This window comes from Rhinatrema bivittatum, chromosome 8 (genome assembly GCF_901001135.1).
Source record: "Rhinatrema bivittatum chromosome 8, aRhiBiv1.1, whole genome shotgun sequence".
Taxonomy (NCBI): domain Eukaryota; kingdom Metazoa; phylum Chordata; class Amphibia; order Gymnophiona; family Rhinatrematidae; genus Rhinatrema; species Rhinatrema bivittatum.
Genome location: NC_042622.1, coordinates 257,193,117 through 257,337,295, shown reverse-complemented (window position 1 = coordinate 257,337,295; position 144,179 = coordinate 257,193,117). Strand labels below are relative to the sequence as shown.

At 48.2% G+C, this 144,179-nt stretch overlaps 1 protein-coding gene across 1 annotated transcript; it reads left to right on the top strand.

The window, feature by feature from the left end:
* The first annotated feature begins 42,423 nt into the window (after positions 1–42,423).
* Positions 42,424–104,101, top strand: ATL3 (atlastin GTPase 3). Its single transcript, XM_029614681.1, has 13 exons — positions 42,424–42,545; positions 51,058–51,275; positions 51,508–51,654; positions 51,813–51,917; positions 52,102–52,152; positions 60,120–60,176; positions 60,297–60,389; positions 60,565–60,703; positions 85,509–85,636; positions 89,312–89,368; positions 102,109–102,180; positions 102,413–102,844; positions 103,407–104,101. Exons 2-13 carry the CDS (start codon positions 51,069–51,071, stop codon positions 103,494–103,496), a joined length of 1,578 nt encoding a protein of 525 aa, XP_029470541.1. The 5' UTR covers positions 42,424–42,545; positions 51,058–51,068; the 3' UTR covers positions 103,497–104,101.
* The last annotated feature ends 40,078 nt before the right edge of the window (positions 104,102–144,179 follow it).

Genomic DNA, 144,179 nt, shown 5'->3' with positions numbered 1-144,179 from the left:
GGGATGGCCTGTAAAGCGGTGAGCTGAGCTGAATCCATGGAGTTAGCAATCTGTTATGGTTTTGAGGTGTTGGAGTGGATTCTTGGGTACTGCAGTGATGGCCACTCCCATGGGGAGGAACCCCTTGAGGAACTGCAGTACTAGGCTAGACTCTATACACGCAGACACAGAGAATTTGTCTTTATTATACAGCTTGATGGTATTGCCCGGGACGGGCAGTGGTGAAGGTAACTCAGTGGAAGTAGTTCAGGGGTCCTCAGGAGAGGAGACCAGTCTCTCACTTGCGTAGATGGTAGGCAGCGCAGGGCAGCAGAGGCAGGTCCCAGATGTAGACTCCAAGCGCTGAAGTGAAGATGAGACAGACTGAGAGCGTTAGTACTTACTGAGTAGTAAGCTGAAGATCCTGGCAGGCAGAAGTAGATCAGATGCAGGTACCAGAGTAAGGAGAGCAGGCCCTCGAGGAGCGAGTACCCGGTTTCCCAGATAGCTACCTGAAAGAGAGCAGAAGGGCCCCTGAGGAGCGGTTACCCAGGTTAGCAATGAAAATACCCTGAAGGGCAGAGAGAGAGAGCTTCCTGCGGCAGCAGGGAAGCGGCAGAGCAGCTTAGACCGGAGGCATTCCAATCCAATCCAATCCAATCCTTGCTAACTCAGTTTGTTAGCAAATGAAGGGCAGGCTAAATACCAGGATGCAATACGTCACTTGGAGGGGTCGCCCTTGAGCTACCCTCCATGACGTGGATATAGATGTGGGTGGCATGCGCGCGCGCGCGCGCCGTAGGAGGCCCTCAGGAAATCATGGTGAACACCGTCGCCGTTGCCGGTCCGGGGACGCTGGAGAGAGCAGCATGAAGACGCTGGAGCAGCCATCTTCCCAAGGCTTGAGGAGAGAGAAGGAAAAAAGGTGAGGCACAGAGTTCGAAGCCATCTGAGACCGACGGACGCAACAGTTGGAAGGGGCGCAACACAAGTTCACCATCTTCACTAACCATAAGAACCTTGAGCACCTTAAAGAAGCTCAACTTCTGAACCCGTGTCAAGCCCGATAGTCACTTTTCTTCGAAAGATTTAACTTTGTCCTTGGTTTTGTCCTGGTTCCAAGAATCTCTGCGCTGATGCGCTATCCAGATCATTTGAACCTGAAGATGTCCCTGAAGTTCCTAGCTTCATCATTGATCCTGCTTGTGTATCCCTTGCTGTGATCACTACAGTTCCTGCTGGGAAAACTCGTTCCGTGTAGACTACGTGAATGAGTCCTGAGATGGGCTCATGATTCTAAGTTGGCAGGCCATCCAGGCCGTGCCCAGACCTTAGAGATGTTGCAAAGACACTATTGGTGGCCCAATATGGTGCAAGACTCACAAAATTATATGGACTCGTGTCCCATCTGTGCCCAACAGAAACCGCCTACTGGAAATCCTTGGGGCTTACTCCAACCACTCCCAGCACCTACAGAGCCATGGTCTAGCATCTCGACGGACTTTATTACGGATCTGCCTCCTTCCCAGAACAACACCGTGATTTGGGTCATCATCGACCGTTTTTCGAAAATGGGTCACTTCATTCCCCTGCTGGGTCTTCCCTCAGCCCCGGAATTGGCGAAGCTGTTCCTGAAGAACATTTTTCACCTTAATGGACTCCCCAAGGAGATTATTTCTGATCGGGGACCACAGTTTGCTGCCAAATATTGTCGTACCCTATGTAAGAAGTTTAACATTTCCTTAAGCTATACATTGGCCTATCATCCACAGGCCAATGGTCAAGCTGAAAGGACCAATCGGATTCTGAAGACTTTCCTCCGTTCCTACGTAAATGATCAGCAGGATAATTGGGCTGATCTTCTACCTTGGGCTGAGCTGTCGCATAACACTCATGTTGCTACAGCCACCGATGTAACTCCGTTCTCCGTGGTATTTGGATGGCAGCCCCAACTGCCTTTTCCAGTCCCTCTGACAGTTCCTTCTCCAGTGGCACAATCCATGGCTCACACCATTCGTCAAGTATGGAATCAAGTAAAAGAGCGTCTTTCTCAAGCTGCTGAACACGCCAAGCGTAACTCTGACATCCATAGACGTTCTGCTCCACTCTTCCATCCTGGCCTACGGACAATCTGTCTTAAAAAACTTGTTTCCAGTATAATCCCAACTCCTTCTACATCCAACCTGCTATGATCTCCGGCTGCCTCATTTTAACCAACAATATTTCAGTGTTGCTTCACTACAAAATGACTCAGCCTCTAGCTTGCTAATCACCCATATGTGAGGACTAGCATCCTGCTTGTCCTGGGATAAAGCAAAATTGCTTACCTTGTAATAGCACATTTAAGACTAATTGGAGAAAATTATTTTTCACTCAACGCACAATAAAGCTCTGGAATTTGTTGCCAGTTAGTGTAGCCGACATCAATGCTGGGATGGCTTCTCAAGTGACTTTGATTAGACAAATGATGACGGAATTGAACGGCGCCATTAGAGATGTTGCCTCAACTTTTCGTTCCATTGACCAGCCTTACATTTTTTAAATAAAAGTTTGTTTTGTCCATTAACTGACGTATCATTTTTATGTGTTAGTGATCCGCCTGCCAGGAGGGTGGAGTTAGCAATCTGTTATCGATTTCCCCTCCAGGAGGGCGGAGTAGCAATCTGTTGTAATCTGACTCCTGTAGAAGAGAGGGGTTAGCAGTCTGTTATGGCTTACCCTGCCAGGAGGCGGAATGATCAATCTGTTAGAGTGTCTGCTAGGAGTTAACAGTCTGTTATAGGTTAGGACTGCTGCATAGCTAATAGGAGCTCCTATGGAGTTGCTCCCCAGAGAGGAGAGGTCAGCAACCATCAAGATCTGTTCTTTCAGAGAGGAGGAAATAGTATCTGTTCTGAATCTCCATACAGAGTAGCAACCTGATATACGAGAGTCTCCCTGGAGGGAGGTGTAGGCCCTCTGTATGGTTCCTGCTAAGAAGTAGCAAATGGTTATGATACAGTTCCTGAGGAAGAAGATGTTAGTACAAGTTGAGGGTAGACTGTAAGGTAGCAGTTTGTTGTATTCAGCTCTTGAAGTGTGAGAGATGAGCACTCTAATGTAGAATGGTGAATCCTTGGGTCGATGGCAGATGACTGCGCCCTCAAGAGGACATCAAGAGATGCTTCCTGGACCCATCTCTCGGACAGACCTCCTGGCTTTGAACCTTGGACTGGACTACGTCCTGCTTGTCAGCTGCCTGCCTCTGAACCTTGGATCAGACTTCACCCTGCTTGTCAGCTGCCTACCTCTAACCTTGGATCGGACTTCACCTCAACTGTCAGCCCCTAATCCAGGGCCTTGACTTTGGACTACTCTTGGTCAGCCTGCCACCTGCCTCCTGACCTCGGGCAGGTGTTCACCTCTCTATCTTGTTGCTGGCATCAGGACTCTGGCCTGTCTTGCGCTGCCAGCCAGCCATCAGACTTCAAACCTTGATTCTGCCTCACCCTTGAACTCTGCGCCAATACATCTCCTCAGGGGCCCACCTAAGACCAGCCGGCCCTGGTACCCAAGGGCTCAACCTGCGGGGAACGTGGGCTGGTAATGGTGAAGCTCCAACTGGCCCTAGTCTTCTTCCGGCCTCGCCTCCTGACGTTGGGGACCTGAGGGTTTTCCTCCTCAGGTAGCGTCAACCTCAACTTAGGCTAGGGGTCCACAGTCCACGCTGTGGTTCCCACAGATTGCTAAGCCCATGGATCTGGCGGAGGCCTCTGCTCTGCAGGCCATACCGGGCTTAGCCCAAAAAATACTAGAACAGCAGAAGGTGCTGGAGTCCCTTGTCTCAGCAGTGGAGCGCCTTGGTCAACGTTTGGATTCTACTGTTCACCCGAGTGCATCGGCTTCCATGGTTGCGGGCCTTCCTGCCCCTTTGCCGACCGCATGACCAATCTTGCCTCTCCCGGCGCCTCCACGTTTTGCCGGGGATCTCCAGCACTGTCACGTCTTCTTGAACCAGTGCCACATGCACTTTTGTCTCCAGTCAGCATTCTTTCCTGATGACCTCACTAAGACCACATATATCTTTCCCTGTTGGATGGTAAGGCTCTGGCCTGGGCCTCTCCTCTCTGGGCATGCGCCAACCCTATGTTGCAAAACTTGCAGGGGTTTCTGTCACTGTTTTGTACAGTCTTCAATGATCCAGGACGTCAGTCTATCTCCAGTTCCACGTTACTGCACCAGCATGAGCTGGTGGCCCGTGAGCTACCCTCATCTCTCAATGCCCTCATAGACCTAGCCAGCCGCATAGATCGCTGACTCCAAGAGAGGACTCGGGAACTACAAGTCTCCAAAAAACCTTCACTAGCCCCCCCAGAGGCTCCTACGTTCGCCCTCTCTCAAACAGACTGCTGGGGCTGGTAAGATTACCTCCGAAGAGCCCATGCAGTTGGGCCGAGGTTGGTCGACCTCTAAGGAATGCCTCCGACTCTGGCTTTGTCTGTACTGCGGAGAGGCAGGGCATCTCCTGGCTCAATGCCCTGTACATATGGGAAATGCTCAGGCCTAGGTCACGTTGGGGGACTACCCCTAGGCCTGACATCTCTAGATCCCACACTCACTCTCCCAGTATCCCTTGTCTTGGACAAGCAGGAATTCCACGCCCTGGCCCTGGTGGACTCTGGATCTGAAGGTAACTTTACCCTCAAACAACTGTTCCAACACCTCCGGATCCCCACTTGCCTCACTCCGGTTCCTCTCGTGCTTTCTTCTATATCTGGGGAGCCGTTGCTGGGCAAAGTTACCCATACCACCGTTCCGGTCATGCTCCGCACTGGCGCCCTTCACGAAGAGACACTGTTTTTCCACGTCATTGACCGGGTTTATCCATCCCCTTGTGCTCGGCTTGCCGTGGTTATGGAAGCATTTCCCGCAATTTGACTGGACATCCCTGCAGTTAGCTCAATGGAGCCTCTCATGCCATACTTCTTGCCTGAAGTCGCTGGCTCCCCAGTGCTGCCTTTCCATGACACTGCTTCCCGCTAGACTGCCATCTCGCTACGCCTCCTACGTGGACATCTTCTCTAAGCAAGGAGCTGATATTCTACCTCCGCACCGCCAATACGACTGTGCCATCAATCTCCTGCCTAACACAGAACCTCCTCAGGGCCGGGTCTATCCACTATCTCTTTGAGACCAAGGCCATGTCCGAGTACGTGCAGGAAAATTTGGCCAAGTGGTTCATTCGCAAATCCTCATCCCCCGCGGAGGCTGGCTTCTTTTTTGTGGCCAAGAAAGATGGGTCACTCTGCCCCTGTATAGATTACAGGGGCTTGAACGTCATCATCCAGAAGGATCGCTATCCCCTGTCTCTTATTGCTGAGTTGCAAGGAGCCTGGATCTTCTCCACACTTGACCTCTGAGGGGACTACAACCTCATTCGTATTTGGGAAGGCGACGAATGGAAGTCGGCCTTCAATACTCGGGATGGGCACTACGAGTATTTAATGATGCCCTTCGGACCCTGCAATGCCTCGGCTGTCTTCCATAATGACTTCTTCTGTGACTTGCTGTACAAATGTGTCATCTATTTAGATGACATTTTAGTTTTTTTCAAGAATCTTCACACTCATCGCCAAGACCATCGCCTATTCGCCAAGCTGGAGAAATGCTCATTTGAGAAGGAAAGCCTACCCTTCTTAGGATATATAGTCTCTCGGCATGGATTCCGGATGGATCCAGAGAAACTTAAGAGTATCCAAAATTGATCCCAGCCTACGGGCCGTACAATGATTTCTGGGCTTCACCAACTATTATAGTACCTTTATCCACAATTACTCCAAGCTAGTGGCCCCGCCCACAGCCCTGACCCGCAAGGGTGCGAATCCCAAGCAGTGGCCTCTGGAAGCCGTGGCAGCCTTTCTACCCTTAAAGGCCGTTTTCCTCCAGGAACCTTGTCTTCATGTATCCTGATCCACTATGTCCTTTCGTGGTCAAGGTTGATGCTTCCTCTGAGGGAATAGCGGTGGTACTCAGCCAGCATTCCGCCACCAGAACCCTCCACCCATGCTCCTTTTACTCTAAACAGTTCTCTCCAGCAGAAAAAAATTATGGGATTGGCGATAAGGAGCTTTTGGCGATCAAGCTCGCCTTCGAAGAATGGCACCCCTGGCTCAAGGGGCCCTAGAGGAGGGGGTTCTGTTGCACTCACCACCCGCTGAACCCTCATGCTGGCTCCATCTGTCCAGCAATGCCTCCATGCCCTGCCTATGTCTTTGGCTGCAACAGCCTGCCTTCCAGGTTCCACTCAGCACGCACTCTCGGACGCCGAGGCCTCCTCGGCCTTGCCGGCACATGGGACACCACCAGCTTCTGGCCCTGCCCGGAGTTCCCCCTAGGCGTGCGCATGGCGCCGGCCGCTATTTAAAGGGCCTACGGTGGGAAGCCCGCACCTGCCCCGGAGGATGATGTCATCATCTCGGGCCTATTTAAGGCTCCCTCAGGCCATACCCAGACAGCTTGGCAATGAGTCTCCTGCATTGCTTTCTCTCGGGATCCTGCGATTCTCCTGGAAGGACTTCTCTTCCAGTACCTGACTCCTGTTCCTGTACCTGACTCTTGTTCCTGTACCTGGTTCTTGTCCCCTGCTTCCTGGATCCATCTCTCAGACGGACCTCCTGGCTTTGAACCTTGGACCAGACTTCACCCTGCTTGTCAGCCGCCTGCCTCTGAACCTTGGACCAGACTACATCCTGCTCATCAGCCACCTGCCTCTGAACCTTGGATTGGACGTCACCCTGCTTGTCAGCCGCCTGCCTCTAACCTTGGATTGGACTTCACCTCGCCTGTCAGCCCCTAGTCCCTACTCTTGGTCAGTCTGCCACCTGCCTCCTGACCTCGGGCAGGCATTTGCCTCTCTGTCTTGTGGCTGGCACCCGGACTCTGGCCTGTCTTGCCCTGCCAGCCAGCCATCAGTCCTCGAACCTCGCTTCTGCCTCACCCTCCGACCCTGCACCAATACATCTCAGGGGCCCACCTAAGACAAGCCAGCCCCAGTACCCAAGGGCTCAACCTGCGGGGAACGTGGGCTGGAATTGGCGAAGCGCGGGGGTTTTCCTCTTCAGGTAGCGTCAACCCCAACTCAGGCTAGGGGTCCACGGTCCATGCCGTGGTTCCCACACCTTCCCAGCCTTGCTCATCCTAGAACGTCTTTACTTGTGTTTTCCCAAGCTCACACTCCCCTTCCTGAGTGCCTTTCCCTTCCCTGGTCCTCTGCCTCCTAGACTTTCCCCCTGAACCCTTCTCAAGTGCCTTCTCTCCTGTCCTGCTTCCACCCACTTATGGCCCCTTCCCAAGTAACTTCCTTTCTGGAGCAACTTCCTCAGTCCTCCGTCTCCTGCCCTGCTTCTCCCCATTCCTGAGTGCTTTCTTCTTCTCTCTCCATCCTGGATACTGCTCCAATGGCCCCTTTCTGCGTGCTTTCCTTCCTGCTCTCCTCCCTGCTAATGGTCCTTTACCTCTCCCTCCAGTATGCCTTCCTGAGTGCTGCCTTCCCCATGACCCCTTTTCAAATGTTTTCCCTTCTGCCCTGTTTTCATAGCACCTTCCTGAATGCTTTCCCTTCTGCCTCTCCCCATGGCCTCTTCATAAGTGCTTTCTCTTGCCCTATACTTCTTGTGGCCCCTTCACCCCTTCTTGAGTGCTTATTTTACTATTTCACCCTGACTGATTGCCGGCGCCCAAATGGCCCCTTCCACTCTTCCCCATGGCCAAACAACTTTGTGGAGCTTTTGCATCAGGCCAGCAAGGCAGCAAAGGTACATGGACCAGTGCCTGGAAACCCTCCTGATTATCACTCTACTTGCTGTTGCCTCCAGTCATGGGGAGCAGCATTTAATTTAGATGTTGCACACTTCCCCTAGTCTTCGTGTGACTTCAGGCTCCTTCTTGTGACAATCAACTACACTCTTCCCTATCTCTGCTCTTTGCCAGTTCAGGATTCTCATGGCAGTGATCAGCCTCGCTCTTCCCCACCTCCTCTTTTTGCAGGTTTGGCCTCCTTGAGAGTGGGATCAGCCAGCAGCAGCCTTAGAGCAAAGCTTCTGAGAAGTGAGGCCAACCTGCTCTTTTTCTCAGCAGCTGCATTTTGCCTCTCTTCTGGCAGACCAGCTGTGATGGCCTCAAGGACCTTAGGTCACCAGGCTTCACTGACAATGGAGCCCAACCACCTCAGGGTTTGGTCTCCTTCTTGACTCTCTCTTTTTTTTTTTAAACTTTATTGCACACCTGAGGAAACAATGCCTTTTTTAATCCAATAGGTCTCCTGTTCCCTTCTTAGGGGAGGGGGTGGGTGGGAGGGGGAGAGGAGGAACCCAGTACCAAGAAAGAAAATTATAACTTCTCTGGCTCCAGCTGTGTTCTATTGAGGGAGGGAGCCTGGACTTTCACCTCTGGAGCTGCCGATGCCAAATGTTAAATCCTTAATGCAGGGCTAGGTCCCACTGAGGAGCTGCCAGTATTTTCAATGGAGTGGAGTGCAGGAGTAGGCTAGTGGTTAGAGCAATGGGCTGGAAACCAGGGTCCAAATCCCAGTGCTGCTCCTTGTGTTCTTGGGCAAGTCACTTTACCCTTCATTGCCTCAGGGGGCTGATGCAATGAAGTGCGCCCAGCCTAGTGCACAGGTTTATGCACAGCTGGAAGCGCATTTTGGAAGCGCTAGACTTTCCAATGCAATAAGATTAGCGCATCCAAACTTGCACCCAAACAACTGCTTAGCCAATAGCGCACATCACATGTAAATTCCATGGAGATGAGGCTATCTGTTACCCACGATGCAAAAAATTCCCCAGTGCCCAACATACACTTGTTATCGTGGCAAATTTAACTCTAGCCCCGGAGGTGGCGTTAAGTCATTCTACGAATCAAGGGCTCATGGCAACAGCTGCCTCTGGCAGTTCCTGGCTGCCTGGCTGCTGCTGGCTCTGGCCATGATGGGCAGGGCTCACCACAAATGCAGCAGCAGCCCAGCGCCGCCACTCCCCCTCCCTCTCCCTGTTTTCCACTTTTTCGGGAGCTGTTTTTCCTTCTCTCCCTCCTGTCCATTCACCTTAAGCAAGGTGGATTTGAGCTGGGTTGGGCTGGCTTTCCTGTGCCTGCACAAAAGGCAGTTCTTGCTGTTTGGTTGTTGGGTGGGGGGGGGGGGGGGCGGGGGTGTTATTGGGCTGTCCCATAGTTCCTGAAATATTTCCTCCTGTTAAGACATTCATGCGCACAGCCATGTCTCCTGGCACACAATGCATTTGAATGCTAGGGATGCACAATTTTCCCTAACGTGTCCTTTGTAACACAGCAGCTCATTTTAATATTGCATTGGGCACCCAGAAAAGGTGGCTGTGTGCGCGTTAGGAAAACGAGGGCCCAATACAAGTGCCTGTTTAATTGGAGAAATTACTTATCTGATAATGTTGTTTTCCTTAGTTCAGACAGATGGACTCAGGATCAGTGGGTTTATGCTCCTCTGCCAGCAGATGGAGATGGAGCAAGCTGACATCACAGTATATATAGCCCTGCAGTGACCCCAGCCTGCCAGTATTCACTTCAAAGCAACTGTGGACATACTAGCAAAAAACTAGATTAAAAAACATGATTAAAAACAGGTAACTACAACTGTACTCAACCAACCATAAACAATGAACTCAATAAGATTCTAGGTACCCCAAGCTAGGGACTGGATGAACACTTTCCAATAATCCCTTGGGATCCAGAGCCCCACAGGAGGACTATTGACACACTCATGCGACAGCCGAGGGTGGGAAGCTGAGTCCATCTGTCTACATTAAGGAAAACAAAATTATCAGGTAAGTAATTTTTCCATTTCCTAGCGTGTAGACAGATGGACTCAGGACCAGTGGGATGTACCAAAGCTCCCCAACAGGATGGGAGGCTGCCTGCGGTCCAGTCAACACTGCATGTGCAAAGGCTGCATCCTCCCGGGCCTGCACATCCAGACAATAAAACCTGGAAAAAGTGTGTAAGGAGGACCATGTTGCAGCTCGGCAGATATCAACGGAAGACAACAGACTAACCTCTGCCCATGACACTGCCTGAGCCCTAGTGGAATGAGCCCTAACCTGAGTAGGCAACTGCTTTTCAGCATCCATATACATGGCAGAGACCACCTCCTTAATCTAACGAGCTATGGTAGCCCACAAAGCCGGAGTGCCCTGCCTACTCCCGCCATGGAGAACAAACAGATGATCAGTCTTTCGAAAAGACTCATAGACCTCCTGATATCGCACGACAAGATGCTTAACATCCAAGGAGCGCCAAAGACGAAACTTCTCCGCATCTCTGACCTTAACCAAGGACGGCAAAGAGATGGACCAATTCAAATGAAAGTTCGTGACTACCTTGGGCAAGGAGGATGGAACAGTACGCAGCTTTAAAGCCACCGGAGTTTCCAAAGGAACTGCTCCTGGCACGACAAGGCCTGCAGCTCAGAAAACCGATACGCAGAACATATAGCCACCAGGAACACAGACTTCAAGGTCAAGACGTAAGGAAAGGCTACACAGTGGTGAGAATGTAGGGCCTGCCCAAAAGTCCATCACCAAATTAAGACTTCACAATGGAACTGGTAACCTCAAGGGAGGCCTAAAACACTTCACTCCTTTCAAAAAATGGGCCACATCAGGATGGGACGACAAAGAAACACCATTCACCAGGCCTCTGAAACAGGCAAGAGCCACAACTTGCACCTTCAAGGAATTAAGGGCCAAGCCTTTATTCACTCCATCCTGCAAAAAATCCAGAATAAGAGGGATCTTAAATGAATGAGGAAGAACATCCTACTCTCACACCAGGCCTGAAAAACTCTCCAAACACGCACATAAGCCGGAAGTGAAGAACTTGTGAGCACGGAGTAAAGTGGCAATCACTGCAGAGGAATAACCACGCTTTAACAGTCGAACCCTCTCAAGGGTCAAACCATAAGACAGAATCGAGTCGAATCCTCGTGAAGATCCGGTCCCTGCTGTAACAGTTCCACGTGCGGCAGAAGACAAAGGGGGCCTCCACTAGAAGTCGTTGGAAATCCACATTCCACAGACGCCTGGTCCAGTCCACTACCACCAGGAGTGCTAGTCCCCTGTGGCCTTCGATCTTGTGAATTATCCTGCCCAGCAAGAGCCACGGAGGTATGGTATAAAGCAATCTGTCTTCCAGCCAGACCTGTACGAGAGTGTCTATTCCCAGGGATCATGGATCTCTCCTGCAACTGTAGAATCAAGGAACCTTTACATTTCGAGAAGTTGCAAGCAGGTCTAGGAATGAAAGGCCACAGCGATCCACAATCAGCTGCAACACCTCGGCTGACCACACCCACTCTTTCCTGGGTCCAGACTTTCCCTGCTGAGAAAGTCCACTCTTACATTGCCTTTTCCTGCAGTGTAAGAGGCTGAGATCATCTGCAGATGACCTTCTGTCCAGTCGATCAGCAGGTCTATTTCTTGAGACACTTGATGGCTCTTGGTTCCTCCGTGGCGATTGATATAGGCCACCGTCGTTGCGTTGTCTGACATCATATGAACCGCATGAGTCTGCAGCCTGTGGCTGAACTGCAAGCAATCTAGCTGTACCGCTCAGGTCGCCAGGTGACTGATGTTCCAGTGGAACTCTTCAGCAGTCCAGCGCCCCTGGGCTGTTAACTCCAGACATTGAGCCACTCAACTGTGTAGACTTGAGTCTGTCGTGAGTACCAAGCAGGCCAGAGAGGACAAGAGAACTCCCTTTCTCAGATTATCCTCATGCAACCAGTCCTGGAGGTGGGAGCAGATGTCCATTGGCAAGTGGAGCCGAACCGCATAATCCTGAGACTGCAGGTTCCAAAGAGATAGCAGAGAGCGCTGAAGAGGATGCATATGCGCCCTTGCCCATGGCACCACTTCCAGGGGTAGTTGCCATCAAGCCGAGTACCTATAGGTAGGACCACACCGTTGGGCATATGGCATTCATCAACTGATGAACTTGAGACATCAATCTCTGGATCTGAACTTCCAGCAGGAAACCTCTGTCTTGTCCCATGTCAAACCTGACCTCCAAATACTTCAATGATTGGGCTCGTTGAAGATTGCTCTAGGTCAGGTTCACCACCCAACCAAGCTCCTGCAATAAGGAGATCACCTTGTATGTCACCAGGCGGCTCTCTTCCTAAGACTTGGTTCAAATCAGTCAGTCGTCTAAATACAGATGCAACAGGATTCCTTCTTTTCACAAGGCCGCTGCTACTACCATCATACAGGCCGACACAGTAAAGCGCATTAAATGCATGTTTTAAGCGTGTAAGCTGGACGCACGATTCAGTATCGGCTTTTACGCATCCTTACCATGTGCCGAAAAAGACGCATTGCCATTAGCGCCCACCGCATGTATATGGTATGTTAATGATCGGATCATCTATTCCCCTCGATACAGTAACGTGCGCCCAAAGTAGCGCGTCTTTAACCTGTATATTTACTGAGTCTTTAACCTCTATATTTACCGCCTACCCTGACCCTGGCGTTAGCGTGATGTTGTGCTGTGACAGTCAGCATCGGACCGGACAGCATCATGGACAACATGTATATATTGGCTTTGGCGATCTTTTTCATTCGGATGAGAACCAGAATAAGAAATGCTCAGCGAGGGAATTGTAGACAGCCGATTACAGACAACAGCCAACAGGAGAACCCAGTAGCAAGACCGGAGGAGGTATGTTTGTGTTCTTTTTTATGAGTATCCAACGGTACTCTGGGCGTCTCTGAGGCTCCGTGGATCTAGTGGAGACATGGACGCCTCTACGGATGCCGGAGAGAAGGAAGCCGCGCCAGGCCTTCCTCCGGCGTCTAGAACTAGGCATCCCTGAGGCTCCGCTTCTATATATTTGTACCGATTGTAGTAAAAGCTTTAATAAGAACGCATAGCTCATCTGAGAATCCATACTTTAGTAAAACTAGAGAATCCACACTGGAGCATATCCATTTATGTACTGAGTGAAACTATTTATATGTCCTGCCCTTGTGCCTATATAAATTGGATTTTCTTGTGTTGTTTTTCATGCAGGAACAGGACTGGGCCATCGGCAGACCAGGACGTATCATTCGCCCACGGACAACTCTCTTTGGCATGTCCGAGTGAGATCTAGTCCAAACCTACCGGCTGTGCTCACGGGCAATCCTGTTCCTCTATGAAGATCTGCGCTGCGACCTTGAACCCCTGGCCAATCGCCACTACGCTGTGCTAGGGTTGACGAAACTTCTTGGTGCCTTAAATGTTTTTGGTACCGGAAGTTTTCAAAACCCTGTGAGTGTCATTGCAGGTATGACACAGGCTTCCATTTCTCGGCATCTGGCACAGGTCTTGAAGGCCATGATGAAGCGGATGAGGAAGTACATCGTGTATCCTACGGATCCAGCAGAGCTGCCACAGATCCGAAGTGGGTTCATGGGTATTGCAGGGATGCTATAGACTGCACCCATATTGCGTTAACCCCCAGGTCGCAGGAAGAGAGTTCGTTCTGGAATCGCAAGCACTTCCATTCAATGAATGTTCAAGTCGTTTGCGATGCACACCTTCGAATTCTAAATGTTGTAGCGAAGTTTCCTGGGAGCTGCCATGACGCCTACATTCTGGCACATTCATCTCTGGGGACCCATTTCCCTGAGGGGAAGTACGGTGAAGGCTGGCTACTTGGTAAGTGACAACGGCTACGGCCTGTGATTCTATTAGGGATGTGAATCGTGTCCTCGATCGTCTTAACGATCGATTTCGGCTGGGAGGGGGAGGGAATCGTATTGTTGCCGTTTGGGGGGGTAAAATATCGTGAAAAATCGTGAAAATCGTTAAAAAATCGAAAAATCGAAAAATCGAAAAACCGGCACATTAAAACCCCCTAAAACCCACCCCCGACCCTTTAAATTAAATCCCCCACCCCCAAATAACTTAAATAACCTGCGGGTCCAGCGGCGGTCCGGAACGGCAGCGGTCCGGAACGGGCTCCTGCTCCTGCATCTTGTCGTCTTCGGCCGGCGCCATTTTCCAAAATGGCGCCGAAAAATGGCGGCGGCCATAGACGAAAAAGATTGGACGGCAGGAGGTCCTTCCGGACCCCCGCTGGACTTTTGGCAAGTCTCGTGGGGGTCAGGAGGCCCCCCACAAGCTGGCCAAAAGTTCCTGGAGGTCCAGCGGGGGTCAGGGAGCAATTTCCCGCCGCGAATCGTTTTCGTACGGAAAATGGCGCCGGCAGGAGATCGACTGCAGGAGGTCGTTCAGCGAGGGTTCCGGCGCCTCGCTGAACGACCTCCTGCAGTCGATCTCCTGCCGGCGCCATTTTCCGTACGAAAACGATTCGCGGCGGGAAATCGCTCCCTGACCCCCGCTGGACCTCCAGGAACTTTTGGCCAGCTTGTGGGGGGCCTCCTGACCCCCACGAGACTTGCCAAAAGTCCAGCGGGGGTCCGGAAGGACCTCCTGCCGTCCAATCTTTTTCGTCTATGGCCGCCGCCATTTTTCGGCGCCATTTTGGAAAATGGCGCCGGCCGAAGACGACAAGATGCAGGAGCAGGAGCCCGTTCCGGACCGCTGCCGTTCCGGACCGCCGCTGGACCCGCAGGTTATTTAAGTTATTTGGGGGGGGTTCGGGAGGGTGGGGGATTTAATTTAAAGGGTCGGGGGTGGGTTTTAGGGGGTTTTAGTGTGCCGGCTCACGATTCTAACGATTTATAACGATAAATCGTTAGAATCTGTATTGTATTGTGTTCCATAACGGTTTAAGACGATATTAAAATTATCGGACGATAATTTTAATCGTCCTAAAACGATTCACATCCCTAGATTCTATGTCATGTGTCATGTTTGCAGGTCTGGGATGTAAGGTATATAATTGTGTTTATGATGTTAAGCGCTGTGAAGTTGTTTTTGATGCATTCCTGATTATTCCCCCTATAGGTGATGGCGGCTATGGCTGTAAGCCCTGGTTGCTAACTCCACTCCAGTCTCCACGCACTGCGGGCGAAAAACACTACAATGAGGCTCATGGCAGCACCAGAAACGTGATCGAGTGGACTTTTGGAATTCTTTTTTGTAATTTAAAGATTTATTAACAGTGACAGATATACAAACCAATAAACAGAATACCAATGATACATTTCAAATCAGTATCGGAAGACAGAGCACATCAACATAAATATCGAATTGCACCCAGAAAATCAGTGTCATAGAAAAGCGAAATGTACATTACAAATCCCACTGTGATTTTCTCCCCTAAACCCCCCTCCCACCCCCCGTCTCCATAGGTACGCTGAAGTAAGAAGTTGGTGTGTCATAAGAAAACCTCAAACAACCACCCAAGCAGTCCCCGAAGGAGAAAGAGAATACTCTACATAAACAACCACCGAACACATCAGGGAGAAACATTAGATAGAGAGGCCTTCCAGCTTGTATATGTCTGCCAGGTTTTGTCAAATTTATGCATACTTTTATGTCGGAAAGCCGTGATTTTAGACAATAAATATATTTTGTCTACTTGTTGTTGTATCTCTGCTTTTGTTGGCACCCTAGGATCCTTCCAAACCATGGCTATTGCCAACCGTGTGGCCAGGAGGACATAGTGGGCCAGCCGATTGTGTTCTTCAGGTAGACCCACAACCTTAAGCCCTAGTAATGCCTGAAGGACTTTTGGAATTCTGAAGGGATGTTTCCGATGTCTGGATCGCTCTGGGGGAACCCTGCAGTACAGTGCAGAAAAGTGGTGAACATAATTGTTGCCTGCTGCATGCTACACATTTGTCTGCGATTTGGTGTGGATGCAGAGGTAGCAGAAAACCTGCCGCCAGATCCGCCTGTGGAACCGGCAGCTGAAGCGGACAACACTGCACGGGGGCATAATGTCCGACGAAGGATCATCGAAACTTATTTCTCTTGTAAGTTCTTAACTGTTATACATTCATTTCTCTATACTGATCTTCTTGTGTCTTGTGGCACCACTCCTGTCTCCAGGGTCCCATACTGATGTGGCACTTTTATTGTAGTACATAGCTCTGCTAAATTCGAGATATTAATCCTTTTAATGCCTGTACAGTATGTTTAATCTTGTGTTGTTTTTATTTCAGGAGCTGTGATCCATCTAACAATTTTAAAAGCAACCTGATCCCTCCATCAAACCATTTCCCAGCAAGCAGAAAAGTTGATTGAAACTTATAAATAATAGTGAACCTAATAAAAACATTTTCGAATTATTCCTTGTCTTCTCTGTGTTTTTCATGGTTTCATATATAGTTCTTGAAGTATAAAATCAATAAACCGTGTCTACCGATTTTATCCTCAATAAATTGCTTTCTTTCCTTGTAAAATATACGTAATGTTATTTCGGCGTCCATGATGCTCTGGGAACAAACAGAGACATGGACGCCTGTATGGACGCCAGTGGAAGGAAACTGCAGAAGGCCTTCCTCCAGGGTCTAGAATTAGGCGTCCCTGCGGTTCCGCTGCTCCATCAGAGACATGAACGCTTGTACGGACGCTGGGAAAAGGATGCCGCGCCAGGCCTTCTTCCGGCGTCTAGAATTAGGCGTCCCTGCTGCTCCGTGGGTCCATCGGACGCCGGGAGAAGGACACCGCACCAGGCCTGCTGCTCTGCGGGTCCATCGGAGACATGAACGCCTGTACGGATGCAGGGAGAAGGACGCAGGACTCTTGCACGTGAAACATCATCCCCTGCGGCCACGCCCGGACGGCCATTTTGTTATTGCGTTCCAGCTATCTGAAGATGCCCCGTGGCAGGCTACCAAACTTCTCAGAAGGGGATGTCCGGCTCCTGGCCATGCTAATCGTGGCAGACGAATGCCACCTCTACTTCCGCCCTGGGTGTCCGCGGGACCAGGATCGGACCGACGAGGCCTGGCAGGCGCTCGGGGCGGAATTCAACACCCAGTTGTCCTTCCCGAGGGAGGTAAGTTCATAGGCCACCTGGAGGGAGGTAAGTTCATAGAACAGCTGGAAAAAAACAACAAGTTAAATTAAATTTAGTATTTTGGTGGTGTTCTGAATTGCTGGGGGTCAGAAAAGAAAAACTGACACTTGTTTGGTTCGAATTGCTTTTAGCCTCTAAAGAAAAGTTAAAGTTTTATATTAAGTTATGTTTCCTATTTGTGTTTTATTCTCGCCAGGTTGAGGCATTGAAAAAGAGGGCAAGACGGATAAGGCGGCAGGAGCCTGAATACCTGCGGGCCCACCGCAGAGCAGAGGAAGGTATGTGCTGTCAGCAACAGAAATGTCATGGTTACCATGCAAGCGGTGAGGTGTTCTGTAATAATGGCTATAAGAACTGTATCATTTCTACCATTCTGGATCTTTGCATGCACAGCAGTGACACTTTTGCTATTTCTGTTTTCAGAGACCACCTCAGAATCTTCACTAAACTCTGAATCCACTCCTCCGCCTTCCCCGCCACCAGAACAGCAAGGTGAGCCTATAATAGTTTCGTAAAAGTATATGGATGTTTTATGCCGTGTGGCACACCGCTCACATTTGAATTTTAAATGTCATGATTACGGTAATGCAAGAGGGGATGTCTTGTTTAAAAATGGATATAAGCAGGTTCTCCTTCCTACCGTTCTGTATCTTTGCATGCGTGACAGCAGTGGAGAAATTACTTACCTGATAATTTTGTTATCCTTAGTGTAGACAGATGGACTCAGGACCAATGGGTATAGTGTACTCCTGATAGCAGTTGGAGACGGATCAGATTTCATTCTGACGTCAGCCCTAGTACATATACCCCTGCAGGAAGTGCAGCTCTTCAGTATTCTCCTCAAAAAGCATCGTGGATATATGTATGACTGAATAACTTGTTAACTTTATAACTTGGTTAACTTGATTAACTTGAACTGGTTAAATTGGCTATAGCCTGGACATGATGTTGTTCACATTCATTTAACAACTAACATTGATTAAAAACTATGTTACCGAACCTTATGGCACCTGTGTAAACTGATAGATTTTAATAGCATTACTTTTATGTGCCTTACTGTAAACCGTTGTGACGGTACCCACCTTAACGACGGTATAGAAAAAGATTTAAATAAATAAATAAATAAATAGCTGGAGACCGCCAGTGCCCTCAACCAAGAAACGTCGACACCTGGTAGGGTGGGTGTCCTAGATGAAGGAAAGCATGGCTTACACATGAATCACTCGCTCCCGGGGATGTCCCCCGAGAATTCCATGAGTAACGGCAGCCGTGGGTGGGATGCTGAGTCCATCTGTCTACACTAAGGAAAACTAAATTATCAGGTAAGTATTTTCTCCATTTCCTAGCATGTAGCAAATGGACTCAGGACCAATGGGATGTATAAAATCTACTCCCGAACCGGGTGGGAGGCTGCTCGTGACCCACTTAGTACTGCTCTTGCAAATGCTGTGTCCTCCCGAGCCTGAACATCCAGGCGGTAAAACCTGGAGAAGGTGTGGATGGAGGACCATGTCACCGCCCTACAGATCTCGGCGGGTGACAGCATCTTGGTTTCCACCCAGGACACTGCCTGGGCTCTAGTAGAATGGGCCTTGACTTGTAAAGGCGGTGGTTTGCCTGCTTCTACATAGGCCACCTTGATGACTTCTTTGATCCATCGGGCTATGGTTGCTCGCGAGGCCGCTTCCCCTTGCTTCTTCCTGCTGTGAAGGACGAATAGAAGGTCCATCTTTTGTACGGATTCCGACCTTTCCAGGTATCGGACTAGGAGTCTGCCGACGTTGAGATGGCGTAGACTTCAAGCCTCTTCCGAATTCTTATGCTCATCTGGCGATGGTAGTGAGATGGTTTGGTTGAGATGGAAGTGAGACACCACTTTGGGGAGGAATGACGGAACTGTACATAACTGGATGGTTCCCGGGGTGTGTCTGAGGAATGACTCCCGGCAGGACAGTGCTTGCAGCTCGGATATATGACGGGCTGAACATACTGCCAGCAGGAAGACTGTTTTCAATGTTAATAGTCGGAGAGACAGGCTGTGGAGAGGTCTGAACGAGGCTCCTGCTAAGAAATCCAGGACCAGGTTGAGGTTCCAAAGAGGCACCAGCCTCTTTAGGGGTGGTCGGATATGCTTGACTCCTTTCAGGAAGCGGGAGACATCCGGTGAGAGGCTATGCTGCCGCTCTCGCTCTTGGTTCCGTAGCATGACAATGCGGCCACCTGTACCTTGATGGAGTTGAGGGACAATCCCTTCTGTAGGCCGTTCTATAGGAATTCCAAAATCGCAGGAATTTAGACTGAGCGTGGTATGATGCCGTGGTCCTCACACCAGGCTTCGAATACTCTCCAAATCCTTATGTATGTTAGGGATGTGGAGAACTTGCGTGCTCGGAGTAGGGTGTCAATTACTGCCCCCGAGTATCCTCTCCTCCTTAGGCGAGTCCTCTCAATGGCCAGACCGTAAGAGAGAATCGAACTGGGTCCTCGTGGAGGATTGGTCCCTGTTGGAGCAGGTCTCTGTGTGGAGGTAGTAGCAGGGGTTTCCCTGCCAGCAGTCTTTGCATGTCTGCGTACCACTGTCTTTTGGCCAGTCCGGGGCCACTAGAAGTACTGGTCCCCTGTGGTGTTCTATCTTGTGGATGATCGCACCCAATAGGGGCCACGGCGGGAAGGCGTATAACAGAGTCTCCTGTAGCCAGGTCTGTACCAGGGTATCAATTCCCTGGGACTGGGGTTCCCGCCTGCGGCTGAAGAAACTGGGTACTTGGGCGTTGGACCGGTTTGCCAGGAGGTCCATGGTTGGTGCTCCCCAACGGTTTACTATCAATTGGAATGCTGTGGTTGACAGTTTCCGTTCTCCTGGATCTAGACTTTCTCTGCTGAGGTAGTCCACCACGACATTGTCTTTCCCGGCAATGAGGACGGCAGAGATCTCTTGGAGATTCACTTCCGCCCATGCCATTAAGAGGTCTATTTACAGAGACACCTGTTGGCTTCTGGTTCCTCCCTGACGGTTGATGTAGGCCACTATTGTGGTGTTGTCAGACATTACTCTGACCGCTTTGCCTCAGAGTCTATGACCGAACCTTAGGCAGGCTAGTCTGACTACCCGGGCCTCTAGCCGATTGATGTTCCATCCCAACTCTTCTTCGTTCTATTGCCCTTGGGCGGTTAGCTCCTGGCAGTGTGCTCCCCATCCTCGTAAGCTGGCATCCGTGGTGAGTAGGATCCAGGTTGGGGAGGATAGACTCGTTCCCTGGCTCAGATGGGCTTCTTGTAGCCACGATCGTAGTTGGGCCCGAACTCTTTCCGGGAGCTGAAGCCATACGGTGTAGTTCTGGGACAGTGGATTCCATCGTGATAATAGTGAGCATTGTAGACTCTTACAACCCTCATCCTTTTGTTAACCTCCGTATGAACTGAGCCTGTATAAAGTTTTTATCACTTTATTACTTGCAGTACTTTACTTGTTATTTGCATTATTTGTTAGTTGCATTATATTCCTCTTTGCTCTGTCTCCGCTCCCTCTCGGCCTCTTTCTGTTCATTGCCCATCCCCATTATCTGTTTTTTGTACTTTCCACCTTTCAGTTCGGATGTAAACCAGTATGATGTTCCCCACTAATGTCGGTATATAAAAGCTTTAAATAAATAAATAAATGTGAGCTCATGCCCATGGGACTACTTCCAGTGTGGATGCCATGAGGCCGAGAACTTGTAGATAATCCCATGCTGTGGGGCAAAGTTCGCTCAACAGGGTTTGTAACTGGGTCATCAGTTTTGATCTCCTTGTCGATGTCAGGATGACCTTGTCTTGTTTGGTGTTGAACCGGACTCCCAAGTATTCTAGAGATTGGGAAGGCTGCAGGCAGCTCTTGTTTGTGTTGACCAGGCACCCGAGGCTCTCCAGTAAAGTTTTGACTCTGTTGGTTGCCTGGTGGCTTTCCTCTGGGGATTTCGCTCTGGTCAGCCAATCGTCTAGATAAGGGTGCACGCATATTCCTTCCTTTCTCAGTGTTGCTGCCACCACCACTATGATCTTGGTGAACGTCTGGGGTGCAGTGGCTAACTCAAAAGGTAGTGCCCGGAACTGGTAGTAACGGTCCAGGATCTAAAAGTGTAGAAAATGCTGATACTCTTGATGGATCGGAATGTGTAGGTAGGCTTCCGACAGATCCAGGGAGGTAAGAAACTCTCCCGGTTGTATCACCTTTATTACCGAGCATAGGGTTTCCATGCGGAAGCAAGGCATCTTCAGGTGACGGTTGACCGCCTTGAGGTCCAGGATAGGTCTGAATGTTCCTTCCTTCTTGGGAATGATAAAATAGATGGAATAATGGCCAGTATTTATTTGTTGTGGAGGCACCGGTGTTATAGCCTCTAAGGCTAGTAATCTGGTCAGTGTAGCTTCCACTGCCATTCTCTTGGAAGGGTCGTGGCAGGGAGATTACACAAACTAGTCTGGAGGGAGGTGGTGGAAATCCAGGTAATATCTCTCTCGAATGAGTTATCCCGACCCATCTTTGGTAGAATAGGGTCAGTCTGCCCCCCTATGGCGTTCTTCCTTTGGATGGGTCGGCTGATTTTCATTGTGGGGTGCGGCTGGGGCCTGGGTCCGAGCTGGCTCCCTTTTATTGTGCTTGTTCCAAAAGGACTGGCTCCGGCCTGTGGGGCGGGCTGCTTGATATCAGCTTCTATATGGGTTGAAGCGCTGTGATCCTCTGCCCCTGGAGTTCCGGGGGAAGGATCGCAGATTTCTCTTATTCCTGTCCTCCGGTAGCCGCGGCAGTGGGAACTCGCCCCATTTGTTGGCTAGTTTCTCTAGTTTGCTTCCGAACAGGAGTGTTCCCTTGAAAGGCATCCTTGTGAGTCTCATTTTGGAGGATGCGTCGGCTGATCAGTTTCAGAGTCAGATTTGCCTTCTGGCTGCCACGGCGGATGAGACTCCTCTAGCTGCTGTGCGTACCAGATCCGAAGCGGTGTCCACGAGGAATGATACAGCTGGTTCCAGGGCTTCCCCAGGAGTGTTGTTCCTGGTCTGTGCTAAGCAGGCGCGTGTCGCCACGGCACAGCAGGCCGCGATCTGTAAAGACATAGCGGAGACGTCAAAGGACTGTTTGAGCATAGATTCCAGATGTCTGTCTTGAGCATCCTTGAGTGCTGCTCCTCCCTCCACCGGGATAGTAGTGCGCTTCGAGACCGCGCAGACCATGGCATCCACTTTCGGACATGCCAGGAGGTCTTTGGCGGCTGGGTCCAGAGGGTACATGGCTGCCAGAGCCCGGCCCCCTTTGAACGTGGTTTCTGGGAGATCCCATTCCAGGTCAATTTGTTGCTGGACGGCTTGTAATAGTGGGAAATGATGGGAGGTCTGACGGAGTCCCTCCAATAGTGGGTTTGTCTTAGGTTCCCCCGAGGCACTTGTGCCCGGGATGGCAAGCTCTTTTAAGCTGTGTGTGACCAGGTCTGGAAGAAGAAGCGTCTCATGGTTCAATAGGGTTCTGTCCCCTAGGGAGTTCCCCTTCCTCCAGGGGTTCTGACTCCTCATCTGAGATGTCCGTGTCACCAAAGGTGGGGCTTCTGGGCGGTGGGATCACTTCCCTGGGCATAGAGGGTCCCGGCATGTTGAGGTCCTCTGGTGGAGCCTGAGGCTGCATTATGGGAGGCCCCGGTTGCAAGTGGACGAAGGTATGCAGACCTTTGAAGAATTCCACACAGGAGACTAGACTAGGGGGTGCCATGTCCCTGGGAAGCCCCGTATGAGGGGGGGGGGTCCCGCGTATAATGCTAGGTCCGGCGTACTGCTCGAGAGGCTGGGGACCGGTACCGGCTGGGGAGGACCATGAGTTGGGTCCCCTAGGGCCTCTTCGCACTGTATACACAGGGCCGTGGCCTCCTCATGCTGTGCAGCTCTAATATGGCATGCTGGGCAAAGACCCTGAGCTTTCAGTTTATTTTCCTGTGGTGCCATGGCTTGTGCACGTACCATACAGATGTGTGCTCCGGTGTGTGTCGAAGTTGTGTGCATAGGTTTGGTGCGCGCGTGCCGGGAGATGTGCACACGCACACTGCTGTGCGCACAGGTCGAAGTTATGCGCCCGGCACAGTAAACGCGTGGTTAAGCGTGTCGCTTGTGTGCCCGGTACTTGTGTGTGCGACGTTGTGCACACAAGGTATTTGTGTGCTCGGCTCATCTGTGCGCACGGATCTGTGCGCACGGATCGAAACTGTGGACGCCCTGGCGAACAGAGCCAAAATGGTGAAGGCGATCACGTGGGCAATATGGCGACCACCTCGGAGGGTCTCCATGTGGGAGGGCCCTCGGATCTGACCGGGGTCTAGCCCTGCTAGGGCCGATCAATCCGGTGGAACTGGTCCCGGCTGGTGACTTGTGCATCTCCTCGAGCTTCGGAGACCGGAGACTTTTAAATAGATTTCTATCTTACCTTGTCTCGGCATTTCCCGGTTTCGTTCCGGGCGGTCTCCGGCTGCGGGGGGAGAGGGAAAATACCTTCACTGCCGCACTCGAGGTTGCACCCGCTGCCTCTCAGCCTCACCCGATGTCTGGGGCTAGGTCTGCTGGACCAAGTCTTACCTCCGAGGGATTGCAGAAATCACATCGGGAAATCTCAACTGGGGGAGGGACCCAACGGGTGTCACCGCAGGAGAGCAGGGCTCATCTGTAGAGGTAAGACTTTCTTCTTAATTTGGTTTTCTTTGGTAAAATTACTCTAACGCTGTGCTAGCGTGCATAGAGTCCTTAACTGCTATGGAGATGGAAAATACTGAAGAGCTGCACTTCCTGCAGGGGTATATGTACTAGGGCTGACGTCAGATTGAAATCTGATCCGTCTCCAACTGCTATCAGGAGTACACTATACTCATTGGTCCTGAGTCCATCTGCTACACGCTAGGAAATAACGCTTTTGCTTTTTCTCTTTTCAGATACATCGGTAGCGGAGGAAGGCGATGAGCCGGCACCAATGATTCTCCCACCGCCCCTCTCTCCGGCCCCACCAGCCATGGAGGGCGAGCCAGCACAAATTATTTTCCCACCCCCCGTCTCTCCTGCCCCACCAGCCATGGGGGACGAGGATGACATCATTGACGTTGTCAACCTGGTCTCTCCAGATCATCCAGGTGCGGGTCTATGACCAGAGGCCAGCGCAGCTGTGCTGGCTCTCCAGGTCCGGGTGACCCGCAGCCTGGATGACGTGGAGGGACTGGCAGTGCAGGCGGTGACCATCCTGCACGACATGCGACATGGCGAGCAGGAGATCATCGAGCTCCTGCGCACGATGGCAGGAGCACAATCCCTGCTGGTCATGGCGCAGGTTCCTGTGGGACGGCCACCATCTGAGCAACAACAATGACGATGATCCTCCTCTTCCCCCATGGCATGGTCCCTTCCCTTTCCTTGCCCATCCCATATACAGATATATATATATATATGTTAACAAGAAAACTGTTTTTATTTTGTTGTGCATAGAGAAAAGAGTATTTGTAAATAGTTAGAAAATATATTTTTTGAATTTGAATATTGACTGAGTTTGATTAATTGACATTTTTTTTTTGTGAATATCTTTTTATTATGCCACAAAATAAAGTAAACATCCATAAACATATTTAAACACATAGTCTGGATACTTGTGCAATGGAACAAGGATTACATGTCTTTATCATCCCTGCCCCCCCCCACAACCCCCCTCCCCCCCTTCCCCCTTTCCGTTAACCAACATTATCTGCTTCATCCCAGAGAGTTATCATTTTTATCAATCCATAATTGAAAGTCATGCCAAATGGTAGAGAAACGTTGAACATTGTCTCTTCGTAAGGCCGTTAGATATTCCATATAATGTGTCCATTTTAGACGGAGAAGCACAGATGTCAAAGAAGGTGGTCTCTTCTCCTTCCAATGTTTTGCAATCTTCCCTCGCACCGCCATAGCAACTGCTCTTATGAATGGCCTGTGGATCTTGGATACTCCATCCATGGAGTCATGTAGCAAAGCCCCCTTAACAGTCCAGCTAAAGTCCGTAACCAACAATTCACCTAACCATCTTTCTACCTTCCCTCACAGTTGCTTAATCTCCGGACAAGTCCACCACATATGATGAAAGTCTCCCACCAACTCGCAGTTTCTCCAACAAAGGTTATCTTGTTTAAGACCCATCTTCTGTAATTTTAGGAGTTAAGTACCATTGAAACAACATCTTATAACTTTGTTCTACTAATTGAGCAGAAAGGGAGCTTTGGCGAACCTCTTGATAACATGCATCCCATTCACCCTCCGCAAGTGGCCCCCCCAAATCAACTTCCCAGGCTTTCAGATGGCTCGCTTTGTGAGCGAGTGGCCCATTTAGTATGGTATATAACTTAGATATGATTCCCTTTACTATGTGTGCCTTGTCACAATAACTTTCCACCAATGTTTTCCCTTTATTCAGATCCACGCGAACTTCATTAGAGACGAGAAAATGATGTAACTGTAAATAGGCATAATAGTCTTTTACAGGGAGATCATACTTTCCTCTCAGGTCTTCAAAGGATATCACCCTCTGATCCAACCAGGCCTGTCCCAGAGTCTGCGAGCCCTTCTCCTCCCATTGTGGGAACCATTTGCCCATCTTCCCAGCACTGAACTTTTCACATCCCCTAATCGGGGTGGCGTACCAATATTGGCGAACCCCTGTCATATGTGATCTCCAATTATGCCAGAGATGTAGAGTAACCGCAGTGCAGGGGGACGAGTAATTGTCTTTGAGTTGTCTCCGCCCTGCAGTCCAGAAAAGTTTCCTGATCGAACTCCCTGGTTCATAGCCTTTTCAATTTGAACCCACCGTTTAGGATGTACTTGGTCATGAAATTCTATCAATGCCTTAAGTTGAGAGGCTACATAATATTTAAGGAGATGTGGAACCCCCAGGCCGCCATCTGCTTTGCCTTGATAAAGCACAAATCGAGACACCCTAGGAGGTCTTCTCTTTCAAATAAATGAAAAGACCCTAGCTTGCATCTTTTTAAAATAATGCTGCGGTATTAAGCATGGGAGGGTCTGAAAGAAATAAGCTAATTTTGGCAGATAAGTCATTTTTATGGCCGTAATCCTGCCTAACCAAGATAATTCCAATCTATCCCACATCTGGAGATCTTTCTCTAATCGTGTAAATAAGGGCAAATAGTTCCGATTGAACAGGTCCCCATAAACTGAGCCAATTTGTACCCCTAAGTATTTTACCGACTGTTTTGCCCATTGGAAGGGGAAGGACTGTTTCAGCTCAGAAACCTTGGATTGAGTCATATATATAGGTAGTAATTCAGACTTTTCCTTATTGACTTTAAAGCCAGAAACTCTACCAAAGCCCTCCAGCTCTACCAGCAATGCTGATAAGGAGTCCTCCGGGCTGGTCAGAGTAAAGAGTACATCATCAGAATAAAGCGAAATCTTATAATCCCGTTCCTGAAGCTGTATACCCCTAACTTCTCCCTTTGCCCATATTTTTATTGCAAGTGGTTCCAAATATAATGCAAATAGCAATGGTGATAATGGGCACCCTTGTCTCGTTCCCCTTTGCACACTTAAATTATCGGAATACCCACCATTCACTTTTATGCAAGCAGCAGGCTCTTGGTATAGTTCTTGTACCCATTTAAGGAAACCCCCCTACAAACCAACTTTGTCCATGACCTGAAAAAGAAAGGGCCAATACACCCTATCAAATGCTTTTTCAGCGTCAACCCCAAATAGCAGAGACTCTACAGCATTAACTGACATTTTTTGAATAGTTTTTAAATGAAATGAGGGTGGGATGTCACATAATGTTGCGTTCGTGCCTGTTCTTGCCCTCGCTCCACCCTCTCTACCTCTGAGGCGACTCCCTTCGGGTCTGATGGACAGATGCTGCTGCGGCTTCTCCTCGCCATTTCTTTCCGGAATCCCCAGGCTGGCCTGATGCTGCGGATCCGCCATGTTCCAGATGATGTAGGGCGTGCGCGCACGCTCCGAAGTTTGTACCAGCAAGGGCACGAACCTCGGGGGCGTCCCCCCATAGTGACATCTACTTTCAACATAAAAGGTCTTTGCTTACGCTTGCGTATTGAGTTAGCAAGGGGTTTGATTGTGGGATCATTCTGACCCGCTTCATCCTCCGCTGCTCTGCCTCTTCGAACTTACCAGGGGTACCCGCTCCTCGGGGGCCCCGCTCTCTCCTCTTGCTTTCAGATTGCTAAGATGGGATCCGGTACTCGCTCGTTGAGGGCCTACGTCCCTGAACGCTCAGAAGACTCCCTACTGCCTGGAAGCGATCACAGACATGAACATTATGAGTTTCCTTTCCAGTCGCATATAGGAACCGGTACTCGCTCCTCGAGAGCCCATGTTCCTAGAACTGAAGACTCTCTTCTGTCTAAGACGCTATCGCAGGTACGGAGATCGTGAATTATTACAGATTGCAGCTAGGAACCGGTACTTGCTCCTCGAGGGCCTATATTCCTAAAACCTTACGAAGACTCACTTCTATTTCAGAAGCTGTTTCATATACACATATTGTGAGTTCTTATTACAGTCTGCCTAGAAACCATTAAAGAGATAATTAACTGTGAGTTACCATCGCTCTCTCAGAGCTGTTCCTGAAACCAGGTACTCGCTCCTCGAGGGCCCTACTCTCTCCAGCTACTGAGCTTTATTATAATCTATGTGAGTGTATCATCTACCTCTGGTTACATATCCATCATACCCTGTCTACTCACTACCTATGAGTCTCTCTCTACAGCTCAGCTAACCCGGAGATTGCAGTTCCAGGATCTGAGGGACTTCAGCCCTGCCGGGCACATCAGCTCACTACTGCCACCTCTGGTGGTTCTACTACCTGTCTAATAAAGAACTATCTGTGTCTGTCTCCATACTCTAGCCTAGTCGGTGGTCCCTCTCTTGATGTCCTCTTGAGGGCGCTGTCATCTGCCATCTACCCAAGGATTCACCATTCTACATTAGAGTGCTCATCTCTCACACTTCAAGAGCTGAATATAACAAACTGCTACTTTACAGTCTACCCTCAACTTTTACTAACATCTTCTTCCTCAGGAACTGTATCATAACCATTTGCTACTTCTTAGCGGGAACCATACAGAGGGCCTACACCACCCTCCAGGGAGACTCTCATATATCAGGTTGCCACTCTGTATGGAGATTCATAACAGATACTATTTCCTCCTCTCTGGAAGAACAGATCTTGATGGTTGCTGATCTCTCCTCTCTGGGGAGCAACTCCATAGCAGCTCCTATTACAGATTGCTATGCAGCAGTCCTAACCTATAAACAGACTGTTAACTCCTAGCAGACACTCTAACAGATTGATCATTCCGCCTCCTGGCAGGGTAAGCCATAACAGACTGCTAACCCCTCTCTTCTACAGGAGTCAGATTACAACAGATTGCTACTCCGCCCTCCTGGAGGGGAAATCCCTAACAGATTGCTAACTCCGCCCCCCTGGCGGGATGATCGACAACAGACTGCTAACTCCCTAGCAGAATCGATAACAGATTGCTAACTCCGCCCTCCTGGCAGGCGGATCACTAACACATAAAAATGATACGTCAGTTAATGGACAAAACAAACTTTTATTTAAAAAATGTAAGGCTGGTCAATGGAACGAAAAGCTGAGGCAACATCTCTAATGGCACCGTTCAATTCCATCATCATTTGTCTAATCAAAGTCGCTTGAGAAGCCATCCCAGCATTGATGTCGGCTCGGATCAACCTCATTTCCTGGAGCATCAGGTCATTGTGTTGATCCTGTCGAGAGGCTATTCCACTTATAAACTGCTCGCTTAGCCCATCAATTCCAAAACGTGCCTGTTCAAGGTCCTGTGATACTGATGCCGTTTCCTGTACCGGTGGAGCAGCAGCCTGTAGCGGAGATGGTTGACGCTAGAAATGGTTCCAGGGCTGCAGATGCTTCAGGTTGTGTTGTGTCCGTCGCTGTCCGACGTCTCTGCTCCGCCCACCTTACCTCGTTGGCGACTCCCTCTGGGGTTGATGGAAGGCTAGCTGCTGCGGCATCTCCAGGCCGTCCTCCTCCGGCGTTCCCGGACTGGCTCGATGCTGCAAGCCGCCATGTTGACCAGATGCCTAAGGGCACGCGCGGCCCGACTGATGTACCGGTGTTGGCGCGAACCTCAGGGGCGCCCACGTCCCTCCCCAACTGCACAAAGGTCCCGTGGTCAGATCACTGCCTCATAACAACTTCATTCTCAATAAAAGATACTAGCCCGGCTTGCATTCCTTCGCCCTCCTTCACATACAGGAAAACTTGCTCACCAGAAGATCTCAATAATCAATTATCACCACACCTCTACCACCTGGACCTCACTGACCCGAACTCAGCGCTTCGAACATGGAATACAATTACGGAAACTATAGCTAACAAGCTATGCCCCCCTATAACAAAAAAACCACACACCAATTCCTCCAAAAGACAGCCCTGGTTCTCCTCAGAATTAAGGAAACTCAAACTCCAACTAAGACAAAATGAGGCTAAATGGCGCAAAAACCCAGGAACCAATACCCTCTCAATCTACAAATCAATTCTTCATCAATACAAAGCAAGCACCCTAAGATCCAAGAGGGACTTCTACGCTTCTAAGATACACGACCTTGTCTTCGATGCCAAAGCACTCTTCAGCTATGTAGCCAACCTCACGCAATTAAACCAGACAGAGATTGCACATGACCAAGCTCAATCGAAAGCTGAAGAATTAGCACTATTCTTCAGCAACAAAATCAGCAATCTTCTATCTCAGCTCCCCACCAAAGCCACTGCATCACTAACCACTCCTCAATCCGCAATCAACAATACCCGATTAGAAGAACTTGATCCAACTTCAGCCATTGAGATCCAAGGAATTCTAAGGAAAATGAAACCTTCCTCTCACCCCTCGGATCACATCCCAGCTAAACTACTTTTATCAATTCCAGACTCTATCTCCAAAATCCTGGCAGACATCATAAATTGCTCCATCACACAAGGACTCTACCCAGAAAACCTCAAACTGGCCTCACTCAAACCCCTAATCAAAAAACCAAATCTCGACCCCAACAATCATAGACCGATCGCTAACCTCCCCTTCATAGCCAAGATTATGGAAAAATTGGTAAACTCACGACTCTCAAACTACATTGAAGACAACAACCTCCTATTCCCATCACAATACGGATTCCGCAAAACCTTAAGTACGGAAGCACTCCTCATCTCCATGACAGACCACATCATCCTAGGCCTTGACAAAGGACAAGCCTTCCTTCTGATCCTACTGGACCTGTCGTCAGCATTTGACACCGTCAACCACTCCCTTCTCATCAACCAACTAATAGCCATAGGTATCTCAGGCACTGCCCTCTCGTGGTTCAGAACCTTCCTCAGCAATAGAGGATACAAGGTTAAGATTCATAACAAAGAATCCTCACTCTACCCCGCGTCAGTAGGAGTCCCTCAGGGCTCATCCCTATCTCCTACCTTATTTAACATATACCTATTATCCTTATGCCAACTTCTCACTGACCTCAAGCTCAAACATTTCCTCTACGCGGATGATATCCAGGTCCTGATCCCCATCAAGGAGTCACTCGCGAAAACACTGTCTCATTGGGAAACATGCCTCCAAAATATCAAACAGCTTCTCACAAGCCTCAACCTGGTACTAAATTCATCCAAAACGGAATTACTACTCATCACACCAGAGAACAGCTCCTGCACCCCCACTCATCCAGCCATACCAAAAACTACACAAGTGAGAGACCTAGGAGTTCAAATTGACAATCACCTGAACCTGAAAGCCACCATCAACAAAACCACCAAAGACTGCTTTTATAAACTCCAAGTACTGAAAAGAATAAGACCTCTGTTCCATACTCATGACTTTAGAACAATCCTACAATCAATCATCTTCGCAAAGCTGGACTATTGTAACACCATCTTGCTTGGTCTCCCCTCTCTACACACCAAACCACTGCAAATGGTTCAAAATGCCTGTGCCCGTATACTCACTAACACCAGGAGAAGAGACCATATAACCCCTATCCTAATGGGCCTCCACTGGCTACCCATCCACTTCAGAATAATATACAAGGCCATTCTCATCATATACAAACACATTCATCAACTAGCCCCAATTGACCTTCATTTCCCCCTCCGATTACACACTTCAACAAGACCGACAAGAGATGCTTACAAAGGATCACTTCAAGTCCCCCCAGCCAAAACTACCAGACACATTACGCTAAGAAATCGGGCCTTCTCCACAGCCGGTCCTACCTTATGGAACTCTATCCCCCCAGATCTTAGAATGGAACCCAGCCTCTCAACCTTCAAGAAAAGACTCAAGACCTGGCTGTTCAGGCAGGCTTTTCCTAACTCCAATATCATTTAACTCCTAACAATCATCACATCACCATCAACATCACTATTAGCTACCTCTTACAATGTAATTATATGTAATTAGCTGGTTTTCCTTTTTCCTTTTTTTTTTCCTTTTTCCTTCTCATTCCAAGTTCAATTTTCCTTGTTACATGTAACTGCTATTTCCGCACTATTGTTCAAGTTTAAGTTTATTTTGCACTCCTGTTTCATGTGAACCAGCATGATGGGACTATTGTCTTGAATGTTGGTATATAAAAAACTTAAATAAATAAATAAATAAATAAATAAATAAATGACGTCATCAGCTCCAGATATTAAGGTCTCAGTTTTCGCTAACAAGATGAGTTAGCAAGGGATAGGTTTACCTAGCTTCCTCAAGGTCGCTGCGGATGGGATTCGCTCTCTGCAACCTAGCTACTCTGCCTCCTCGGACGTCACTAGAGCTACCCGTTCCTCAGAAGCCTCGCTCTCTCTTTTTCATTTCAGGTCGTAGTCCGGAACCGGTACTCGCTCCTCGAGGGCCCACATCCCGGACCAGCTCCTGAATACCACTTCTGCTAAGAAGTCATCGCTGCTTACATTAGTGAGTTTCCATCTATCTCTCAGAGCTTTCCCTGGGACCAGGTACTCGTGCCTCGAGGGCCTACTGCATTCCAACTCCTGGGCTGCCTCAAGAGACTATGGTGTGAGTGTTAACATCAAGGACTTGTTCCAGAACTCTGCATATCCTATCTACTCACTTTCTTAGTTTCTCTACAGCTCAGCCACCTTGGGATCGCTGTTCCAATACCTGAGGGACTACAGCCCAGCCAGGCACTTCCAGCTCACTACTGCCACCTCTGGTGGTTTAATATATTGTCTAATAAAAGAACTAGTGTGTGTCTGTCTCCTACACTAAGCCTGACCAGTGGTCCCTCTCGGGAGCTCCCCCGAGGGCGTGGTCACCTGCCACTGGTCCAAGGATCCACTCACAACTATTCTAAATAATAACAGGTTGTTGGCTCTCAGGAGTCACATCGAACAGGTTAAGTGTAACCACTTCCTCTGTGGAGGCGTGTTGGCTGGGGGAGTCAGCGTTCGACATGGGGAAAACAAATTCATCAGGCGTGGGAATGGATTCTTCGCTGGTTACGTCACCATCGTCCACTCTATCTGTGGAGAAAGATAGAGAAAGAGGTTGCTTTTAGAGTTGTCAGTTTACCCCTCATGAGCCCAAAAGTAAACATGCAATGCAAACAAGATATATTGTTATGCATACCTTCGCTTGCTCCTGTGTCAGCACCGAACTGTGTGCGCACACCGACCACGACCTCCGGCCTCACAGTATGGAGAACCAGCTTCTCCACTGGTGTCAACACTATATGACTTGGTGGCCCTCCACCGGACCTCTTTGCTGATACGTCAATTTTTGAAGCTTTCTCTTTCACCTCTTTTCTAGTGTCGCGTCACTGGTGCTGTACCTGTTTAACGTCCCTGGGCGTGACAGAAAGGGAGCTCACATCCTGTGCGATCTTCTCCCACATCCGTTTCTTCGTAGAGCAAGAAACCTTGGACTGGAATAGAACTTTATATTTGTCACAATAAGCATGGCACAGTAATTCCTTTTCTTCATCCGTGAAGTGAGCGTTACGGGTTCGCTTTTTGGATGGCTGGCTAGAACTACTGCCTTCCTGTTGTTGATGATCACCGTACTGTGCCTCGACCTCCGCAATAGTACGTTTTCCTGCCATGTTAATACCTGAACGGGAAAAAAAAAAGAAGAATGGTGATTGAGGAGAGAGACAGCATGACGGAAATAGACAAAAGCAGTATAAATGAAAAATAGTGACCCAGAAACTAGAGAGGCCCATGGACAGCATCAAGCAAGCGCCTGAACTAGTGCCTTCCAGTGGTTGCCGATCTCCGGAGTCCGCCTCTACCCGTGCAATGGAATGTTTTCCTGGCATGATTGTCTGAATAGGAGAAAAAAAGCCAGAGCAAAGGGTTTAATGAATGTAGAGAAAATTATGAAAAGAATGACCCCAAAGGAAGAGGGGCACATGAAGAGCATACAGCAAACAGTCAAAATCATGAAAATGAATAACAGAATGACAATGAAAGAAGAGTGGCACATATACAGCAAACAGACATGTCAGTATTACTACCAACCTTTCCGGACACTCAAGAGGCCAAGGAGGTTGGAAGCTAGCCAGGCCTGCAACTATGGATGTCCACGCCATGGACCTTTCTGGACACTCAAGAGGCCAAGGAGGTTGGAAGCTAGCCGGGCCTGCAACCATGGATGTCCACGCCATGGACGGGGGGCAGAAAAAGGCATGAAAGTCCATGTTCGCCGGCCATGTTATCTTCCAACATCCATGGCCTGCGGCGGAGCAGCCTTGAGCACCCGGAAAGGTTGGTAGCTGTACGTACAGGTCGGTATTACTACCAACCTTTCTGGACGCTCAAGAGGCCAAAGAGGTTGGAAGGTACGCTGCCTTGAGCGCCCAGAAAGGTTGGTTGAACGTTCGAAAGTAGCTAGCGTGGCCTCAGCGTCCATGACTCCCGGGGTCCATGCGGTACCTGTTGGAAAGAAAGAAGCGTGCATTGGTATGCCTACCTGCTGAAAGCGTTGCCGATTTTCTGATAGATATCCAATGGAACAGTTGTACCCGGTCTGTCCTAGACCAAAACCAAATACAAAGGGCCTTTTTCACTCAGAGATGCGACTGATATACACGTCCAAGGTAGGATTATGACGTGGCAATGATGTCACAAAGGGGGAACAATGGGATAATTTTCCAGATAGATGAAAAGCTTGGAATTCATTACATTTTCGAAATGACAACTCCTGTTCAATTGAAATGACATGTATGGAATGACATGTATGGAAGAGCAACGATTTGTGCAGCGCACCCTGGATACTGTATAGGCATTTGATAACGTCCTATACAGTAAAATCGATAGCGAACTCCAACCACGCTTTAGGCGCGCGTTTGGTGCGCCTTTGCTGCCGCTTGGATTTGCGTCCAATTTGAATACTGAATCGAGCGGAATGTGAACCAAAATGTGCGCGCATCATGGGGTAGATTTTCAGAGCCCTGCTCGCCTAAATCCGCCCAAAACCGGGCGGATTTAGGCGAGCAGGGCCCTGCGCGCCGGTAAGCCTATTTTACATAGGCCTACCGGCGCGCGCAGACCCCGGGACTCACGTACGTCCCGGGGTTTTCGGAGGGGGGCGAGTCGGGGGCGTGTCGGGGGGCGGGCCCGGTCGTCGCGGCGTTTCGGGGGCGTGTCGGCAGCGTTTTGGGGGCGGGTACGGGGCGTGGCTATGGCCCGGGGGCGTGGCTGCGCCCTCCGTACCCGCCCCCAGGTCGCGGCCCGGCGCGCAGCAGGCCCGCTGGCGCGCGGGGATTTACGTCTCCCTCCGGGAGGCGTAAATCCCACCGACAAAGGTAAGGGGGGGGTGTAGACAGGGCTGGGTGGGTGGGTTAGGTAGGGGAAGGGAGGGTAAGGTGAGGGGAGGGCAAAGGAAAGTTCCCTCCGAGGCCGCTCCGATTTCGGAGCGGCCTTGGAGGGAACGGGGGGAGGCAGCGCGGCTCGGCGCGCGCAGGCTATACAAAATCGATAGCCTTGCGCGCGCCGATCCAGGATTTTAGTGGATACGCGCGGCTCCGCGCGTATCTACTAAAATCCAGCGTACTTTTGCTTGAGTCTGATGCGCAAGCAAAAGTAGGCTGATCGCGCTTCTTTTAAAATCTACCCCATCATATGAGCGGGCGATAGACACTGTCGCACTTTTTTTTACGCGTCGTTACTGTATCGGCCTCATAATCTTGGAAAATGTTCCAGAAGCGGTGACTAGACCTAAAAGGCAATGCCCGAAACTGATAATGGAGCCCCAACACTGCAAAGCATGGAAAGCGTTGGTGTTCCAATCAGTGGGAATATGAAGGTAAGCCTCTGACAGATCAAAGGAGGTCAGAAATTCCCCCAACTGCATCTCCATTATCAAAGAGCATTAGGTTTCCATTCGAAAATGAGTCACCTTCAAGTGACGGTTGACCCTCTTGAGATCCAGGATGGGACAAAAGAAGCCCTCCTCTTTGGGCACAACAAATAAATGGAATACCGCCCCATACTTTCTTGACACATGGGCACCGGAACCACAGCCCTCAGTTTGAGAAGCCTTTGAAGCGTGAACTCCACTGCCTGCTTCTTCTGCGGGGAGTGGCAAAATTCCAGGGCATACCTCCAGGACCCACTGGTCCGATGTGGTCTCGACCCATCTCCGATAAAAGAAAGAGAGAGAGAGACGTCCTCCTATTTCCTGTTCTGGAAGGTGGGTCAGCAAACCTTCATTGGGAAGCTCAGGAATGTCCACCCCCGAGCCTGCTCCTCTCTTGGGCTATTGGGGACGAAAGGACTGAGACCTATCAAAAGGCCGAGTCCACAGAAAGGTCATCCCTCTGTAGGGACGAAAATGCCTGGAACCCCGGAAACGACCCCTCATAGCACTTACTGGCCAGTTTCTCCAACTCGCTCCCAAAAAAGAGTGAGCCTTTAAAGGGCAACTTGGTAAGATTGGCTTTGAAAGCTGCGTCAGCTGACCAATTTCGCAATCAGAGTTGACGCCTGGCCACTATCACTGAAGCCCCTCCTCTGCCCAAGGTCCGGACCAAATCACAGCCTGCGTCTACTAAAAAAGGCGGCAGCAGGCTTCATTACCACTCTGGAATTCCCTCCAAACTCAACAACCTTCTGAGAGAGAAGCAGTCAAGATCTCACCATTAGGGCACAACAGGAGGCAATCTGTAAAGTAATCGCCACTGCCTCAAAGACTTGCTTAAGAATAGCCTCTATCCTACTATCTTGTACATCTTTCAAGGACGATCCTCCCTCTATGGGGATAGTCGTCCGCTTAGAAACAGCACATACCAGAGCATCCACTTTGAGAAAATGCAAACGCTCTGTCACAGCTGAATCCAGGGGGTACTGGCCTTCCAATGTCCGACCCCCTTTAAAATTTACCTCTGGGGCATCCTATTCCTGATCAATCAATTCCTGAATGGCATCCATCACAGGGAATAATGGAAGGGATTCCCTATCAGTAATCTTCGCATGTCTGCGTACCATGGTCTTCTTGGCCAATCCAGGGCCACAAGAAGTACTGGTCCCCTGTGTTGATTTATCTTGTGAATGATTGAACCTAGTAGGGGCTACGGTGGGAAGGAGTATAGCAGAGTCCCCTGTGGCCATGTCTGTTCCAGGGTATCGATGCCCTGGGACTGAGGTTCCCGTCCGCGGCTGAAGTAACTGGGTACTTGGGTGTTGGACCGGTTTGCCAGAAGGTCCATGGTTGGTGTTCCCCAATGGTTCACTATCAGTTGGAATGCTGAGATCGACAGCTTCCATTCTCCTGGGTCTAGACTTTCTCTGCTGAGGTAATCCGCCGTGATGTTGTCTTTCCCGGCGATGTGGATGGTCGAGATCTCCTGGATGTTCCCTTCCGCCCACGACATTAGGGGGTCTATTTCCAGAAACACCTGTTGGCTTCTGGTTCCTCCCTGATGGTTGATGTAGGCCACTGTTGTGGCGTTGTCCGACATTACCCTGACCGTTTTGTCTCAGAGTCTGTGACCGAATCATAGGCACGCTAGTCTGACTGCCCGGGCTTCAAGGTGATTGATATTCCACCCCGACTCTTCTGCGTTCCACTGCCCTTGGGCGGTTAGCTCTTCGCAGTGTGCTCCCCATCCTCGTAGGCTGGCGTCCGTGGTGAGCAGGATCCAGGTCGGTGAGGATAGTCTCTTTCCCTGGCTCAGGTGGCCGTCTTGTAGCCACCACCATAGTTGGGTTCGAACTTTGCCGGGCGTGGTAGACGTACGGTGTAGTTCTGAGACAGTGGGCTCCATCGCGATAGGAGTGAGCACTGTAGGGGCCTCATATGAGCTCGTGCCCATGGTACTACTTCCAGTGTGGATGCCATGAGACCGAGGACTTGTAGGTAATCCCATGCTGTGGGGCGAGGTTCGTTCAGCAGGATTCGCAACTGGTTCATCAGTTTTAATCTCCTTGTCGGTGTCAGGATGACCTTGTGTTTCTTGGTGTCGAATCGGACTCCTAAGTATTCTAGAGTCTGTGAGGACTGCAAACAGCTCTTGTTGTGTTGACCACCCATCCGAGGCTCTCCAGTAGAGTCTTGACTCTGTTGGTTTCCTGGCGACTTTCCTCTGGGGATTTCGCCCCTGATCAGCCAATCATCTAGGTAAGGGTGTACGAGGATTTCTTCCTTCCTCAGTGTTTGCCGCCACCACCACTATGATCTTGGTGAACATCCGGGTGCTGTGGCTAACCCGAAGGGTAATGCCCGGAACTGGTTAGCGACGGTCCAGGATTTTGAAGCGAAGGAAGCGCTGATGTTCTTGATGGATCGGAATGTGTAGGTAGGCTTCCGACAGATCTAGGGATGTGAGGAACTCTCCCGGTTGTATCTCCCTTATTACAGAGCGTAGGGTTTCCATGCAGAAGCAGGGAATCCTCAGGTGGCGGTTGACAGACTTGAGGTCCAGGATGGGCCTGAACGTCCCTTCTTTATTGGGGACGATAAAATAAATGGAATAATGCCCAGTATTTATTTGTTGTGGAGGCACTGGGGTTATGGCCTCTAGGGCCAGTAATCTGGTCAGAGTAGCCTCCACTGCCACCCTCTTGGAGGGGTCGTAGCAGGGGGATTCCATGAATTTGTCCTGAGGGGTTTGGAGGAAACCCTCTCGAATGATGGTTAGGACCCACTTGTGTGAAGTTATCTCGACCCATCTTTGGTAGAATAGGACAAGTCTGCCCTCTATGGCTTCTTCCTTTGGACAGGTCGGCCGAATCCCATTGTGGGGTGCGGTTGGGGCCAGGGCCCGAGCTGGTTCCCCTTTTGTTGTGCTTGTTCCGAAAGGACTGGTTCCTGCCTGTAGGACGAGGCGCTTGATAGGTGTTTCTGTATGGATTGAAGAGCTGTGAACTTCTGCCCCTGGAAAATCAGGGGAAGGGTCGCTGGTTTTTCTTATTCCTGTCCTCTGGTAGCCGTGGCAATGGGGACTCGCCCCATTTGTTAGCCAGTTTCTCTAGTTCGCTGCCGAACAGGAGGGATCCTTTGAAGGGCATCCTTGTGAGTCTCGTTTTGGAAGATGGTCGGCCAACCAGCTTCGGAGCCAGAGTTGCCTCCTGGCTGCCACAGCTGATGACACTCTTCTGGCCGCTGTGCGCACCAGATCGGAAGCAGCATCCGCAAGGAATGATACTGCTGGTTCCATGGCTTCCCCAGGGGTGTTGCTCCTGGTCTGTGATAGGCAGGCACGAGTCACCACGAGTGCAGCAGGGCGCTATTTGTAGGGACATAGCAGCGACGTCAAAGGACTGTTTAAGGATGGATTCCAGACATCAGTCGTGAGCATCTTTGAGTGCTGCACCTCCCTCCACCGGGATAGTAGTGCGCTTCAAGACCACGGCATCCACTTTTGGGCATGTCAGAAGGTCTTTGGCCGCCGGGTCCAGAGGGTACATGGCTGCCATAGCCCGTCCCCCTTTGAATGTAGACTCTGGAGCACTCCATTCCAGGTCAATTAGCTGCTGGATGGCTTATAACAGATTGAAATGGTGGGAGGTCTGGCGGAGTTCCTCTAGCAGGGGATTCGTCTTAGGCTCCCATGCAGTATTTGAGCCCGGGATAGCAGCTCCCTTCAGACTGTGGGTGACCAGGTCTGGAGCTCGTCCTTGGTGAAGAAGCGTCTCATGGTCTGGTGAGGCTCTGTCCCCGGGGGAGCTCCCCCTCCTCCAGGGCTCTGATTCCTCCTCCGAGTTGTCCGGTCCCCGTAGGTGGGACTTCTGGGCGGTGGATTCATTTGTCTGGGCCTAGAGGGGCTAGGGGCGTAAAGGTCTTCTGGTGGAGGCTGTGGCTGTCTTTGCCGGAGGCTCCGTCTGCATGTGAATGAAGGTGTGTAGGCCTTTGAAGAATTCCACCCATGAGAGAGACCCTGGGTCCAAGCTAGGGGGCACTGTGTCCCTGGGGATCCAGTTTGATGGGGTGTCCCACTGGAATTTGCTAGGTCCGGGGTACTCATTGAGGAGCTAGTACTCAGTCCTGGGTGAAACTGATGTGGCATGCTGGGCAGAGGCCTTGAGTCTTGAGCTCCGTTTCCAGTGGTGCCATGGATATAGGCGCGTAAATCTTTATGCCCTCCGGTGCATCGAAGATGTGCGTGCGGGTTGTGGATGCACGCAGGTGTGCACACAAATCGCAGTTATGCGCCTGGCCCAGTAAGCGCGTGATACGTGCGTATCTTGTGCGCACGGTACTTGTAAGTGTAACTGTATGTGCACATGTATTTTGTGTGCCTGGCTAGCCTTGTGTGCCCGGATCGAGACGGCGGACAGAGCGGCGAATAGGGCCAAAATGGTGACGGCGACCACGCAGGCAATATGGCGACCACCTCGGAGGGTCTCCACGTGGGAGGACCCTTGGATCTAACCGGGGCCTAGTCCTGCTAGGGTGGATCAACCCGGTGGCACTGGTCCCGGCCGGCGACCTGTGCGACTCCTCGAACCTCGGAGACCGGAGTCTTTAAAGAAGATTTCTACCTTACCTTGTCTTCGGCGCTTCCCGGTTTCGTCCCGGGCAGTCTCTGGCTGCGGGGGGAGAGGGCAAATACCTTCACTGCCGTGCTCAAGGATGCACCCGCTGCCTCTCAGCCGCGTCTGAATTCGGGGGCTAGGTCCCCGCCGAGGATCGGCCGCCAGACCGAGGCTTACCTCCGAGCGACCACGGAAATCACCTCTGGAAATCTCAACTGGGGGAGGGACCTGAGGGTGTTACCGCAGGAGAGCGGGGCTCGTCTGTAGAGGTAAGTTTTCTTCTAAATTTGGGTTTTCTCCGTTGAATTTGTTCTAACGCTGTGAAAGCGTGCAGGTAGTCCCTAACTGCTATGGAGACGGAAATACTGGCGACCTGCACTTCCTGCAGGGTATATGTACTAGGGCTGACGTCAGATTGAAATCTGATCCGTCTCCAACTGCTATCAGGAGTACACTATACCCACTGGTCCTGAGTCCATCTGCCACACGCTAGGAAACCAGGTTTAGCAAAATCCGAGGAAGACAACTCTTCCTGAGCATCTGAACAGCGCTGACACAGGGTAGAAGCCAGGTCAGGTTGAGAAGCCCTAATGTGACAGGCAATACAAAGAGAAGGGCCCTTAGGTTTCTTGTTTATCAGCGCCGAGTGGCGGTAACTGTGTGTTCAAACGGCTCGCGCTCAAAAAAGTTACACGCACAAATTATAGGCGCCCCAGCAATAAGCGCGGCAAGGTATATGCTTCATTAGTGTGCCCTGCTGGAGTGTATCACCACACTCGAAAACGTTATGCGTACAAAGGTCGTACTTAGCACGGTGTGCACAATGAGTGCGCAGAGCTGATGCACTGCGCACACTGACGTCCTGTAGAGGGCAGAAAGCACCCACAAGCATGCAAAAACATCGCTGTGGCCTACCATGCAGCATGCCGAGAAAAGCCTACCGTGGGGCCTAGCCCACCTGGGCCACTCAACCCACCAGGCTGCCCAGTTCACCTAACCCCAACAAGAGCGGGAATGACGTCGGGACAGTGTGCCGAGAACAGAGACTGAAGGAACTCCTAAAACCCCCGTCTCTGTATGTAAAGTTCTTTTTCTTCTTTTTTTTGAAAACTTATCGGAGCTCAACACTTACTGGTTGAGCACAGAGACGGTCTCCGGCTGTGGGGGGAGAGGACATCTGCCATCACTGCCGTGCTTGGCCTTCTGCACCCGCTGCCTTTCAGCTGTACAAGCAGCTAAGACCATGCTGGGAACTGGCTACCAGACCAAAACACCCTCTGAGGGACCACGGAAATCATCTCAGGAATTCTCATCTGGGGGAGGGACCTTTAGGTATCACTGTAAGAGAGCAAGAATTTCTTTTCCTGAATTTAGAATTTCAAAATTTCTCCTTCCCAAAAGCTTAAAGTAATCCCCATAGGGAGATGCACGTCCACCATCTGCTGGGGTCACTGCAGGGTTATATGTGACGTCAGCTTGCTCCATTCCACTGCTGGCAGGGGAGCATAAACCACTGGTCTTGAATCCATCTGCACGCTAGGAAAGTGCATCTCATTGCATTGTGAGTCCTCTGGGAACAGGGAAATACCCACTGTATCTAAATGTAATCCACTTTGAAGTGCTGAAAAGCGGAATACAAAAAAAAAAAATCTAGTCTAACCAGGCTTTAGATCCCAGCACAGAATGCTTGCCTACCATCTCCTGGAAACAGAGAATACTGGTAGACTGACCTCACCCTATAATGGGTGACAACAGCACACCTGTTATTCTCTGTCTCCATCTACTGGTTGGTGGGCAACCCATTCATCTGGACTGGATCAATTTAATGTAATTGGCTACCTATAATGATGTAAACCGTTGTGATCTTCACTTGGAATGACGGTATATAAAATGGCCAAATAAATAAATGTTCCTCCTAGCGGTTTGCACTTGCTGCAGATCTCCACTTTCAAGACTAAAATGTTTTATTTAATTAAAATGTATGAGCGGTATGAAATAAAAAGGAAAACCCCAAAATTCCAAACTGGAAAATATAGCACTCTCCTATTTTCATAAAGGAATAGAGGAAAATCTCTTCTCTTTGGCATACATGAAACAAAATAAAAATGGAGAACGGTGATTAAGACAATTCCCTCCTCAGGCGTGTTGCCATCAAAGTTTTTGCATGACCTGAATTAAAACAATTACTTGCAAAAAAAAAAAAAAGCAAAATGTGTGGAAAGACGCTGAACAAATCCGTGAAAAATAATACCAAAGAAGTCACGATCCTAAAAGGTAACAGGAGCAACAGCAAGTTTTCCTGAAAATTCATCCCTCTCAGTGCCCTGCTAACCACAAACACAGCTCTGCAGCCTTCTCCGGCTGGGTGAGCGCACAGATCCTTGGGAGTGGTAGTATCGCCTCTCGTTGGGAGCAAGCAATAGACGCTTGGCCAGAACTACATTTCCCAGAAGCCCGGTCGGCTCCGGGTGGTTTATGTATGTTTCTTCGTACACGGCGGCTTGCATCGAGGCAAGGAGGCGTCAGGGATCCTGCAAGTTTCTAATTGTGTTCCAAGACTCCGGGGTAACTGCAGTATGTATGCGTGGGATTATGTCGGGACAGTTGTGGTAGCAGCAGCAATAGTCAAAAGAAAAGAGGGGATGAGAGAGGGATAGTAGCGGTAGAAACATAACTGTGGGTGGAGACAGGGCCTTTCGGTGCCAGGGAAGTGCATTCGTGATAAAGTAACTTTTGGCATCGGGACAAGAGGCTAATAGGTTTTGATCTTTGGGGTTTTTTTTTTTTTGCTGTGTATGGAAACGTTTGTGCGTTTAAATGGAAGACGTGAAAATAAATTCCTTCCCTTTATTGGGATACTTCACCATATAGAGAGAAGGGAACATGGAGAAGGAAATTATTTTCCTGAATTGGGGTGGAGGATGCCTGCCAGCTTTTTTTTTTTTTTTTGTTTTTACATTGCAAAAATAACCAGGTGAGGGCTAGATTTCTATTAATCTTTTTGGGGCATTTAATTTATTTTGGTTGTTTTTTTTTTTTTTGGTATATATGTTACTTTCAAGAGTAAAATTAGAAAAACAACTATTCTCTACCAAAATCAGAAAGAGAGATTTTTTTTTACATAAAATTGGCAAGGGAGATTTTTGTGGCTGTTGGGATTCGTGAAATTGTTCATGGGCTTGCAAGTCAAAGCCCATTCCACTAGAGCCCAGGCAGTGTCCTGGGCGGAAACCAAGATGCTGTCACCTGCCGAGATCTGCCGGGCGGCGACATGGTCCTCCATCCACACCTTCTCCAGGTTTTACTGCCTGGATGTTCAGGCTCGAGAGGACACAGCATTTGCAAGGGCCGTACTAAGTGGGTCACGAGCAGCCTCCCACCTGATTTGGGAGTAGCTTTTATACATCCCGTTGATCCTGAGTCCATCTGCTACACGCTAGGAAATGGAGAAATTGCTTACCTGATAATTTCATTTTCCTTAGTGTAGACACATGGACTCAGCATCCCACCCACGGCTGCCATTACTCATGGAATTCTCGGGTAACATCCCTGAGAGCGAGTGATTCACGAGTAAGCCATGCTTTCCTCCAGCTAGGACACCCATCCTTCTGGCTGTCGATGTTTCTCGGTTGAGGGCAGTGGCGGTCTCCAGCTATAACCAATTCAACTGGTTCAAATTAATCAAGTTAACCAAGTTATAAAGTTAATCAAGTTATTCAAATTGTTCAGTCATACATATATCCACAATGCTTTTCAAGGAGAATACTGAAGAGCTGCACTTCCTGCAGGGGTATATGTACTAGGGCTGAGGTCAGATTGAAATCTGATCAGTCTCCATCTGCTGTCAGGAGCACACTATACTCATTGGTCCTGAGTCCATCTGTCTACATTAAGGAAAACGAAATTATCAGGTAAGTAATTTCTCCAATGCACTGCCTCCATTATACGCCTATATATCTCATACATATTCATTATGGATAGCCTGAAAACCTGACTTGTCTGTGTCTCTTGAGGACCAGAGTCGCACTATATCCTTACTTACACATCTCATGGCAGAGTACAATAAAATGATTTCCTGTCGTGTAGCCAGATGGACTCAGAACAAGTGGGTATAGTGTGCTTGTGCTAGCAGTTGGAGACGGATCTGACGTCAGCACGGGTACATATACCCCCACAGGAAGTGAAGCACTTCAGTAATTTCCGTCTCCAAAGCAGTTTGGAGAGCCTGCACGCTCGCTGAGCGTGTTTCCAAGCCGATGCTCCTTCGAAGACACGCCTCACCAGAATGCCCTTTAGCGGTTCTTTCCTGTTCGGCAGTGACCTCGATAAACTGGCCAGCACATGGGGTGCCTCTCCAATACCTCGACTGACGGAAGACAGGTTCAGAAGGAACCAGCGCGCCTTTCCGAGGCCATCCAGAGGCTGAAGCTCCCAACGCTTCATTCCCTATAGGGGTCGCTACCAGGCACCTCGTCCTCAGGCCAGGAACCAGTCCTTTCGGCCCAAACAGCAGAAGAGGGGAGCCGGCTCGAGTTCAGGGCCCGGCCGCGCCTCCCAATGAGAATCAGCCGATCCATCCGGGGGACGGAGCTATAGGGGGCAGGTTAACCCTCTTCTACCCCAGAAGGGTCGAGATTACGTCGGACCAGTGGGTCCTCGCCATCATCCGAGAGGGGTATTATCTGGACTTCCATCATCTCCCTCCAGACAGGTTTGTGGAATCTCCGTGTCCAGTCCACAAGAAGGCAGCATTGGAAGCTACCCTGGCGAGGCTCCTGTCCTTGAAAGCCATAATCCCAGTACCTGCATGGGAAATGGATTCTGGACATTATTCCATTTATTTCATGGTACCCAAGAAAGAGGGCACTTTTCGGCCTGTACTGGACTTCAAGTCAGTCAACCGATACTTGCGGGTCCCGAGGTTTCGCATGGAAACTCTGCGCTCAGTCAAGACCGCAGTCCAGCCAGGAGAGTTCCTCATGGCCTTAGACTTGTCAGAGGCATACCTGCATATCCCGATCCATCCGGATCATCAGCGCTATCTACGCTTCAAGGTTCTGGGACGCCACTTCCAATTCCGGGCTTTGCCCTTCGGGCTAGCCACGGCGCCGCGGACCTTCACCAAGGTGATCGTAGTGGTAGCAGCGGCGCTCAGATGGGAAGGAATCCTGGTCCATCCCTACCTAGACGATTGGCTGGTCAGGGCGAAATCACGAGAAGAGAGCCATCGGGCAACCGACAGAGTGATCGCCCTTCTGGAAAGCCTGGGATGGGTAATCAACCTCAGCAAGAGTTGCCTAGAGCCTTCCCAATCACTGGAATACTTGGGAGTCCAGTTCGACACCCAGGCAGACAAAGTCAGTCTCACCACCAAGAGAAGGTTAAAACTTCAGATGCGTCTCCGGTCCTTGATGGGAGCCAGCCGGCCCATAGCTTGGGATTATCTGCATGTTCTCGGCCTCATGGCATCCACCCTGGAAGTGGTACCCTGGCAAGGGCCCATATGAGACCTCTATAAAGCTACCCTGCTCTCTCGCTGGAATCCCCGCTTCCGAACTACTCCGTGCATCTACCTCTACCAGCCAGAGTGCGGACCCAGTTACGGTGGTGGTTGCAGTCCAACCACACGAGCAGGGGGTCGAAGATGTCCTCCCCCACGTGGATTCTGCTCACCACAGATGCCAGCCTGAGTGGATGGGGAGCACACTGCGAAGAACTCACCGCCCAAGGGCGGTGGAACAGAGAAGAAGCAGGGTGGAACATCAACCGCCTAGAGGCACGGGCAGTCCGGTTAGCCTGCCTGCAATTTGCTCACCGACTGCGGAACCAGGCAGTCAGAGTGATGTCCGACAACGCCACCACGGTGGCATACATCAACCGACAGGGCGGAACCAGAAGCCAATAGGTGTCCCTCGAGATAGCCCCACTGATGGCTTGGGCAGGGGCGAATCTTCAGGACATCTCCGCCGTCCACATTGCCGGAAGGGACAACACCACGGCAGACTTCCTCAGCAGAGAAAGCCGAAATCCGGGCGAATGGCAGCTGTCACCCACAGCCTTCCAGATGATTGTGGATCACCGGGGAATTCCGGACATGGACTTATTAGCGGACAGGTCCAATGCTCAAGTACCCAGATACTTCAGCCGCAAGCGAGATCCGTTTTCTCACGGGATCGACGCCCTGGTTCAGCCATGGCCTCCAGGGTCCCTGCTATATGCCTTTCCTCCGTGGCCCCTGTTGGGCACCCTTATCCACAAGATTCAGAAGCACCGGGGCCTAGTTCTAGTGGCACCAGATTGGCCAAGAAGACCCTGGTACGCGGACATGAGAAGACTATTGGCAGGGGAGCCCCTTCCCCTGCCTCCGCTCAGGGACCTGCTACGTCAAGGTCCCATCCTTCACGAGGATCCAGCTCAATTCTCTCTTACGGTCTGGCCATTGAGAGCGCTAGACTGAAGAAAAGATGTTACTCGGAGCCGGTGATAGATACACTCCTCCGAGCTCGCAAGTTTTCCACATCCCTCACCTACATAAGGACCTGGAGAATATTTGAAGCCTGGTGCGACACTCATGGCGCCAATCCACATGCGACCACAATCCCTATCGTTTTGGATTTCCTGCAGGATGGACTTCAGAAGGGTCTCTCCCTCAGCTCCATTAAGGTTCAGGTGGCTGCACTGTCTTGCTACGGTCCCAGGAGGGACGGCAAGACCATTGCCACGCACCCAGATGTTTCTCGCTTCCTGAAAGGAGTCAAGCATATTCGTCCGCCACTGAAGTGGCCAGTGCCTCTGTGGAACCTCAACATAGTTTTGGATTTCCTCGCGGGATCCACCTTCAGACCCCTTCGGGGCCTGTCTCTCCGTTCTCTAACTTTGAAGATGGTGTTTTTGCTGGTCGTATGTTCAGCACGCCGTATCTCGGAGCTACAGGCGCTGTCCTGCCGGGATCCCTTCCTTAGGATCACTCCAGAGGCTATCCATCTTCTCACGGTTCCATCCTTCTTGCCGAAGGTAGTCTCACAATTTCACCTCAATCAAACCATATCCTTGCCGACCATGGCGGGTTTGAAGAAATCTGAAGAGGGGCGTTTGCTACGCCATCTCGACATTGGCAGATTGCTGCCCAGATATCTGGAAATGACAGAAACAGTACGAAAGACGGACCATCTGTTCGTCCTGCACAGCGGGAAGAAACAAGGAGAAGCGGCCTCTCGGCCCACCATCGCCCGCTGGATTAAAGAAGTCATCAGAGCGGCCTACGTAGAGGCCGGGAAGTCACCGCCTCTACAAGTTAAGGCTCATTCTACCAGAGCCCAAGCAGCATCTTGGGCGGAATCTAGGATGCTGTCGCCTGCAGAAATATGTAAAGCGGCGACGTCGTCCTCCCTCCATACCTTCTCCAGGTTTTACCGTCTGGATGTCCAGGCCAGGGAGGACACAGCATTTGCGAGGGCAGTCTTACACGGTCCGCAGGCAGCCTCCCGCCTAGTCCGGGAGTAAAGCTTTTGTACATCCCACTTGTTCTGAGTCCATCTGGCTACACGACAGGAAATGGTGAGATTACTTACCTGATAATCTCGTTTTCCTTAGTGTAGACAGATGGACTCAGCATCCCGCCCAGCTGCCTGTATGCATTGGTTTCACCGATTCAAGGTAAGCCTTATCACTTATTATATGAGTGCGTCCACCCTGCCAGGTGTCGATGCCTTCCGGTTGGGAATGCTGGCGGTCTCCAACTACTATCAATCGGTCAGGGGAATCCTGTTTTCACTATTTCATTGATCGTCAGTACACATATATCCATAACAGCTTTTGCAAGGAAGATTACTGAAGTGCTTCACTTCCTGTGGGGGTATATGTACCCGTGCTGACGTCAGATCCGTCTCCAACTGCTAGCACGAGCACACTATACCCACTTGTTCTGAGTTCATCTGTCTACACTAAGGAAAACGAGATTATCAGGTAAGTAATCTCACCATTGTAAGATAAGGTAGTCATAAGATGCAGGAACATTCAGGCCGATACAGAAAAACTCATTGGAGAGCCGGCGAGCGCCCGCTCTCCCGACATGCGCACAGGCCACTCTTCTGGGCGCGCGATACAGAAAGCCCAGGTATGTAAATTAGGGCTCGTGGTAAAATGAGGCACTAGGAACACTAGCACGTCCCTAGCGCCTCCTTTTTGACAAGCGACGGCTGTCAGCGGGTTTGACAGCCGACACTCAATTTTACCAGCATCGGTTCTCGAACCCGCTGACAGCCACAGGTTCGGAAAATGGATGCCGGCTAATTTGAGCATCCGTCTTCTGACCTGTGGGCCACGGCAGATTTTTAATTTTTTTTTTTTTTAATTTTTGATTTTTTTTAAATTTTGGGGCCTCCAACTTAATATTGCTATCATATTAAGTCGGAGGGTGTACAGAAAAGCAGTTTTTGCTGCTTTTCTGTACACTTCCCCGGTGCTGGCCAAAATTAATGCCTGCCTTTGGCAGGAGTTAATTTCTGAGAGTTAAATGTGCGGCTTGGCTGCACATTTTACTTTCTGAATCACGCGGGAATAACTAATAGGGTCATCAACATGCATTTGCATGTTGCGGGCGCTATTAGTTTTGGGGGGGGGGGGGGGGGGGGAGTTGGCTGCGCATCAAAAACGCGCAGCCAAATGTGGGCTAACAGTGCGCTCCAATGGTGCGCACTTTCCTGTATCGGTCTCATTATAACTAATGATAACTTCAGTATGTCATATCATATAACCTCATTGTCACCTAAAGCCATTACTTCATAATTAGGACAAATTTATTGTGGATTTTTTAAATGCAGGACAATTTTTAACAAAAACTGTATAGACACGTTTGGACTTGCGGCTGTGATTAATCGGTGAATTGCTCTTGTGAACATAGCCATTCATGATATAAGAGCCCCTCCTCTCTTGAGAGACAAAAACTAGCAAGGAAGCTTTTTATCTTGCTTTCTGAAGGAAAAAGAAGGCTTTTGAGATCATTCTGTGTTTGGTGTACATGTGTGTTGGGGGGGGGGGGGGGGGATGGTTGTGTGTTGGGGGGGGGGATTGGTGTGTGTTGGTGGGGGGGGGGGGGGGGATTGGTGTGTGTTGGGGGGGGGGGGATTGGTGTGTGTTGGGGGGGGGGGGGGGATTGGTGTACATTGGGGGGGGGGATGGGATGATTGGTTTTACTCATACTTGTGCGGACCATGCATCCTGGAAATTAGTTCCTTTAGTTTCTGGGTGTAACTTTTTGCTGATGATTGGTGTTGTCTGTTGGAAACTGAAGATCTTAATATTTTCCCATTATGGTTTTATTTATTTATTTTTTTGGCATTGTACAAGTATCAGTAAATATTACAGCCTAGGGATCACTTGGATTTTATGAATTAACTGTGTGGTATTACGCAAAGAATGGAACTGAGGGAGGGCAGTAGTGCTAGGGTTGCACTGTGCTTCCTGGAGAAAACCTGCAGAGTTACAGTTGCACTCCAAAGGGGTCACTGGAATTGGGCGTTGGGTTTCATGTGGGAAGTTGATCTACTCTGGGTAAAAGCGCATAAAATTGCTGCTGGGCAGACTGGATGGGCTTTTTGGTCTTTATCTGCTATCATTTACTGTTACTAGCTGTACGGTGGCCTTCCTACACTGGAGTGGGGGGAGGGGAGAGGGTTTCTGATGAAAATCAACACAGCTGCACTCCTGGGTTACCTAAGAATTGTAACATGGGAACAGCAAATCAGTGAAATAAAAATTAGAGAAAACTGGGGGATCCTAATGAGTTTAATTGTCATCTGTTTTATTTTTCTAGTAAGTACTATAACCTTAAGGTTTTTGTGGTGCTGAGAAGAAGCAGACTGAAAGGTTTTAGAGGGGAATGTGAGCCTCAGACTGCATGTATGTAGGTCTTAAATTATTCTAGGGTTCGTGTTGAGGCTTGTACCAACTGCTCTGTGACTTGTATGTGATGAAATGAAGATTTCTGCTGCTGAAAACTTGCTTCACATTTCTAACATATATATGTAGGAGTTTAAAAGAAAAAAAGGAGTTAATTTAAATGCTTTTGACCTGGCAGCACGGTACCCACTAAGCCTCACACACAGGAAATCTTGATGATATTTGTATTATACTGGTGCGTAGTGCACAAATTTGAACTTGGTTTATAAAACGTTGCACAAAAATAAAATTTTTGAGCACATAGGGCCTGATTTACAAAGGCTTTTTTCCCATTCTGTGTCTATGGGAAAAGTGCTTAGTAAATGAGGCCCATAGTGTTTCAAAACTTTAAGGCAACATCGCCTGTAATTAAAGAAATGGCATATATAACCTGTACACCATTGTGAACTAGTGATTCTCACATGGAACGATGGTATAAAAAAAAGTGTGTGTGTGTGTGTATGTGTGTATATATATATATATATATATATATTTTTTTTTTTTTTTATTTTTTTTTTAACTGGTAAGTTCCTTGTTTGAAACAAGATGTTAGGTTGGAAAAAGACATGAACACTCTGGCTTGGTTCTCCTGCTGCCACTTTGTGTATCCGCAGGTTGGAGCCCCCCCCCTGGCCTCTTCATCTTACGCAGCTCTTGGTGTTCAAGGGTTAGGAAGAGGCATAGGCCTCTCTCTTGCTTTTTCATCCATGGAGTAGTTCATCACTATTAAGAATGCTGGAAAGGTACCCAGCCGGTCTCCCAGGTTAAACATGACTCCAAAAAAGGAAATGTGCCAGGGAGTTGTCCTGATCTAATCCAACCAGTGCATCTAGATTTAATGCTTCTACCCTAAGGCAGCTTAGGGAACTCAGCTGTATTTACTTGTATTTATATTGTAGAATATCTTCAAGGATCAAAAATAAGGAGTTTATTCTAGTTTACTGACCACTGTATTCTCTAGATAGAAGCAAAGAAACCACAAAATTAACCACATAGTGCACATCCCAAGCTCCCATTTCCCTTTCCACTCTGCAGTAGCCTGAATGTGTCTTTCAGGTTTTTTTTCCTTAAACTTAATCTGGGGGAATAATATTTCAAGTCCTTTTCATGGTGTCTGATGTTTGACTGTCTTGCATAGGAGGTGAAACCATGTCGAAGCCCAAACCTGGCCCAGTGCAGATTGTGCAGGTGCACAAGGAAGAACACTCCTTTGAGCTGGATGAGGAGGCGCTGCAGAGTGTGCTGCTGCAGGACCATGTGCGCGATCTGGATGCTGTGGTAGTGTCTGTGGCAGGGGCCTTCCGAAAGGGCAAGTCGTTCCTGCTGGATTTCATGCTGCGTTACATGTATAGTCAGGTAAAGCATGCACAAGCACACAAAGTAATGCCTGAGGTGAACTGAAACCTTATGCAGTGGAGATCTTAAATCATCCCTTGCCACAGAATGAAATTAACAGTGATCAGAGGGTGCTTTCCAAAGTGACACTTCTCCCAGCTGTCCCTGCAGTGTTAAATGGCCACAGATTCCTTCCCCCTCCTTCCCCTGCTGCTGAAATTGATCTCTCCCCCTTCCCCCTCTCTCTGTGCAGAAAGAAGGTGGTAGCAGCACCAATTGGCTGGGAGAGGAGAATGAGCCATTGACGGGATTCTCATGGCGAGGAGGTTCAGACCCTGAGACCACTGGGATCCAGATCTGGAGTGAGGTTTTCACTGTGGAGAAGCCGGATGGGAAAAAGGTGATGATTCTGACAATCCCACTGCTTCCACTGATCCTCAATGTCTAACCTAGCTTCTCATCTCACTTAGGCCATTGTATGTCCCAGCTTCCCCTTCCACTGCTGCCAGCGATTGCAGGGTTATTTTAACATCTTGTTTAACTCGTTTTTCTTTTCAGGTTGCCGTTATTCTCATGGACACCCAAGGTGCCTTTGACAGCCAGTCCACAGTGAAAGACTGTGCTACCATCTTTGCTCTCAGTACCATGACAAGCTCAATCCAGGTATGCAGGAAGGGTAAGGACAAGAGGGTAGGAGCAGTGCCAGTACTCTTAAAATGAATGTCTCCCCCAATTCCCCCTGAAGCTTTCGTGGTTCTGGACAAGTACACTACACTTGACTTTTTCCAGAGAATCAGGGTAACTTTTCTGTGTCTTACTATTGTTTTTTGTCTGTCTTCCTTTCCAGATCTATAACCTGTCCCAGAACATTCAGGAGGATGACCTGCAGCAGCTGCAGGTGAAAGCAGAGTTTGTTTTCATGGTGTAATCCTTGGGCAGTTATTTGCTGTGTTTCTGTACATCAAACAAGCTTCGTGGAGTCTTGCTGCCTCTTGGTTTCTGAAGGAGGGAGGGACTGTGACCCATCATCATTGTGTGGTCACACTTACTTTTAAGGGCTTTTGGTGTAACTTTTTACCACATGGTCTTAGGCGACAATGGCAGTTTTGTTGGGCAGAACTTTCACTGGTGAGAGACAGTGGCCAGACTTTAGCCTAACCCCTGCAAGATGGCTGCTTTTCACTTATCTCTGTGTGGGTGGGGGGACTAGTTTCACTAATGCTGATATGCTGCACAATTTTAAGGGCTTGAGCAAAGCACAAGTGATTTTTGCACCTTGGCACTGTGATCCCTAGCTGGAGAAGCCCTATGAATGGCAGGCATGGGAATGCATGTCCTACAGGTAGTCTCTAACCCTGCAAGTATAGCAGATCTGGGAATGTTGGGGCTCATGGGTGTGTTTTTTTTTTTTTTTTTGACTGGGCATCCATTTTGTACTTCCAGTTTAACCAGAACCAGGCTGAGATCTGGTGCCATGAGCCTTCATTCGCAACTAACCTGGGGATTTTTCCCTTCTTTTACAACCCCTCTCGGCTTACATTTAGTCTGGTTATTGTAGTGATGCTCCTAGAAGCCATGCAGCAAGGCTTCTTTCCCAGTGATAGCAGGCTGAATTAGCCATGCTGTTTGGGAGCGTCGCGACCGGGTCAGTAGGCGGAGTTTTTTCAGATAGTACAGAGTTTTGAACTCTGTACGGCTGCACAGTGAGGTTCCCGCGCGATTGCCGTTTTTACTTCAGTCTCTTTTTTTTCCGCGAGCAGGACTGCACGCGGGGTTTTTTCTCTCTCCTCGTCTCTTTTAAAATTTTTGAATCTTCGTATTTTTCCCCCTTTTTCACTGGCAGTAATGGCTCCCAAGCTATCGGGGTTTAAATAGTGCCAGGGTGGGAAAATTTATGTCCATCACAGATGGACATAATTATTGTTATATCTGTTTGGGCCCGGAGCACGACCAAGTCTCATGCTGAGACTGTGGTCGAATGTTGCCCCAGGCCAGAAGACAACGCGCTGAGAAGATTGCGCATCTCCGTTCACCTCACTCTCGCTGGGCCAGGCAAAGAGACCAAGGAAAACACCTAAGAGGTCAGCGTTGCTGCAAGGAGCTTCGGCCAGGTCGGTAATTCCACCAGTGCCTCTCAAGGATGTTGAACCGCTGACCCTCCTTAGACGGAAGACCCCTCATGCGCAGTTCGGGTCACAGGGCTCTGTACCCGCTTGCTCCCGATCCACGAAGCCGCAGCACTCGGAGCATGGAAAGTCCCAAAAGGCCGAGACATTGGCACACGGTGCGACATTGACGCAGGGCATTTTGGAACACGACGCACTGGCGCATCGGACAGTGCATCAGGGCATGCTGGATCATCATCTGGAACATCACATTATCGCACGCCGAGAAGTAGTCATTCAAAACGTCACGGTTCCAAACATAGATACTCAAAACATTCTCTTCAGCCTCAGACTCCAGCACCTCCCTCGCCACAGTCTTCAGGACGGGTTCAACATCATGTTAAGCAGACGAGAAAGAGAACATAAGAACATGCCATACTGGGTCAGACCAAGGGTCCATCAGGCCCAGCATCCTGTTTCCAACAGTGGCCAATCCAGGCCATAAGAACCTGGCAAGTACTCAAAAACTAAGTCTATTCCATGTTACCGTTGCTAGAAATAGCAGTGGCTATTTTCTAAGTCAACTTAATTAATAGCAGGTAATGGACTTCTCCTCTAAAAACTTATCCAATCCTTTTTTAAACACAGCTATACTAACTCCACGAACCACATTCTCTGGCAACAAATTCCAGAGTTTCATTGTGCGTTGAGTGGAAAAGAACTTTCTCCGATTAGTTTAAATGAGCCACATGCTAACTTCATGGAGTGCCCCCTAGTCTTTCTATTACCCGAAAGACTAAATAACCGATTCACATCTACCCATTCTAAACCTCTCATGATTTTAAACACCTGTATCATATCCCCCCTCAGCCGTCTCTTCTCCAAGCTGAAAAGCATTAACCTCTAGTCTTTTCTCATAGGGGAGCTGTTCCATTCCCTTTAACATTTTGGTAGCCCTTCTCTGTACCTTCTCCATTGCAATTATATCTTTTTTGAGATACGGTGACCAGAATTGTACACAGTTTTCAAGGTGCGGTCTCACCATGGAGCGATACAGAGGCATTATGACATTTTCCGTTATATTCACCATTCCCTTTCTAATAATTTCTAACATTGTTTGTTTGCTTTTTTGACCTCTGCAGCACACTGAACCGACTATTTCAATGTTATCCACTATGACGCCCAGATCTCTTTCTTGGGTAGTAGCACTTAATATGGAACCTAACATTGTGTAGCTATAGTATGGGTTGTTTTTCCCTATATGCATCACCTTGCACTTATCCACATTAAATTTCATCTGCCGTTTTGATGCCCAATTTTCCAGTCTCACAAGGTCTTCCTGCAATTTATCACAATCTGCTTGTGATTTAACTACTCTGAACAATTTTGTATCATCTGCAAATTTGATTACCTCACTCATCGTATTTCTTTCCAGATCATTTATAAATATATTGAAAAGTAAGGGTCCCAATACAGATCCCTGAGGCACTCCACTGCCCCACTCCCTTCCACTGAGAAATTTGTCCATTTAATCCTACTCTCTGTTTCCTGTCCTTTAGCCAGTTTGTAATCCACGAAAGGACATCGCCACCTATCCCATTACTTTTTACTTTTCCTAGAAGCCTCTCATGAGGAACTTTGTCAAACGCCTTCTGAAAATCCAAGTACACTACATCTACCAGTTCACCTTTATCCACATGTTTATTAATTCCTTCAAAAAAGTGAAGCAGATTTGTGAGGCAAAACATCTACATCTGTCTACACTTCCACAATCAGAGTCTGAAATAAAAGTAAATCTTGATTCAGACCACAACTCTTCCAGTATAGAAGGTTCTCCTTCTGATGGGTCTTCTCGTAGTAGACCTCCTTCTCTCCATCTTTCAGATCCGCGCCGGCCTTCTCCAGACTTCATTTCAGCACCTTCGCAACACCACCTAGCCTCAAAAGCGATGTCACAAATTACTTCAGCGTTAAATACTTTTTTTTCAAGGATCTAGAGGCTGCACATCCTCAGCTCCCAATTCCATCTTTTCCATTGATACCACCAGTGGCACCAAGTCCTCTACTTCCATCCCAGCCAGGGGAGCCGTCTCCAATTCCTGATCGACCGGATTTCCCACGTTCATATTGGTGTTCTTCATCTCCATCTTCATCTACTGGATTCCCATCAGATCCTCCTGAAGGTCTTCCAGAGCCTTATTCCCCTCCCGAAGACTTACCTTACGTGAAGTTAATTGAAAAAGTAGGATCTTTACTAAATATTGAAACGGGGAAGGTTCCCGACCCTCGCTCGGAGGTTCTCTGGATTCTCAAAATATTTGAAATGCCAGCAGAGCCCACAGCTCTGCCTCTACATGCTGTACTTGATGCAGTTCTCTGTAAAATGTGGGAAAAACCATTTACCACCACAGCTGCATCAAGAAAAACGGACTTAAAATACCGAATGCGCAGCTCTACAATTTGACTCAACATAGTTACCTCACAGCTCAGAAATAGTGGAATCTGCATTACCACGAGTCAAAAGATCAAAGCTTCACGCAAGTTCACCTCCGAGCAAAGATCACAAATCAATGGATGACTTTGGCAGAAAGGTGATTCACTCCTCCATGCTAGCCACAAAGATCCAACACCATTAATTTTACGTCATTCAGTATTTGTTTGAAAGCCTTCAGAAATTACGTCCCAAGTGTATCGCTGGGGATAATTCCTTACCACGGCCGTTTACTGACATGGAGGAAGGTCTTAGACATTTACTTTGTTCGGTTTACGAATCATTTGAATCTTCAGCTAGATCCTCAGCTATAGCAATAGCATGGTGCATGGCATGGTTGAGGGCGAGCTCCATCCGAGAGGATGTCCATGACAAATTGGTGGATATCCCTTGTCTCGGTGACAATCTTTTTGGTAATAAGTTTGGGGAAACTGTTACCTTATTTAAGGAACAGAATACCGCCGTACAATCTTTGACATCAACGGACCCCTCTGCCTCCTCTAGATGATTCTATGCTTCCTCTAGGAGATGACCTTATGCTCGACCACCTATCAGGCGCAATACTATCCCTACCAGCGTTATCAACCGCAATCTCATCCTTCCCGTGGACGACCTCGCCAACCATGAGCTCAAAAGCAAGCTCCAGCAGCTTCTCCAAAACAAACTTTATCTTTTTGAGCTACCCCGGGCCACCTCTACCACTATACATAGGGGGTCGCCTCCAGCTTTTTTATGCCAATTGGGAGGCGATTACTTCAGATCACTGGGTGCTAAACATAAGAAAAGGATATCAAATACATTTTCTAACTCTTCCTCCTCTCCCTTATATGCCCCTTTTGGAATACATCAAACTACTCTCTGTACCTTCAAGAGCAGTTACTCGCCCTACAGGAACAGAAATCAATCCAAAGGATCCCAATATCATCAGCAAATCAAGGATTCTACTTCTACTATTTCCTCATTCCAAAGAAGTCCGGAGGTCTTCGGTTAATCTTAGACTTGCGAAACCTCAACAAACACATTCAGAAAGAAAAATTCAAGATGACCTCTTTGAAAACCATTCTTCCCATTCTGCAACCCAACGACTGGCTATGTTCCATAGACCTGAAGGATGCTTATTCTCATAAACCCATGCACTCTTCCTCATGGCACTACCTTTGTTTCCAAGTTCAGAACAACCACTATCAGTTCAAAGTTCTACCTTTTGGCCTATCCTCGGCCCCGAGGGTATTCACAAAATGTTTAGCAGTGGTAGTGGCTCACCTCAAACAACTCTCGATCCAGATTTTTCCTTATCTTGACGACTGGCTGTTGGTAGCCTCCGACCCAACTACCTTGAAAACTCACACGTTCCAAACAATCAATTGTCTTCAGACATTGGGATTTATAATCAACTACGAAAAGTCGAACCTACAACCGACCCAGACTCTGCAATTCATTGGGGCGCTCTTCAATACAATGCAGCAGAGAGCCTACCTTCCACAAGACAGGATTCAAACTCTATCCTCACTTGCTCAGTACCTATTCAATCGCATGCATCGGCACGCAAAATTCTCCAGCTGCTGGGTCATATGGCGGCAGCCATCCATGTTGTCCCTTTCACAAAACTTCACATGCGCCGCTTACAATGGGGACTCAAGAATCAGTGGTCCCAGTTTTGGCAACCACTCTCGACCAGAGTGCGATTTACCACACAAATGCTCACCGACATTCAATGGTGGATAGACATCAACCACCTGAACTCGGGAGCACCTTTTCATTTACCTCCTCTTCAAATAACGCTCACGACGGATGCATCCAAGAAGGGCTGGGGAGCCCATTTAGGCACCTTAAAAATGCAAGATCGCTGGTCTCCTCAGGAAAGCAACTATCAAATCAATCTCCTAGAGCTTTGAGTCGTTTGGAGAGCACTTCAGACCTTCTCTTCCCAAGCTCGGGGAAAATGTTTCATGGTATACACAGACAACCAAGTAGCCATGTTCTATGTAAACAAGGAAGGAGGGTCAGGTTCCTGAATACTGTCGGGAGGCACTTCTAATACTAACCTGGGCGATATCAAAGTCTTGCTGCAAGCCACTTACCTTCCCGGGTTGGACAACGTAATGGCGGACCGCCTCAGCAGGATTTTCTATCCTCATGAATGGACCTTGAATCGGGACGTTGCGTCCAAAATTTTCCAGAAGTGGGGTTTCCCAAGCATGAACCTCTTTGCCACTGAAAGCAACTGTCAGACATGGACATTTTGCTCCATCTACCCGAGCAAGCTTCGTCATGCTCCGGATGCTTTCCTCATTCCATGGACGGAGGGATTACTATACGCTTACCCTCCCATTCCACTAATTTCCAGAACAATATAAAAATGCATCCGAGACACACGGATAAGATACTCATAGCCCCGTCATGGCAAGACAGCCATGGTATGCGTATCTCAAGCGACTGTCCATTCAACCACCCATTCTACTAGAGAACCATCCGCAACTGTTAACTCAGGAGGGGAGATCCCTCCTTCATCCAATGCATCAATCCAGTCACCTGATGGTATGGAGATTGAACGGCACGTATTAACCCATCTAGGGCTCACATCTCAACTGGCAGATATTCTCATTGCATCCAGAAAACCTTTCACCAGGCGTAACTAGGCTGGGAAGTGGCACTGTTACACGGAATGGTGCAAGCCCAAAGACTTGGACCCTTACTCTACCACAGTAAGGCATCTTCTGGAGTATCTTCATACTCTTTACTCAACTGGTTTGGCATGTGCTTCGATTCATGTACATATCAGCACCATTGCAGCTTTCCATCACCCTCACAACTGACTTCCCATTTCTAACCATCCTTTAATTTCCAGATTCATGTGTGGCATGCTACGACTTAGACCGCCAGTCACAAAACCTCATATACCATGGAATCTCAATATTGTCCTAGAACTGTTAATGCTGTCCCCCTTTGAACCTCTTGATTCCTGCCATATCAAATACCTTATCTGGAAAACGATATTCCTGGTGGCCATAACATCAGCAAGGAGAGTAAGTGAACTTCAAGCCTTGGTTCATTATCCTCCTTACTTAGAATTCTACCATAATAAAGTCACCTTATGGCCTCATCCTGCATTCCTTCCTAAGGTGGTATCTGCCTTTCACATCAACCAGTCCATTACACTTCCAATCTTCAAACCTAAGCCTCATGCGAATGACAGGGATAGACTTCTCCATTCATTAGACTGTAAGAGAGCGCTGGCTTATTACAAGCAAAGAACACATACTGCGGCCAGACCATCTCAGCTGTTTCTCTCCTTTAATCCAAATTCTCCAAAACAACCCGTCTCCAAGAGAACTATTGCTAGTTGGTTATCTCAATGCATAACATTCTGCTACAATAAACATGAGATACCATTGCTCACAAAGCCAAAAGCACACCAAATTAGGGCAACAGCGGCGGCTGTTGCTCATTTAAGAAATGTTCCGCTAATAGACATCTGCAAAGTGGCAACTTGGTCGTCCCTCCACACTTTCACGTCACACTACTGTCTCGAACATCAAACCTTTTCTGATGCAGCCATGGATTCCACAATCTTGCCAACCCTTGCACATAAGTAAGACTGTCTACCTTTGTTGAAGGGTAGTGTCCTCACCTAAAGAACATAAAACCTGGACACCACCCGGGAGCTTGGGACTCCCAAACAGCACGGCTAATTCAGCCTGCTATCGCTGGGAAAAAGCAAGTTTGCTTACCGTAATCAGTGTTTCCGTAGATAGCAGGATGAATTAGCCATGCATTCCCTTCCCATCTCCCTAGACAGTCTACAACTACGTAACTCCTATTTCCACGTACATTTTGCTTGGCTACAAGAGACTGAGGTACAAACAGCAATCGCACGGGAACCTCAACGCGCAGCTGTACAGAGTTAAAAACTCTGTATTATCTGAGAAAACTCCGCCTACTGACCCGGTCGCGACGCTCCCAAACAGCATGGCTAATTCATCCTGTTATCTACGGAAACACCGTTTACGGTAAGCAAACTTGCTTTTCTGGAACCCTGCAAACATGGACCTTAAATCTGGTTACTAGGTTCCAGGGGCCGTGAATGCTGCCTCTGCAGCATTCCTAGCCCTAGCTGATCTGGGGAGCAGAAGACCAGAAGACGTTCCCACAGCAGTGCACAGCATATATCAGCTGACTCACCGGGCCAGCCCCAGTGGGGTGTACTGGGCCTGGCAATGCAGGATCCCATGGCTGGTTTCTAACTTTGCCTTCTATTCTCTCTCCCAGCTCTTCACAGAATATGGGCGTCTAGCTATGGATGAGATCTTCCTGAAGCCGTTCCAGGTATGGGTTCTCTCTCTTTTAAGTGTTTTTCTTTGAACAGGTCCATCTGCAACTGGCTCCGACTTTATATTTTAGTGCAGGCAGTGACTTCAGTGTTCTATGTCCTGGGTTGTTCTGCAGACACTCATGTTCCTGGTGCGAGATTGGAGTTTCCCCTATGAGTACGGCTACGGAGTTCCAGGAGGAGCAAAGTTCCTGGAGAAGCGACTGAAGGTAGGAGCAGGGGGTGGGGGGGAGGGGAATTGCCTGGTGCCTCCCTGCTAGGGCTGCCCATCAGCAGGTAACACTCATGTATGTTGGAAAGGAATGATTTTATAACTGGTGACACTTGTATGAGGGCACCCAAAACAGCTGATTCTTATAACCGGTGACGTGTGCTTGTGTGCAGGTGAAAGAGCACCAGCACGAAGAGATTCAGAATGTCCGGCGCCACATTCACTCCTGTTTCACCAGCGTCAGCTGCTTTCTACTGCCACACCCAGGCTTGAACGTTGCCACCAGCCCCAACTTTGATGGCAGGCTCAAAGGTACAGGATAAACTGCTGCAGGGAGAGCCATATGTACACCAGCTGATATGTTCGCAATAGTGCAGACTCCCGAGTAGGCCAGACTGGCCCTGGATTCTGCCCAGCATGGTACCTGTGCCTGGCTTTGAACTTCTCCAGTATTTTATTCTCTCCAGCAAAAAATGTTATACATTCAAAGCACACACAAGGATGTATATAGGGTGGATTTCATTTAAATCGGGTTGATCTTAGGTCAGAAAACCTTTTTCTAAGTTTTATGGTTTCTCTCTTCACTGTCTCCAAGCAATTTGCAAAACAAAGGTCAAACGATAATAGTTCCAAAGTGAAAAAACACAATAATCAAAATAACACTCATTTTCTAGCATGTAGCCAGATGGACTCAGGACCAGTGGGTTATGAGCTCCTCTGCTAGCAGATGGGAGAGGGAGTCAGATTTCAAAGCTGATGTCACCATACCCCTGCAGCGACCTCAGCCCTTCAGTATTTCTCCGTCTCGTTAGCAGATGTGGACGCTATCCCCACACTAGCACAATGTTAGCGGGATTTCTGCACTAATCCAAAGAGAGAAAGTTTTTACCTTAAAGGAAGATTGAGCCCAGCTCTCCTGCGGTGATACCTATGGCTCCCTCCCCCAGTTGAGAATTCCTGAGGCGATTTCCGAGATCCCTCAGAGGTAGGCTTGGACTTAGCTGCTGAAGCAGCTGAAAGGCAGTGGGTGCAGAAGCAGAGTGCAGCAGTGAAGGCTAAAGCTCTCTCCCTCCGCAGCTGGAGACTGTCTCTGTACTCAGCCGGTAAGCGCTGAGACCAGGTAAGTAGAGAAGGACTCCAATCCAGAGATGGGGAAGGGCTTCCTGTCTCCTTGCTCGGCGCGCCGTACCGACTTTGCTTCGGATCTCCGTCCGGGCGAGGTAAGGGGGTTCTGAGCGGGTTGAGCGGCCCCTTGATGGGCTGGGCCCCGTTCTTGGCTCGGCGGATCCTCCGCTTGGTGATCCACGGTGGCGCCATCTTGTGCGCAGTTTTGCAGCAGCGCCATCTTCTCCCCTTGGCCATCGGTATACGCAGTGCAGGACGGCCACCTGTGCGCCTAACGTGCGCATAATTTCGCGCACAACCGTCCGCTCAAACGTGTGCCGAGGCGAGTCTGTGCGCACCCGATAGACGTAACCGGCTAAACTTGCAAACCATAGAGGCTGTGGCCCCGGCAGCAAAGAAGCTCAGGCGACACTCCCTTTGCGCGGCCTGCCATTTCAGAGCTGCACAGTCTGACCTGGAATCCTGCCTGTGTCAGCACTTTGAGGAGGCCCAGGGAGGGCTAGATTCTCAAAAAGTTTCCAAGCCCAGCCCATCCCAGTCGGAGGACGAGTCAGCCGCGACCTTATCCAGCAGCTCCTCGGACCTGCGCAATTCTGAGATGGCTTCTTCCCCGGGAGAGGGCACTTCAGAAGCCCCTACCCCGGTTCCCCCTGGGACAAATATGGACCCGGAGGCCTTCTCTTGGTTGGAATTTTTTTTCAGGGCCTCCAAGCCTTTGTTCAGGCATAGTCAGCCCCCATCTCGGCCCGGGTTGAACCCCAGCTGGGGGGCCTCACTCTCCTGGCCCTGCTTGCGGGCCTCGAGACATGCTACACCTCACCAAGAGTATCCCTGATAGGGACCCAGACACCACAGATGACGGGGAAATCCCTCCAGGCCTGGAACCAAAACGGACTATGCTTCATTTCTTCCACAGAGATGAATTGCCGGCCCTAGTCTCCCAGACCCTGAAGACTCTGGGAGTTCCAGGCACGGAGCCTATGGACGAACCAAAGAAGAACCCCTTTCTGGTGTCTCTTCATAAGGCCTCTTGCTATTTCTCAATGCTGGAAGCCATCCAGGAGCTGATTGACCTGGAATGGGACGCCCTGGAGGTGAGTTTTAAAGGAAGTTGGACCTTGGAAACCTTGTATCCTCTGGACCCAGCAGTCAAGGAACGCCTGTGTTTCCTGAAACACTCGCCATGGTCTGCGCCGTCTCGAAACGAACAACCATCCCTGTTGAGGGAGGGGCGGCCTTGAAGGATGCTAACGATAGGTAGTTAGAATCCATCCTTAAGCAAGCCTTCGATGCAAGAGCAATGACTCTGCAGATCGCTTCTTGCTGTGCCCTGGTGGCTTGCTCCTGCTTGCTCCTCTCGAGAGAGGCAGATAGCTCTGGAGCTCATGCCGGAGAGGTGATTGAACCCGCCACAGCCTTTCTGGCAGATGCAAGTTCAGACCTAGTGTGTACCTCGGCCAGAGGAGTAGCCTCGGTGGTGGCAGCCAAAAGACAGCTATGGTTGCGGAACTGGTCAGCGGATGCAACCTCTAAGGCAAACCTCACAAAGATTTATTTATTTATCAATTTTTATATACTGTCATTCGGTTTCGCCATCACAAAGATGCCCTTTAAGGGATCCCTCCTATTTGGAAGTGAGTTGGAGATGCTAGCCAGTAAGTGGGGCAAATATCCAGTGCCTCGCCTACCGGAAGACAGGAAAAAGAGGTCTCAGCGTCCCTCTCCCATGAGGGGTCAGGCCAGGGGCTCCCAACTCTTCCGGCCCTTCAGAAACCCGTCGTTCCAGTCACCTCGACCCTCGGGGAGTTCTTAGTCCTTTCGGAACCGGCAACCCAAAAGAGGAACAGGTCTGGGTTCAGGCTCTACCCGAGCTTCCTAATGAAGCTGGGCCGTCCCATCCACGGGAAGAGGAGATAGGGGGCTCAACTCTCCCTCTTCTTCTAGCAGTGGGTCGAGATCATGTTGGACAAATGGGTACTGGACATCATACAAGAAGGCTATTCTCTGGAATTTCGCTGCATCCCTCGGGTCAGGTTCATGATATCACCTTGCCACTCCGAGCTCAAGAAACTGGCAGTGGAATCCACACTGATAAGGCTCCTCAGTCTGAGGGCTATAACTCCGGTAACTACACCCCAAATAAATATGGGGTGTTATTCCATCTATTTTATCGTGACCAAGAAAGAGGGCTCATTCCGGCCCATCCTGGATCTCAAGAGCGTCAACCGTCATCTGCAGATATTGCACTTCTGCTTGGAAATTCTCCGCTCTGTCTGCAACCAGGAGAGTTCTTAACCTCCCTGGACTTCTCTGAAGCCACCAGCATTTTCTACGCTTTGCGGTACTGGGCTGCCATTACCAGTTCGGCTTGGCAACTGCCCCCAGAACATTCTCCAAAATTATGGTGGTCGTGGCGGCAGCACTGAGGAAAGAAGGGATCTTGGTGCACCCCTACTTGGACGACTGGCTGATCCAGGCGAAGTCATCGGAAGAGAGTCTCCAGGTGACCAGCAGGGTCAGGTCCCTCCTACAGGAGCTCGGGGCATGAATATGGACAAGAGCAGTCTCAAGCCCTCCCAGTCCTTAGAGTACCTGAGGGCCGATTCGACACCAAGCAGATCAAGGTCTTCCTCCCTCCCCTGAGGAGGAGGAGGAAACTGATGGACCAAGTACGCTGGTTGACTACCACAATATGCCCCAAGGTGTGGGACTGTCTTCAGGTCCTCGACCTCATGGTATCAACACTGGAAGTAGTACTATGGGCAAAGGCTCACATGCAGCCTCTCCAGCGCTCCTAACTGTCACACTGGAGCCCACTGTCCCAAGACTACTCGATTCGCCTCCACCTACCAACGGAGGTATGCTCTTGGCTCCAGTGGTGGCTACAGGAAATCCACCTAAGCAAGGGCGTAAGCCTATCCCCACCAAGCTGGATCATCCTCACAATAGACGCGAGCCTCCGAGGGTGGGGGAGCTCACTGCCAGGAGCTGACAGCCCAGGGACAATGGACCAAGGAAGAGGCAAACTGGAACATAAACTGTCTGGAAGCTCGAGCGGTCAGACTAGCATGCCTGCAGTTCAGCCACAGGCTCCGGGGCAAGCAATCCGGGTGATGTTGGACAAGGCAACAACGGTTGACTACATCAACCGCCAGGGAGGAACGAAGAGCCATCAGGTGTCTCTGGAAATATTCCCCCTTATGGAATGGGAGGAGTTAAACCTATAAGGGATCTCTGCCTCCCACATCGCAGGAAAAGACAACGTCACAGCGGACTTCCTCAGCAAGGAAAGCCTGGACCCGGGGGGAATGGACGCTGTTGACCAAAGGCTTCCAGCTTATAGTAAATCGTTGGGGCCTCCCGGCCATGGACCTACTGGCCATATCTCACAATGCCAAAGTTCCCCGATTCTTCACTTGCGGATGAGATTAGCACTCTCAAGGGATCGATGCCCTCGTCCAGACCTGCCAGAGGAGGACTTACTGTGTACGCCTTCCCCCCATGGCCCCAAGGGTCTAGTCCTCCTAGTGGCCCTGGATTGGCCCAGGTGCCCGTGGTATGCAGACATGCGAAGACTCCTCGTGGGGAGTCCTCTGTGTCTCCCCCCACACAGGGACCTTCTCCAGCAGGGCTCGATCCATCTTGATTCTTTGTTACGGTCTGGCCCTTGAGAAGGCTTGCCTGAAGAAGCGTGGTTACTTGGTGGCCGTGATCGCCACCTTGCTCCGCACATGGAAGTTCTCAACGTCCCTGGCATACATACGGATCTGGAGAATTTTTGAGGCCTGATGTGAGGGCCATGGGGTGCCCCCGCGAACGGCCAAGATCCCATGATTCTGAAATTTTTACAGGATGGCCTGAAGAAAGGGTTGTTCCTTAATTCTCTCAAAGTCCAGGTAGCAGCCCTCTCCTGCTTCAGGACAGAGGTAAATGGAAACCATCTGTCGGCACATCCAGACTTGGCCCGTTTCCAAAAAGGGGCTAAACAACTCCACCCGCCTTTAAAGTGGCCGGTCCCCCTATGGAACCTCAATCTGGTATTGGACTTACTAGCAGGACCTTCTTTCAGGCCGATGCACAGTCTGTCGCTACACTTATTAACACTAAAGACGATATTCTTGGTGGCAATATGCTTAGCCCGTCGCATCTCGGAACTATAGGCACTATCCTGTCGGGAACCATTCCTTCGATTTACTCCAGGAACAGTACAGCTTTGCACTGTTCTCTCCTTCTTACCAAAGGTGCTCTCTGAGTTTCACTTGAATCAGTCCATCTCCTTGCTGTCACCACAGGGACACAAGGACACTGAAGACTCCTGCCTTCTTCACCATCTAAATGTCGGCAGACTCCTAATGCGTTACCTAGAACACTCAGAACTGATGCGCAAGACAGATCGCTTGCTACCATAGCTCACTGGATAAAGGAAGTAATCAAGGCAGCTTACATAGAGGCAGGAAAGCCTTTACCCCTTCAGGTCAAAGCTCATATTCTACTAGGGCCCAGGCAGTATCTTGGGCAGAAGCTAAACTACTGTCACCCGCCGACATCTGTTGAGCAGCGACGTGGGCTTCCCTACACACCTTCCCGGGTTTTACTGCCAGGCTTGAGAGAACGCAGCTACCTGGACCATGGGCAGCCTTCTGCCCCATTCGAGAGTAGCTTTTGTACATCCTACTGGTCCTGAGTCCATCTGGCTACATGCTAGGAAATGGAGAAAATTACTTACCTGATAATTTTGTTTTCTTTAGTGTAGACAGATGCATGACTGCCCAGGAGAGGGGCCAAAGAATCGCCCATGAAGCGACCCTTGATTCCATATGACTATGGGCAAGCCGTTGCCCTACCCCCTAGTTCAGGGTATCCACAGTATGGTTGGTTGAGTACAATCAAGTTTTGTTAACCAAGAGTGTAATCAAGTCGTATCCAAATTCTAATCAAGTTATTCAATATATATGTCCACAATGGCTTTCCAAAGAGAATACTGAAGAGCTAAGGTCACTGCAGGGGGATATCTAGGGTGACGTCAGCTTGAAATCTGACTCCGTCTCCCATGTGCTAGCAGAAGAGCACATAACCCAGTGGTCCTGAGTCCATCTGCTACACTAAGGAAAACGAAAATTAGGGATGTGCATTCGTGTAGAACGAATTAGGCAATTTCAACGTATAATTTTAAGCTAATTTAGGGGAAACTCTTTATGCAATAAAACTGTTTTCCTAAAGAAATAACATACTCTCTGTCTCAGCCCAGACCCTTAACTGCCACAATGTAACTTTCACTTCCTGTCTGCTCTTTTGTTGCCTAGCAACACAACACAAGCCCCTGTTCTTTTTCTTACAGAAGATTCAGCAACAATCCATTCCTTTATAACAGCATACAGTCATCAGCTGTTGCAAAATTTAATTTTGTTACATTATCAAGAGGCCGAGGTACAACCTATTTGCATTTCCAACCTTTCCCACAATGATTCCAGACGCTCACCATTCATACCAACCTCTAATATTTCTTCCCCACTCCATAAGAGCCCCCTAAAAGTGACTGATGCCTTGAATGCTGCTGCATCGCCTCTTGTCAGATAGCCGCTCTTGGGAATTAGCCCACTGTAGCTATCTGCAGCGTCTGAGACCTAAGTGCCCGGGGAAGAGAGAGAGAAACAGCAGACCCAACCCAGACAGACTCAGCTGGAAAATAGCCTTAAGCAAATTTCCTTTGCTAGCCCCTATTAGAAATTATAATCTCCGCCTCATTTTAAATAGAGAAGGGTAGGAAATTAGGAAGGTAGATAGCTGGATGGCAGCTTTTAAACTAGATCATGAAAATGCCCACAGTTGCTCAGGAGCAAGTGGTTTGGCATGAAGTATCGTCAAAGGATGCTAGCAAAACAGGGAATTTGGAATATCCTGATAGGTTGTTGTAAAGGCTGACGTACGCTAGGTAACATTAAATAATGAACTGGAACATGAAGGATTCCAAATATCTGCATCAACTGCTAATAAGCAGGCTGTGAATAAAAGTAAAAAAATACTCTAAATTGTGTATATACAAATGTCAGAAGTCTAAAAAATAAGATTGGAGAGTTAAAATCAATGGCCCTTAATGAAGGGGTCTTGATGGAAGGAGGATAATCAGTTAGATACATTGATACCAGGGTATAAATCATATCAACATGACAGGGTAGATCACATTGTTGTGAGGATGGCACTATATGTTAAGGATGGCATAGAGTCAAGCAGGGAAAAGGTCCTGCAAGAAACAAAATGCACTGTGGAATCTTTTATGGATAGAAATTCCATGGGAAGTGTATAGCAGTGAGTGTATATACTCTTGTCTGCCTAGCCAGGATGCAAATACAGACAGTGAAATGCTGATAGAAATTAGAAAGGCAAATACAATTGGAAACAATATTGATGGTAAATTTCAATTACTCATCAAGACATACTAGAGCAAAGGTTTCTAGAAGTTGTAAATGACTGCCTCATGGAGTACCTGGTCCTAAACCCGACAGGAAACGGGTTATTTCCTAGCGTGTAGCCAGATGGACTCAGGTCCGATGGGTGTTATGCTCCACTGCTAGCAGATGGAGACGGAGTAAGGTTTCAAAGCTGATGTCACCTTAGATACACCCCTGTGCTTTCTTCAGCCCTTCAGTATCTCTCCATCTCCTAGCAGATGTGGATGTGCTTTCCCTATCGGGATCGCTGTACCCTTTAGAAGAAGAAATTCTACTTTTCCTAGTGTGTAGCAGATGGACTCAGGACCAATGGGTATAGTGTACTCCTGATAGCAGATGGGAGACTGAGTCAGATTTCAAGCTGACGTCAGCCTACATATACCCGTGCAGGAAGCTTAGCTCTTCAGTATTTCTCCGTCTCCTAAGCAGATAAGGACACTGCACACACTTGCAGCGTTAGAAAATTCCAAACCAAAGAAGAAAGATATCTTACCTCTACAAGACTAGCCCAGCTCTCCTGCGGCGATACCTAAGGGTCCCTCCTGCAGTCGAGAATTCCTGAGGTGATTTTTGAGATCCCTCAGAGGTAAGCCTTGATCCGGTAGCCGACTCCCGGCGTGGACTTATCCCTTTGAATGGCTTAGAGACAGCGGGTGCAATACCGAGCGCGGCGGTGAAGGTAGTTCCCTCTCTCCCCATAGCCGGAGACCGCCCAGCATGAAACCGGGAAACGCCGAGACCAGGCAAGGTAGAAAACCTGTCCTGGGCATCCTTGAGCTGCACTCAAGGATGTCCAGGACAGATGTCGGGAAACCATCCTTAAACAGTCATTTGATGTTGCAGCAATGACCCTACAGATCACTTCCTGCTGCGCTGTGGTGACATGTGCCTGCTTGCGTCTCTCCAGAGACGCAACTACCTCCGCCGAAACATTAGAACAGACGATATCCTTCCTCACGGATGCGACTTCTGACCTGGTGCACACCTCAGCCAGGGGCGTCTCCTCCATAGTGGCAGCCAGAAGGCAACTATGGCTCCGAAATTGGTTGGCCGACGCGACCTCCAAGACGAAACTCACGAGAATGCCCTTTAAAGGATCCCTCCTGTTCGGAAGCGAACTGGAGAAGTTAGCCAACAAATGAGGTGAATCTCCAGTGCCTCGGTTACCGGAGGACAGGAACAAGAGAAATCTGCGCTCCTCCCCCCGAGGAACCAAGGGCAGAGGAACCCAGCGCTTCAGACCATACAAGAACACATACTACCAAGCACCTCGCCCTGCAGGCAGGGGCCAGTCCTTTCAGAACAATTGCAACAAGAGGGGAGCAGGCTCAGGTACAGGCCCCAGCCGCACCCCACAATGAAAATCAACAGACCCATCCACAGGAAGAAGCCATAGGGGACAGACTTACCCTCTTCTACCAAAGATGGGTCGAGATAATGTCGGACAAGTGGGTCCTAACCATCATTCGGGAAGGATACTACCTGGACTTCCACAGCATTCCCCAGACAATTTTGTGAGATCACCGTGCCACTCCCTCTCCATGAGGAGGGCAGTAGAAACCACACTGACAAAATTGCTCAGCTTAAAGGCGATAATCACAGTGCCCAAGCACCAACAAAATACTGGTCACTATTCCATCTATTTTATCATCCCCAAAAAGGAGGGGACGTTCAGGCCCATCCTGGACCTGAAGACATTCAATTGCTACCTGAGGGTTCCACACTTCCGCATGGAAACCCTACGTTCAGACATAAGGGCGGTACAACCAGGAGAATTCCTGACTTCTCTAGATCTGTCCGAAGCATATCTCCATATCCCGGTCCATCACGACAATCAGCGCTTCCTCCACTTTGTGATACTGGATCATCATTACCAGTTCCGGGCGCTACCCTTCGGGCTAGCTACTGGTCCTCGGACGTTCACCAAGATCATGGTGGTAGTGACGGCGACACTGAGGAAAGAAGGAATCCTCGTTCACCCGTATCTGGACGACTGGCTGGTCAGGGCAAAATCTCCAGAGGAAAGTTACCAGGCGACCACCAGAGTCAAGAATCTACTGCAGAACCTCGGGTGGGTTGTCAAAACAGCCAAGAGCTGCCTGCAACACTCCCAATCGCTAGAGTACCTGGGGGTCCGGTTCGACACCAAACAAGACAAGGTTGTTCTTCCCCCCTACAAGGAGAAGGAAGCTGATGGACCAGTTGCGAAAACTGTTGAACTATGCTCATCCCAAGGTATGGGACTACCTCCAAGTCCTCAGCCTCATCACATCAACCCTAGAAGTCGTTCCATGAGCAAGGGCCCACATGCGCCCACTTCAATGTTCCCTACTGTCATGATGGAACCCGATGTCCCAGAACTAATCCATTCACCTCCAGCTACCGGCAGAGGTTCGGACCCAGCTCCAATGGTGGCTACAGGAAAGACCATCTGAGCAAGGGAGTAAGACTATCCCCACCGATCTGGATCTTGCTCACCACGGATGCGAGCCTGCGAAGGTGGGGAGCCCACTGTCAGGAACTGATGGCCCAGGGGCGTTGGACCAAGGAAGAAGTGGTCTGGAACATAAACCGACTGGAAGCCCGAGCAGTCAGACTGGCCTGCCTACAATTCAGCCACAGACTCCGGGGCGAATCTGTCAGAGTCATGTCTGACAACGCTACAACAGTTGCCTACATCAACCACCAGGGAGGAACCAGAAGCCAATAGGTGTCCCTGGAAATAGACCCTAATGGCGTGGGCGGAAGCAAACCTGCAAGGGATCTCAACCGCCCACATCACAGGAAAAGACAACGTCACTGCGGACTCCCTCAGCAGAGAGAGTCTAGACCCAGGGGACGCTGTCGACCACAGCCTTCCAGCTGATAGTAAGTCGCTGGGGAATCCCAGCCATGGATCTCCTGGCAACCCAGTCCAACGCCCAAGTTCCCAAGTTCTTCAGCCACAGACGAGAACCGCAATACCGGGGAATCATCGCCCTTGTCCAGACCTGGCCTCAGGAAGACTTGCCTTTCCCCCATGGCCGCTACTAGGTGGGATCATCTGCAAGATAGAACACCACAGGGGGCTAGTACTTCTAGGGGCCCTGGACTGGCCAAGAAGGCCATGGTACGCAGACATGCGAAGACTTTTTGCGGGGAACCCTCTGTGCCTACCTCCACACAGGGACCTTCTCCGGCAAGGACCGATCCTCCACGAAGACCCAACTCGATTCTCTCTTACAGTCTGGCCATTGAGAGGACTCGCCTGAAGAAGAGCGGATACTCTAAGGCAGTGATTGACACCTTGCTCCGAGCATGCAAGTTCTCCACGTCTCTAGTTAACATACGAATATGGAGAATATTCGAAGCCTGGTGTGAGGACCGTGACATCCTCCCACGGACAGTCAAAATCCCCATGATCCTGGAATTTCTGCAGGACAGCTTGAAGAAGGGGTTGTCTCTCAACTCCCTCAAGGTTCAGGTGGCCATGCTGGCCTGCTTCAGAGCCAAAGTGGACGGTATCAGTCTATCAACCCATCCAGATGTTTCCCGCTTCCTGAGAGGGGTTAACCATATCCGACCACCATTAAAGTGGCCGGTGTCCTTATGGAATCTTAATCTAGTACTAGACTTCCTAGCGGGAGCTTCCTTCAGACCTACTCGCGGTCTGTCACTATGGCTCCTGACTTTGAAGACTGCTTTCCTAGTGGCAATATGTTCAGCCCGTCGAATCTCCGAGCTTCAAGCCCTATCCTGTCGAGAACCATTCCTCAGGTTCACACCAGGATTCATACAACTACGCATGGTCCCCTCTTTTCTTCCGAAAGTGGTTTCTCAATTTCATCTAAATCAAACCATATCGCTACCATCTCCAGACGAACATAAGGACTCTGAAGACTCATGCCGTCTTCGCCATCTAAACGTCGGCAGACTCTTAGTCCGATACCTGGAAAGATCGGAATCTGTATGAAAGACGGACCACCTATTCGTGCTTCACAGCGGGAAGAAACAAGGGGAAGCGGCCTCGCGGGCAACCATAGCCTGCTGGATCAAAGAAGTAATCAGGGTGGCCTACGTAGAGGCAGGGAAGCCTCCACCTCTACAAGTCAAGGCCCATTCTACAAGGGCCCAGGCAGTGTCCTGGGCAGAAACCAAGATGCTGTTGCCTGCTGAGATCTGTCGGGCGGCGACGTGGTCCTCCTTACATACTTTCTCCAGGTTTTCCGCCTGGATGTCCAGGCCCGGGAGGACACAACCTTTGCAAGGGCAGTACTAAGTGGGCCACGGGCAGCCTCCCACCCTGTTCGGGAGTAGCTTTTGTATATCCCATTGGTCCTGAGTCCATCTGCTACACGCTAGGAAATGGAGAAATTACTTACCTGATAATTTCGTTTTCCTTAGTGTAGGCAGATGGACTCAGCATCCCGCCCATGGCTACCGCGAAATCCGGAAACCTCGGGTGACAGTCCCCGAGAACAAGACAAGTATTACCCCTAGTTCAAGAAACCCTAGTTGCCAGGTGTTGGCGTTATTTGGTTGAAGGCACTGGCGGTTTCCAATTTGGAAATCAGTTGAACCAGTCCTACTTAATCAAGTTATTAAAACACACATATATCCACAATTGCTTTTCGAGGAGAAGACTGAAGAGCTAAGCTTCCTGCACGGGTATATGTAGGCTGATGTCAGCTTGAAATCTGACTCCGTCTCCCATCTGCTATCAGGAGTACACTATACTCATTGGTCCTGAGTCCATCTGTCTACCCTAAGGAAAACGAAATTATCAGGTAAGTAATTTCTCCATTTAAATTGGAGAAAGATTGAGCCTCGCTCTCCTGCGGTGATAACTAAAGGTCCCTCCTCCAGTTGAGAATTCCTGAGGTGATTTCCAAGATCCCTCAGAGGTGTGCCTTGGTCCTGTAGCCGGTTCCCGGCGTGAACTTTGCTGCTGAAGCAGCTGAAAGGCAGTGGGTGCAGGAAGCTGAGTGCGGCAGTGACGCCCAAAGCCCTCTCCCCCTGCAGCCGGAGACTGTCTCTCCAGCCAGTAAGTGATGAGCCCAGATAAGTTTAAAAAAAAAAAAAAAAAAAAAGGATTTCATGATTAGAGGCATTGGAGGTAAGTCTTCCTCCAGTCTCCTTGCTCGGCACGCCGTACCGATGTCATTCCCGATCCGTTGGTGTAAAGGGAATTGAGCATCTGAGCGGGTTGAGCGGCCCCTCAGTGGGCTAGGCCCTGCTTAGGGCTCAGTCAGCACACCGCGTGGTAGGCCACATTGGTGCTATCTTGTGCATGTTTTTGTGCGCCTTGTATTGCTCTTCATAAAGTATGCTTGGTGTATGTCTGCTCTGCACATGCGCACAACTTCGCACACATTTGTAGGCTCGCAACTACATAGGCGCAGAATTCTTGAGCGCACGGTTTGTGGGTGCGCCTCACCGCAGCCTGCTTAGGTGTCCAAAATCTGTGCGCACAAAAGTCTTTAAGCGCAAGCTGGCTGAATACGCAGCTGCTGTCTCCAATGGCTCCGGCAGCAAAGAAACATAAGCACCATTCTCTCTGCGCTACTTGTCTTATTAAGACTACACAGTCTGACCTGGATTCTTACTTATGTCAGCACTATGAGGAGGCCCAGGGAGATTTGGCCTCCCTTTACCAAATCCGGCTCCTCCCATTTTGAGGATGGATCAGCCACAACCTTAAGCGGAAGTACCCTGGACCTGAATAATCCCGGGGCTGGGTCTTCCATGGCAAAGGAAAATCCAGCGGACCTACTCCAGTATTTCCTGGGCTAGGTATGGACCCGGCTGCCTTCTCTTGGGTGGAATTTTTTCAAGGCCTTCAAGCCTTCGTACAGGCGCAATCTGCTTCACTTGCCCCTGTCTGGTCGGAACCACAGCCGGTAAGGCCTCCTTTTTACAGCCCTGTCAGCAGACCTTGAGACATGCCTTGCCTCACCAAGGGTATTCCTGGCAGGTTCCCGGACAGCATGAACAAAGAAGGGGATCCAGATTCCTTGGAAGCTGGAAAAATCCCTCCGGGTTTAGAACCATTTTGGACCATGTTATGTTTTTTTCCATAGAGATGAATTGCCAGACCTAGTTTCCCAGATCCTGAAGATGCTGAGAGTTCCTGGGGCGGACTCCATGACGGAACCAAAGAAGAATGCCATTCTGGTGTCTTTACGGAAAGCCTCTTGCTATTTTCCGGTACTGGAAGCCATCCCGGAGTTGATTGACCTGAAATGGGACGCCCCTGAAGTGAGCTCTATACCCTCTGGATCTGGTGGCAAGAGAATGCCTGCACTTCCCTAAAGTGGATGCGCTGGTCTGCACTGTTTCGAAGCGAACAACTATCCCAGAGGAGGGAGGAGCGGCCTTAAAGGATGCACATGATAGGTAGATAGAATCCATCCTTTAAGCAAGCCTTTGACGCAACAGCAATGACCTTACAGATTGCTTCCTGTTGTGCCCTGATGGCTCGCTCATACCTGCTTCTCTCCAGAGAGGTGGATGATTCAGGGGCGTATTCCAGAGAAGCTATGGAGCCTGTCACTGCCTTTTTAGTTGACGCAGGCTCTGACTTAGTCCATATCTCGGCCAGAGAAGTGGCCTCAGTAATAGCAGCCAGAAGACAGCTATGACTGCGAAATTGGTCAGCAGACACGACCTCTAAGGCAAACCTCACAAAGATGCCCTTTAAGGGATCACTTCTCTTCGGAAGCAAATTGGAAAAGCTGGTTCCCTGTATGAACCCGGATCAATCCAGACCGTGGGTTGAGCCTCTTGTCCAGCAGATGGAGACAGTCCAAAACTGAAAGGGTATCCTATATCAGGACAGAGTCTTTTCAATAGTATGTCCACAATGGCTTTTGAAGAGAATACTGAAGGGCTGACATCACTGCAGGGGTGTATCTAAAGTGACATCAGCTTTGAAACCTGATTCCATCACCATCTGCTAGCAGCATAAAACCCATTGGTCCTGAGTCCATCCAAAATTGTTCAGAATAGTTAAATCACAAGCAGATTGTGATAAATTGCAGGAAGACCTTGTGAGACTGGAAAATTGGACATCAAAATGGCAGATGAAATTTAATGTGGATAAGTGCAAGGTGATGCATATAGGGAAAAATAACCCATGCTATAATTACACAATGTTAGGTTCCATATTAGGTGCCACAACCCAAGAAAAAGATCTAGGCGTCATAGTGGATAACACATTGAAATCGTCGGTTCAGTGTGCTGCAGCAGTCAAAAAAGCAAACAGAATGTTGGGAATTATTAGAAAGGGAATGATGAATAAAACGGAAAATGTCATAATGCCTCTGTATCGCTCCGTGGTGAGACCGCATCTTGAATACTGTGTACAATTCTGGTCGCCGCATCTCAAAAAAGATATAATTGCGATGGAGAAGGTACAGAGAAGGGCTACCAAAATGATAAAGGGGAATGGAACAGCTTCCCTATGAGGAAAGACTAAAGAGATTAGGACTTTTCAGCCTGGAGAAGAGACGGCTGAGGGGGGATATGATAGAGGTGTTTAAAATCATGAGAGGTCTAGAATGGGTAGATGTGAATCAGTTATTTACTCTTTCAGATAATAGAAAGACTAGGGGGCACTCCATGAAGATAGCATGTGGCACATTTAAAACTAATTGGAGAAAGTTCTTTTTTACTCAACGCACAATTAAACTCTGGAATTTGTTGCCAGAGGATGTGGTTAGTGCAGTTAGTATAGCTGTGTTTAAAAAAGGATTGGATAAGTTTTTGGAGAAGTCCATTACCTGCTATTAATCAAGTTGACTTAGAAAATAGCCACTGCTATTACTAGCAACGGTAACATGGAATAGACTTAGTTTTTGGGTTCTTGCCAGGTTCTTATGGCCTGGATTGGCCACTGTTGGAAACAGGATGCTGGGCTTGATGGCCCCTTGGTCTGACCCAGTATGGCATGTTCTTATTTTCTTAACAAAATTATCAGGTAAGTAATTTCTCCATTTCCTGGCGTGTAGCCAGATGGACTCAGAACCAATGGGATAGTATCCGCGTGCTAGCAGTTGGAGACGGATCTGATGTCAGCACGGGGTATATAGCCCCACAGGAAGCGAAGTGATTCAGTAATTTCCGTCTCCAAAGCAGTTTGGAGTGCCTGCACGCTGGTTCAGCGTGCTTTCCAAGACTACTTTAATTTTTTTTTCTCTTTCTTATCATTCTAGATTCTACTTTACCTTTCTTTTTTTTTTTTTGTAATTAAAGATTTTTATTGTAACAGACAGTGTGTAAGGAACCACCTTTTGTCATAACATGTCACAAATATACAACACTGAACAAGCAATAAACTTTACCTTTCTACACGACTCTTAAGCCCCACGCTCCTCAGGGGACGTTTCTGTCACTCCCCCCAGTTGAGCTTCCCGGGGTGACTGCCGTGGTCCCCCGGAGGTGTAAGTCCTCGGTTCGGCCGAACCGCGGCAGGGGCACAGCCCCCCGGGGGAGACTTGGGTGTGGCTTCAAGGCCCTCGGTCCCGGCGTGGACGAGGTAGCGGGTGCAGTTCCTCAATCGCGGCGGTGAGGTGGCCCCTCCCCCCGCAGCCGGAGACTGCCTAAGTTCCAGCCAGGAAGCGCCGAGGATCTGGTAAGGCGTACATCTCTTCTTCCGGGTCTCCGAAGCCTAGAGGATCGGCGGCGTGGCAAGCCGTGGAGGACGCCATTTTGTGGCCTTATTCAGGTATTCCGCGCCTGTAATAGGCACGGCTTTCTTCCTCCTTGTGCGTATTGTCCATGGTTCTCGCATATTGGCTGCCACTGTGAGTATATTGTTCGCCGCATATTGCTAGGAGCCTATTGACGGCCATTAAGCGTAATTTGGGCTCACTGCTTACTGCTGACTGCCTATTGAAGGTTATTGAGCGTCTGTTGCTCACTGCTTCGTGCTGAGCGCCTATTGCTGCCGCATATTCTTGCTATTGTGCGCCTGTTGATTAAGCGCCTATTGCTGCCGCGTTTTCTTGCTATTGTGTGCCTGTTGTATTAAGCGCTTATTGCTGCCGCATATTCTTGCTATTGTGCGCCTGTTGTATTCAGCGCCTATTGCTGCCGCATATTCTTGCTATTGTGCGCCTGTTGATTAAGCGCCTATTGCTGCCCGCGTTTTCTTGCTATTGTGCGCCTGTTGTATTAAGCGCTTATTGCTGCCGCATATTCTTGCTATTGTGCGCCTGTTGTATTAAGCGCCTATTGCTGCCGCATATGATTGCTATTGTGCGCCTGTTGTATTGAGCGCCTCTTGCTACCGCATCTTGCTACTATTGGGCGCCTGTTGTGTTAAGCGCATTTTGTTACCGCTTATTCTTGCGCGCTTGCTATACTTGGCATGGATCAGCTCGCGGCCGCGTTCTCAGTGGCGCCGCCGCTTGTCTCAGGCATTACAGCCCTTGGCCTCTGCTCTGCATGCCACCTTCGAGCCACGCGCAGTACTGAGCCAGACTCCCTATGTGCCCAATGTGAGGCAGTCGGGGGACCCTCCGGCCAGGACCAGTCTCAGCCGCAGTTTCTTGACAGTTCCCCTGGGGCTACCCCGGATTTGGGGGGCAGTCTCGACCACTCGGGAATCCCGGGGGATCTTGTACCCTGGCGATTACAGGCTGCTTCAATTTCCTGGGTGGATCTCTTTAAGGGGATTCATGCCTTCGTCCAGATGCAGACGGCTTCCCGTCCCGGCTCTACTGTCCCTGCTGCTCCTGTTGTTCCTGCGGTTCCTGCGGTGGCTGCATCTGCGGCGCCTACTGCGGCTGCCGCGGCGGTGGCAGCGCCTAGGGCTCCTGTTCCTGGACCCTCCCAGTCTTATCTGGAGCGGGACCTCCCGCCACTGGACAGTCCAGATCAATCGGACCAGGAGGTTTCGCCGGACGAGTCCGAACTCCCGGACGAGGGGGACCTTCCCCCAGGGATTAAGCCATATAGAACCATGAGGCGGTTCTTCCCTAAGGAGGACCTCTCCGACCTGGTGTCTCAGTGTCTGGCGGAGTTGGATATCACTGGTCCCAGTGCTTCGGTACCTTCTGCGCAGAACCCCCTGCTGGAAGGTCTTCGTCCTACAGCCCGCCATTTTCCTTTCTTGCAAGCAGCTCAGCAACTAATAGATTTGGAGTGGGTGGCGCCGGCGGCTTCATTCAAAGGGGGCCGGGCCCTGAAGGGCATGTACCCATTGGCACCGGCTCTCCAGGACCTGCTGGCGTGTCCTCAGGTGGACGCCTTAATTAGCGCTGTAGTCAAGCGCACTACCATTCCAGTGGAAGGGGGGACGGCCCTCAGGGAGCCTCATGACAGGCGAATGGACGCCATTTCGAAACAAACTTTTGAGGTGGCAGCTCTTTCTTTGCGGATCGCGGCCTGCTGCACTGTGGTGACACGTGCCTGTCTGTCACAGGTTAGGAACAACGCCCCAGCAGCAGACATGGAGTCAGCTCTTTCGTTCCTCACGGATGCTGCATCTGACCTGGTCCGGACAACAGCTAAGGGGATTTCATCCTCCGTAGCTGCCAGGAGGCAGCTCTGGATCCGGAGATGGTCAGCTGATGCGCCTTCAAAGACATGCCTCACCAGATTGCCCTTTAAGGGCTCTTTCCTATTTGGCAGCGACCTTGATAAACTGGCCAGTACATGGGGTGCCTCTCCAGTGCCCAGACTGCCGGAAGATCGGTTCAGGAGGGGCCAGCGCGCCTTTCCAAGGCCCTCCAGGGGCAGGAGTTCCCAGCGCTTTGTTCCTTACAGGGGTCGCTACCAGGCACCACGTCCTCAGGCCAGGAATCAGTCCTTTCGGACCAAGCAGCGCAAGAGGGGAGCAGGCCCGGGCTCGGGTCCCGGCCGCGCCTCCCAATGAGAATCCGCCGATTCATCTGGGGGACGGAGCCATAGGGGGCAGGTTAACCCTTTTCTACCCCAGATGGGTCGAGATCACGTCGGACCAGTGGGTCCTCGCCATTATCCGGGAGGGATATTATCTGGACTTTCATCATCTCCCCCCCAGGCAAGTTTGTGGAATCTTCATGTCCCATACACAAGAAGGCAGCATTGGAAGCTACCCTGGCGAGGCTCCTGTCCTTGAAAGCCATCATCCCAGTACCTGCCTGGGAAGTGAATTCTGGACACTTCCATTTATTTCATGGTACCCAAGAAAGGGGGTACCTTTCGGCCTGTCCTGGACCTCAAGTCAGTCAATCGATACTTACGGGTACCGAGGTTTCGCATGGAAAATCTGCGCTCCGTCAAGGCCGCAGTACAGCCAGGAGAATTCCTCACGGCATTAGACCTGTCAGAGGCATACCTGCATATCCCGATCCATCCGGATCATCAGCGCTACCTCCGCTTCAAGGTTCTAGGCCGCCACTTCCAGTTTCGGGCTCTGCCCTTCGGGTTGGCCACGTCACCACGGACATTCACCAAGGTGGTAGTAGTGGTAGCAGCGGCACTCAGGCGGGAAGGAATTCTGGTCCATCCCTACCTAGACGACTGGCTGATCAGGGCGAAATCTCGGGAGGAGAGCCTTCGGACAACCGACAGAGTAATCGCCCTTCTGGAAAGCTTGGGCTGGGTAATCAACCTCAGCAAGAGCTGCCTACAGCCTTCCCAATCACTGGAATACCTGGGAGTACAGTTCGACACCCGGGCAGACACAGTCAGTCTCACTACCAAGAGAAAGTTGAAACTTCAGCAGCGTATCCAGTATTTGATGGGAGACAGTCGGCCCATAGCCTGGGATTATCTGCAGGTTCTTGGTCTCATGGCATCCACCCTGGAAGTGGTACCTTGGGCGAGGGCACATATGAGACCTCTACAACACTCCCTGCTCTCTCACTGGAGCCCCCGTCTACGGAACTATTCCACGCGCCTTCATCTGCCAGCCAGAGTGCGGACCCAGTTGCGGTGGTGGTTGCAGTCCAACCACATGAGCAGGGGGTCGAAGATGTCATCACCCACGTGGACCTTGCTCACCACAGATGCCAGCCTGAGTGGCTGGGGAGCACACTGCAAAGAACTCACCGCACAAGGGCGGTGGAACAGAGAAGAGGCAGCGTGGAACATCAATCGTCTAGAAGCTCGGGCAGTCCGATTGGCATGCCTTCGATTTGCTCACAGACTGAAGAACAGAGCAGTCAGAGTGATGTCCAACAACGCCTCCACGGTGGCATACATCAACCGTCAGGGCGGAACCAGAAGCCGACAAGTATCTCTGGAGATCGCCCCACTGATGGCTTGGGCAGAGGCGAATCTTCAGGACATCTCCGCCGTCCACATTGCCGGGAAGGACAATACCACAGCAGACTTCCTCAGCAGAGAAAGCCTAAATCCGGGAGAGTGGCAGCTGTCACCCACAGCCTTCCAGATGATTGTGGATCACGGGGGGATTCCAGACATGGATTTACTGGCGGACAAGTCCAATGCTCAAGTACCCAGATACTTCAGCCGCAAGCGCGACCCGTTCTCACACGGAATCGATGCCCTGGTCCAGCCGTGGCCTCCAGGGACTCTGCTATACGCCTTTCCTCCGTGGCCTCTGCTGGGCGCCATCATCCACAAGATTCAGAATCACCGGGGCCTAGTTCTTCTAGTGGCACCAGACTGGCCAAGAAGACCCTGGTACGCAGACATGAGAAGACTACTGGCGGGGGAGCCTCTTCCCCTGCCTCCTCTCCGGGACCTTCTACGTCAAGGTCCCATCCTCCACGAGGATCCAGCTCAATTCTCTCTTACGGTCTGGCCATTGAGAGCGCTAGACTGAAGAAAAGAGGTTACTCGGAGCCCGTGATAGATACACTCCTCCGGGCTCGTAAGTTTTCCACGTCCCTCACCTACGTAAGGATCTGGAGAGTATTTGAAGCCTGGTGCGACACTCATGGCACCAATCCACATGCGACCACAATCCCTATCGTGTTGGATTTCCTGCAGGATGGACTTCAGAAGGGTCTCTCCCTCAGCTCCATCAAAGTTCAGGTGGCTGCGCTGTCTTGCTATGGTCCCAGAAGGGATGGCAAGACCATTGCCAAGCACCTAGATGTTTCTCGCTTCCTGCAAGGAGTCAAGCATATTCGTCCGCCACTAAAGTGGCCTGTGCTGTTATGGAACCTCAATCTTGTTTTGGATTTCCTCGCGGGATCCACCTTCAGACCCCTTCGGGGACTATCTCTCCATTCTCTAACCTTGAAGATGGTGTTCCTACTGGCGGTATGTTCGGCACGCTGCATCTCGGAGCTACAGGCACTGTCCTGCCGTGATCCCTTTCTCAGAATCACTCCTGAGGCTATCCATCTTCGTACGGTTCCCTCCTTTCTCCCTAAAGTGGTTTCACAGTTTCATCTTAACCAAACCATATCCTTGCCTACCACGGCGGGTTTGAAGAAATCTGAAGAAGGGCGTTTATTACGCCATCTCGACATTGGCAGATTGCTGCCCAGATATCTGGACGTGACACAAGAACTACGAAAGACGGACCATCTGTTCGTCCTGCACAGCGGGAGGAAGCAAGGTGAAGCGGCCTCGCGACCCACCATCGCCCGCTGGATTAAAGAAGTTATCAGAGCAGCTTACGTGGAGGTTGGGAAGTCTCCGCCTCTACAAGTCAAGGCTCATTCTACCAGAGCACAAGTGGCATCTTGGGCAGAATCCAGGATGCTGTCGCCTGCAGAAATCTGTAAAGCGGCGACGTGGTCCTCCCTCCATACCTTCTCCAGGTTCTACCGTTTGGATGTCCAGGCCAGGGAGGACTCAGCATTTGCGAGGGCGGTCCTACATGGGCCTCAGGCAGCCTCCCGCCCAGGCTGGGAGTAAAGCTTTTGTACATCCCATTTGTTCTGAGTCCATCTGGCTACACGCCAGGAAATGTTGAGATTACTTACCTGATAATCTCCTTTTCCTTAGTGTAGACAGATGGACTCAGCATCCCGCCCAGCTGCCTGTGTACATGGGTTTCACCGATTCAAGGTAAGCCATGGCATTTGTTTACATAAGAGCGTACACTCTACCAGGTGTCAACGCCTTCCGGTTGTGAATGCTGGCGGTCTCCAGCCACTGTCAGTCGGTCAGGGGAATCCTGTTTCACTTTTCACTGAGAGTCAGTACACACATCCATAACAGCTTTTGCAAGGAAGATTACTAAGTTGCTACGCTCCTGTGGGGATATATATACCCCATGCTGACGTCAGATCCGTCTCCAACTATGCTAGCACGTGGATACTATCCCATTCGTTCTGAGTCCATCTGTCTACACTAAGGAAAAGGAGATTATCAGGTAAGTAATCTCAACAATGCTGCCCTGAACTATTAAGACTGCTCTTTCTATGTATGTATATATGTCAGAGGAGGTATTCTTTGGTGTTCACATTCCTCAGTTGGTCTTGTGGTTACTGATAGCTTTTATTTTCCCCTGCTCAAAGTTAAAGGGGTTAATTGTAGATTTTTAGCTTGGTTACAAGTTATACCGAGTGACTGCAGGCAGCTTTTCTTCTCTGTTTCCATCTACTGTTTTTGGAGAAAACCCTATTCGTCTGGGCTGATCTGTGGGATTCTAGGAAAGAAAATTATCAGGTAAGAACCAATTTTTGATGCTTCTGTGTAAATCTGTGGTGCAATGATACCTTGAGTATTGTATGTAGTTCTGGTTTCAACATCTCAAGTCATAAAGCATAACTAAAAAGGTGCTGAAAAGGGCAACAAAAATGAAAGGGGATGAAAAAGCCCCCTTTTGAAGAAAGCCTAAACAGGTTAGGCCTCTTCTGCTTTGAGAGGAGATGTGATAGAGGTTTATAAAATCATGAGTGGGGTTAGAACAGGTAAATAGGGAGTGGATATGTACATTTTCGCATTGTTTCATGGAGTGTTCCTACTGTTATTCCTAATAGCAATTTTATAACATCAAGGAAAATATTTTTTCATTCAGTTCAAATTAAGTTGTGGTATATGTTGCAGGAAATGTGGTCCAAGGCATCTAGCATAGCTGAGTTTAAAAGGAGTTTGGACAAATTCTTGGAGGAAAAATCCGTAAACAATTATTATCCACATGGGCTTTGGAAAAGCCATCGCTTATATCCAGTAGTGGGCAAGAAAAAATGAATCTACTGTTTCAGATCTGCCAGGTACATCTAGTGACTTAGACTGGTCACTCTCGTAGCCAGGATGGGCTTAGTGATTCTTTTGTCTCACCTAGCATAGCACATCTTGTGTTCTTATGTATGTTCTAAATTATTTTAAATTAATCAATATGTAACTTTATTTTGTTAAAAAATAGCATTTAAAATTTTTAATTAAAAAAATCCAGGTTTTTTGTATTTTTAAATTGTAGATCTTTATTCACCCTAACATACAGATGTGTATGTATGTACTGTATTTTTCGCTCCATAAGACACACTTATTTTTCCCCAAAAGTGGGGGGAAAATGTCTGTGCATCTTATGGAACGAATATTAAAAAAAACCCAAAAAAACCCCCCCTAACTACAACCAATTTTTTTTTTGTCCCCATTCCCCATCCCAACCCTTTAAATTTAATTAACTACAACCCCCCCACCCTCCTGACCTCCCCCACAAGACTTGCCAAAAGTCCCTGGTGGTCCAGCGGGGGTCCGGAGCGATCTCCTGCACTTGGGCCGTCGGCTGCCAGTATTCAAAATGGCAGCCGACGGCCCAAGTGGCAGTATTCAAAATGGCTCCTACCATGTGACAGGGGCCGACCAATGGCACCGGTAGCCCCTGTGACATAGTAAGGGCAAAGGCTATCGGCGCCATTTTGAATATTGGCAGCCAACGGCCCAAGTGCAGGAGATCACTCTGGACCCCCGCTTGACCACCAGGGACTTTTGGCAAGTCTTGGGGGGGAGGTCAGGAGGGTGGGGGGTTGTAGTTAATTTAATTTAAAGGGTTGGGATGGGGACAAAAAAAACATTTTATGCCCTACCCTAATTTTCTCCATAGGACGCACAGACGCCTGGGAACAGAGCTGATTTAGCACACCATTTTTTTTTTTTTTTAATTTTCCTGCTCGGAATCCTAGGTGCGTCTTATGGAGCGAAAAATACGGTATATATCTTAGCAAAATATATCTCTCAGACAAAGGCCTCTGTTTCACCAGAGGTTTCCTCAAGGAGAATGAAGTATACTGGAATAGTAGCTGACAATATGAGTAAGCTTTAAAAGATTTACCTTGCAACAACTGTCTTTATTAAGTGTTATCTTGGGAAATAGTTTATCACTCAGCCTTCCTTCTTCACTCTCAATTTGCGCTCCATCCTTCTCTCCTTGAACTCTCCACCTCCGCGCCTCTCTTTCCATCTTTCTATTGTCCAATCTGTCATCTCCTATCACATACGGAAATTGGATTCCATCTCTCTCTCTCTGGCTATACGCTCCAGCTCCTCTCTGAATTGTCAGTCTTCTCTCTACCTTCACACAGTACCTTCAAGCTCAGCGTGCAGTCTAGTATCACATATCTCAGTTACACACTTCCTACACTTCATGGGTTTTTACTACTAGTGTGTGTGTGTGTGTGTGTGTATGTGTTTGTTTATATACAAACACTAGGACACTATATCAGCAGGTTTTTCCTTTTTGCTGTTTTTTTTTCCCTCTTATTTAGATTCAAGAAACTATTGGTCTGTTTTGACAGTTTGCATATGTTAGCAAAGTAATGCATAGAGAGGTTAAAGTAAAGAGTCAAAAATATGTAATTGTAATAATAGTAAAACAAAATTCCAAAGAGCTGACAGGACAGCAATAAAGAGGATTCCTGGGTTCTTGTGCTGCGCTGTATGATTCCTGGTCAGACTGTTTCTGGTCTGCTGGCAGGGTACTACACATTTGGTTGCTCTAGCTACTGTTTCTTCTGTTTCCCCCAGAATTAGATGGAGTTTTTCCTGCTCATTGTTCTCTGAGGAGTCTTTGATTTTTTTTTTTTTCTATTAGCTTTGGGAAAATGTGCCCATCTCGCTTTGTATTTTACCCAATACAGGAGGAAATGCATTTCTGTTTGTATTTCTCTAATGTTGCAACACAGGCAATGTCTAACTTCTTGAGCTTTCCAGTTCAGATTTTGTCTGCAATTGCTATTTCTAACGTGTAGTCTCTTACTCTGTATTTGGTGCAAGTCTGTGTGTTGCGTGCACGACTGAGGGGAGGGATTCTCATATGTGTAGTTTCTGTGGAAGGATCTGCAGCAGTCCATTAGGAAGTATATTTGGTTTCTAGTGCTAGGTGCAGTATTTTCAGCACTGCCTTTTCACAGATAGGATTGTTACTCTTTGAGTCATGGTGTAGCAGGTTTGCTACATATTGCTGAGCATATTTTTGAGGAAGGGTCTATGTGTTATGGCACAAAATGCTTGGTAGTGGAAAGTGTGTCTTTATTGCTGAGAGCGTGTGAATAATTTATTTTTTTTTTTTTTATTGTGAATATTAAGGAAAAATGTCTTACATCTGCTCTATTCCCATTGTTGGGGGAAAGGGGCAGTTTGTGTAAATGCAGTACATCCATTTGCAGAATTCTTTATTTCACTCCTCATGTTTTGTTTCTCATTGACAGACATTGCAGCAGAGTTTAAGGAGCAGCTACTGCAGCTAATCCCCAGTGTGCTGGACTCTGGGAGCCTAATGGAGAAGGAGATCAATGGGTCAAAGGTCACATGCCGTGGGCTGCTGGAGTACTTCAAGGTATGTAACATGAGATGTGTCCCGGGTGGGGAGGGGGCAAGTAGCATTCACCTTCTATAAAACCTTAAAAAATTATTTAAATGTTATTAAACACATCCCCACTGGGAATTGCTTTGTGTCCCTAAGGAGGAAGCCATATGGGCAGGAAATGTCAACACTTATGTAATATAGAGGCATAATATCTGACTGGTTAGCGGTGCCGACCTCAGTCGCTTTAAGAAAGCGAAGTTGCTTACCTGTAACAGGTGTTCTCCATGGACAGCTGGAGAAACAGTCACACAAGTGGGTGATGTCATCTGATGGTGCAGAGATTGGGTTCCCTGTAGGTACCTGGATCAGTCCAGACTCCTGGGTTTTGCCTCCCTTCCAGCAGATGGAGACAGAGAAAGTTTCAGAGGCTCTGCCTCAAAACCCGGTATGCCACCTGTTACCCTTCAGCATTTCTCTTGTCTCCGGCAGATGGAAGTGTTGCAAAACATGTGGTTCTGTACCTGAGCCTAGAAAAAAAAAAACAAGAAAAGATCTTCTGTGCAGAAAGAAACAGGTCTCCCAGGGGGGTGTGAGGTCCTGGTGGGACTATTCCTCCCTGGTTGTAGGCAGGAATGAGCAAGGGTTGGAGACCCCATCAGTGTGCTCCTCTGTGTACCAGAGGTGATAGCTGGGGGACCAGTTCCCTCCCCCTTTTTTGCAGCCTGCAGACTCTGCCAACTCTCAGGGAAGTATTTTTTGTATTGTGTTTTTCCTTCCCTGCCAATACTTGTGGGTTTAAAAAAAAAATTGAAAGGGGAACCAAGCAGGGGCTCCTTGCTGCAGGAGCGATTTGCTGTGTGTGTGTGGTGGGTGGGGGGGGGGGGGGGGGGAAGGCCACCCATATGAGGGATAACGCTTTGGGTGGAGAGGTGTTTCATCGGTCTTCACCCCTCCCTGGTGTCTACTGGCGCTTTTGGCGGGCCTTGCCGCATCCTAGTTATGCCCCGTGGAAGCTGGTGCTCTGCGTGTGGGGAGCAGCTCCTGAGCCACGCTGCAGCGGGATTTTGCCACGTCTGCCTCCATGGAGGGGAAAGACCTTCCGGTGCTCCCAAGACGGCTCCTGGCAAACAACACTCCGTTGGGCCATTGCCTGCTGCGTCTGAGTCTCAGGCCGATCGGTTCCCTCTTAGCGCAGGAACAACAGACATCTTGGGAGCATTTCGCACGGTGGAGAAGGCAGCAATAGGGGAAGGGGATTCCCGACGATTCAAGGCCCGGGGGGCCTCGAGTGAGATTTCTGATGAGGATCAGGACCCGATCGTGGGAGCTGCAATGGGGGCCTCCATGATTTCTCCGGAGTTTATCCTGTTGATGCATCAGGCCTGTCTGGCCAGCAGTGCCCTCAAGAGAGGGGTTCTTGGGATCAGTTCACCGATGGATCCTCCTAAGAAACTACCCAGGAAACCGGAGTCCTCCCCAGCTGTTCAGGTCCGCAAGATGCATTCTCCCCAGCCCTGGGTGCCAACACTAGAGGGCTCCTTGGAGGGCTTGGACCCGGCTGAGGGTCATGATACCCTTTCTCCTCCCCCTTTAGGGGCTTCCGATGCCGGGGATGATGGAGGCCCAGGGGTTCCTCTGGATGGGGATGACCCTAAGGTGATGCGCTTGTTTCAACACGATGAGCTGGCCCCGTTAATTCCTCATGTCCTGGCGGAGCTGGGCATTGCACCCACGGTGGCAGATCCGAACACAGTGGATCCAGTTTTGTTGGGCTTACGGGGTCCGCCTGCAACTTTTCCCCTGCATGAGCTGATGAAGCAGCTTATGATCCGGGAGTGGAACTCTCCGGAGGCGGACCTCAGGATCGGCAGGGCGATGGACAAGCTCTATCCGTTACCAGAAGATATGTTAGAGCTGTTGAAGGTTCTAAAAGTGGACGCATCGGTCTCCACGATCACGAAGTGGACTACCATTCCAATTGCTGGGGCGGCAGCATTGAAAGATCTTCAGGATCGAAAACTGGAGGTGCTCCTCAACTGAATTTTTGAGGTTTCTGCTCTCGGCATCTAAGCGGCGGTCTACAGCAGTTATATGCTGCGGGCGAGCTTACAGTGGGTGCAACATTTGCAAAGCACCAAGGACCTCTCGCCCCCGGAGGCACAGCAGGCAGAGAGGTTGGAGGTGGCCGTGGCTTATGGTCCCGTATGACCTTCTTCGCACTTCCTCCAGGACTATGGCCTCAGAAGTTTTGGCTCGGAGGCTTTTGTGGCTCCACAGTTGGGCGGCTGACATGTCGTCGAAGACCCAGCTCGGGGCTCTTCCCTTTAAAGGGAAGTTCCTTTTTGGAGAGGACCTGGAGCAGCTGATACAGCATCTGGGGGGTTAATAAGGTGCATAAGCTCCCAGAGGACAAACCGCAAGCTCCCAAAGGTTTCCCGACTCATCCTTGCTTCTGGGGTCAGCGACGCTTTCGTCAGTGCAGGGCTCTGGCCACAGGCCAACGCCAACCCTCGGGCAGGTCACAGTCTTGGTCTGTCTTTTCGTGGCCGCAGACCAGCTTCTATGCTGATTTGTGCTTCAGTTACTCTGCATCATGATTGTGTCTATGTGCCAACAGCTTGGCACCCTGGCTTCACTTCTGTGCCAACAATTTGGCACCATAGCTTTACCTTTGTGCCAATGGACTGGCATCGAGGCTGCATGTCCTAATGGATGTGTCTATGCTATGTCCTTTCAGTGCTGATGGCTCCGTAGTGTTGTGCTCTTTCCTGTGGTATGTCTGTGTTGGCAGTTCAGCACTGTATCTTTTTAGCGTTGATGGACTTGCACCCCTATCTTTCAGCATGGATTTCTTTATTTTTAAAGACAAGTCTGATGAAGAGGTAGACTTTTTTTTTTCTTGAATGAGATTTTCTTTCCATTAGATTAGATAACTCCTACTTTAATTTCAGGCCTCTGTAAACACAGACCCATGGGGACGTTTTTCCACAAGGGCTGCAATTTGATTGTCATGGTTAGGTTCCAGACATCTGAGGCAAAAATTGTGAAGATCTTTATCTTTATCTTTTCTTTTATCTTTTATGATATCTTTTTCACAGTTTTAAAGAGACTTTTCCTTTTCTCTCTAATTTTCCTTCCGTTGAAGACATTCCAGTCCAACAAGGTGATGCTGGAGAGACAACCTTGCTCGACCATTCACAATCAAGTTAGACTGAGGTGAGGTGCACAGTGATGCTAACACGGGAAGATCCACGCATGCTGAGAAATACTTCTGGAAAATTCTGAGCTACGAGGGAATAGATCCCAATCTTGGCGCCAAAGTTCCTTCTAATTTTTGAAAGGCTACATACACAAAAATTTTGTTTTGTGCAAATTTTTATAAACCAAGTTCAAAACAGGGTTCCATGATCTGTGTCCACGTGCACACAAGCACAGCTTAGAGGGAACAGTACTTGGTGCTGTCGGATGAAGTATCCCAGTTGTGTGGTTGTATTGTGCAGCTTGTCCATGGAGAACAATAGAAAACCAATTGGATTCCATGGTCAATATTAGACATCAGCCCTGACTGCAATATTTTGGAAATAAACTGCTTTCTGGTGCTTGATATTTGCCACTAGGTGGTAGTGTCAACCACAGGCTTTGTAATAATAGTGTATTATTACAGAAGGCATTGTATTAATATTGTTTTTTAATTATTTCTTTAAGGCTTATATTAAAATATATCAAGGGGAGGATTTACCCCATCCAAAGTCCATGCTTCAGGTGAGAATTGCTGTCTTTGTTAAACTTGATAAATGGTTTAAAAGAAATTTAATGTGCAGATACCCTGCATCTGGGATAGGGATGGAGCGAAGTGTCAGAGCACAGTGCAGATCATATCTAAGGGGCTGTATGCCTGAGCTCTGATTCCTGGATCTGTCACTGATTCTCTCTGTGCCAACTTTGGGATAAGTCCTTTATCTCCTTGTGCCTATTTTTACTAGCCCCTGCTCTGTCATCACCGTGTGTGTGTGTGTGTGTGTGTATATGTGTGAGACCTTGGGTGCTGAGTCACTTTATCCTCCTTTGCCATTTGTTTGCAGAATATTAATGTTCTTTTGCCCCTCTGCCTAAGTGGAAGATTTTAGGTGCTAGAAATTGGGGTGCAGGGTATTAAGGTACAAAGCAACTCAGCAGCCTCATGGAAGGCACTGTTGAAATAAGTTACTAATTATTGTTGCTGTTGAAATGATCTGTGTGTGGTTTGTACCGAGTGTTTAGCAAGCTTATGGCTTCCTCAGAGATATCTACTAAAAATTGAAATTTGGTTTAAACTTGAAGCTAAGAATTTATCATTTATTTAATTGTAACCTTGCTGAGTTACAATAACTGTCACTAGAAGACTGTCTTGTAGATGTTTTTGAATGGATTAGACATTCAGTTTTCTTGTAATTCCATTCTCTTTCTCTTACATGGACACATTCAGAGGAAGAGGACAGATTTTTCTACAGCTTTACTCTGTTGGATAGTGTCCTCCATGCCGGGAAGTTAGATGGGACATTGAGCGAAGGCGAGTCTGGAAAATCTTTCATTAAAAACAACAGAGCTAAAGAGAGAGGATTTGATATAATGGGTGTTCTATAGCTTTTGTCTAGATGAATCTTTGAAGGCTTTGTACTGCCTCTCTTTGTACTGAGGAAGGAGGTGACATCTCGGGAAGGAACTGACCAGTATTAAGGGTGCCTTTCCTCATATCCAGATGCCAGAAAATCTGCCCCTACTCCTGCAAAGTATCCAAAAGGCAAGGAGTTAGATGAATTACAGTGAGGATAAGACCTGCACGTCAGAACCTGGACTCCCTTCAAATGAGTGCTCCCTAGACATGATAATGGAAGCCACGAGGGTGAGGGATGATACTGGACCTAGTGTTTACAAATGGGGAAAGTGTTTGTATTGTCCAGATAGTAACATAGCAATGATGGAAGAAAAAGACCAAATGGTCCACTCTGTCTGCCCAGCAAGTTTCTTATGGTAATAACTGCCGCTCCGTGCAGGTTACCTCCAAGCCTTATGTTAAGGGCATTAATACAGCCAGCAACATTTTTATAGGGTGAGCAGCCTTGATAATTCAGACAACGCTGCTTCAACGTACCTTTGTTTTTAGATTTGGCCAAATAAGCAGTCCTGCACTTTTTCCCTAATGTCTGCGTATTGATACCCCAGACCTTAAAAGTCGGGACCCAGTGTTGGCTGATGTCTGAATCCATTTCTTCTTTTCCCCCACTGTTGAAGCAAAGAGTGAAATTGAATTGCATTGAAATCATGAAAGCTAATTGGTTAAGGGTAGTATCTGCCACTCCCTGCAGGTTGCCCCATGCCCTCTTTTCTTCATTTCCATGCTCCAGCCTTCAGGGATCCACAGGTACCTTTAGGAGGTGCTGGCAGGGTAGGAAAAGCAGCTGTGTTGTACAAGAACATTATGCTAAACTCGAAAGCTCCAAGTCTTGTTAGGAAAGCTTACAAAACTAAGATGGAAAGGAAAGCAGTATGGTTTTCTAGAGGGACTGAAAGATTAGCATTCAAAAGAGACATGGGATCTGAAAAAGAGGAGCACAGGGAAGAATATCTGAAAAAGCTTAGTGAGGCAGGGAATCGATCCATTAAGCTATCTTATATTTTACACATCTTTCCATTAAAATTCTCAGGGTGAGAATTACAACAAATAATCATAACAGGGTAACATAATAAAATATATAATAAAACTAAGAGGATTGATAATAAAAAAAAACAAAAACAAACAACCCAATATAAAACCAATCAAAACCATAAAAATATATAAATCCAATAATAATGCTATAAAATCAAAGCCTGCTGATAACTTACAAATACCAAACTCAGGCCCAAGCATTAAAACTCTCCTAAAAGCACAATGGAAGAACCAAAGTTTTATCATTTTACTGAAAAGGAGATAATTTGTAGTTGAACACTGTGTGCTTCAGGTCATTGTCATCCTGAAAAGAGAACTTCTGTACCAGTTTCAGCTGTCTTACAGAGGGTAACGGGCTTTTTTTCAGGATGTTTCTGTACATTTCTCCATTCATTGTCCCTTCATTCTTGACAAGTGCCCTGCAACAACTTTCAAGTCCCCTATTCCCCTCCTTTCCTTTCTGCCTCACCTTTACCGGTGAAGTTTTTTTTCTTTCCTCTCCGTCTATTATCTTGTAATTCACACTTTTAAAATGCCTCCCTTCATCTGCGACTACCCCTTTTCCTCTCAGCACGGATACCACTCAAGTATTTCCCCGTTATCATCCCACAAGCCCACACACATCAGAAGAAGGATCATTCCTATCCCCATCCTCCCCAGCACCCAAGCAATCAGTCTCTCACTCATTTCCTTAATTTTGTTCAACGCCCAATCCCTTCAAAAGAAAACACATATCCTACATGACTTCCTAACGGATTCTAAACCAGAAATCTGTGCAATAACCGAAACCTGATTTAAACAGCATGACACGCCTCTTATCAACCAGCTCCCTATCGACAGGTACGACCTCATCTCAATTCCACGCAAAAAGAAAAGAGGTGGTGGTTTACTATTGGCTGTAAAAAAGGAGCTCAAACTTCTATCCCAGAAATGTGACCTCCCCCCAGTACGAAATTGGCTTTTTCAAATCTGATTAGCTTCAAATTTGTCTCATCTATACCCCCCCAGGTCTCCTTGAGAAAGACTCCTCCCTACTTATTGAATTCTTTGCCAATTCCCTCTCCCCTGACCTACCCACGATTCTCCTTGGCGACTTTAACTTACACGTAGATGCTTGCCCACAATCCCCTGCCTGTGAAACCTTCATTTCCTCCCTTGAAGCCATGGGATACAATCAAATCGTACACTCCCCTACCCACAAAGCTGGACACACCCTTGATCTCATATTCATCAACTCCACAATCAACATTATCAATTCCCCATCATGTTTGGCAGTACCATGGTCGGATCACTCCTTGATCCAAACTACCCTCTCACTACCGCAAGCATCCCTTAACATGCCAGCGCAACCTATCGCTTTCAAATATCGCAAAACCTGTACAGTGGATACCCTATCTCATGCCTGCTCTGACATAGACAACCAGCTTGACCTCTCCTCTACAGACAACGCCTTCTCCTCCTGGGTTGACCTTACCCTCAACATTGCAAACAAGCTCTGCCCTTTAACGACAAAATCTGTCAACCTGTCCAGTCAAAATAGAAAACCCTGGTTCACACCCGACCTCAGAAAGCTCAAGACGCAGATGAGAGCTGCTGAAAGGTGCTGGCGTAAACACCCCTCCCCTGCCTCCAAGAATACCTACTACCAGCACATGCACAAGTATAGAAACTCCATACTCCTTACCAAACGTGAATACTATTCTAAAAAAATACACGGACTACAATACAATCCCAAGGCTCTTTTCTCAATGGTTGCTGACCTCACCAACTCTACCCACACACATCCTGCTACAACTACCTCCAAGAACCATTGCAATGAATTAGCTCACTTTTTTAGGGATAAAATTTCATCCCTCACTGCAAAATTCTCTCACAGTACCACCAATGTTTCTTTTCCTACCATTAACTCTGCAGCTACACTTTCCTCTTTTGATTCTTTGTCCTTGCTGGAAATAGAGAACATCTTAAGAAAGATGAAACCTTCCTCTCATCCCTCTGAAACTATCCCTTCCAAACTCCTCCTATCCATTCCCAGAGTAATTGCTAAACCTCTATCCAACATCGTCAACTGTTCTTTGGAGCAAGGCATAGTCCCTGATTTCCTCAAACGTGCAGTAGTTAAACCCCGACTCAAAACACCCAATCTTGATCCTTCCACCTTGTCCAATTTCAGGCCTGTTTCCAACCTTCCCCTCCTAGCTAAAATTCATGAAAGACTCGTAAACTCACGCCTGTCTCTCCACCTCGAACAACACAACATTCTGCCCTCAACTCAATACGGTTTCAGGAAGCATCTTAGTACTGAAACTCTCCTACTCTCACTTACTGACACCCTCATCAAAGGAACTGACTGGCTCCTCATATCTTATTGCTATGCTTGACATCTCGGCAGCGTTTGACACTGTAAATCACTCTATCCTTCTCAACATTCTTAGTAGTATTGGAATTGCTGGAAACGCGCTCTCTTGGATACAATCCTACCTACAAAACCGCCTTTTCACTGTCCTATCTGATAACACTGAATCCGAACCTATCAGTCTCCCTCAAGGTGTCCCCCAGGGCTCCTCCCTCTCCTCTACCCTCTTTAACATTTACTTACTTCCCCTTACCACCCTTCTCACTAATCTGCGTATCAAGCACTTTATATATGCAGACGACGTGCAAATTCTTTTCCCTTTCTCTGATTCCCTCCAAACCGCCCTACAAAACTGGGAATCCTGCCTTTCCTCCATTAACCAACTTCTCACAGACATGCATCTTGCTCTCAACCCCCAGAAAACTGAGCTCCTTATCATTCCCAACAAGCAGCCACCACCAGCAATCCCTCTCTCACACGCATCGACATCATTCTCATCACTTACTCGCAACCTTGGTGTCATCATTGATAACCAACTCTCTTTCAAACCCTTTATCAACGCTATCATCAGAGACTGCTACTTCAAACTACAAACAATTAAAAAACTCAGACCACTACTACACTTCTCTGATTTTCGCACTGTTCTACAGTCTATTATCTTTTCTAAAATAGACTACTGTAACGCCCTCCTCCTTGGACTCCCTTCAACACATACCAAACCTTTACAACTCTTACAAAACGCTGCTGCACGTATCCTCACCAACTCCAAAAAAAGGGACCACATCACACGACACTTATTGATCTCCACTGGCTCCCTATACAATCATGTATATTGTACAAAGCCCTCTCCCTGATACATAAAAGTCTGAGTAATGAAAACCTCAACTGGATCACCCCTCCCCTACATCCGCGCACCTCCAAGGAACCCTCCGCACTCCGACTATCAAAACTATCAAACTTACCTCTACCATGAACAGAGCTTTCTCACTTGCTGGCCCTACCCTATGGAACTCCCTACCCCCTGATATACGCACTGAGACCTCAACTCCTAAATTAAAAAAAAAACTAAAAACCTGGTTGTTTATACAGGCCTACCCACATGCTCCCCCATCACAATGAAGAATACCCTTCAACAGGATACCCCAATGAAGAAGACCCTACAACAGGATATCGTTAGGATATCCATACATCTGACTCTCACCCTCCTTAGCGTTTTCTGCTACTCCCTTAACCTCTGGCCACCTCCTTTGTAACTTATGACCCACCCCTCTCTCCCTCCCTCTGTACGCCCTCCTTTGTATTTTCCCACACCCTTCTACCTACGCTAGGCTGTTTCCTCACCGACCCACCTTTTTGAATATCTGAATTTCTCAGCTCAACACGGCTGTTTTACACTTTCTCAGGATAACCTTTAGTTTAAGGTTATTGTTTTTTGCTAGTATCATGTCCCCTTCATCATAATTGCTCTCTTTAAGATATATTTATTATTATAGTTGTCTAAGAAACCCTCTTTCATACTCCGATATTATATACTTATATATATCCCTTGTATATTGTTTCATAGAGCTTGTTACGTAGACCTTGTTACATAGACCTTTGTATATTGTTTCCTAGAGCTTTTAATTTCACATATATCTCTTGTATATTTGTTTTCCACTTTACTTTTACTGTTCGATGTAAGGGCTATGCCCACAAGTTATTAGTTGTATGTAAACCGATACGATGTGCAAACGGCTATCGGTATATAAGAAACTCCAAATAAATAAAATAAATAAATAAATAGTCCCTGCTGATGAGAAACATCCCCAAAACATGATTCTGCCACCATCATGCTTCACAGTAGGGATGGTTTTCTCTGAATGATACACTGTGTTGGGTTTGCACCAAACATAATGCTTTGCATTCAAGCCAAAATGTTCTATTTTAGTTTCTTTAGACTACAAAACCTTTTTGCCCCATGGCTACAGTATTCCCTGAGTGTTCCTTTGCATAGCTTTAAACAAGATTCAAGGTTGGCTTTCTTGAATAATGGCATAAGAACATAAGAAAATGCCATACTGGGTCAGACCAAGGGTCCATCAAGCCCAGCATCCTGTTTCCAACAGTGGCCAATCCAGGCCATAAAAACCTGGCAAGTACCCAAAAACTAAGTCTATTCCATGTTACCATTGCTAATGGCAGTGTCTATTCTCTAAGTGAACTTAATAGCAGGTAATGGACTTCTCCTCCAAGAACTTATCCAATCCTTTTTTAAACACCGCTATACTAACTGCACTAACCACATCCTCTGGCAACAAATTCCAGAGTTTAATTGTGCATTGAGTAAAAAAGAACTTTCTCAGATTAGTTTTAAATGTGCCCCATGCTAACTTCATGGAGTGCCTCCTAGTCTTTCTACTATCCGAAAGAGTAAATAACCGATTCACATCTACCCGTTCTAGACCTCTCATAATTTTAAACATATCTATCATATCCCCCCTCAGTCGTCTCTTCTCCAAGCTGAAAAGTCCTAACCTATTTAGTCTTTCCTCATAGGGGAGCTGTTCCATTCCCCTTATCATTTTGGTCGCTCTTCTCTGTACCTTCTCCATCGCAATTATATCTTTTTTGAGATGTGGCGACCAGAATTGTACACAGTATTCAAGGTGCGGTCTCACCATGGAGCGATACAGAGGCATTATGACATTTTCCGTTTTATTCACCATTCCCTTTCTAATAATTCCCAACATTCTGTTTGCTTTTTTGACTGCCGCAGCACACTGAACCAACGATTTCAATGTGTTATCCACTATGACGCCTAGATCTCTTTCTTGGGTTGTAGCACCTAATATGGAACCCAACATTGTGTAACTATAGCATGGGTTATTTTTCCCTATATGCATCACCTTGCACTTATCCACATTAAATTACACTGCTCCTAGCTTATTTCTAGCTTCTGGCTACTTTTTTTTTGGGGGGGGGAGTGTTGGTGTGTTGTTTTTTTTCAATACAAACACTCAGTTCTTTAAAAGTCTGCAGAACACTCAGTTCTGCAGACTTTTAAAAATAAACACACTACCTACTGCTTACTAGCTACCTTATTGACTGACTATTTAAAAATACAAATAGTCTAACTTCAGTTAGTCAGCCAGAGTGAGTCACTGCTCTCTTGATTAACAAATGTTGGTCCCTATTCAAATCCAATCACACTATCTCAACACCTTTCCAAGGTGAGTAACTGAGCTGAACTATTCAACTTTTTTAGTTAGGTATACACTGCTCCTAGCTGATTTCTAGCTTCTGGCTACTTTTTGGCGTTTTTTTTGTTTTTTTGTGGGGTTTTTTTTTCAATACAAACACTCAGTTTGTATTAAATACAAACACTCAGTTCTTTAAAAGTCTGCAGAACACTCAGTTCTCCAGACTTTTAAAAATAAACACACTACCTACTGCTTACTAGCTACCTTATTGACTGACTATTTAAAAATACAAACAGTCTAACTTATTTATTCACTGCCTTTCTGACTATTAAAGGCACAAACACAAGCACACTAAATAAAATTCCCAGGTAGTTAACTTTGCCCCAATACTTGCCTCCTTCTTGCCACTCTACCATACAGGGTAGATTTGTAGCGTGCTTGGGATATTGTTGTCACATCGCCATTTAAACCAGTCATGGCTATAAAAGCTTGCAGTTCTTTCACATTTCCATTAGTCTCTTGGTTGCCACCCTGATCAGTCTCCTTGTTCGTTCAGCCAGTTTGGAGGGATGTTATGATCTAAGAAGAGTCTTAGTGTGATGTCACTTGCCTTCCATTTCTTAATGCTCACCTTGATCATGATCCAGGGTATAGTCAAGGCCTCTGTAGTTCTTTCATTCCCTTCTCTAGGTCCTCAGCTTTGTCAGAGATCTTTTGGCAGCTCTTTACTCATGGTTGGTTTAGGTCTTTGCTTTGAAATGCACTATCCGGCAGAGTGAACCAAAAAGAGCTGCTGAATTTATCCTGTCCTCTTGTGGCTCCATACAATTTAACACAGGTGGGACCAATTCACTTGGGAGTGAATTTTCAAAGTTGTTCCATGCATACATATAGCGCATATGTGCATAACTAGCATGTCTGAGTGTGTTTGGTTTTTTTATAAACGTCGCAACTACATGCATATTTGCATTTTCATGTGTTCATTTTACCGGGGAAAAAATGGAGTGGTCTAGGGGCATTCTGAGATGGGGCTCAGAAGTATACCCAATAGTTGCTATTTTGTAAGAGACGTGTATACATTAATATACACCCATGCTAAATCACATGCACATACTTTCGGAGCAGAAATGAGCAGTACTATCTAACCTGGGCAGCTCCCGCCACACAGTTTGTAAAATATTTGCAAAAATCTCAGTGTGTCCATTTATGTGTGCAAATGCTGAAACACGGATAGGTTTGAAAGTTGGCCTCTTGGTGTGTGCTTTTGAAGGTGATTGGTAACACCAGAGCTTTAAATATTTAGATTTGTTACAGAAGTACAAGGGGGCTGGATACTTACCCACGCAAGCTATTCCATGTTTTTATTTCTTCTACTATTTTCAAAGGAATTCAGGAATTTTATTTATTTAAAGTCTTTTCTATACCATCGCAACGGTTTACATGTAGGCACATAAGTAAGTTTGGAGTAACAGGTGCCATTAAGTTTCGGTTACATTAAATCATAAAAATACGTACAAATGTTTAGTGATGTAGGTTCTGGCCAGGTGTACCTAGAAGATACTTTTACAGGTCAAAACAATCACATATACTGTGTTATATTACATTCATTGTGTACTCAATTTGTTAAAATATTGTAATGCACATTTATGAGAATAGTGCTGTGTGCCGGTGCTCTTCTGTTTATTCCAGTGTATTTTCTATTCTCTGGTCTCTTTATAAAAGGCTTGTTTAAAAAGCCATGTCTTTAGACTTCTCTTGAATGTTTTGGGGTCTCTCTGTAATCTGATCTCCAAAGGCATTGTGTTCCAGAGTGTGGGTCCTGCTAAAGACAATGCCCTTTCTCTTACCTGGGTTAGTCTCGCTGTCTTGACTGAGGGAATGGTTAAGAGAGCTTTGTTTGCTAAACAAAGGTTCCTGTGTGGTACGTGTACCTGTAGTGCAGTGTTTAGCCAGTCCGCTTTTTCATCATGCATTAGTTTATGTATGGTGCATAGTGCTTTGTATTTTATTCTTTGTTCTATGGGTAGCCAGTGAAGTTCGGCCAGAGTTTCAGTTATATGGTCTCTTCTTCTTTTTCCAGTTAGTATTCTCGCTGCTGTGTTTTATAGAATTTGAAGTGGTCTTATTGTTGTATTTGGGAGTCCTAGAAAAAGTGCATTACAGTAATTGGTACTGGCGAAAACTAGTGCCTGAAGCACTGTTCTGAAATCTGCAGGAGTTGGTAACGGTTTAAGTTTTCTGAGGATCATGAGTTTAGCATAGCCTTCTTTTACTTTTAGCGATATGTGTTGTTTTAGATTAATTTCGGGGTCCATTATTATTCCAGGGTTCCTTACTTTTTCCGCTAGTTCTATTTTCTGGTTGTTTTTGAGTATAATTGAAGTTTGAATGATTTCGATATTTTTGCTTTCTAAGTTTAGAAATTCCGTTTTTTCAATATTGATCACTAGTTCCATTCAGTTTAATAGTTGTTTTATGATGTCTAGGTACATGTTAGCTAGGTTTAATGTTTTTTCTATTGTGTCGTCGATTGGTAGAATTAATTGAATATCATCTGCATAGATGTAATGTATGATTCCTAATCCTGCTAGTAGATGGCATAATGGAAGCATGTATATGATAAAAAGGCTTGTGGACAAGGCTGATCCCTGCGGTACACCTGTTTCTAGATTGAATTTGTCTGATAGTGTGTTGTTGATCTGAACTTGAAAGAACCTATTTTTTAGATATGAGCTGAACCAGTTTGTTTTGTTGTGTAGTCCAATCTCTTCTAGTCTTTTTAGTAGAATTTTATGGTTTACTGTGTCAAAGGCTGCTGATAAGTCTAACATTATTAGACTGTATTGTTTTCCACTATCACAACCTCTTAGGATGTTGTCTGTAAGTGAGAGGAGTAGTGTTTCGGTACTGTAGTGTTTGCGAAATCCATGTTGTGACGGATATAGTAAGTTATTGTTATCAAGGTGTTCCGCTAGTTGTTTCTGTACCGCTTTTTCTATTACTTTGGCTAATAAGGGTAGATTTGAGACTGGACTGTAGTTGTTTAGGATCAGGGGGTCACTGTTATTTTTTTCTTTTTGATTGGTTTTATAATTGTTCCTTTTAGTATATCTGGAATTATTCCTTCTTTTAGGGATAGGTTTATAATCTTAGCTAAGGTTGGGGAGACTCTGTTGGCTGCTTTTTTTTATGTCAAATGTTGGTATTGTGTCGATTTTGTGTGGAGCCGGGTTTAGATTTTTTAGTATGGATTCTGCTTCTAGCTCTGATATTTCAGTGAATGAGGACCATTGAATAACGTCTCTTTTTTGCAATTTAATTTCTTGATTGGTGTTTGGAAGTTTGGATCTTAAGTTTGTAATTTTGTCGCTGAAGAATTTAGCTATTTCGTTGCATTTGATTCTGGTAGACTTAGGGGTGATTCTTGTTTGTCATTGGTGAGATTTGCTACTATGGAGAATAAGGTTCTTGGGTTGTTAGCGAACTTCTCAATTTTGTTGCTGTAGTATTCTTTTTTAATGGTCAGGATTAAATTTTTGTAAAAGGCAAGATGTTTTCTGAATTTGGTTAGGGTTTCGGTTGTTTTGAGCTTTCTCCATTTTTTCTCTATTTTCACTTGGAAGTTGTGGGGTAGGATACAGAAAATACTGTTTAATGGGTGTAGATGTTCTATAGCCAATGTATTACTCAGGCCTCCGTTATATTATTCACTGTTGGGACGAGGCTTTAACCAGTCCATAAATCCATTCTAGGTTAGATAGACAGTAATTCCTCACTTCTTGACAGAAGCTTCATATGCTTGGGCAGTAATTCAGCATGGCACTAAAGTCTTTTAACACTTTAATGTTTACAGAATGTAGCTAAAGAGAGAGGATTTGTTATCAAATCCTGTATTATTTTTAATTAAAGATTTTCCAGATTTGCCTTTGCTCAATGTTCCGACTAACTTCCCAACATGGAGGACACTATCCGATGGATAGATGGTTAACTGAGCTCCAGGATCATCAGATGGCTGGGTTTAATATCTGAGGAGTCGCACAAATTCAGGGTGCAGGAATTCAAGTCTGGCCCTTTTAGTGATTTGAAATGCTGAAAAAAGGGGAGGCAGGGGGCAAGCAGTTAGTTGAAAAAAAAAAATTTCTAGCAAGATGGCAACTTAGCCACTCCCTGGGGGAACTCTACTACTTGCCTACAGCTTCATCATTATCTCCCCAGGGTAGAGGGAGGTAGGATGTGAATGGTAGGGTGATGCACTCTCTTCTACTCCTACTTCTCCCCCCCCAATACATGTTTGCTCTACTTCCCATCCTTTTCCTCCATCTTCTCTTTTCCTCTTATCTCCTTCCCTCACTCACTCACACTACTCAAACTTTTCCCTTTCCCTTCCACTCTCCTCTCATTGCTGGAGCTTCCTCGCAAGTGGTTGAGAGACTGATATGCACCAACCAGGGCTGATCACATCTGGTGCTCTCAAGGTAGCAAAATAGTGTGATAAGGTGGTAACCAGAAACGAGAGAGATGCTAGAGTGTACTGGGAGAGGCATAACCTGTAGAAAGGGAGAGGAGTGATAATACATCTGTACTCATCTGGAGGATCGTGGCCAGTTTTGGAGGCGGTACTTCCAAAAGGGTATAGACATGTTATAGGTGGTCCAGAGAAAGGCAAACAAAGTGGTGCAGAGTCTTCACCAAAAGCTGTATGAGATGAGCCTTAAGGGTGGATATAGAGCGAGACACCTTGTGGAAAAAAGGAGGGGAAAGGAAGATGTGACAGAGAAATTGAAATACCTCAAAAATCAAATAATGCACAAGAGGCAAATATTTTCCAGCAGAAAGGAAGTTCAGAAGAAGAGCCTTGATATGAGGCTCCAAGGAGGTAGGCTCAGAAGGTGGTGGATACATGGAACAGCCTCTCAAGGATGGTGGTGGAGGGAACAGGAGTAGAATTAAAAAAAAAAAAAAGCCTGGGATAAATAAGCACAGAAGATGTGAAGGGAAGTTCAATAGACTAATTGAGGAATGAAATTGGGCAGACTAGATGTTTACAGTCCTTATTTGCCCTCAGATTCTCTCTTTCTGTATTCAGTGTTAGTGCTATATCTTACTTAGCAAATGCCTCCTGAGCTGGTTCTTAGCATTAGATGCTCTGTCATTAATTTTAAATTCCGGGTGAATTGTTCATACACAAGTCAGGGAGATGGAGGTGACTGAAAATTATATTTTATTCTCCCTCTCCATGTTGTGACACTCTATCTCCTCTGCCTCCCCCGTATCTTCCCAGGCCACTGCAGAAGCCAACAACCTGGCAGCCGTAGCATCAGCCAGGGATCTGTATTATAACAGCATGGAGCAGGTATGTGACACAGGAAGAGAATACCAAGCCAGACCCGCACAGTGTGATAGTCTAATCATACTCACAGCCAAGTGTGCTTCCTCCGGCCTCATACGTTGAAAGGGTTGGGGGGGGGGGGGGGGGTCTTGGTGTTTGTACAGGGCATGTTCTCCACTCCCAAAGCCTCCATAATTACTTTGGTGGTAGATTAGATCACCAATCCATTTCCTTTTCTCCCTCCCTGGCACTACAGACCTGTGGTGGGGACAAGCCCTACGTCTCCCCAGAAATCCTGGAGGAGCGTCACAACCAATACTGCGAGGCAGCCCTGGAGCACTTCCGGAAAATCAAGAAGATGGGCGGGAAGGAGTACAGCCAGCGCTACCAGGAGGAGCTGGAGCGCGAGATCGCTGAACAGTTCACCAACTTCAGCAAGCACAACGAGAGCAAAAACATCTTCAGTGCCTTCCGCACGCCGGCAGTGCTGTTTGCTGCTGTGGCAGCCCTCTACATGGTCTCTGGCGTGGCCGGCTTTGTGGGCTTAGATTTGGTAGCCCAGCTCTGCAATTGTGTTGTGGGGCTGCTTCTCATCGCCCTACTGACCTGGGGCTACATCAAGTACTCAGGCCAGTATCGGGACCTTGGCGGGGTCATTGACTCCAGCGCAGAGTACATCCTAGATCAGGTGGGTTCCCAGGAGAGCAGATGCATGATTCTGGCGGGGTAAGGGGGTCATCATACATGGTGTGGATGCACTTGGCGCAATGCCTTTCCTTGTGATGAGAACAGAAGCTGCATTAAGGCTCCTGTTGAGTTTATCTAGCTTTTTTTTGCCACTTTGTTGAAGCTGAGATGTCTTCTGATGTGGCAGTAGTCATGGTGAAATCCAGAATGTTTCATCACTTTGACAAAAGTCACCGTATATTTCCCCAGGTGGTTCCACAGATTTAAGACTGCTAAAAGATTTTAGGTTCTTTGCAGCTGTCTCTACCCATATATACATTGTTGTGTTCATTAGTCCCCCATTGCACTTGAAATTAGCTAGTATTTTCATAGAACATTCTGTATCTTGGTCCCCAAATTACATAGTGTGATGATGCAGAGATAGAGGGGAAGGCAAGAGGGAGGGTGGTGATATTTCGTCGAGCATGTTTTTTTTTTTTCAAACGTATGTGCTGTTTCGTGGCCCTTAGTGAATTCACTGCTGACCTGTTCTTTCTTAATTTTTTGCTCATGACTTTTCACAGGCCACAGCCCGCATGGGGAACTCCACTCGGCGAGGGCTGAGGGAGACCGTGGCTGTGGGAGGCCCTGCTGAGAGAAAAAAATCCCGATGATGTCTCCTAGAGAGAAAGAGTGGACCCCCATCATGGCCACAGAGGACCCAAGGGAATGTCCTGGAACCTCTTTCAATCCAGGCCACATCGGCATCCCTTCCCTGCAATGTCAGTTCCTCGCTCCCCTCCAGGACTCCCTTTTTTAAAAGTCTTTCCTCACTTTTTCTAGTCATTTATGTATACATTTACATATCTATATGCTTATCTTTTTGCACTTTATAAACACTTGAAAGGCGATCAAAGGTAATCGGGCTTAAGGAAAAAAACCTAAAAAAAACCAAATGATGAAATGCAGCTTCAGAGCCTTGTTAGTCTATGTTCCAGACTTGAGTGCCTTAGATGTATAACTTGGGGCCTGGGGGCAGGGAAGGGGAATTGGCTGCTTTTCACTCTTTTTCACTCAGAGGGTGCAGGTCGTGAGCCATGCAGGTGCCTTGGAGGGGAGAAGGCTCAGAGGGTTATAGGGTCATCAGGCACAGGTTAAGCCAGGTCATTTTTTTTCCTTGCCCCACCCCCACCTCCAGATGCTCTGCCTTGCATATGGGATGTTTAGTTTTGGTTTTCTTTAAAAAAAAAAAAAAAAAAAAAAAGTGCTACAGTTCCCAGTATGCAGTGAAAGGGGGAGAGGAAAACCAGGTCTATCAGTGAACCTCCAGCCATCTGGTGCCCCAACAGGGAGGCATAGGCAAACTCCACTGTGCTGCCACTCAGATCAGGTTCTCTGAACACACGATCCTGTGCCCGAGTGGCTGCTAGTTATCTCACAGTCTCATAGTATAGGTTAGAAAACTGAAATTTAAGTGAAGACATGTATAACCCTCTTTCCCAGTACATACAGGATCAGTCCAGAGAAGTGGGTTGTGTAGCCCTACCAGCAGAGGGAGTCAGAGAACCAAAACTTTGGGCACTGCCATATATACCAGAGTGCCTCCTGCAGTTAGCCAGTATTTCTCTGACTCCAGCAGAGGGTAGAGATACTCCTGCAGTTTTTTGTAGTTAAGTTTTTCAGTTAGTGTTTTTTCTTGAACTTGCGACGCTTCCTGAGGTGTTAGGCACCTTCGTGGGTCATCCCTCAGTGGAAGCCGGGCGTCCGGGGGATTGGGAATCCCTGTCTGAGTCTCGCCTGCCTCGGGTCGGTGGGTGAATTCCAGGGGCTCCTGGTTTATTCACCCCCCACCCCCGACACTGCTACAGCTGTTCCTTCGATCCCTGCTTCAGCATAGAAGTAAAGTTTATTAAAAAAAAAAAAAGCAGCTCTGTTTCATTGCTGTGAGGCTGGCCGGCTGCCTTCAGAGGGGAGGTAAGGAGTCGTTACACATGGATCGGGTCTGTTACGACCGGGACAGGAGGCTGGTAGCACGGTGTCCTTCCTCTCCCTGGGCTCCGGGGGACATCGAAGGCATAGGGGTGAGTTTTGCTTTTCAGACCCGGTCGGGGTCCTTTCGCGGCCGCGGGTGTTGGTATTTTTTTCTCTTCTCTTCTCTTTTTTCCTGCTCAGTTGGCGCTGGGTAGGCGCGGCTGAGCTGTGGGGGAATTTTTCGGCAATTTTTCAGGCCAGCTTTCTCCGACCTGCCTCTTGTTCTTTTTCCCGCGTTGCGGCTGCGCTCTCTCCCCTGTAGTTGTTGGATCCGTCCTGGCCTGGATTTCCCGCGTTGCGGCTGCGAGCGGAGGTTTGAATTTCGCGGCCTTGTTCCTGGCGACGCACCTGCCCGATGGGTCCGCGCTCGAAATCTCCGGCCTGCCTCGTGTGTGGTACACGCGGTCAGGTTCTGGATGTGGATTCTCTGTGTCCCACTTGTGCCTCAGAGTCGGGGACTCCTTGGGGTCAGAGGGCTTCTAGAGATGTACTCACAGATGGAGGAGGCTCCTCCCGTTTTGGCTCCTATAGGGGTGGATTCCTTAGGGAGTACTGGCACGGTGCCCACAGTTCCCCCCTCGGGGGGGGGGGGGAGGGGAGGCCTGAAGGATTTTCCCTGGAATTTGTACTCATGCATGAAGCGTTTTTGGCACGCCAGCGTGCGCCCGTCAAGTGGCCCGGTCCCCAAGGGGACGTAGAACACCCACTGGAGAAACAATCTCGGGGTGCGGATTCTGGTCACCCCCCCCCCCGGGGATCAGACCCATCCAAGAGATGTGGGGGCACATGCTCCCCAGGGCCCGAGCCCAGGATTGGGTGCTGCTCCACCCACGGGGGTGATCTCGGGAACAGACCCGGACCAGGCAGATGTGGATACGGATGTCTCCGATGACCCGGAGGCCCTGTCGGCGGAGGGTGACGATCCCAGTGTGGTCCGGAATTGTTACCCGCTGTTTAAACAGGCTGAGCTACGCCCTCTTAATCCTCAAGATTTGGAGGTGCTGGGGCTTAAAATTTCCCAAGAGGAATCGGACAATGAAGGGGTTAACCCTGTTCTAGATGGCATTAGGGGCCCCACTACTGCCTTTCCTTTGTCGAAGAAAATACGAAAGCTGGTGAACAGGGAGTGGGAGACTCCTGACGTGGGACTGAAGGTCGGCAGAGTGATGGCGAAGTTATATCCCCTGTCAATGGACGTGTTGGATTTGCTCAAGGTTCCTAAGGTGGACGCTGCGGTCTCAGCGGTCACCAAGAAGACCACAATCCCGGTGACTGAGGCGGCAGCTCTGAAGGACGTGCAGGATCAGAAACTGGAGATCCAGTTGAAGCGGGCCTTTGAAGTCTAAGCTCTGAGTTTACGCGCAGCGATCTGTGCTAGTCTCATGCAGAGAGCGTGCCTGTATTGGGTTCAGGAGACTCCAGACAGTGCTGGCGCCGGCAGCAGCAGGGCATTGCAGTCCACCCATTTGGAAGCCGGTATCGCTTATGTAGCAGATGCTCTCTAAGATCTGCTGCAGACCTCGGCGAGAAATATGGTGTCCATGGTTTCCGCACAACGACTCCTCTGGCTGCGAAACTGGGTGGCGGATTTGTCCTCAAAATCCTGGCTGAGCCATCTGCCGTTTAAAGGCAATGTGCACTGTTGGCTCGGTGGAGTCCAGTGTCGGAACAATTTCATCTACCAATGCCACTTCGGGAGTCCATAATCAGTCTGTCATGGTGGCTGTTGCGCGGAAATCTGGAGCGGGGGGTGGACTTGGACACCCTGAATTGGCTGATCATCTCCACCGATGCCAGCCTCTCCGGTTGGGGAGTGGTGTGCGGGAGGAAATCAGCTCAAGGTCTCCGGTCGCAGATGGAAAGTTCATGGTCCATCAATCGTCTCAAAACGAGGGCAGTGCGGCTGGCCTTACAAGCCTTCCTCCCCTGGATTCAGGGCAAAATGGTACGAGTTTTCTCCGACAATGCGATGACAATGGCGTACATCAACCGACAAGGCGGCACACGCAGTCCCGCGGTTGCACTGGAGGGCACGCCTGTTGTTCACCTGGGCGGAGCGGCATCTCGAGGGCATCACCGCATCCCATGTCGCAGGCGGACTTTCTCAGCAGACAACAGCTCGACCCAGGGGAAGTGGGAGCTATTGGCCGATGCGTGGAACCACATTTGTGCCAGATGAGGGAGTGCCTCAGTTGGATCTAATGGCGACACAGACAAATGCGAAGACAGAACGTTCTTCAGTCGTCGTCGGGAGCATGGATCAGTGGGCATCGACGCTCTCGGGTGTCTGTGGCCCACAGGAATCCTTCTGTATGTCTTTCCTCCCTGGCCTCTCATCGGTCAGCTTCTTCGTCAGATAGAACTGCACCCAGGACGGGTGGTACTGGTGGCGCCAGAATGGCTGCGCAGGCCGTGGTTCGAGTATCTTGTGCATATGTCTCTCGAAGGGTCGTTACCGCTGGCTCATCTCCCGCGTCTACTTCGACAAGGACCCATTTTCTCGGACTGGGAGGATCATTTCTCTCTCGCAGCTTGGCTTTTGAGAGGCGACGTTTACGTTTAAAAGGCTACTCCAAACAAGTTATTTCCACTCTTTTGCAGGCGCGACGACCGTCCACCTCTATGGCCTATGTTAGAGTCTGGAAGGTTTTTGAGTCTTGGTGTACCCTTCAAAACTACGACCCGTTATCGCTCGGGGTCCCTTGGGTGCTGGAGTTTTTGCAGCAGGGACTGGTTAAGGGATTGGCGTTCAGTTCTCTCCGGGTACAGGTGTGGCTCTTGGGGCCTTAAGGGGCCAGTTCAATGGCTATTCCCTGGCTGTACACCCAGACATTGCCCGTTTTCTGAAGGGGGTCAAACATTTACGACCTCCAGTCAAACTTGTTTGCTCGGACTGGAATCTGAACTTAGTGCTCCGGGTTTTCTGCGACGCTCCGTTCGAGCCTCTTCGCCGATCTTCCCTGAAGGATCTGATGTTGAAGACGTGTTTTTAGTGGCCATTTGTTTGGCCTGGCGGATTTCAGAATTGCAGGTGCTCTCATGTCGAGATCCCTTCCTGCGGATTTCCGACGATTGGGTGTCGTTGCGCACTATCCTGTCCTTTGTTCCTAAAGTAGTTACGGCGTTTCACGTAAATCAGACTGTGGAGTTGCCGGGGTTTCTGCGTTGGTCCCGGAACTCTCCTCAGGACAGGGAGCTTCATCTCTTAGATGTTCGGCGCATCTTGTTACGGTATCTGGAAGTTACCAATGATTTTCGCCGCTCTGACCATTTGTTCGTTCTCTTTGGTGGTCCAAAAAAGGGTGATAAGGCGTCTAAGGCGACCGTTTCTCGTTGGATTAGAGAAGCCATTTGTTCAGTATACATAACCCGGGGTTGTCAAGCCCCCTCGGGTATCAGAGCTCATTCTACTAGAGCCCAGGCTACTTCCTGGGCAGAGTGTCAGTTACTGTCGCCGCAGGAGATCTGCAGGGCAGCAGTGTGGTCTTCTCTTCACACCTTCACTAAGCATTACCGATTGGATGTTAGGGCGGCGGAAGACTTGCCCTTCGGTTAAGGGGTTTTGCGGGTGCCCGCCCAGTGTAGGGTGGCTTGGGTACATCCCACTTCTCTGGACTGATCCTGTACGCACTGGGAAAAGAAAATTGGTTCTTACCTGCTAATTTTCGTTCCAGTAGTACTAAGGATCAGTCCAGAGGCCCACCTCTTACTACTGATTCCGAAAGACTGTGTTGGTTAGCGTTAGCCTATGTTTACTTACAAAGCTCTTTTGAAGTATGATTGTTGGGGCAGTTCTTCCCAATTGTTTTTTTGAATTTGTCTGGAGCGGTGAGGTTGTCTTGGTTTTTTTGGTGCTACCTCTCACTTCTTTCTTAGGTTACTCATGGGCTTGGGTACAGGACAATACTGGCTTGGTGTAGGTGGCACTCTGGTATATATGGCAGTGCCCAAAGTTTTGGTTCTCTGACTCCCTCTGCTGGTAGGGATACACAACCCACTTCTCTGGACTGATCCTAAGTACTACTGGAACGAAAATTAGCAATTTTCTTTTACACTTTTATTCTCTGAGGTGGGGGGTTTTGTATCAGTCTCTTTTCTGCTTTTTCCTCCCTTGGAAATATTCTTTCACTTAAGATATGAATCTGGGCCCTTTCAGTGGAGGCAGAAAGGGTGTATGTCTACACACAGAAACCTAGGCTTGAGCTTGATGGTGGCCATCTTTCTACTAGAAGTTCCATTGCCACTGGCCTAGTCTAGTTGCGTGGTAGTCCACTCTGGAGCACCAAAATCACTTCCTGTCTCCAAATTCCATGCCTAACTTTTTATTTTACTGCTGTTTTAATATAATGGGCTGAGGGACCATGGGAAAGGGACCTTTTTACAATAGAGTTGGTGGGGTGTGGGTTTTGGAGCCTTAAGGACCAAAGAAGTTTAAAAGAAATGTGCCCTTGTTTACAAAATTATTTTCTTATTTTTACTGGAGTACTGTTCTTGTTGTATTGTCTGTAGTGGGGATTTATAAACAAGTGGACAACATTGGCTAAAAGAATGGTTTATTTGCAGAGCAGTTTGATAATTTTGGAGGTGGCGTTTGTCTTAAGATGAGGGAAGGAGGGCACATGACCTCTGTACAGATCGCCAGCTTTTCTTTTCTCTTGTCATTTCCTCTCTCCTCCCCACCCTAAAGATAGTGACCCAGGTGAGAAAAGCAGCTGGGGGATGCTCTTTACACTGTATTCCAAGGAGTGAGAGGGGAATATGGAACACAGTTCAGAGCCTTGCTCCTGTATCTGTGAGCCGTGCTAGATGTAACTTGTGTCTGTCAAAAAGTGCTGTGAGAGGGCAGTGGTCTCTGTAAGAAAGGCCCTGCTATTGCAGCTTTAGAAAGGGCATAGGGTAGGGGTCAGAACTGCATACGAGTGCTGCTGGCTATGGTAGATGTGCACAGAGCCTCTTGTGCCTTTCCTGCACCAAGGGGAAGAACGCTGTTTAGTGCAGGAGCCTACATCTGTATGCCAGATAAGAGGAGTTGACATGGATCATCCTGCAGTTGGCCAGTTTCTTATTACTGATTGAAAACTTTTATTTAGTATATGTATATATCTATATATAGATATATATAACTTTTTTTTAATTTTTTAATTTTACCTAACTTTTGTGTCAAAACCCACTTGACCCTCTATGTCTCCCTCTGCCCTTACTGTCTCTGCCTTCACTTGATTATAACGTGGAACAGCTTTCTTTTGCTTTTGTACACTGTTCTGCACTTAATATGGTAAAGAAAAACCAAACAAAAACAGATGCAATAAAATATATTCCTGGCTTATAAAAGAATGTAAATAAAATTATAAGAACCGATTTTTGAAAAGTAATACTTGTGGAGGCTGTTTGAGGGAAGCTGTCTGTGTCTGAGCAGTAATTTGGAGACCCCCTCCGTGACTCTGCTGTGGCTCCTCAACCTGCTAGGAGCAATGATATGCTTGGTGATTGCAGTGAAGGGTAACGTCAGTCCAGACAAGTTTTCTGTCTCCAGCAGGTGGAGGCAGAATTTTCTGTGATGTCATCGTAGGTAGTTGTGTGTACGGTGCAACCTAGAAAATTCCCAGGGTTCGATGCTTTCAGCAGGTGGAGGCAGAATTCTCAGTGATGTCATCGTAGGTAGTTGTGTGTACGGTGCAACCCAGAAAATTCAGGATTCCGTGCTTTCAGCAGATAGTAGGAAGTTTTAGGTACGGCAGCAGCACAAAAATCCCCCCCCCCCAACCTCTAGCTGTTCAGATTTAATGCAAGGGCCATTTTTTATTTTCTGGGCCAAGCATGTGGTTCATTCACTGAAGCATGCCCTATTATAGACTTCCAGCCTCAGAAAGGATTTAGTTAAGAACATAAGAACATGCCATTTTGGACCAGACCAAGAATCCATCAAGCCCAGCATCCTGTTTCCAACAGTGGCCAATCCAGGCCATAAAAACCTGGCAAGTACCCAAAAACTAAGTTTATCCCATGCTACTGATGCTAGTAATATCAGTGGCTATTTTCTGAGTCAACAGTTAATAGCAAGTAATGGACTTCTCTAAGAACTTGTCCAATCCTTTTTTAAACCAAGCTACAGTAACTGCATTAACCACATCCCCTGGCAACAAATTCCAGAGTTTAATTGTGCATTTCCTAGCGGTTAGCAGATGGACTCAGGACCAATGGGTATAGTGTACTCCTGATAGCAGTTGGAGACTGATCAGATTTCAAACTGACGTCAGCCCTAGTACATATACCCCTGCAGGAAGTGCAGCTCTTCAGTATTTTCCGTCTCCATAGCAGTTCGGGACTCTATGCACGCTAGCACAGCGTTAAGAGTATTTTAGCAAAGAAAACAAGAAGAAATCTTACCTCTACAGACGAGCCCCGCTCTCCTGCAGTGACACCCATTGGGACCCTCCCCCAGTTGAGAATTCCCGAGGTGATTTCCGCGATCCCTCGGAGGTAAGCCTCGGTCCGGCGGCCGACCCTCGGCGGGGACCTAGCCCCCGACATCTGGAGAGGCTGAGAGGCAGCGGGTGCAACTTCGAGTGCGGCGGTGAAGGTATTTTCCCTCTCCTCCGCAGCCGGAGACTGCCTGGAACGAGACCGGGAAGCGCCGAGACAAGGTAAGGTAGAAATCTATTTAAAAGTCTCCAGTCTCCGAAGCTTGAGGAGTCGCACAGGTCACCAGCCGAGACCAGTGCCACCGGGTTGATCTGCCCTAGCAGGGCTAGACCCCAGTCACATCCGAGGGTCCTCCCACGTGGAGACCCTCTGAGGTGGTCGCCGCAACCATTTTGATCTGTTCGCTGCCCTGTCTGCCATCTCGATCCATGCGCACAGAGGCGAGTCGGCGCACAAATACCTTGTGCGCACAACGTTGCATGCCCAAGTACTGAGCGCACAAGCGACGCGCATAGCCGGGCACATAACTTCGATCTGTGAGCACAATAGCGTGTACATCTCCCTGAGCGCGTACCAATCCTACGCACACAACTTCGACGCACCGAAGCGCATAACTGTTTTACGCGCTCAAGCCATGGCACCACCGGAAAAGAAGCTCAAGGCTCAGGGCCTTTGCCCAGCATGTCACATTAGAGCTGCACAGCTTGAGGAGGCCACGGCCCTGTGTATACAGTGCGAGGAGGCCCTGGGGGATCCAGCCCATGGCCCTCCCCAGCTGGTGCCGAGTTCCAGCTTCTCGTACAGTATGCTGGACCTAGCGTCCCCCAGCGGGACCCTCCCTCAAATGGGGCTCCCTAGGGACACAGCGCCTCTTAATTTAGACCCAGCATCTATCTCCTGGGTGGAATTCTTCAAAGACCTGCATACCTTCATCCACATGCAACTGGGGCCTCCGATAATACGGCCATAACCTCCACCAGAGGACCTCAACATCTCAGGACCCTCTATGCCCAGGGAAGAGATTCCACTGCCCAGAAGTCCCACCTTCGGTGACGCGGACAACCCAGATGAGGAATCAGAACCCCTGGAGGAAGGGGAACTCCCTCCGGGGACAGAGCCCCACTGAACCATGAGGCGCTTCTTCACAAAGGACGAGCTTCCAGAACTGGTCACACACAGCTTGAAAGAGCTGGCTATCCCAGGCACAAGTGCCTCGGGGGAACCTAAGACGAATCCCTTACTAGAGGGACTCCGTCAAACCTCCTGTCATTTCCCGCTATTACAAGCCATCCAGCAGCTAATTGACCTGGAATGGGATGCCCCGGAGACTACGTTCAAAGGGGGGCTTGCTTTGGCAGCCATGTACCCTCTGGACCCAGCTGCCAAAGATCTCCTTGCATGTCCGAAAGTGGATGCCATGGTCTGCGCGGTTTCGAGGCGCACTGCTATTCCAGTGGAGGGAGGAGCAGCACTCAAGGATGCTCAAGACAGACGTCTGGAATCCATCCTCAGTCTTTTGACATCTCCGTTATGTCTCTACAGATCGCGGCCTGCTGTGCTGTGGTGACACGCGCCTGCTTATCACAGACCAGGAATAACACTGCTGCGGCTACCGGAGGACAGGAATAAGAGAAACCAGCGACTCTTCCCCCGAACTTCCAAGGGCAGAGGATCACAGCGCTTCAACCCATACAGAAGCACAGATCAAGTGGCTCTCCCCGCAGGCAGGAGCCAGTCCTTTCGGAACAAGCACAACAAAAGGGGGGAGCCAGCTCAGGCCCAGGCCCCAGTCGCACCCCACAATGAAAATCAGCCGACCCATCCAAAGGAAGAAGCCATAGGGGGCAGACTTCCCCTATTCTACCAAAGATGGGTCGCGATAACTTCGGACAAGTGGGTCCTAGCCATCATTCGAGAGGGATATTACCTGGATTTCCACCACCTCCCTTCGGAACAGTTTGTGGAATCCCCCTGCCACGACCCTTCCAAGAGGATGGCAGTGGAAGCTACACTGACCAGATTGCTAGCCTTAGAGGCTATAACACCAGTGCCCACAAAACAAACAAATACTGGATATTATTCCATCTATTTTATCGTTCCCAAGAAAGAAGGAATGTTCAGGCCCATCCTGGACCTCAAGTCAGTCAACCGCCACCTGAAGATTCCTCCCTTCCGCATGGAAACCCTACACTCGGTAATAAGGGCGATACAACCGGGAGAGTTCCTTACATCCCTGGATCTGTCGGAAGCCTACCCACACATTCCGATCCATCAAGAGCATCAGTGTTTTCTATGCTTCATGATCCTGGACCGTCACTACCAGTTCTGGGCACTACCATTCGGGTTAGCCACAGCACCCCGGACATTCACCAAGATCATGGTGGTAGTGGCAGCAACACTGAGGAAGGAAGGAATCCTCGTACACCCTTATCTAGACGATTGGCTGATCAGGGCAAAATCCCCAGAGGAAAGCCACCAGGTGACCAAAAGAGTCAGAACTCTACTGGAGAGCCTCGGGTGGGTGGTCAACACAAACAAGAGCTGCCTGCAGCCCTCCCAATCTCTAGAATACTTGGGAGTCCGGTTTGACACCAGACAAGACAAGGTCATTCTGATACTGACAAGGAGATCAAAACTGATGACCCAGTTGCGAACCCTGTTGAGCGAGCTTCGCCCCACGGCATGGGACTACCTCCAAATCCTCGGCCTCATGGCATCCACACTGGAAGTAGTGCCATGGGCAAGAGCTCACATGAGACCCCTACAGCGCTCACTATTATCACGATGGAATCCGCTGTCCCAGAACTACACTGTACGTCTTCAGCTCCCGGACAAAGTTCGGACCCAACTACGATGGTGGCTACAAGAAGGTCATCTGAGCCAGGGAGTGAGGCTAGCCTCAGCAACCGGGATCCTGCTCCCCACGGACACCAGCCTACGAGGATGGGTAGCACACTGCCAGCAGCTAACCGCCCAGGGGCAATGGAACAAAGAAGAGTCGAGGTGGAACATCAATCGCCTAGAAGCCCGGGCAGTCAGACTAGAATGCCTACGTTTCGGTCAAAGACTCCAAGACAAATCAGTTAGAGTAATGTCTGACAATGCCACAATGGTGGCCTACATCAACCGTCAGGGAGGAACCAGAAGCCAACAGGTGTCTCTGGAAACAGATCCCCCTAATGTCATGGGCGGAAGCGAACCTTCAAGAGATCTCGGCCGTCCACATTGCGGGGAAAGACAGTGTCACTGTGGATTACCTGAGCAGAGAAAGTCTAGACCCAGGAGAAAGGAGGCTGTCGACCACAGCCTGTTGGGGAACACCAACCATGGACCTCCTGGCAAACCTGCCCAGCTTCTTCAGCCGTAGGTGGGAACCCCAGTCCCAGTGAATCGATACCCTGGTACAGACCTGGCCACAGGAGACTCTATTATACGCTTTCCCACCGTGGCCCCTGTTGGGCATAATCATCCACAAGATAGAACACCACAGGGGACCAGTACTTCTAGTGGCTCCGAACTGGCCAAGAAGACCGTGGTACGCAGACATGCGAAGGCTGCTGACAGGGAGCCCCCTCCCGCTACCTCCACACAGAGACCTGCTCCAACAAGGACCGATCCTCCACGAGGATCCAGCTCGATTCTCTCTTACGGTCTGGCCATTGAGAGGACTCGCCTGAGGAAGAGCGGATACTCGGGGACAGTAATTGACACCCTGTTCCGAGCACGCAAGTTTTCCACATCCCTAACATACATAAGGATTTGGAGAATATTCAAAGCCTGGTGTGAGGACCGTGACATCGTTCCATGCTCAGTCAAAATTCCTGCGATTTTTGGAATTCCTGCAGAACACACTACAGAAGGGATTGTCTCTCAACTCCATCAAGGTACAGGTGCCCACATTGTCATGCTATGATACCAAGAGCGAGAGCGGCAGCATAGTCTCTCACCGCGATGTCTCCCGCTTTCTGAAAGGAGTCAAGCAGATCCGACCACCCCTAAAGTGGCCGGTGCCTCTTTGGTACCTCAACCTGGTCCTAGATTTCTTAGCAGGAGCCTCCTTCAGACCTCTTCGCAGCCTGTCTCTCCGACTATTAACATTGAAGACAGCCTTCCTGGTGGCAGTCTGTTTGGCCCGTCATACCTCCGAGCTACAAGCACTGTCTTGCCGGGAGCTGTTCCTCAGACTCATCCCAGGAACCATCCAGTTACACACGATTCCGTCCTTCCTCCCCAAAGTGGTTTCTCACTTCCATGTCAACCAAACCATCGTGCTGCCATTGCCAGATGAGCATAAGAATTCGGAAGAGTCTCGCAGTCTACGCCATCTCAACGTCAGCAGATTCCTAGTCCGATACCTGGAAAGGTCGGAATCCATACGAAAGACGGACCATCTATTCGTCCTTCACAGCGGGAAGAAGCAAGGGAAAGCGGCCTCATGAGCAACCATAGCCCACTGGATCAAAGAAGTCATCAAGGCGGCCTACGTAGAAGCAGGCAAGCCACCGCCTTTACAAGTCAAGGCCCATTCCACTAGAGCCCAGGCAGTGTCCTGGGTGGAAACCAAGATGCTGTCACCTGCCGAGATCTGTCGGGTGGTGACATGGTCCTCCATCCACACCTTCTCCAGGTTTTACCGCCTGGATGTTCAGACTCGAGAGGATACAGCATTTGCAAGGGCAGTATTAAGTGGGCCACGGGCAGCCTCCCACCTGGTTTGGGAGTAGCTTTTATACATCCCGTAGGTCCTGAGTGCATCTTCTAAATGCTAGGAAATGGAGAAATTACTTACCTGATAATTTCGTTTTCCTTAGTGTAGACAGATGGACTCAGCATCCCACCCACAGCTGCCGTTATTCATAGAATTCTTGAGTGACATCCGCGAGAGCGAGTGATTCACAAGTAAGACATGCTTTCCTTCATCAAGGACCCCATCCTACTGGGTGTCGGCTCCCCAGGAGGAATCCCGGCTGGGGACTACGGACCCAGTCATGTTGGGCTTACAGGGTCCGCCTTCGGGAACTGGGTATTGAGACTCCCCAGGAGGAATCCCGGCTGGGGGCTACGGACCCAGTCATGTTGGGCTTACAGGGTCCGCCTTCCTCTTTTCACTTTTCAGCCACCGATTTACTCTTCCAGGAGTGGGATACCCCGAACTTGGGGCTGAAGGTGGCCAAAGCTATGGATAAGCTGTATCCAGAGGATACAGCTGTATCCAGAGGAGGCTTTGGAGCTTCTTCTGCTCCTCAAGGTGGATTCGGCGGTTACGAAAAAGACCACCATTCCGGTTACCAGCGCAACTGCCCTCAAGGACTTGCAGGATCGCAAGCTGGAAATTCAGCTCATGAAGATTTTCGAAGTCTCAGCACTTGGGGTTCGTGTGGCTATGTGTAGCAATTTTGCTTTGCGAGCGGACCTTCGCTGGGTTCAGCAGCTGCTGGCCAACAAGGTGCCTGGAGTCTGTCATTGCTTATAGTGCCAATGCTTTCCATGATTTACTCCGCACTTCAGCCAGAACTATGGTTTCCTCTGTTTTAGCGCGTTGTCTGTTGTGGTTGCGCAACTGGGCGGCAGATGTCTCTTCTAAGTCCCAGTTGGGTTCTCTGCCTTTCAAGGGCAAATTACTCTTTGGCAAGGAGTTGGAAGATTTGATACAATCACTTGGGGAGAATAAAGTACATCACCTGCCTGAGAACAGGCCGAGGTCTAGAGGGTCTTTTGTGTCCAGATCTCGGTTTCGTGGGAGTCGAAGATCTCGGACATCTCCACAGCCCACCTCCTCTTTTCATCAAACCTCCAACAGGCAACAGTCATGGCTTCAATTCTTTCACAGCCGACGATTCAGTAGACCTGGTAATACCCAGTCCGTGCCATCCGGAAAGCCTTCCCAATGATGGGCAGCTGGTCCACTCCTTGGTACCAGTGATAGGGGGCAGGCTGTCTCTCTTTTACGAGGAGTGGGCCAAACTCACGACAGACCAGTGGGTCCTATCTGTGATAAGACATGGCTACTCGTTAGATTTTGCACGATGGCCGCGCCCTCAGTTTCTGGTCTCTCCCTGTGGCTATGCAACCAAGCGCCGGGCAGTAAGGGAGACTCTTCAGCATCTTCTCGATCTCTGAGCCATTGTCCCTGTTCCTCCGGCAGAACATAGCTGAGGTTGCTCCTCCATTTACCTTGTGGTTCCAAAAAAAGGAGGGAACCTTCCGGCCCATTCTCGATCTAAAGTGGGTCAACAGATGTCTTCGGATTCCACGCTTCCGCATGGAGACATTATGGTTGGTGATTGCTTTAGTGTGGCAGGGGGAATTTCTAGTATCCCTGGATCTGACGGAGGCGTATTTACATGTCGGGATCAGAGCCGATCACCAGAAGTTTCTGCGTTTTTCCATTCTAGGGCAGCATTACCAGTTTCAGGCTCTGCCTTTCGGTCTTGCCACATCACCCAGATTTTTTACCAAGATCATGGTGGTAGTGGCTGCACAGCTACGCAGGGAAGGATATTTGCTGCATCCGTATATGGACGAATGGCTGATTCGTGCGAAGTCGGAGGAGCTTTGCCAGGAGGTGATAGACCGGGTACTTCAACTGCTGGGTGCACTTGGTTGGGTGGTCAACCGGTCCAAGAGTCATCTTCTTCCCTCCCAATCCCTGGAGTTTTTGGGAGCTTTTTCAACACCCAGCGGGGCAGTCTCTTCCTCACGGTGGATCGTATCGTCAAATTACAAGGGCAGGTAAGAGCCTTCTTGTCCAGATTTCCCCCGAAGGTTTGGGATTATTTGCAAGTTCTGGGGTCCATGACTTCGACCCTGGAGCTGGTTCCATGGGCCTTTGCTCACATGTGGCCGTTGCAATCAGCTTTGCTTTCTCACTGGAATCCGGTTTCCAAACAATTTTATCTGCCGTTACCATTGCTGAATGCAGCCAGGGCCAGTTTGGATTGGTGGCTCCTTTCGGACAACTTGAGCTGTGGCATCCCCTTGGCTGTCCCAGAATGGATGGTGGTGACTACGGATGCCAGCCTCTCTGGTTAGGGAGCGGTTTGTCTACGTCAATTGGTACAAGAACAATGGTTTCAAGAGGAGTCACAATGATCCATCAATCGCCTGGAGACCAGGGCGGTGCGTCTGGCATTGCAGGCCTTTCTCCTGCTAATCAGGGGGAAGTCTGTCAGAGTTCTGTTCGACAATGCGACCACAGTCGCCTACATCAATCGCCAGGGTGGGACCAAGAGTCAGCCGGTGGCATTAGAGGCTCATCTGCTGATCAGCTGGGCAGAACAGTACCTGGTCAGTATTGCGGCGTCCCACATAGCGGGGATCAACAACGTTCACGCGGATTTTCTAAGTGTACATCATCTCGATCCCGGGGAATGGGAACTGGCCGAGGGAGCCTTTCAACTCATCTGCGACACATGGGGAATGCCCTGCATGGATCTAATGGAGACATTCCGGAATTCCAAAGCCCCACGCTGCTTTGCTCGCTGCAGGGACACAGGTGCAGAGGGAGTAGACGCTCTGGTACTTCCCTGGCCGACAGATGTGTTGCTATATGTCTTCCCGCCTTGGCCTCTAATCGGGAAGGTACTCTGAAGGATAGAGCTACACCCATCCAAAGTGATCCTAGTGGCTCCTGAGTGGCTGCTTCGTCCATGGTTTGTGGATTTGGTCAATCTTGCTGTGCAGGGTCCTCTGCGGTTTCCAGATCTCCTGGACCTACTTCATCAAGGACCTGTCTGTTTCGACCAGGTCGATCGCTTTTGTCTAGCGGCATGGCTTTTGAGAGGCAGCGTCTGAAGAGCAAGGACTATTCTGACGTGGTGGTATTTACACTCTTGCGCTCACATAAGGCTTTTACATCTCTATCTTATGTATGCGTATGGAAGATGTTTGAGACTTGGTGCGTGGACAGGGAGATTCTGCCTACACGAGCGTCCGTGCCAGATATTTTGTGTTTCCTTCAAGCTGGCTTGGCTAAGGGATTATCGTGTAGTACCTTGCGGGTACAGGTTGCAGCGCTAGGTTGTTTACGTGGCAACATTCAGGGAGTTCCATTAGCTACGCATTCGGATGTTTCTCAATTTCTTCGCGGCACAAAGCATTTGCGTCCACCGGTGAGATCTCCTTTTCCATCTTGGAATTTGAATTTGGTACTTTCGGCCTTGTGTACTGCGCCGTTTGAACCTTTAAAAAGGGCAATGTTGAAGGATCTCACGTTGAAGGTGGTGTTTTCGGTGGCAATTTCATCCGCTCGACAGGTGTCTGAGTTTCATGCGTGGTCATGCCGGGAACCCTTTCTGAGGATTTCGAATTCTGGTGTATCCTTCCGAAGGTGGTCTCCTCCCTTCATTTGAATCAGTCTGTGGAGCTTCCCTCTTTTTCGGTCCTGGATTGGGCAGATCCTTTCTATAGGGACTTAAAGAAGTCTTTGCTGCATTATCTGGAGGTTACCAATGGTTTTCGAGTCTCGGATCATCTCTTTGTACTCTGGAGTGGCCCTAAAAGAGGTAACGTAGCATCAAAGGCCACTATTGCCTGATGGTTGAAGGAGGCTATCCATTCAGCATACTTGTTGAAGGGCAAATCTTTACCTGATGGGCTGTGGGCACTTTCTACTCGTGCTCAAGCGGCGTCGTGGACAGAATGTCAGCAAATTTCACAACAGGAGATTTGCAGAGCGGCTACCTGGAAATCGTTACATACCTTTGCCAGACACTGTCGGTTGGAGAAGGTGATCTGAAAGCAGGCCTCTCCGGATCCCATCCCAGGTAAGGTAGCTCTGGTACATCCCAGGAGTCTGGACTGATCCGGGTATGTACAGGGAAAGGAAAATTGGTTCTTACCTGATAATTTTCATTCCTGTAGTACCACGGATCAGTCCAGAGTCCTGCCCATTTGGTGTTCGCAGGTAATGGAGAGTCTGCTCGTTTCAGTTGTTTCCTTTTATTGGAGCTGCAGATCTTTGTTCCCCATGCCTTTCGGGTTCTGCTCCCACTTGGGGGTTAGTGATCCAGGTTAGGTTGTTAGGTTACTGTATATAGTTAGTTTGGTTTTGTACCATTCTGCTTTGTGACTGAGTAATACTGACGGACTGTAAGTGGCATCCTGCTATTTATTTCTCTGTCTCCATCTGCAGGAGGGGAGGCAAAACCCAGGAGTCTGGACTGATCCGTGGTACTACAGGAAATAAAATTATCAGATAAGAACCAATTTTCCTTTGTGCAAAGGGCCACATTGTCTACAAACCAGCAGTTAAGAAATGATTTAAAAAAAAAAGTTACACAGTAGGTCATTTTTTTTTAAATTTATACTTAATTAAATTTCTTAAAGCATTTTACAAATGAAAAAGAAAATAAGAAAACAATTGTTACATTACAATATTTTTTGGCAAACTTACAATTGTAAGATAAAAGAAATAATCAAATGTAACATCAATTTTTAAGTCCACTTTATTGGGAAGCCAAAATTTACCAGAAAAATTTAAGGCAAAAGTCACAAAATATGCCATAAGGAGATATATTTACTTTTAACCAGTAACATTATCCAATATAGGAGCTGCTACCACCCTATCCACCTTTATCAGCAAGAAATGTTTCCAGATGTACAGGATCAAGGAAAACAAATTTATTCTTTTGAAATGTGATCAAGCACTTGCTGGGGAATTTGAGAAAAAAAGTGGCCCCAAGGGTTAACACTCTCTCAATAATAACTGCTTTCTTGTTAATTGCGTATTCCTGGAAACATCTGGAAACACCTGAACTAGTTGACTGCAGAAACAAAAGCCTTTATTTTTAAAATATTTTTGCAGGACTAGATTTTTCCTGCTAAAGGCCACAATCACGGTGGCTCTTGTCTGGATGTCATCAACTGAGGACTTAAAAAAATGTTAAATTAGGGCTCTCAGCTGATAAGACATTCATACCCCCCTCAGGTGCAACCACAGCTCTCTTAAAGTTAGAGATATAATACATTTTAGAAATAAGCAAATCATTAGGAATACTCAGTATTTCACATAAATCTTAAACAATTCCTGTGCTGACAGTAATCTTGTAACAGGGAAATTCAAAAGACGTAAATTCTATTTTCTCATGCTGTTTTCTAATCCTTCTAATTGTTTATAAATGACCAAAGTGTCCTTTATAAATGTTGTCCCTGTTGCCTGCAGAGAGGTAACTTGCATAGCCGAGGCTGCACTTGATATCTCTAGCTGCTCACTTTGTTTTCCTTGGTCTTCCAGTATTTTCTTAGTTTTAGAGGCAAAATTAGTAGATTGGGTCATGGATTGAGATAACCTCTCCATTTTCATAACAGCTCGCTGTACATCAACCAATGATATTTACAGACTCAGTCATTTCAAAATCTATTTCGAGAGGTATATTGCTTGCACACATTATTGTGTTACTTCCACCATCTACATTGCCAGCTGAAGCCTGATCAGTTGATTTATTTCCTCCGTCGCTAGCTGTTATTAGCTCCAATAGGTTAGGGGTTGTTACTATAGCACTAGCCCTCTTACTTCCAGAGGCCAAACTGGATACCTGGTTTTGGGTGGGACTAACAGAAGCCCCTGACAAAAATGAAATATCTGGGATAACCTCTCAAGGTTTGACTCTTCGTACGAGGTGAGAGTCCATCGGGCCCCTCACCTCCTTTACCACAGGTGTGGATGCAGTAATCTTCATTTTTCTTTTTTTTCCCATTAAGATGAAAAACTTTCCAACACAATCTTCCCCAGGGGCCGCAGCTTTGGCTGTGCGCGGTTCTAAATAGGCGCAACAATCGATCCCAGATGATGTCGGGAGGGGTGGGAGTCAGCTCACATGCTCCACTGGGTTCAGTCCCTCTTGCCCTTACACTTTTCATCGCTGTATCTCCAGGGGAAGGCTTCCCCATAGGTAAGTCATTAAGCAGCAGAGACTGGAGGTATAGGTCCCACCACTTGACAAAATCCCTTTTTTTTTTTTTTTTTTAAACCATTCAATTTTGTCTACATATTTGTCCAAAACACAGGCTTGATGAATCAAATTGCGAAATTGTGTTAATGTGGGTGGGTCTGAGGAGATCCATTTTTGCAAAATACATTTCTTGGCAAGCAATATCAGTAGTCTACAGCACCATTTTACATACTTGTTGGGAAAAATAATACCCCTAGTTTCATCCCAAAGAAAGATGTTCACTATAAACGCAAAGGAAATGTTAGTTAAGCAAAGTAGATATTAATGGACCCGTTGCCAAAATGAATGAATGACTGGGTAAATCCAAAATTGGTGTCCAAGTATGCTGCAATCGTCTCCACACTTAGGGCAACAACCGCTGCCCAGGTTCCCATAATTGCCAGCTTGTGCAGAGGTTATGTATGATCTATGCAGAAATCTAAACTAATTCTTGAAGGGGAATATGCACAGATAAGGTCTGTGCATGCCCAAAGCAGCTCTTTGTTCTAGCTATCTACCAAAGTGTCCCAATAGGGAGGGGATTGATGCTTAACTAGTAACTTGTACCAGGATACCCGGTGGCGTGTGGATCATCTACATCCAAAAAATGTGAAAGAAGTTCCCAAGCATAGTTTATTTATTTTTATTTTATTTAAAAGTTTTTATATACCGAAGATCATGTACAAGTACATATCGCTTCGGTTTACAGATAACCAGAATTAGAAATACCATGGGCATGGTGTACATGGAACAATAAACATTAAACAAACATTAAACAATTAATACAAATGTAAATTATATAATAGTAATGATGTTAGTAATAATAATAAAATACTAGTAATGAAATAATAATAATAAAGTACAATAGAACTCAATAAACTGTGAGCATTCAACAAACAGGGTAAACCTAGTTATGAGGATCTGGCAGGGTCAGGGACCTCACATAGGGCCTCATTTTCCAATATCGCATTGGTAACGCATTAGGGGGGCGTTACCAATGCAAATGAGGCTTCTTTCGTGCAGTGGGGAAACATCGCGTGCGGCGATGTTTTTGCCATTCGCGAAAACATTAGCACCGCATGCGATGTTTTCCCAGTGTGCGATGATTCGTTCGGTGTTTCATCGCAGTGCACGATATTATTTGCCGGTTTTCTGCACTTCAATCATCGCGGGCCACGATAGTCCCGGACAGCCCGTTTCAGGAGAGAGAGAGAGAGACTGCCTTACTATAGTGCCTATGCCCTAGCAGGTATTTTAACCCTTATGGGAGGACCACCTACTAACTCGGGGTGGGGATTAGGTATGAGCGTCGGGGGTTGGGGGCCACTTTCGCATTCCACATGAGACCTACGGAAAGAACAGTGGTCTCTAGTGAAGATTTGCTGGCCGTCGGAGTGAGGAAACTCACTCCAAGAAGAGATTTGGGCTACGTTCTCTCCACCTAGCTTGTTGTTGCCCAGGTAGAGTGTCCATCAAGCTAGGTTGAGAGAACGTAGCCCAGTAATATGACTCTGATCCACTGGTTTGGTTTAGGTATGAAAGATTTCACACATCTCTTTGACTGAGTTTACAAATGAACCAGTAGTGGCCCACATTGCGGAGATATGTCTCTTACCACCCCAGGTTTTAGTCATATTCGCTAACATTTTCCTGGATTTGTTACCATATTGGTAATATTTAGCCTTAAAAAACATGGCTGATTTTTGTGCTCTCACATGCAGAATCGAGTTTAGTTCATATTGTATTTTCACAACCAAGGCTCTAGTACTTTGATTTGGGGTTTTTTCAAAACAGTGTTTAGCTTCTTTAAGGCGCATCTCCAGGTGCCGAATTTGGAACAATTGGGCTTTATTCCGAGATGCGACATATGCTATTATGTCTCCTCACAAAACAGCCTTTTCCATTTCCCAAAATAGGAGGGGTTGACTTTTGTGAGCCCCCTTAGTGACCGAGTAGAATTCCCATTTTTGAGCTAGATAAGTACGGAATCCCATATCCCCGTAAAGGTACCTTGGAAATCTCCACATACGGGTTTCGTTGGGTGATTTGTCCAACATAAAATATACAGAAACTGGAGCATGATCTGTGATCCCAAGGGGCCCCAACTCCACCTGAAATATTTGCACAAAGTCCATATCCAGAACCAATATATAGTCTATACGGGAGCCTGTACCATGAGCTCGTGAGATGTGAGAGTATTCTATATCAGTTCGATGGAGCGTTCTCCAGACATCCAACATCCCCAGTGTTTGACACACCATCGCTACCCGTTTGGTAGCTGAATCACCAGGTCCCAGCGGCTTGGTGGTCCGATCCTGCATAGGGTCTAATACGCAGTTGAAATCGTCCCCTATATAGGACTTTTCAGCTTGGAGAAGAGACGACTGAGGGGGGATATGATAGAGGTGTTTAAAATCATGAGAGGTCTAGAATGGGTAGATGTGAATCGGTTATTTACTCTTTCGGATAGTAGACTAGGGGGCACTCCATGAAGTTAGCATGGGTCACATTTAAAACTAATCGGAGAAAGTTCTTTTTTACTCAACGCACAATTAAACTCTGGAATTTGTTGCCAGAGAATGTGGTTCGTGCAGTTAGTATAGCTGTGTTTAAAAAAGGATTGGATAAGTTCTTGGAGGAGAAGTCCATTACCTGCTATAAAGTTCACTTAGAGAATAGCCACTGCCATTAGCAATGGTTACATGGAATAGACTTAGTTTTTGGGTACTTGCCAGGTTCTTATGGCCTGGATTGGCCACTGTTGGAAACAGGATGCTGGGCTTGATGGACCCTTGGTCTGACCCAGTATGGCATTTTCTTATGTTCTTATGAGATGGCCTTTGGCTTGGGTAGCTAGTAATGTCTGTAGCCGGGTTAAAAAAACTTGACTATAAACATTTGGTGCATAGATGTTACAAATCATGAAGGGGCGACCATGCAAGAGACCAATAAGAATAAGATATCTCCCTTCCTCATCTGAGATCACTTGTTCCAGATGAGGAAGGGAGCAGTCGGGAGGAGGTGTGGCGCTTTATGTCCGGGATGGCATAGGATGGCATAGGAGGTGTGGCGCTTTATGTCCGGGATGGCATAGAGTCCAACAGGATAAACATCCTGCATGAGACTAAATACAAAATTGAATCTTTATGGGTAGAAATCCCTTGTGTATCAGGGAAGACTACAGTGATAGGGGTATACTACCGTCCACCTGGTCAAGATGGTGAGATGGACAGTGAAATGCTAAGAGAAATTAGGGAAGCTAACCAAATTGGTAGTGCAGTAATAATGGGAGACTTCAATTACCCCAATATAGACTGGGTAAATGTATCATCGGGTCACGCTAGAGAGATAACGTTCCTGGATGGAATAAATGATAGCTTTATGGAGCAATTGGTTCAGGAACCGATGAGAGAGGGAGCAATTTTAGATCTAATTCTCAGTGGAGCACAGGACTTGGTGAGAGAGGTAACGGTGGTGGGGCCGCTTGGCAATAGTGATCATAATATGATCACTTTGATTAATGACTGGAAAAGGAACAGTGTGCAAATCCAAGGCTCTCGTGCTAAACTTTCAAATGGAAACTTTGATAAAATGAGAAAAATTGTTAGAAAAAAACTGAAAGGAGCAGCTACAAAAGTAAAAAATGTCCAAGAGGCGTGGTCATTGTTAAAAAATACCATTCTAGAAGCACAGTCCAGATGTATTCCACACATTAAGAAAGGTGGAAAGAAGGCAAAACGATTACCGGCATGGTTAAAAGGGGAGGTGAAAGAAGCTATTTTAGCCAAAAGATCTTCATTCAAAAATTGGAAGAAGGATCCAACAGAAGAAAATAGGATAAAGCATAGTAAGACATTGATAAGACAGGCTAAGAGAGAATTTGAAAAGAAGTTGGCTGTAGAGGCAAAAACTCACAGTAAAAATTTTTTAAAATATATCTGAAGCAGAAAGCCTGTGAGGGAGTCAGTTGGACTGTTAGATGATCGAGGGGTTAAAGGGGCACTTAGAGAAGATTAGGCCATCGCGGAAAGATTAAATGATTTCTTTGCTTCGGTGTTTACTGAAGAGGATGTTGGGGAGGTACCCGTAATGGAGAAGGTTTTCATGGGTAATGATTCAGATGGACTGAATCAAATCACGGTGAACCTAGAAGATGTGGTAGGCCTGACTGACAAACTGAAGAGTAGTAAATCACCTGGACCGGATGGTATACACCCCAGAGCTCTGAAGGAACTAAAAAATGAAATTTCAGACCTATTAGTAAAAATTTGTAACTTATCATTAAAATCATCCATTGTACCTGAAGACTGGAGGATAGCAAATGTAACCCCAATATTTAAAAAGGGCTCCAGGGGCGATCCGGGAAACTACAGACCGGTTAGCCTGACTTCAGTGCCAGGAAAAATTGTGGAAAGTGTTCTAAACATCAAAATCACAGAACATATAGAAAGACATGGTTTAATGGAACAAAGTCAGCATGGCTTTACCGAGGGCAAGTCTTGCCTCACAAATCTGCTTCACTTTTTTGAAGGAGTTAATAAACATGTGGATAAAGGTGAACCGGTAGATATAGTATACTTGGATTTTCAGAAGGCGTTTGACAAAGTTCCTCATGAGAGACTTCTAGGAAAAGTAAAAAGTCATGGGATAGGTGGCGATGTCCTTTCGTGGATTGCAAACTGGCTAAAAGACAGTGGAAGGGAGAGGACAGTGGAGTGCCTCAGGGATCTGTATTGGGACCCTTACTGTTCAATCAACCTAATAAACGAAGGTTGACCGACGTGCCGCAAATGCGCAGTAGAGAGCAGCTCTACCGCGCATGCGAGCACGTCGGTCACAGTGTGCCTTTTAAAAATAAAAATGGCGCTGTAGGAGCGGCAGGAGCGGCGGCCCGAAGACCCGGAGCGGCGGCGGCGGCACCGGCCCGAAGACCCGGAGCGGCGGGAGCGGCAGCGGCGGCCCGAAGAGCGGCGGCACCAGCCCGAAGACCCGGAGCGGCGGCCCGAAGACCCGGAGCGGCGGCGGCATGCGCGCGAATGCCGTCGCCACTCCGGGTCTTCGGGCCGCCGCTCCGGGTCTTCGGGCCGCCGCTGCCGCTCCCGCCGCTCCGGGTCTTCGGGCCGCCGCTCCCGGTCTTCGGCGGAGATCGACTGAGGGGAGGAGGGAGGAGGGAGGGGGGGAGAGAGGAGTGACTGAGGGGAGGAGGGAGGGGGGAGAGAGGAGTGACTGAGGGGAGGGGAGGGGGGAGAGAGGAGTGACAGGGGAGGAGGGAGGGGGGAGAGAGGAGTAACTGGGGGGAGGGGGGAGTGACTGAGGGGAGTGACTGAGGGAGGGAGGAGGGGGGAGTGACTGAGGGGAGAGAGTGGGGGAGGTGGGAGGGAGCATGAGGGGGAAGGAAATGATCCAAAAAAAAAATGTTAATGTAGCCCGTTTTAACGGGCTTAACGGCTTGTATATTTATAAATGATCTGGAAAGAAATACGACGAGTGAGATAATCAAATTTGCAGATGACACAAAATTGTTCAGAGTAGTTAAATCACAAGCAGATTGTGATAAATTGCAGGAAGACCTTGTGAGACTGGAAAATTGGGCATCCAAATGGCAGATGAAATTTAATGTGGATAAGTGCAAGGTGATGCATATAGGGAAAAATAACCCATGCTATATTTACACGATGTTGGGTTCCATATTAGGTGCTACAACCCAAGAAAGAGATCTAGGTGTCATAGTGGATAACACATTGAAATCGTCGGTTCAGTGTGCTGCGGCAGTCAAAAAAGCAAACGGAATGTTGGGAATTATTATAAAAGGAATGATGAATAAAACGGAAAATGTCATAATGCCTCTGTATCGCTCCATGGTGAGACCGCACCTTGAATACTGTGTACAATTCTGGTCGCCGCATCTCAAAAAAGATATTATTGCGATGGAGAAGGTACAGAGAAGGGCTACCAGAATGATAAGGGGAATGGAACAACTCCCCTATGAGGAAAGACTAAAGAGGTTAGGACTTTTCAGCTTGGAGAAGAGACGACTGAGGGTGGATATGATAGAGGTGTTTAAAATCATGAGAGGTCTAGAACGGGTAGATGTGAATCGGTCATTTACTCTTTCGGATAGTAGAAAGACTAGGGGACACTCCATGAAGTTAGCATGGGGCACATTTAAAACTAATCGGAGAAAGTTCTTTTTTACTCAACGCACAATTAAACTCTGGAATTTGTTGCCAGAGAATGTGGTTCGTGAAGTTAGTATAGCTGTGTTTAAAAAAGGATTGGATAAGTTCTTGGAGGAGAAGTCCATTACCTGCTATTAAGTTCACTTAGAGAATAGCCACTGCCATTAGCAATGGTTACATGGAATAGACTTAGTTTTTGGGTACTTGCCAGGTTCTTATGGCCTGGATTGGCCACTGTTGGAAACAGGATGCTGGGCTTGATGGACCCTTGGTCTGACCCAGTATGGCATTTTCTTATGTTCTTATGTTTGCCTATTAGAATCGCTACGCCCACAGTTTTTGTTAACGCTTGTGCCGAATGCGCTTGACTCACCCACATGCGATGAAGTTTTTTATGTTCTATTTTGTCAAGTTTTGTTTCCTGCAATAGAGCTATGTGTACATGATGCCTTTGTAAAGATTGCAAAAGTTTAAACCTGTTAAATACCGAACCTATGTCTGATACATTCCACGACCAGAATCATAATGAATTTTGTGACATATTACTATCTTGAGATCGAAATGAAATGATCAGGATACGTAACCCAAATAATTTGGTTTGGACTTCCCAGCCTAAAACTCTCTACAAACCCTCTACAAACATTATGTACTTGCTTGATCTGTCCTCAAGTTCAGGATCACTAACATATCGATTTATCCTATTATCCCATATTCCCCATTTACCCCCTCCCCCCCACCAGTACCCTTCCCATCTCTACACATAGAGAACATTGTCACCCTCCTGCATGGAACATTCCCTCTCTCCAGAGAATTAAAAAAAAAAAATCTTTAAATAAATACGTAATGTGCTCCGACAATTTCCAAGGGGTTGGAATTAACTTCCTTAACGCAACCAGATCCGCAACTACTTAAATGTTCCAAAAGAAGATCATTGTGGAGCTACTTGTGAACCAGCAAATTTAGACAACAGTCTTGGTATGATGAACATCTCTCATCGTTATGGAACATAGGTTCACCGAGGGTAGGTCACAGTTATTCCCATACAACGAGTGGAGTCAGGGGAGCCAATAACCAGTTCCAGTGTCCCTCGCATAGTTGGCTGTATGCTGGGATTCCGAAATCCTAGGGTGGTACCCAGGTTGAAACAGGCCAGTGCTGCCTCTATACCTCGGATGGTTCCAGTAACCCCTGCTGCTGATACAGATGAACCTATGCAACTGGGTCACGGTCGTTTGATCTCCAAAGAGAGAGGATTTTGGAAGAAGTGCGGCCTTTGCATGTACTGTGGTCAGCCCTGCCACAATGTCTCCACATGCTCCATTCATCCGGAAAACGGACGGGCCTAAGTCCTGCAGGAAGTCTGTTCTTAGGCCATACTGCGACATCGCCTCTGCTCTCTCTCCCCGTCTCGTTGACTTACGGACCAATCATGGTTCAGACTCCTGCCCTAGTGGACTCAGGGGTAGGAGGCAACTTCATTCTCCGATGTCTAGAGGAAGACTTGAAAATTCCCCTCATCAAGTTGAAAGATCCACTACTGTTATCCTCCATTCGAGGGGAGCCCTTACCAGGCAACGTGGCTTGCGAAACTGCACCAGTCATCTTTGCACCGGGGCTCTCCACACGGAATCAATTTCCTTCTTTGTACTGGAGAGTGCTATGCACCCTATCGTCCTAGGGTTACCCCGGCTGCAAGTGCACCAACCCCAATTTGATTGGGCATCTCTGGATCTTTCCCGCTGGGGCCCAGAATGTCATGGGAAGTGCCTTAAGGAGATCTCTCCTATCATATGCATGCCTACGACTCCAGCGATGCCAGGACTGCCGCCCCAATATGCATCCTTCGAGGATGTATTCTCCAAAGAAGCAGCTGATATTCTTCCTCCACATAGGCCCTATGACTGTGCCATAAGGCTGAAGCCCAATGCTGAGCCACCAAAAGGATGGGTGTACCCCCTCTCGGCTAAAGAGAATAGAGCAATGTCAGGATACATTGAAGAAAATCTCCAGAAGGGCTTTATTTGACCATCAAAGTTGCCGGCCGGCGCAGGTTTCTTCTTTGTGGGGAAGAAGGACGGTACCCTATGTCCATGTATCGATTACCGAGGTCTAAATGAAATCACAATTAAAGACCGTTACCCCTTGCTGTTAATCTCGGAGCTGTTTGACAGGCTGCAAGGGGCCAAGATATTTTCAAAGCTTGACCTGAAGGGGGCCTACGACCTTATTCGCATTCGGAGCAGCGATGAAAGGAAGACGGCCTTCAATACGTGAGACGGCCACTTCGATTATCTTGAAATGCAATTTGGGTTGTGCAATGCACCCGCCATTTTCCAAAATATGATGAATGACATCTTGCGGGATCTGCTGTACAAGAACGTTGTGGTATACCTGGATGACATACTAATCTTTTCCCATGATTTGGACACCCACATTACAGACGTCAAGCAAGTACTCCGCCGCCTTCGTGAACACTGGCTGTACGCCAAACTCTTTAAGTGTGAATTTCACAAGGACTCAGTGCCTTTTCTAGGCTACATTGTGTCTAAGGAAGGCTTCCGAATGGACCCTCACAAGCTCGAAAGTATCAAGAATTGGGCTCAACCTACCAGCCTGAAGGCTTTAAGAAGATTCCTGGGGTTCACTAACTACTATCAAAGCTTTATAAAGAACTATTCTTCTTTAACTGTACCCTTGACTGCTATGACCCGCAAGGGCGCCAACGCTTCAAAATGGTCAGCGGAGGCCATTTCCGCATTCGAGAGATTGAAGACTGCCTTCTCCACAGAACCTTACTTGCAGCATCCAGACCCAAATAAGCCCTTCATAGTAGAAGTTGACGCTTCAGATATTGGGGTAGGGGCTGTGTTAAGCCAAGTTGGAGACTCGAAAGCCTTGCATCCCTGTTCATTCTTCTCACGAAGATTCTCTCCAGCCGAGAAGAACTACAGGATTGGCGTCAAGGAGCTTCTAGCAATAAAGCTTGCTTTTGAGGAATGGCGGCCTTGGCTCAAAGGCGCTCAACATCAAATAACTGTCTTCACAGATCATAAGAACCTTGAGTATCTCCACCACGCACAACGGCCGAATTACAGACAGGCCAGATGGTCTTTATTCTTCAACTGTTTCGATTTTGTACTCAAGTTTCTCCCTGGAGATCGAAACACCAGAGCAGACGCTCTGTCACGCTCATTTCATTCAGAGGATGTGCCTGATGAGCCACAGCACATAATTGACCCAAAGAAAATCATCTTGACATCCACTCAGTCCGTGCCCATTGGAAAGACTATCGTTCCAAAGAACCTCAGGAAAAATGTGCTCTTCTGGGTGCACGATTCCAAGCTGGCTGGCCATCCTGGTCAACGCCATACCCTGCTCAAGATACAGGAACTGTATTGGTGGCCTACTATCAAAAAGGATACCTATTCCTACGTGGCATCCTGCACCAATTGTGCTAAGAACAAACCTGCTTCTGGACAACTGTGGAGTCAGATGCAACCATTGCCAGTTCCAGATCGGCCCTGGTCGCACATCGCTACTGACTTTGTAGTCGATTTACCTACTTCCGGAGGAATGAACACCATCTGGGTGACTGTGAATCTCTTTAGCAAGATGGCACACTTCGTGGCGCTCTCTGGCATACCCTCAGCCTGGGAGCTTGTAAAGCTCTTTATATCGCACATATTCCGTCTCCACGGCCTTCCTTCACACATCGTATCTGACCGTGGGTCCCAATTCACGGCACGATTCTGGAAAGCTTTGTGTAAATTGTTTGACATCACTCTAGACTACACCTCAGCCTACCATCCACAGTCGAATGGCCAGACGGAATGGATGAATCGTACAATGAAGCAGTTCATACGTGCCTATGTCACGTCTCGACAGAATAATTGGGCCGAATTGCTTCCATGGGCTGAATTCGCCATCAACTCTCATCCAGCAACATCTACTGGAAAGTCACCATTTGAAGTGGTTTTTGGACGTCCTCCAACACCGCCATTTCCACTGAAGCTATTAGTGACGTCTCCGACAGCTCAATCTACTGCTGATTATATCCATAAATTGTGGGCTCAGACAAAAGACATACTAATCAAAGCGAGTGATCGTGCCAAGAAGTACTACGATGCACACCATGCGCAAGCTCCGGTCTTCCTGTTGTGCTTACCCTGCCAGGAATGCGGAGTTAGCAATCTGTTATGCTTTCCTTCTCCAGAAGGGAGGAGCTAGCAATCTATTACACTCGCCTCCTCCAGAGGGGAGGAGTTAGTAATCTGCTGTCACTCACTCTGCCAGGAGGGCAGAGTTGGCAAGCTGTTCTGCTGTTCTCCTGAAATGGGAAGGAGTAGCGATATGACATGACCTGCTCCTCCAGAGGGGAGGAGTTAGCTATCTGTAGATCTGTTAGTGAACTGTTGCAAACACTCCTGTAAGGAAGGAAGTAGCAAGCTGTTACCAATCTGCTAAGGAGTAGTAATCTGTATGGATCAACTCTCCAAGGGAGAGGAGTTGGCAATAGGTATATAGTACTTCACTACTGAGATAGCAATCTATCATGCCCCCGCTACGGAGTAGCAATCTGTGTATATATATAAGCTGCTGGCAAGTCTCAGAGAAAGAGGAGTAGCTGTCTATATAATACTTCCATGAGCGGAGTTAGTGGTCTGTAGTGGTTGGCTACCACAAGGTGGCAATAGTGAAAGGAATGACCACTTGGAGGAAATGGTGAATCCCTGGGTCGATGGCAGATGACAGCGCCCCCAGGAGGAGATCCTGAGAGGGACCACCAACTAGGCTAGAATATGAGATAAACACAATAGTTCTTTATTAGACTGGAAGCTGGACCACAGCAGTAGTGAGTCGTTGTGTCCGGCAAGGCTGAAGTCCTTCTGATACTGGAATATAATCTCTGGGTCGCTGAGCTGTAGAGAGAGACTAGAAGTAATGAGTAGACAGGGTATACTGGATACAAGATGGTACACTCACAATAGTAGATGTCTGCAATGGTCTCTATGCCACAGAGAGTCTTCAGTACATGCAGGAACAGGAGCTGTTGGCGAGCACTGGTTCCCACAAACAGTCTGTAATAAGAACTCACAATAGCTGTATAAGATTCTAGGAACATGGGCCCTTGTGGAGCGAGTACCGGTTCCTATCTGTAGTCTTGTCAATGTAACTCTTGATCTCTGTACGTGCGAAAACGTCTTGGTCGGAAGGGAGTCTTCTGAGCAAATAGGAATGTAGGCCCTCGTGGAGTGAGTACCGATTCCTATGTAATAGAACTCACTGTGTTCACGTCCGCGATCGCCTCCAGCCAATGAGGAGTCTTCTGAGTGTTCTGGCAATCTGAAATCAAGAAGAGAGAGGGGAGCCCCCATGGAGCGGGTACTCCTGGTAAGTTTGAAAAAGCTGAGCAGTGGGGACGGGTTCCCTGGCTGACTCAGATCATTGGTGTAAGTATCGTGGACTGCCGAAGCAAGTCCTCTTGGAGTTCCTTGCTAACTCGTTAGAGGTTAGCAAACAAAGACCTTTTAAAGAACAAATGGATGACGTCACTATGGGGGAACGCCCCCGAGGTTCGCGCCCTTGCTGGAATAAAGTCTGGAGCGCGTGCCCTTACGTCATCAGGAACATGGCAGCTTCGTAGCGTCTGGTCAGCCCGGGGGAACCGGGACCAAGAGGCGGAGAGAAGCCGTGGCCGCATCTGTCTGTCAGAGCCGAAGGGAGTCGCATCCCAGGTAGAGAGGGTGGAGCGAGGGGTGAGAAGAGACATGAAAGCAACACTTCCAGCCAGGAGATAAGGTCTGGTTGTCCACCAAACACCTCAGACTCAAACTACCTTCCTATCGGTTTGCTCCTCGCTACGTAGGACCGTTCCCAGTCCTCCAACATATTGGCCAAGTTACCTATCATCTGAAGCTACCACCTGGACTCCACATTCAAAATGCCTTCCATGTGTCTCTCCTGAGACCACTCATACTTAGTGAATTTTCTTCCAAGATTCAAGATCCACCTGTCATCAATGCAGAAGACGACTTGGAATACAAAGTCGAAGAAGTCCTGGATGTTCATAAGAGAGGCAAGACTTTTGAATACCTTCTAAAATGGGAAGGCTTCGGCCCCAAAGAAAACTCTTGGGAGCCTCAGACCAATATCCTGGACAAAGTGATGCTTCGTCAGTTCCATCTCGCGCATCCTTCAAAACCTAAGCCTGGTACCCGAAGAGGAAGTCGCCCTTTGAAGGGGGGTACTGTTGTGTCCGTCGGTGCCAGACACCCTCTCTCTGCCCTCCTTACCTCTCTGGCACCTCCCTCTCCGTCCGCGGGAAGACTGGCTATCGCGACGTTCTCCTGCCACTTGTCCTCGGGCGTTCTCGAACCGGCATGATGCTGCAACCACCATGTTTCCTGGAGGCCTAAGGGCGCGCACGCAGCGCAGCCTCGATTGAAGTACCGGCATTGGCGCGAACCTCGGGGGCATCCCCCGAAGATGATGTTACCCACGAGGGATATTTAAGGTCTTGGAATTTGCTAACACATCGCGTTAGCAAGGACACGGATTGACAACGGACTCGCTTTGTCTGTCTAAGCTACTCTGCCTCCTCGGACTTACCAGAGGTACCCGCTCCGCAGGGGCCTCACTCTCTCCTTGTTTTTTCAGGTGACAGTCTGGAACCAGTACTCACTCCTCGAGTGCCCTCATCCCAGACTTACTTCGTATACTATTCTGCCTGGAAGTCTTCACTACCAACTATCTCAGCTACATCAGTGAGTTACCATCGTTCTCTCTGAGAGTTCCCTGGAACCAGGCACTCGCTCCTCGAGGCCCTATACTTTCCAGCTCCTGGGCTTCATTGGGACATTGTGTGAGTGTTACATCTGCATAACCTGCCTACTCACTATATCTCAGTCTCTCTTCAGCTCAGCCTCCAGGGATCGCTGTTCCAGTATCTGAGGGACTACAGCCCAGCCGGGCTTGCCAGCTCACTACTGCCATCTCTGGTGGTTCAGTATACTGTCTAATAAAGAATTAGTGTGTGTTTGTCTCCTAACTCTGAGTCTGATCGGTGGTCCTTTTCGGGATCATTTCCCGGGGGCGTGGTCATCTGCCATTGGTCCACTGGCCTGTGCGTCTGCTCTCCCGGTGCGCACACAGGCCACTCTCCTGTGCGCGCAATTCTGTATTTAAATGAGGCCCGGCAGTAAAAACGGGTAAAAGGAGGCAATAGGGACACTAGCGTGTCCCTAGCGCCTTCTTTTGGACCGGAGCGGGGCTTTGACTGTCCAGTTTTAGCGCCAATATATAATGCCTAAGTTGGACATCAGTATCCCCTCAGAATCTAACAAGTGTCCCAAGTGAGAAATGCCTTTCTGTACCCATCCCCGTAAGCTGATGTCTTGGGAGCCAGGAAGAAATTCCGGATTTCCCCGGACAGGGAGGAGGTATGGACTGCATTGGGGCAGACCCAACCGCTTCATAAGATACGCCCAGGCCTTTCGAATTGGGGCAATCAGCGGATTTTGAGAAAGTGCCGGCGGTAACTCCTTGCTCGGCCCCATCAAAGCATAGGTAAGCTCTAAAGGGAGCCACCAGAGTGCTCTCGGCCAGGATATTGATATAGAAGGGCGTATCCAATATTCATTCCCGAATGAGACGAAGATTGGCCACTACACAATAAAAGCTGAAATTTGGGACACCCATGCCTCCAGTACCCCAGCGTAGAGTTAGCCAAGATAGTGGTATACGGGCCCTCTTCCCCTGCCAAAGAAAGCGTCTCATCATTTTTTGTAGGGCGATGTTATCACAATGCCTAAGCATCAGAGGTAGATTTTGCAACACATATAGCCATTTAGGCAAAAGTGCAACTATATCTTTTTTGAGATACACAGAGGTATCAGGTACCATTTGTGTCCTATCCTATCAGGCAAACTGTATCTATGCTTCCCTGATACCACCTCCCACCTTAAGATCCAATTAGGCCTAAGAAGGGCCCACGTGTCTATTGAGTACTGTCAATCTTCTGTTAGTTCGTCCTGTCAATATATCAATCATTGTAGTAGGTCTGTGTTCTGTCGCTTGTTCCAGGCCTTTGATCAGAGTCTTGACCTCAGGGAATCTTCAGTTTAACTGGCCTCTTTCAGTCGAGATAGGGAAGCGAAACGTATCGCGATTCCCCACAAATACAACGAATCTTCACCGAATTATTCAGCCATCTAAAGGAGCCAATTTAAACAAACCCCCCACCCTCCTGACGCCCCCAAGACTTACCAAAACCTGGTGGTCCAGTGGAGGGTCCGGGAGCCATCTCCTGCACTCACACCCTCGGCTGCCGGTATTCAAAATGGCGCCGATAGCCTTTGACTTATTATGTCACAGGAGCTACCGGTGCCATTGGTCACCGGTAGCTCCTGTCATATGGTAGGAGCAATGGATGGCCGGCGCCATCTTGTGCTCCTGCCATGTGACAGGGGCTGACCAATGGCACCGGTAGCCCCTGTGACATAGAAGGTCAAAGGCTATTGGCGCCATTTTGAATACAGGCAGCCGAGGGTGTGAGTGCAGGAGATGGCTCCCGGACCCCCCGTTGGACCACCAGGGAGTTTTGTTAAGTCTTGGGGGGGTCAGGAGGGTGGGGGTTGTACTTAATTCAATTCTAGAAGGGAAACAAATAAGAATTAATGCATGTACGTACTGGGGGCCCCCCTTGCCGAATGCAACATATCTGCCCCCCCCCCCCCCCCCGACGAATACGAATCCCGAATGCAACATATGGCATCCCTCTGCACATCCCTATTTAAAACCACAAAAATACAGAAAATTGGAATAAATCAAGCATAAGGATCATCTGCAAAGAGGTTAGGGATCTGTAATCTCTTGTTAGGGTTTAGAAAGGTATTTTAAAAACTAGAATTGATCCATTTTCCATGGAGCATTTTTGGGGTTAAACTTGTATAAAATATCACAGAATAGATTAATTAATGTATAGGGCCATTAGAATACGGACTGGAAACATGCTGAATCATTATTTTGGTCATAAATATAGTAATTGTTTAATTATGTGCGTCAGTGACAATGGGGTATTTTGGGGTTTTTCTAAGCATTTAAAGGGTCTCAAAGTGGCACTGGAGCAATCTTTCATTATTGTGAGAACATGTTTGGAACATTTTTTAATTTTAATGTTAATTTTATTGTAATTTTTAACTCTGATCTAGTGAAAACTTTTAATCCATTTCAAGTTTTCCCTGTATGAACCTTAGAAAATTAGGTCTGTGCAGCTCAGCACAAGTCAGGATGGTAACTTTCTGAAGCCATTACTATAGTAACACCATAGCAGCAGAATGTTTACAGAGTAAATACCAGGTAAAGAGCATTCCTGGGAACTCTCTGGATTTAGTCCAGACACTCAGGAAACTGATAAATTACCGGATCTCCAGACAGGTCTATAAAATCTCTGGGTGGTGCAATGCTGCTGTTTCTTACTCCCCTATGAGGAAAGACTAAAGAGGTTAGGACTTTTCAGCTTGGAGAAGAGACGACTGAGGGGGGATATGATAGAGGTGTTTAAAATCATGAGAGGTCTAGAACGGGTAGATGTGAATTGGTTATTTACTCTTTCGGATAGTAGAAAGACTAGGGGACACTCCATGAAGTTAGCATGGGGCACATTTAAAACTAATCGGAGAAAGTTCTTTTTTACTCAACGCACAATTAAACTCTGGAATTTGTTGCCAGAGAATGTGGTTCGTGCAGTTAGTATAGCTGTGTTTAAAAAAGGATTGGATAAGTTCTTGGAGGAGAAGTCCATTACCTGCTATTAAGTTCACTTAGGGGCGGATTTTCAGAGCCCTGCTCGCGTAAATCTGCCCGGATTTACGCGAGCAGGGCCCTGCGCGCCGGTGCGCCTATTTTACATAGGCCCACCGGCGCGCGCAGAGCCCCGGGACTCGCGTAAGTCCCGGGGTTCTCCGAGGGGGGCGTGTCGGGGGCGTGTCGGGGGCAGTCCCTGTCTGCGCACCGTTTTGGGGGCGTGTCGGCAGCGTTTTGGGGGCGGGTACGGGGGGCGTGGCTACGGCCCTGGGCGGTCCGGGGGCGTGGCCGTGCCCTCCGTACCCGCCCCCAGGTCGCGGCCCGGCGCGGAGGAGGCCCGCTGGCGCGCGGGGATTTACGCCTCCCAAAGGGAGGCGTAAATCCCCCAACAAAGGTAAGGGGGGGGGTTAGACAGGGTCGGGCGGGTGGGTTACGTAGAGGAAGGGAGGGGAAGGTTAGGGGAGGGCGTTAGAGGATTCCCTCCGAGGCCGCTCCGATTTCGGAGCGGCCTCGGAGGGAACGGGGGTAGGCCGCGCGGCTCGGCGCGCGCCGGCTATACAAAATTGATAGCCTTGCGCGCGCCGACCCAGGTTTTTTAGTAGATACGCGCGGCTCCGCGCGTATCTACTAAAATCCAGCTTACTTTTGTTTGCGCCTAGAGCGCAAACAAAAGTAAGCTATTCGCGGAGTTTTGAAAATCCGCCCCTTAAAGAATAGCCACTAGGGATGTGAATCGTTTTAGGACGATTAAAATTATCGTCCGATAATTTTAATATCGTCTTAAACCGTTATGGAACACAATACAATACAGATTCTAACGAGGGTTCCGGCGCCTCGCTGAACGACCTCCTGCAGTCGATCTCCTGCCGGCGCCATTTTCCGTACGAAAACGATTCGCGGCGGGAAATCGCTCCCTGACCCCCGCTGGACCTCCAGGAACTTTTGGCCAGCTTGTGGGGGGCCTCCTGACCCCCACGAGACTTGCCAAAAGTCCAGCGGGGGTCCGGAAGGACCTCCTGCCGTCCAATCTTTTTCGTCTATGGCCGCCGCCATTTTTCGGCGCCATTTTGGAAAATGGCGCCGGCTGAAGACGACAAGATTCAGGAGCAGGAGCCCATTCCGGACCGCCGCTGGACCCGCAGGTTATTTAAGTTATTTGGGGGGGGGGGTTCGGGAGGGTGGGGGATTTAATTTAAAGGGTCGGGGGTGGGTTTTAGGGGGTTTTAATGTGCCGGTTTTTCGATTTTTTGATTTTTAACGATTTTTCATGATATTTTACCCCCCCAAACGGCAACAATACGATTCCCTCCCCCTCCCAGCCGAAATCGATCGTTAAGACGATCGAGGACACGATTCACATCCCTAGCCACTGCCATTAGCAATGGTTACATGGAATAGACTTAGTTTTTGGGTACTTGCCAGGTTCTTATGGCCTGGATTGGCCACTGTTGGAAACAGGATGCTGGGCTTGATGGACCCTTGGTCTGACCCAGTATGGCATTTTCTTATGTTCTTATGCACTGTTTCCTTTTGCATGCTTTTGTTTGAGGCTGCATGGGACTAGGCAGTCAGAGAACACAAACCAGGGGGAGGGGGGGGGGGGGTGGTGGTGGTGAGGAGTGTGTGTGTAGAGACTTACACTGTAACAAAGAGAACATGACTCTCTATATATCTACCACTTTAAAAGGGGTACTTTCAGCTCAGGGTGGGTTGGGCAGAGGGTGGTGTTACATTGGTGTGCCTAGGGTGTTAGAGACTCTTGCACCAGCCCTGTGCACGAGGATTGCAGGGGCTCATGGTAAAGAATGCCTGTTGTTTTTAAGGGAGGGAAGAGAGAAAGTGTCCTCCTCTGATTCTCTCCACCCCCCAGCTAATCTTGAGAAATCTCAGGGTGAGCAGAATACTAAAGATCCCAGATATGGGTAAAGAGGCTGGTGAATGTTATTCAGCAATTTGTCAAACACAATAATTTTTGCATAATTAAATTTGTTTTGGAAAATTTCCAAAGTTATTAAAAATTTGTTAATATCATTTATAACTAATGCACGGGGCTTAGAACCTTGAGTATTAATGGTTCATAGGGAAACTGACTGGGATAGGAACTATTTTTATCTCTGACAAGCAAGGATTTTTCCTGGCAGAGAAAGGTGATGACAGTTTTAGAATATGTAGGAGACGCTTTGTCAGAGATACTTTTAACTAGGAGAAACATAAAAATACAGTTTCGTGTGAGTGTGTGAAGTGAGTATGATTTAAGTAAAAGATTTTCCGGAAAAGATAAGAAATAACAATAGTTAAAATTAAATACATCTGATGGGTTGTGATTTAAACAATCTTTCTAGCTTATTTGTGAAAGAAAGACAATTGTGTGGAAAAGGAAAATTACAAATTAAAATTAAATTCATAAATCTGTGGGTTTCTAATATTTTCTCTGATAGTAAGGCCTTGTGCCTGTGATGGAGCCTTGAGCTTAGTAAAGCTTTAGTTCAATGTGGTTATTCCAAATAAGAAAGTAATTCTTTGTGGTCATCTCAAACAGGAGACTTTACTTGTGAGACACTTTTAGAATCATAAAGGTTGATTTAAAGATTGAGTTTCTGAAAGTCTGAATAAAAGGGTCTACAGTCACATACTGCAGAGTGAATACTAAATTTCTAATTATAGTTCAGTGCAAGAGAAATAATTACTTTTTAAAAAAATATTTATTTATATATATGGAGCACAAACATGAGATGGTGTATACAGAAACAGATAAAAGAACATTGAATCTACATACACTGATCATATTCACAATGACACATCCAAAGTGGATAATGGGCTATTCAATACAATAAAAGAAAAAGTACAAGCATCTCAATACTCCAACATTAACCCAGGTAGACCCAATCCCAGATCCAAGCCCTGACACAATTTCATGCGTCCTCCATATGTTATATTTTAAACCCTCCAGAAGCCCCCCCCCCCCCACAGCAAAACAAAAATCTCAAATGAGACATACCCACTATCACACCCATCCACCCAAGCACTCAAACGCATCATTCGCACTCACACCAACCATTCATGCCCAAGCAAACATACAGGATCCCTTCCTCTACACAGACAGCCCCAGTTGAAAACTCAATAAGACATACTTAGCACTATTCCCCATAACAGGATAGAGAGCAAGATGATACAAAAAGAGAAGTAAGCATATGAAGTTAAGTGCTGGAATAGCCCCCTAAAATAAGTGTTTTGCGTACATTGTCTGGCAGCTATATATTGTCTATATATCTACTACTATCAGATTGCAAATTCAATGCAGGGGGGATGGTGTTACATTGGTCTGCCTAGGGCGCTAAAGACCCTTGCACCAGCCCTGCTCCCACCAGGTTCTTTTATTTATTTAAATTTATTTTTTAATTTTTAATTTTAAACATTTTCAAATATTACAAGAAAATACCTGTTGTACAAATACAGATAAACAGCAAAAAGTCAAATCAAATTTCTAGTAGTAAGCATTACAATCTTTATCTGATTATACAAGTAAATATGGGATACAGTGTAATAGAGCGATATATAAGGAAAAAAAATTATATCAATTAAAGAAAGTTAGAGATCCATCAGAGATCCATCATCAATCCCCTGTACCCAATATGAGTATGAGTGTCCAGGAAAGCACGGAGTTGCGATGGTTCAAAAAAATATACTTAAAATTGGCATGATTCACCACACACTTGCAAGGATATTTCAGAAGAAACTTGTCCCCTCTGGGTAATACCCCTGGATGCATATTCAAAAATTTCTTCCTTCTTTCTTGAGAAGCTCTGGATATGTCTGGATACATCCAAATTTTTTCACCATGGAACAGTAATAAACGATTACTCATAAAAAGTCGTGATACCATATCTCGATCTATTGGAAGAGTAAAAGATACTAGAAGAGTTGCCCTTTTTGTTATTGTAGTCTCTACTGACGACTCCAAAACTTCTGTCAGGTTTAATGAGACATCCACTGGCTGCTCCCCACTAGCAATATCTTCCTTGAAAGAGAGGTAATATATCTTTGATATCATAGGTAGCGCTTCAGTAGTTATTTTCAAATTGTGAATAAGATTTGAGCAGCTCATAAGGTGATATCAGCTTCACATAAGGAAAACTGAGAACCAGTAAATTCAGAAATTTCAAAGAATTTTCAATATTTTCCAATTTTTTTGCATTCACAAGATACGATTGAACAAATTTGTGCTGAAGGGACTCCACAGTGTCCACCTGAGATTCTAATTGCTCCAACTTTATATTTTGTGAGGCAATTGTAGCTTCAATATTTAGAAAACATTGAGTTGAATCCAAGGTAATCTTAGTCAGATTTGATATTGCAGTTTCCAAAGACATCAAGGCAGACCATAAGGAATCCATAGTAATCACAGCAGGCTTTACCAGGGGGGATGAAACAACCATGCCTATCCTGGGCTCCACATCACCCGCTCCTGCTTGGCTCATACCTCTCTTCCCAAGATTAATAGCAGAGGTCCCTAGATATTATATGGGAAATAGGCTTCACCGCTGTGGAAGCTGTGGAAGTTCCCCGCTATGCCTAGCCTGCTACCTTTGGCAAGATTTTCAATCTGCAGCTCTTCAATCCCCTCCTCTCGGGGTCCAGGGGTAGCTGCTAAGATGTTCGAAAGCAAGGCTTGAGGCGGAGAGGGAGTTCTCGGGGCACCGGGACTTAAAGATATCCCCTCAGCCAGCAGCGCTGACACCCGCTCTGTGTCGGTGTCTGCAGCGGCCCTCTCAACCGGCGCTAACTCTGATGGCGTCGTGAAAAAGGACTTAATCCTGGGTTGAGACAATTCTGGTAAGGGAGAAGAAGTGGAAATCTCCCTTACCTTCGCTTTACGCTTTTTGTATCGAGGTAAGAGGAAATTAGAAGTTGCGAATGGAGAAAGCCTCTTCAACATGCGTCTCTAATGGCGGCCATCTTCATCATCCACCAGGATCTTTTACGCCATCTGCCCTGACCTCTGCAACCAACGCAAACATGCCTCCTCTGCGCCGCAGATTCCTCTTGGGTGGGGCAGCCTGGAGGCCCGGCCTTGCCTGCCAGTGCTGCCTCCCTCACAGAAACGTTCTCTGTTTGCGGTTTTAGTCTGCTGCTGCTGGGAAATGGAATCCTGCTAATTCTGCCGACGATTGCCTGAGATGGTCCCTCACAAGGTAACCGTTAGAAGTTCCTTACTTCCTTCCTTCCTGGCATGCCTTTATTAATTTTTTTTCCTCTGCGTGCCGCTCTGCACTGCTGCTGCCTGCTTTCTATTGGCTGCAGTGTCTTGCAAAAAAATTTGGGTGGGCCTGAATGAAAAGTGGGTAGGCCATGGCCCACCCGTAGCTTCGCCACTGGTTCCCGCCCACTAAAAGGGCCCTAACCTGAAGGGCCCACTGCTTAGCCTAACCCAGGACAGCAGCTGGATTCCTGCCCTCATACAAGACTCCTGCACGGATAGAGGACACAGCATTATAAAGAGAGAAAGATAAAAAGAGCTATAACTGTGGAGCTGGAAATACATTTGTTTGTGCTAATCAACCACGCTGTTTGCAGTAAATTATTATTTTGTAGGGATGTGCACAATTTTTTTTTTCGGTTTGTTTTCGGGTTCGGGGTGGACAATTTCGGTCCACTCCCCGAACCCTGAAACTTTTTTCGTTTCGCTTTTGGAAATGGAACGAAACCCCCCCCCCCCCCCCCACCCCAACCCTTCAAATTTACTTAATTACAACCCCCCCACCATCCCTATCCCCCCAAGACTTACTAAAAGTCCTGGTGGTCCAGCGGGGTCCCGGGAGCGATCTCTCCCTCTAGGGCCGTCGGCTGCCACTAATCAAAATGGTGCTGTGGTGCTTTGCCCTCACCATGTGACAGGGGCTACTGGTGCCATTGGTCAGCCCCTGTCACATGGAAGGAGCAATGGATGGCCTGCGCCATTTTCTAAGATGGCACCAACTGTCCATTGCTC

What these genes read in the sequence shown, in the direction of transcription:
- ATL3 (XM_029614681.1), top strand. Translation starts at nt 51,069, where the DNA reads ATGTCGAAGCCCAAACCTGGCCCAGTGCAGATTGTGCAGGTGCACAAG. An exon ending in ATGACCTGCAGCAGCTGCAG is followed by an intron (nt 52,153 to 60,119) that starts GTGAAAGCAGAG and finishes TCTCTCTCCCAG; the next exon opens with CTCTTCACAGAATATGGGCG. An exon ending in CAGAGTACATCCTAGATCAG is followed by an intron (nt 102,845 to 103,406) that starts GTGGGTTCCCAG and finishes GACTTTTCACAG; the next exon opens with GCCACAGCCCGCATGGGGAA.